At 36.0% G+C, this 144,179-nt stretch overlaps 3 protein-coding genes across 6 annotated transcripts in view; 1 reads left to right on the forward strand and 2 right to left on the reverse strand.

The window, feature by feature from the left end:
* Nucleotides 1-7,072: 7,072 nt before the first annotated feature.
* Zcchc9 (zinc finger CCHC-type containing 9) lies at nucleotides 7,073-20,515 on the forward strand. Of its 4 annotated transcripts, none has more exons than XM_077800469.1 (7): nucleotides 7,073-9,026; nucleotides 9,536-9,908; nucleotides 11,278-11,687; nucleotides 14,149-14,299; nucleotides 14,884-14,976; nucleotides 16,767-16,835; nucleotides 18,034-20,515. In XM_077800469.1, exons 3-7 carry the CDS (start codon nucleotides 11,304-11,306, stop codon nucleotides 18,150-18,152), a joined length of 816 nt encoding a protein of 271 aa, XP_077656595.1. In that variant the 5' UTR covers nucleotides 7,073-9,026; nucleotides 9,536-9,908; nucleotides 11,278-11,303; the 3' UTR covers nucleotides 18,153-20,515. The 4 variants fall into 4 exon arrangements, with proteins under 4 accessions (XP_077656595.1, XP_077656598.1, XP_077656600.1 ...); XM_077800472.1 differs by having other exon boundaries at nucleotides 9,640-9,908; XM_077800474.1 differs by having other exon boundaries at nucleotides 9,742-9,908.
* An 8,130-nt stretch (nucleotides 20,516-28,645) lies between these two features.
* On the reverse strand, nucleotides 28,646-74,179 carry Acot12 (acyl-CoA thioesterase 12). The gene is made up of 15 exons (XM_026394551.2): nucleotides 74,050-74,179; nucleotides 69,030-69,099; nucleotides 65,917-65,977; nucleotides 56,515-56,616; nucleotides 53,794-53,929; nucleotides 45,873-46,029; nucleotides 44,295-44,414; nucleotides 43,368-43,518; nucleotides 42,247-42,302; nucleotides 41,762-41,825; nucleotides 40,578-40,661; nucleotides 34,081-34,214; nucleotides 31,944-32,072; nucleotides 30,536-30,662; nucleotides 28,646-30,297 (listed from the first exon to the last, which is right to left on the reverse strand). The coding sequence occupies exons 1-15, from the start codon at nucleotides 74,177-74,179 to the stop codon at nucleotides 30,148-30,150; spliced, it is 1,671 nt and encodes a 556-aa protein (XP_026250336.2). The 3' UTR covers nucleotides 28,646-30,147.
* Nucleotides 74,180-104,423: 30,244 nt separating this feature from the next.
* Ssbp2 (single stranded DNA binding protein 2) overlaps nucleotides 104,424-144,179 on the reverse strand; it is a 342,976-nt gene continuing 303,220 nt past the window's right edge. The window contains exons 10-17 of the mRNA XM_026394552.2: nucleotides 141,561-141,609; nucleotides 131,567-131,602; nucleotides 129,689-129,743; nucleotides 126,574-126,644; nucleotides 124,457-124,535; nucleotides 121,740-121,768; nucleotides 114,719-114,817; nucleotides 104,424-106,835 (exon numbers count right to left, since the gene is read on the reverse strand). Of these exons, the coding sequence (XP_026250337.1) occupies nucleotides 106,806-106,835; nucleotides 114,719-114,817; nucleotides 121,740-121,768; nucleotides 124,457-124,535; nucleotides 126,574-126,644; nucleotides 129,689-129,743; nucleotides 131,567-131,602; nucleotides 141,561-141,609 (448 nt within the window). The 3' untranslated portion in view covers nucleotides 104,424-106,805. The remainder of the gene's footprint in view (nucleotides 106,836-114,718; nucleotides 114,818-121,739; nucleotides 121,769-124,456; nucleotides 124,536-126,573; nucleotides 126,645-129,688; nucleotides 129,744-131,566; nucleotides 131,603-141,560; nucleotides 141,610-144,179) is intronic.

Consider the following 144,179-nt stretch of genomic DNA (forward strand, 5'->3'; position numbering starts at 1 on the left):
TGAAGGAGAGTGGCGGTGTATCCTTCAGCTTTCCCGGATGGTGGCCGCTGACTGCCTCGGCGGAGTGTCCGCTGTGGGGGATGGGACTGTACCGCTTCCTTCCCCTTCTGAGAACCCGTGCTCGGCCCAAGGGTCCGTGTGGGCTTGGCTGGTGGGATTCCACCTAATGGCCTTCCCTAACCTCCCTGCTTGCCAATTAATGGCTTCACTGAGGCGCCACGCCTTCTGTAGCCGCAGGGCAGGCCACGCGAATCAGTTGGCCTGGCTCTCCGGGCCCTGCTGCAGGCTGCTGGGATCCCTGGCACTCTATCCACCAACCTATTTTTTTAAAAAAGAAACTAAACAATCATTCTCTCTCTGACCCAATTTTTCATTAGACTGCTGACATGATGGTTTCCCTTTTTTAAGCTGTCATCATTTTATATGAGTCAATAAGGCATTTGTTTTTTCTAAGAATATGTTCATCATAATTGAGGGGTAGAAGGTCCAGTGGCTTCCAAATAGGAATACTATGAGATTAGGCACCACATGAACTTGAAAGATGAGTATGTATCAATTATCTGTATGTATTTTATTGTTTGGCTAGCAAATAATAAAATGAAATAGCTCACAAATTACAGCAGGAAGGTAATATGGCTATAATCTCTGAACACAGGAAAGGGATTAGACACTTAAACTTGCAAATAAGTATTACTGTTCATGATTACTAGCATTTAATGAGTGTTACTATTTATAGCAATTTACAAAGCATTTCGGCTTGTTCCAGAGGATGGTTAGGCTGGGTACTTCTTTTTTACTGGTTCCTCCTCCTCACCTCCCTAATGTCTCTCTCCAGTTGTCTGCAAATGCAACACATTGTACCATGAAGTTTCCTCCCCAAATCTCCCAATGAGAATTAATGTATTTGCAATCTATACTACCATTATAATTTCTCCACTGGTTATTATATAATAGTTATCACCTTGTTATGCTTTATGAGTTTGTATGTCTGACCCTTCCAGGCTGTTAGTGGCTTAAAAATAATAACTTTGTCATTTTCACCTATTTATCTAATGAGGCAATGACAAATAGTAGTTATCACAAAACACTTTTTTCTTATCTATTCCACTTTATAGAATTCCATTTATAACTACAGGACCTCCCATTGTTCCCTTTGAGTGGACAGTCCATGGCCCATATCAGGTATCATTTCCTCAGATACAGGAGGAGAAGGAGGAAGTATTCATTTCAGAGAATAGATGAAAGCTTTCAGGTCTTGCCACTGAGTTGTAAATTAGGTTTACGTTGCCATTTGAAGCACTTGACATCCTAACTTCTAAAAGGTGTGATAAGACTTGAGAGACACAACAGAAGAGGTGAGATGAGAATCAGAAGGCTTTATCATTTTTTTATTAGTATTCCAATCCTATTCTTTTGTCAAGTTTAAGCAAGAATATGAAAAAAATTCAAGCTTTCTCAGGGCAGAACACAACTTCACATTATTCCTATTTTTTTTATTGCTCAGCAACCTCAAGCAACTTCTACTAATGGGTTTCTCCTGCTAGACACTTCAGATACCATTTTCCTTCACTTCTGAAATCAAGCAGTAATGCTTGCAACTTTGTTATTTGTTGAGACAACCAAGCAAATAAAAAGGGCCATCTCCATGTGCATGTCAGGTAACGAGACTCTATTACAAGCTTTGTATCCTATGGCAGTCATTTAACTTCTTGAGACTTGTTTATTGAACTGCAAAATAAGGACATAGGATTTTGAAAGTTACATTTTCTATGAATCTGTATATAACTGGAAATTCTCATGTGTTATGTCAAAACTCACATGGACAAATAAAATTCTTCATAAATGAAAACTTTACAAATGATTCTCAGTGGAATATATACTCACTGAAGTACATTTATAAAATTACACATAAGGAAGAAAAATGTAGGAGATATAGCTCATCCTCAAGCACTAGCATGTGCAGGGACCTGCGCTCAAATTTTATATACAGAGATATGAAAACTTAGGTTCTATACATGTAATACAAATTTTGGTGCATTCCAATGTAATGTATTTAAAAAATAAAAACAATTTAAAAAAAGAATGAGGAGGAGGAGCTGTTAAAATATGACTGCCTGAATCTAATTTTATTTCTAATAGTAGAGTCAGTAATTTCCTTTCTCTTTTGCAGTTTTTTTCTGTATATTCTAATGGAGTTCAGTAAGTGTCCAGAGGGTGCTAAGCACTATTAGGTGCACTTTTCCATACACAACCCTCTTCTCTAGATCTATTTTATGCAATTTACTGCATGACCTAAATGATCCATAACTCTTCCTTACTTAAACGCTAATAAATAAAATCCAAACACTTTAATTTTGCAAAATCTGGCTCTAGCTTTCAAGTTTCAATTCCTTCCATTCCAAATTACTCTATAGCTCAGTTGGCTGCCTGAGTTCAAAGCTGCTCACTTTAGGGTAAAACACAGCTATAATGATGGCACTCAGACTGGGCATTGGACACTACGGGTCCTGCAGCACTCTCACTAGGAAGGCCATCTTAGAGGTGTGGATATGCCGTCTTGCTTCACATTCCTGCAGATCAACATCATCAACTATTCTACAGCAACCAAGGCACTTATTCCTTTTTTGCCTTCTCTCAGTATTCTTCCACTTTGTCTGTATCCATTCTTGCCTTTTCTCTATTTTGTCTGTTTTTCCCCTTTGTCTCTGCAAATATTATATGCACACATACATATGTATGTTTATATGTATGTGTGTGTGCATATGCATGTGTGTGTAAAATACAGGCCTGACTTTATGTTACTTGGTTAAAACAATGCTGTCTTTTCTATGCAAGCTATTACAAGAGGAACTGAGGAATTAGATAAGATAATCCTTGTCCTCCAAGAGCATTATACTATTCTTTCTATGTACAAACTATAAACTGCCAGATCTATCTTAGTGCCCATGTCAGTATTAGCAATTCTCAAGGCAACAAGGATTTCACTGACCTGTCAGAACATGGCCTTCCCTATCTAAGTACAGGACTATGAGACTTACAATATAGAAAACATGTCTCAGGAAAATGAAATTCTGTATTCTAGTTGAACAAGAAACCCAATTCTACTCCACTCCACAAAATATCTTAAAGTATCTTTAAACACAGTATCTTACTTGGTCTGCTTCTGGTTGGTTGCCTATTTACAAATCCCAGATAGATGGTAGACGATAACATTCTGAAAATATCTTCCCAGGAGCTTTACATAGAGTTTTGATTTTTTGTGGTTAAAAACTTTGCAAGAGACAGAATTCCCTGTATTTACAATACCAGTCTACTTTTTACTCACAACCAGGAGTCATGCTTTCAGCAGTTATAGCAAAACTACATAATTATAAGGTTATATTCTGAAAAATGTGTCATGGGGGTGATTCTGTTGTTGTGAAAACATCATAGAGTGCACTTACACAATCCCTACATGTGGCTTCTTGATGCAATCAAGCAATACAGTAAACACAAGATGTGTGAAGCCACTACTAGTATAAATGATGTACTGCTTTACAACAAACTACTTTTATAAGTAGAAAGAGTACAATTTCAAATAATGATGAGTACCCTAAATAAACCAATACAACCATTTATTACCAAGATTCTGTACACATGATTGTACATACCATACTTTTATATGACTGGCAGCACAGTGGTTTGTTTACACCAGCATCACCACTAACACATGAGTCACATGCTACACTATTACTAGATGACAGGAATGTTTCAGTTCCATTATAATTTTATGGGATCACCACTTTATATGTGGTCAGTCACTGACTGGTATGCAGTGTATAACTATAACTATACAGTTATTCTATTTTATACAGAGCAAACTTCAGAAATAACAAGTTTTCTTTTTTATGGAGTCTACTCATAAACAGATTGGGAGTATAAGAGCTGATCCTTAATCCCTTTACATAAACCCATCTTCACAAATACTCAAAAGTCAATGCAACTAACTCTTCATGCCTCCTAAGTTGTACCAAACAGGTAAGCATAAGCTTGAAAGATCAGAGAGAACATTTACTCAAGTGTTTGGCTCACAGGAAGACTTCTTAATAAGTACCACATATAAATAAAATTAATGACTAATCAAATCAATGTTTTTGATTATCTATAGATGAAGAATTTAAACATGTATCCAGTATGGTACCTTAAAATGTATTTAAAAAGTTAAAAAGTATTTGTAAATAATTGAAAATTCCAAGTAAAAATACTTTCCAAACCTTTATATCCTATCACAATGAAAATTATTATTAATATTATAATGTTATTCAATCTGTTTGTAGAATTCAAATCAGTCTTTACTGGTTCCTAAAATGTTTCTACAGTTCTTCCCTTTCTACAAACTATATCATTATCCCTGAATAATTTCTGGACAGAAGAAAATAAACATTAATTGTGATGTTTTAAAATTAAATTCAAAGTATAGCTAAAGCTGTATTTTGTTCTAAAATAATACAAAATGGAAGTACTTGGTGCATAAACCTTTATTCATGCTCCAGGGTATTCTTTTTTAAAAATTTTTTAGTTGTCAATGAACCTGTATTTATATGTGGTACTGAGAATCAAATTCAGTGCCTCACACATGCTAGGCAAGTGCTCTACCACTGAGCTACAGCCCCAGCCCCCAGGATATTCTTTTTAAAAAATATTTATTTAGTTATAGTTGGACACAATACGTTTATCTTATTTATTTATTTTTATTTTTATGTGATGCTGAAGATCGAACCCAAGACCTTGCATGTGCTAGGAGAGCATTTTATTGCTGAGTCACAATCCCAGCATCCCCTCCACCCCAACCAGGGCATTCTTTAATACCATTTTTGTCTCTTTTCATCTTACCTGTAAAATTAAGGCTTGAATTTATTGAAATCTGCAGCATCCTACTATACTGCAGGGGCAGAAAGTCTATTGAACAGGTAAATCCATCAAGAGATAACAATCAATTCTGTGTTGAGTACTACCAAAGACAAGAGTCACTTCACAAAACTTTGGAAAATTATTATGAATTCCAGTGGTTACCCACTTTTATGTTTTATTTATTTTACTTGTGGTTACTATAAACCATGTTAGCCAGCTGATTTTGAAACATTCTAATTTAATATTCACTCATTTTTCAAATATAAAGCATCTACTTTCCTTCTTATATCTATTCTTATGTTCATTTAATAAAATGTAATATCTTCTACATATCATCCTTTAATGTAAGTAAGACAGAATAGGACACAAAGGATTCATATAATTTTGGATCCATATCATTTTTTTATTCTTTTAATCCATATGCTTACAGTCTAGCCAGGGAGGCAGATAATATGGTGTGCTAAGTGCTAGAAAGGCTCCTGTATTTCTTCTATTCCTAATCTAATATTTAAACAGAGTACTTGTTTAAAAGTATATACAGAAAGCCTGGAATCAATAAGAAATACAACTATGGGGTAATAGGAAGTTGGCAAATGAACTGTTAATGTATAGAAAAAGAAATACAAATGACTTCTAAACATAAAAAGATGTTCAATCCCCTCCCCCCATAATAAATGAAATGACACTTTAGATAAATCATAATAATACTTTCACCTATGGCAGTTTGAAAACAACCCAAAAGTGACAATATAGTCTTTGGGGGAGCATGGAATTCTAATGAGCTCACACATTACTTCTGGATGGGTAAACTGTTACAGCTCTAAGGATTTTATATTTATACATATGTAATATACATATATATTTATATATGTGCAAAATGATGTGTGAATTTTTCATTGCAGAATTATCTATAATAGTAAGTTATTGGAAATAACAAAAATATACATCAAAAGAGGACTTGTTAAATAAATTCTCTTCCCCACATTCTTTTGTGACTCATGGTAGATCAGGAGTTTTGATAATATCCTATAAGTTTTGAAGCTCTCATTTTTTTTCAATTTATCATACTGAATAATTGCTCTTAAGCTATCTTCAAGCTGACTGATTCCTCTGTGACTTCCATTCTATTATCCCCAAAGTAATTTTTATTTCAGGTATAATATTTCAATTTTAAAATTTCTAGCTGGTTCTTACATTTTCTATTTTATACTGAGATATCCTGTTTTTAATTCATTTACAGGACTCATTAACTTCCTTAAGCATAGTCATAATAGATTCTTTGAAGATTTTATTAATTCCAACATCTGACTTATCCTAGAGTTATTACATTTTTATAAAAATGTTTTACATTTTTCCTAGTTCTTTGCATATCAAGTTATTTTAGATTTTATCCTGGACATTGTAGATGTTATTTTGTATGTCCTTTGAGTTCTGTTTTATTCCTCAAGGAAAAAAAAAATAAAGCAGGCAATCAACTTGCCTAGACTTGTGTTAGAGGCTTTGTCTCACTTTTTGTGAGTGGCAATTTCAATCTGAGTTCATTTCATTTCTTTAAGACTCTGAGTTTGTGGTATGCAGGTGTGCTTTGAGGGCTACCCTGAGACTTGCATGAGATTTATATACACAAGTAGAGGATTCAGTTTGTGGATCTCTTCCCTCCAAAAGTTCCCTCCACCTCCATCTCCAGGTAGGACTGTTTGTTGGATGCTCCTTTCCCTGGTTCTGTTCCTGCTGTACAATTTTATGACTGTGGCTCATTCTCAGGGCAAGTGCCCCTCTGCTAGATGTGCACACAAAGGGGCACTCTGCCATGTGCTAATAAATTCTCTATATATGGATTCTTTTCACAGTTATCCATATTAATTTACTCATCTGAATCCACAGGTAGTTTGTTTCACATTTTATCTAGAATTTATGGGATCATTAGAAGAGATGGTTTGTAGAAAGTTTACATCATCATAAAAACTTTTTGTTTGAATTATATACAATTATCGCCTATGCAAAAAGTTACATTAATATATTTTAAAAGAATATCTGTCAATGGTCAATTTCTCAAACTGGGTAATATATGCACAAACATTTGTTTTACAACTAATTCATTATGTTTTATATCTTTTTGGTATACATGTCACTCTTTACATTTTAAAATAAGTGCTAAGCTTTCATAATCAAAACCTTTGTTCCTCACATAATATTTATCTTGCTTATATTATGAAAATAATACAAGAATATAATTTCAAAAAAATAAATGAAAAGGGAAATTGAACAATAAAAGTAATTACATTTTTAAAAAATCTCACACAGGCAAGGGTAACTCAGTAATTTTTTCTTCTTTTTTTGTATCAGGGATTGAATCCAGGGGTTCTTAACCACTGAGCTACATCCCCAGCACTTTTTATATTTTATTTTGAGACAGGATCTTGCTAAGTTGCTTAGGGCCTTGCTAAGTTACTGAGGCTGGCTTTGAGTCTCCTGCCTCAGTCTCCCAAGCTGCTGGGATTACAGATAATTCAGTAAATTTTAAAGTGGGTTTAAGTAGACAAACAATCCTCTGCAATATTACTAGGTAGTACCATAAAAAAGAATGACTTTTATGACTTTTGCTGGCAAGTGGATGGGTCTGGAGACTATCATACTAAGTGAAAGAAACCAATCACAAAAAAAAAAGGTCAAATGTTTTCTCTGACATGTGGATGCTAACACAATATAAGGGGGAGGGGGAATAGAAGTTCTGTGGATTAGACAAAGGAGAATGAAGGGAAGGGAGGCGGGACAGGAATAGGAAAGACAGAAGAATGAATCAGATATAATTTTCCCATGTTCATATATGAATATACCACCAGTGCAACTCCATACCATGTACAACTTCTAGAATGAAATCATAATTAGAATAAGTTATACTCTATGTATGCATATCAAAATACACTCTACTGTTACATATATCTAAAAATAACAAATAAAAAGACTACCAAAAAAAAAAAAAAGGAAAAAAAAAGCGGCAGGCAGTAGAGCATACAAGTTGTGGTTCAGAGCCTGGTCTCTACATCTTTCTAACTATGTGAACTTGAATAAGATACTTCAGCTCCCTGAACTTGTTTCCTCATTGGAAAATGAAGAATAGTGCCTACGTCACAGGATATCAGGTGGATTAATTAGGCAAGGAAAGTAAAGCGTGAAGCTTGGTGCAGACACCTATAAAATATTCAGTAAAAGTTATTTCTAGTGGTAATAAAAACATTTTTTCCTGAATCACAAGATTTACTCTATGACCTACTTACTCAATTACCAATCTTTATTTGATGCAACTCCACAAAAATAAATTGAGATGTTCCTTCACTTACAGGAATGAACCACCTAGTCTAAAATTCAGCATACTAAAAGGGCAAATTTTAGTTGAATGCGCCCTCTAGTGGTGCATGTTATGTGCAAGTACCAGGCACCTACATAAGATAAAACCTAAGGTGAAAGTCTCCAAGGTTGGTAATTAGAATCTGAAGCCAGCTGGTTAAGATCATTGTTATGAGAAACACTATCATATATCTCGTATAGCTCATTATTTTCAAGAGCTAGAGGACTGTTTTGTCTTTTAAGACTTTCTAGAATATTCACGAAATTTTCTATGCTAAATCCTATTATTCCTGTGGTACTGACTTTAATCTTTCCTCTTAACTGGGACACTTTCTAGTTTTCTCTAATGTTGCAAAGTAACTATTCAGTTAAAAAATACATTCGGTTAAAAAATACAGTAAGAAACCAAGCACCAACTATGTACCAGGTAATGGGGGATACAGTAAACAACTTATTACACAATTCATTATGCAATTTCAAAATTTGAAAAGTGCCATCAGGAAGTTTAGACTACCATGAGTACACAACAGGGAATCGGTTTAGTATAGGAAGAGACTGCAAGGTGAGGCAAGTGAAGTAGGCAGCTAAGGAGTTTGAACTTCATTCTAAGAACAATGAAAAAGGATGGAAGGGTTTAAAGTACATTGCATGTATCTGATTTGGCAATCTGATTTACACTTTCAAAGTTTCACTTCAAAAAGGCAGAGAAAGTGAATTTGACGGAGAACCAATGCCCAGACCAGAAGCACTGCTGGTGGTGAGACAAGAAGAAAGCTGGAACACGGGAGGTAACAGTATTGATAAAAAGAAACAAAGTGGTCTGGGGTTGTGGCTCATTGGTAGAGCGCTTGTCTAGCCCTGGGTTAGATCTTCTGTACCACATTTAAATTTTAAAAAAAAGTGGCGGAGAGAGAGGAAGTGGACCAATATTTAAGAAGTAAAATAAATGCAGAATGATGTGGGGATGGAGTAGTGGTCCGAGTGAACCGTGTGGCTGTGATGCCATATTTATCACTAGTACAACTGGTGGTGGTATCCAGGAGGGAATAATGAGTTGTTGAGGAAAGTAGGTTTTACCTCTTAAACTTCCCTGGCCACAAGGTGTAATATTTCAATTGAATGCTCACCTAGCATTGAACAGGACCATACGGTACCTCCCCCATCAAATAGAGCCCTCAAATGCCTGTTGTTGTTGTTTTTAACTTTTATCACAGTGACTTACTCCCACTGAGTCAATACCTTTACCTTGCCTCTGTCTGAAATGTTTATAACTCCCGCCCACTCCCAATTTTGCCAGACGTTTGTTATTTTTCGAAGTCCAGTTCAAGACACCTTCTCAAGGAACTTTTGGGCATCTCCTTCCCCACTCCAGTGTTTTCCCACTAAGGTGTAAATTCACAGATATGAAGATTGTGCACTCTTCATATCTGGGTCATCGGAGTCCAGAGCAGCACCCTTCAAACACCAGGAAATCCACAATCTTATTCTCATTTACGCGTTCAGAATCTGAAAAGCCCACAACGCCGCCTCTCCCTACAGACGGGAGATGGCTCGCCGGAAGTGACGCTCTATCAAGACATACGTGATTCCGGTCTCTATATCCCAGCTGCCATAGGGGGGCCGGGTTTCTCTGGCTTGCTAACTCGGCTGCTCTGGAGGATTCACGCGAGGTAAGAAAGTGCGCGTGGCATACTGGGAATGAGATCCCCGAGTCCCTGGATGTCGTAGGGAACCTCCTGTTGATTTCCCCGGACTTGGCCAGACCTATATGGAAACACGGGAGGGCGGAGGAACTGGCTGCTGGATCCCTGAGAGCCCCCTGCTTCCAGTGGGGCGGAACCGCAGAGATGTGTGGCCTGCCGGGGCGCCTCAGCTGTTGGGGCGCTGGCCGCCGTGGACCCCTCCAGGCCGGGCTCTCCCACTTCACCCCCTGATACCCAGAGCGCCTCCTTCACATGTACTCAGGGGAACAGCTCCAGCCGCTCTTGCCAGGCGCAGAATCTTCGGCAGGAGCGCGTGTAAAGTGGTGTGTAGCGTCGCCCACCAGTTCTCCGGGTCGGCCCCTCGGCTCCTGTTGGTGGCCTGTTTGAGACTAGGGAGCCGAGGCCCTCACGCTGATTGGCACACAGAATGCTGCCCTAAAAGGGCTTACCTAGTAGTAGATCTGATCATTCATTGATGGTGGTTGATGTTCTCATTCACCGCAGAGAAAAAACTTTTTCAAATTGTTACTTAGTATGTAAAGTAACCGAAACATTGTTCCGTTTTATGTTGGAACCAAATAATTCGTTGTAGAAGAAATTACTCCTTTAAAATGTGTATGCATCAAAATGAAATCTCTGTTTCTGAATATTAGAGTATATTTGGGGGCACAATACCAAGATATACTTTTTAGTATTAAATATATTGTATGTTTTAAATCATAATTGAAAGGAACTAATTGAAGATTATTTAAAACTTCTGGGCTGCAAGCTGCAGATACTCAAATTAGTAAAAGTGGAAGACTCGATATCACCATGTGACTATAAACACTTTTGTATACCAGTTTTATTTATAACTATGCCAAGAAGGGTTATAAAGATAATCACATTAAAGGACAAGATTTCTGGATTCTTCTTAATCTGCTAGCCCAACTGTTGTGTTGGAAGACTAAGCAAGAAGATTATGAGAAAGTAGCACTGGGAGTTAGAAAAATAAACAGCCAGGATTGGGGAGGAATAACTTTGTTCATTCACTGTATTACTGTGTGGTTTATAATTTATGAAATAATTTCTTAGCAAATTATTTTCCAGTTTTAAGCAAGTATATATGCTTTTTATTTCAACCAGTGTGGTGGCTTCCCTGGCAAGTACCAGATTTATATTAGTAACATATCTACACAACGTATAAAATTAAATATATGTAAATATCTAAATGCAATTAAAAGTATTTTAATAATTAAAAGTTTAACATATGAGCATATTTGATACCGATATACCATCTCTTATTAGTTGTCTTTTTTTTTTTAATTGATGACTAACCAGACATGCTTATCTTAAGGACTGATAAGGTACCTCTGATGCAACATGACCAGGTGGGCACGAGTTACTACCACACATAATAAGAGACCCTTGCCTGCAACATCATGGGAGGACATGAAGAAGGGGTCCTTGGAGGGAACAAGCCAAAATCTACCAAATCGTAAACAACCTGAAGCCAATAGACTGTCCCTTAAAAATGTTGCACCCCAAGCAAAACATAAAAAGAACAAAAAGAAGAAAGAGTACTTAAATGAAGATGTGAATGGTTTCATGGAATACCTAAAACAGAACTCACAGATGGTTCACAATGGGGAGATGATAGCAATGGACAGCCAGGAAGTAAGGGAAGAAATTGCAGTTGCTTTAAAGAAAGACAGTCGACGGGAAGGAAGACGATTAAAAAGACAAGCAGCTAAGAAAAATGCAATGGTGAGATAATCACTTCTTCCATGTTATTTACTTTATATAGTTAGAAATTGTCATTCATATACTCACACATACACATATCTTAGAAGGGTCTAATTACTTTTGTCCTAAATTCATAAAGCATCTTTTTTAAGGTCTTGTACTTCAGCACATATATGCTAGGCACTCGATACATTGCTTAATCATCACAGCACTACAAAGATGATGGCAATATCCCCATTTTATGGGTACAAAACACTGAATTGTAGGCAGGTTAAATAACTTGCTGTAAGCCAATTAACCAATATCATGTGAAATTCAATCCCAGACTTTAAAACTTAGGTTCTTGACCCTGTCTTCCAATAGCCCTTTTTCAAATCGATATTTTAAAAAATGAAGATTAGGTACCACAGGTTAAATGTGTGTAGTTCCCATTACTTGGAAAGGATGGATGTTCTTTTATCTTTATCCATAAAAATTCAAGACACAAGAAAAAGAGATCTAACATGAATCACACTAGTTAGTAACAGCAGAGTTAAAACTCCTTGAGATTTTCTAGTAATTGCTCCCTCTTTCAGCCATACTACATTCTGAATAATGCTGGGGGCAGCAGGTTTATTTCTGCAGTGCCTAGTCCTAGATTTTAAACTATGTCAAACACAGGAAATGAAATACTTAATATAATTTTTTCCATTCTCTAAGTGAATTTCCCATCTTCTACCAGGATGCTAAAAAAGAATCAGGACATGTTGCCAGTTATTAGACTTTGATTTTTTTCTTAGAATTGTGAAATGGAGAGCACTGTTTATACTAGTACAGACTGTATTATTATATTTAAAATTGACTATTTAGGGATCATACTTGTAAAGTATCCCTTATGGATAAATTTGGATAGAAAATAATCATTTTTATTTGGATTAGGATAAAGTTTTGTTTCACTTGTAAAGTCAGTTATTTTAAAATATCTTTAAGCCAAGAAAATTAATCTAACTTGAAGATAATTTAATCAACATAGGCCGTATGGTGGATTGCAGACCATTTGAAGACATTTACTGTTATACTTCTTAAGAGAAGCTTTATGCTTGTAATTAAGGACTAATGATGTTGTTTTTCACAAAAGGAGTGCTTAATAAATAATATATGGCTTGTTTTTACCTACTGTCAATTCACTTTCTTGTTGTTTTTAAAATTCCTTATACTGTGTGTCAGTTCTTAAAGGCTAATAAATTGATTAAAATACAAAGATTTATCAGTCAAATCTCTATAAGCTAATCTACATTAAACCAAGACTTCTCATTGTGGTGATCCAATTTTTAGCAGTAACTTTTCCTTCAGTGGTAGAATAAATATAGTTTATTCATTTATTCATTTAGATCAGTTCATTTTAAGTGTAAAAGTTATTGTAGACTTTAAAGGGACTCATTCTTCTCCAATGTTATTAAACAGGAAAAAAAAGGACAGAGGTACAAAATGTGTTTTATTTTTCTTGTTGAATTTGCCTTTTTTAAAGAAAACCTGTGCTTATTAAAGAATAAAAAAAAGTTAAATGACTATTTGTTACCTAAAAAATACATGTACATTTTTCCAGCTTAAATAAAATAATTCAGATATCTTTCATTTCTGATTATAATTGATGTTCTGTTTCATTTTGGCAGAAAAATATGTACCACATTGCTGAGTAGTATGTAAAGATCTATATATTGTTTAGGTTTTGTGTAAGAGCCAGATAATTATAATTATCCCTTTACAATATATGTTGCATATCTTCTAAAAATGAAACTCTATTTCTGAATGTTAAGGTTTATGAAAAGTTCAAAAACAATAAAGATTCCAGGTGTAATGGCATACACCTATAATCCCAGTGATTCAGGAGGCAGTAGGATCACAAGTTCAAAGCCGGCCTTAAAGCAACTTAGTGAGAACCTGTCTCACAATAAAAAATAAAAAGGGCGGGGAAGTAGCTCAGTAGTAAAGTGCCCCTGAGTTCAGTTCCTGGTACCAAAAAAAGAGGATATAATTTTTGCTACATATTATGTGAAATGAATCATGCTTTAATTGGAAACATTTGATCCAAATTCATTCAATTATGTGAACCCTAAAAGTATAAATATTAATTTGAGTGCTAATTTTATAGCCATTAAAAAGCTCCATTTTTTGGTGTAGACATTTCCTATTAATAAAATGAATAGTCCATATTTATTCAATTCATTTACACAGTTGCCTGTTTAAAGCCATATATAACATTGTTTCTGAGATTAATGGATTTGGAGATTGAAAATCTTCAAAAACATTGAAACCCTCTGATGGAAATGACATCTCTAGTCAGGAATGTGAGAAACACTTGTTATTCTACAAATAATGTATTGAGGTTTTTTTTTTTTTCTTATAAAAGCTAAATAGCTTGAAAATGAGAAATGTTTTAAAAAGATGTTATTGATAATAAGTGTAGTTTTGTAATGTGGAAACTCACTTTTTGTTTTCCTAGGTATGTTTCCACTGTAGAAAACCTGGCCATGGAGTTGCAGATTGCCCAGCTGCCCTTGAAAATCAAGATATGGGCACTGGAATATGTTATCGATGTGGGTCCACAGAGCATGAAATAACCAAGTGCAAAGCTAAAGTAGACCCAGCTCTTGGTATGTTCTCTTTTACTTTCTTGGGTTTTGGGGATAGGGGAGTGACCAATAAGTAGCCAACTGAGTTTTTTGTTGTTGATAGAATTTGTTATAAGTATGCCACTTAATATTTTGAAATTGTAAAATTTCAAGTTATGTAGAAAGAAATTATTTTTTTTTAATTTTTTTTTATTGGTTGTTCAAAACATTACAAAGCTCTTGACATATCATATTTCATACATTAGATTCAAGTGAGTTAAGAACTCCCATTTTTACTCCAAATACGGATTGCAGAATCATATCGGTTACACATCCACATTTTTACATAATGCCATATTAGTAACTGTTGTATTCTGCTACCTTTCCTATCCTCTACTATCCCCCTCCCCTCCCCTCCCATCTTCTCTCTCTACCCCATCTACTGTAGTTCATTTCTCTACTTGTTTATTTTCCCATTCCCCTCACAACCTCTTATATGTAATTTTGTGTAACAATGAGGGTCTCCCTCCATTTCCATGCAATGAAAGAAATTATTTTAAAGTAATGTGAATTATATAACTTGCTGTATACAGAATCAACTTAATACAAACTGGTGATTCTTACAGGTGAATTTCCTTTTGCAAAATGTTTTGTTTGTGGGGAAATGGGGCATCTGTCCCGTTCATGTCCTGATAATCCCAAAGGACTCTATGCTGATGGTGAGTACTATTACCCTCATACGTCAAACTATCAAACATGACAAATCATCGTGCAGAGTTGTCATTTCATTTATTTACACCATTAATTAGTTCGTGCATGCATTTTTGAATAAATAGTAAAATCTCAAGAATTTCACAATTTTTTTTATCAAGTACTTTTAATGTACTGGAATTTTTGTACAATATGTCTTAATATATTAATAAGTCAGAAAAAAACTAAGGTGTATTTTTCAAACATTTTTTGTGAGAGTGTGTCATACATTTGTACTTTTAAACATAACAGAAGCAGAGGGATTACATATCAAAACTAAAAGATTTTTAAAATAATGTTATGTATTTAATCTCAGCCTAGCATCTCATTTTGGTAGAAAGGATGATATACACTACTCAGTTTTATTTCTGAATTTTTGAATTTTTTCCTTATCTGGCATGGGACCATGTAACTTAATTTAAGCTCAGCTAATGACTTAAGGTCCTACAATAAAGCCTGTGATGTCTAAAACATTAGGAGGAGATTGTTAACTGTTCATGTTTTAGCTGGCACCATCAGGGTGCCAGCTCTTTTGTCTTGTGCTGAGTTCCGACTGGAGAAATCCAGTGCCAAAACATAGCTTTTGGAGTCAGTCAGACGTGGATTGTAACCTTACTCATGAGCTACAAAACTTTGATCAACTTACTAAACTTCTTTCATCTCAGTTTCCTCACCTATAAAATGGAGATGAGAAAACTATATTTCAAATTTTATTGATTCCAAGACACACATTTTTTTTAACCATCTCAAATCTAAATCAGAATAGATCTTATCTTTGTTGGGTCTCATATAATTGACTTTTTTTTTCTGGGGGATATGTGAAATAATGATACATCAGTATTATCTTAGATTTAGTAAAGTATGGCATTTACCTATTATGAGGATTAAATTGTATTATTTTCAAGTGCCTCTTCTGTTTCACTGTGTCATATAAAATGATAAAGAGGCTTAAAAACGAAAGGCAAGACGAGTAAATAACATAAACTTGAAATTTCAGCCAGATTTGTATCCTTTTTCTAAGTGGCTTAATATTATAAGCATGATTATAGTAATGCCTGAACACTAAGCAATAGTGTTTTACTGTTAAGTGAAAGATTCATTTAGAAACGTGTGTGTTGTAATTCACAATCTTGAAATGTCTCTTAAAATAAACAGGTGGGCATTTTTATTAGGGTTAAGAGGCCTGTCGATGGAAGGTACTAAAACAAAAGTTAATTTTATCCCTTTCCTAACTGCTTAATCCTCTCTGACCTGTAGAATAGAACAGTAGTGATTCATAACCTTTGTTTTCTTGTTTGTTTGTTTGTTTGTTTATTTGTTTTGCGGGGGGGATCATTGACCATTTGGGAATCCAATAAAAATTATGGACATCCTCCTCAGAAAAATGCATCTGTACACAACTTTTGTTACAAGTCCAAGACTCCACAGACCTTTGATTGTCTAACTATGATTAAGATCCAAGTTTCTGTGCCATGGTTCTTAGACAAAACCCTTCCACCATCTCTCTCTTCTCTTCTCTACTTGTACCCAGAAGGCCAAATTCAAGAGATAGTGGTTAGATAAAACAGTACTCTGGAAAGTTAAGAGGAATGGAGAATGAATCATTACTAGGAATGGTTGTACCTACATAGGTTTCTGGCTCCGGCTACTTTTACAGCTGACAAGGATGTGAAGATTAAATAAAATATGAAACTGCTTTGAGATATTGAAAGCCCTGTGTAAGTATGGATAGTATTCAATAACTTTGTTCTTTCAAAAGGTGGTGGTTGCAAACTTTGTGGTTCTGTGGAACACTTTAAGAAAGATTGCCCTGAAAGTCAGAATTCAGGTAAGTCCCTGGGCCTCTATTTCATAAGGGGGGTTTTATTACTTCTCTATTTTTGCTGCCTTTTGATATTAGTAGCTCATAGGAGTTCTACAGATCCTAAGATGACTTGTTTTCCTATTGCTGTTCTCAGAGGACAAACTGACCAATAAGCCTGAGAGGATACTTGTTTACAAAACATTTTATTCCTTAATTTTTATATTTGGTAACTGGTGAATTTAATTATAATGGAGCCTAAAGTCTCCTTTCACTAAGAGAAAAATCAAAATATGAAAATATTTTTCAACATTAGGACGGGATGCACTCATACATGCTTTGCTTTGTGTGTACCTAAATGATTCAGAGTGATTGCAAAAACTGCCCAAAATATTAAAGATGTGCTAATGACACAGCAGCTGGCTAGTTATTTTCTCCCTGATGAAATACTAGCCTGTTCATCACAACTCCATAAATGTTGGCTCTACCTATAGCTGATTTGAGGAGGTGGGGATCATCATTCCATTAGTTTGCCTGGATTAGAATGATGATGATCTTGTATTAAAGAAAGCAAGGCAGTAGGATAGCCCAGCAGTGCTTCTTGAGGAAAAAAAGCACATTTCTTTTTATTTCTTTTTATTTCAATAAGCCACAGTAGTACAGTATATCTGCCTCTTATTTCTTGCCCCTAACATTTAAATGTGAGACCCAAGAGTTCCTGTTTACAGTCTTGTCTAGAATAAGATAGTCTTTACTGTAGTTTAGGCTAGAGTGAGATTGAAATGATGAAGTGGAATTTGAATTCTCCCTCCTGGGAGGATTGCCACTTCCCAAATGATAAGACTGACAAGCAGATGTTGTATAATTTCACAGGTGGAATCTTGTGCATTTAAAACCAATGCTTCATAAGTCTTGCTGTTTACAGACTCTTGGAATTCATTGACTCTATAATGATGAACTCTGGGAAAGAATGAAAGAGCTTTCTCATCAGTTTGTGCATTGCAAAGTAGTTGCTGCATTTCCCTAATTGGGATGAGAAATTGCCTGTGGTACTCTGAAATCAAGGGTTATAATCAATTACAGAATTGCTCACTTTCTATGAGTGATGAAGTCTTCCCTCTTTGTGATTATTCACGTCAAAACTAGTTCCTTTGCTAACCCAATATCAATTTAAGTGGATGCATTTGATTAGCCTTTTCCTTATATACTGACTTTTCTTTTACAGATCGAATGGTCACAGTTGGTCGCTGGGCAAAAGGGATGAGTGCAGACTATGAAGAAATTTTGGATATGCCAAAACCAAAGAAATCCAAAACAAAAATACCTAAAGTTGTCAATTTTTAATAACGTTCAGTACCGTTGTTAATTACTATCACATTGTTACTTTCCAAACTGGGCGTGCTTTACAAGTTAGGCTTCCTTAACCCCAAGAACAGTTTACTTCATTCTGTCCATCAATGAGTACTTCTACCGCTGTTTGGAGAAAGTCACTGAAGAAAAGCACAAGATGATTAAATTGGATTCTCTGAAAGAACTTGTTTTTAAAGGAGAAAACTTAGACAAAATTAAGTTATATAGTTGATTTTATATCTATGTATGTGTATGTATAATATATACATATATATAAAACAAAAGCATACTGCTTTGCATTTGTGAATGAATTTTTGGTCATATTGTTTTCTTGGTGTAAAATATCAATTTATTAGTATACTAGAAATTTTTAAATTGCCGTAAAGTCTGTATTTTTAAAATATTGAATAAAAATGCACTTATTGTTCCCTGAATATCTGATTCTGTATTGAACTAGTCATTGTTCATTAATATCCATATAACAATCCCTTTGAAATTAAAATATTTTATGAATCCTGCATGGGGATAAGCAGGGATTTGGTTTTTGTTTCAGTTTTGACATAGTTAAGGATTATTAATGTTGGGGCCGGGGTTGTGGCTCAGTGGTAGAGCACTTGCCTAGCATGCATGAGGCTCTGGGTTCGATCCCAGCAACACATAAACAAATAAAATAAAGCGATTGTGTCCATCTACAGCTAAAAGAATATTTTCTTAAAAAAATTATTAATGTTAAAGTTGAGGGGTACCTCAGCATAACAGAAACTCTTTTGCCTTTGATTTTCAAGAAAAAAATTCTCACCCAAATTTAGTGTGCAGAATTTAACCACAATGATGACACATAACAGATTGTATATCAAACTTAATAGCATTTTGTTTCTCATGTTTTAGATGAGTCAGGGCGAGATGAAAGTATCACCATAATAGAGTTAGAACACTAATCAGAGACCCATTAGCTTCTTTGTCTGATTTGATGAATACATGCATACTTAATACATATATTTCACAAGGCTTGACGCTACCATTGTACTGTATAATGGAATGACTCTGGTGGTTTGTGTGTTTCATTTGAAATTTTACCTGATTGAATCCATTTGTAACTAAAGGAAACAGCTGTGATTAGTTACTGATGCCTCAAAAGCAAAATATTTACCAAATAAAAAAAGAAACACTTCTCTCTGTTTTCATGTCTGCACAACTCAACTGTTCCAATCTTAATAGGAGCTGTGCTTTTATTTTCTATGTGAGAAGAAAACATGATGACAAAATACTTCTTTGCATCCTGGAGCCAAAGAAAATGAGTGCCATTCAAAAGGAATTACACAGGCAGAGAAGGACAGTAAGGCTGCCTTAATCATTCAGTCTGAATATACCCAAACATTTCACCATCCTGTCGGGAACTGAAGACTGCAAGGAGGCTTCACTCCAGCTGCAAGTGGAGTGTGTACTTTTTGGACAGTATTCAGTATATGGTGCCCATTTTGTCTTCCTTGGATCACTTTGTTTATATTGTAATGATCTATAAATGAGAAAGTGAGAGCATTAGAAATAAATTGCAGGTGATGAATATAACTTTAAGTACAGAACCTGAAAGGAATGCACCAGAGGTAGAAATTCAGGGAAATCCTGTTTCTTGAAAGGAACTATAGATGTTGGGTGTTGCTTAGTACCAAAAAGAAAGGCTGACATTTAATTTGTTCATTTGTTATATATTTCCCAAGTACCTGCTATGTTTCTGGTATTCTTTAAGGCACTGAGATTGTGATTGTCACTAAGGCAAATGTCCATAGGCATTCAGCAGATGAGGCTGAAGAATGGAATGGGGACTTTGGGAAAACAACAGAAAGGGATATTTGATTGTATTTTAAAAATATTTTGTTGAATCTCCTAAGACTCCTTCAGACCTTTGTAAATGTCATCTCTTCTTACAAGCTTACCTTGCACTTTTTTATGATGGACTCCTAAATCTATAGCAGTCCTATGATATTCCAGGTTTCAGTTCCATTTTCTTACCTGCCTGCTGGGCATTCCTACTGGGATGCTCCACTGACACCCCTAATAATATAGTCAAGTAAAGACAAGTCCTGACAAGGCTTATTTCGGGGGCTGCCAGACCAGATACACAGTATTCATTTTCTTGGAGGCTCCAAATCATTTTGCCCTGTCCAGTCGCTCCTCATCAGCTGCTGTGATAGTGAGGCTGCAATGAGGGCAACTTAAAATGTCACAAAACCCATGTTTTTACTGAGATTCAGCCACTTTCATAAATAAATATTGTTGCAAGCCTTTTGTTAGCTTCCAGAGTTCTGAAAAAGATGTATTTTAACAGTGTTTGCTAGTGTTCCCATTGCTTTCATGTAGACTTTCAGAGGTCTTTCATCAGTCTGAAAGTGCTCTGCCTGCTGGAAAGATATTGTTGTTTTTTTTTTTAAATAACAGCTTTATTAAAATAGAATTTACTTGTCATACAATTGATTATTTAAAGTGTATTATTCAATGGTTTTTAGTATATTCACAGAGCTTTGCAATTATAACCACAATGAGTATTTTCCTCACTTCCAAAAGAAACCTCACACCTATTAGCAGTCACTCATCATTTCTACCCCACAAAGACCCCACCCGCCCCAACCATAGACAACCATGAATCTACTTCCCTTCCCCATAAGGGGAAGTTTTAAGCAAGGAAGGAACATGTCCTGACAAATGTACAAAATCTCATTCTGGTTCCTAGATAGAGGAAAGCTGTAGGAGCACAGGAGTGCACACAGTGAAGTTGGATCTCTCTCAGTGAGGGATGATAGTGTCTTAAGTTATGGTGGTGAAAGTGAAGACAGATGAGGAGAAATAGAAGTTAATTTTGTTTCTGGCAGGAGTGAAGGCCCTCAAATCAGTCTTGCCCCTGAAAATTACCCCCAAACTGTAGAATAAAGTTAATTTTTAAAGACTCCTTTAAAATATCAGTAAGTTTACAAAGAAGGGCAGAATCTGTAGAGGTCAAATACTAAGTGAATTCAAGAGCTCTAGAAGATAAGCCAGCATGTCTGCTGAACCCTAAAAACCTTGAGTTGAGCTGTCTGGCAACAAAAATTGCATAAAAAATATGAACTGTTTTTTTGTACTGGGGATTGAACCCAGTGACTTTACCATGGAGCAACATTCTCAGTCCTTCTTTGTTTTTTATTTTGAGACAGGATCTCACTGTGTTGCCCAGGCTTGGTGGGAACTTGCCATTTCCTGCCTCAGCCCTGGAAGTAGCATGGATGTCAATATAAAGCTATTAACAAAAACATAGGATAACATAAGGTCTTATAAATTTAACTGAACAGAAAAGAGAAAACTTTTTTAATGTGTAAAAATTTTCCAGAATTTTTGCAGAATTTTTTTTTCATAGATATTCTTCAATAGATGAATGGATAAAAAAATGTGGCATATACACACAATGGAATATTACTTAGCAATAAAAAGAAAATTAAATCATGGCATTTGTAGGTAAATAGATGGAGTTAGAGAACATAATGCTAAGTGAAGTTAGCCAATCCCAAAAACCAAATGCCGCATGTTTTCTCTGATATAAGGAGGCTGACTCATAGTGGAGTAGGGAGGGGGAGCATGGGAGGAATAGATGAACTCTAGATAGGGCAGAGGGGTTGGAGGGGAAGGGAGGGGGCATGGAATTAGAAATGATGGTGGAATGTGATGGACATTATTATCCAAAGTACATGTATGAAGACACTAATTGGTGTGAATATACTATGTATACAACCAGAGATATGAAACATTGTGCTTTATATGTGTAATAAGAATTGTAATGTGGAGCTGGGATTATGGCTCAGCGGTAGAGAACTCGCCTAGCACTGGCAGGACCCGGGTTCAATCCTCAGCACCACATACAAAAAAGGCATTGTGTTGTGTCTATGTACACCTAAAAAAAAAAAATGTAATGCATTCCATTGTCATATATAAATTTTTTAAAATTAAAAAAAAATAAGAAGACATGGGTAACTAGGTATTATAGAAATAAAGAAAAGATTTTAAAGCATTAGAGATAAAAATATATTCCTTGTGGGCTGGGGTTGTGGCTGAGTGATAGAGCGCTTGCATAGCACACATGAGGCACTGGGTTCGATCCTCAGCATGGCATAAAAATGAAATAAAGATATTGTGTCCACCTAAAACTAATATATATACATATATATATATATATATATATATATATATATATATATATAATAAAAGAAGAAAGATTTGACGTCCCACTATAACAATAATGGAAGCCAGAAAACAACATATAATATCTGCACTGTACTTTTTTTTTAACAATGAAGAAAAAATGAAGTCATTGGAAGGTAAATAAAATAGGATTACCATCAATAGTTCCTTATTAAATAAAATTCTTAATGTTGTTCTTTGGGTAGAAGTGAAGTCATAGACTATGTAAGGTCTAAGAGGCAAAAAAAGAATGTTAAGAAAATATATTGGCATATTCACAGATATACTGAAATAAATATTGATGAAAAATAAAGATAATAATGTATAACTTGTAGATAACAATAGTGTATAAACTGGGAAAGTATCAGAATTAAAGTATTATAAAAATCTTCCTATTGTTTTTGTCCAGAAAAAGGATTTCAAATTTTTAAACTTTGGCAGGACTCAGTGGCGCACACCTGTAATCCCAGCTGCTCTGGAAGCTGAGACAGAAGGATGGCAAGTTCAAAGCCAGGTTCAGCAACAGTGAGGCACTAAGCAACGCAGTGAGACCCTGTCTCTAAATAAAAAATACAATCCCAGTGGGATTGAGTGCTCCTGAGTTCAATTCCCAGTATCCCCTCACCCCAAAAAAAGCTTTAAAACTCTGTCATGGACAGTTTCGGACAGGACCAAATAAAGTCAACACTTCCATCGCCTGACATAAACGAGGAGTAAACACCTATTTGGCCAAGAGTACAGATAGTGGTCCCCAATTCTCCTGGTAAACATCAAACAGTAATAAATTTGGAGACAATGTTGTCTCCTTTGTCATTCTCTGCCTGGAGATGGCCCACTCTTTAGAGGGTGCTTTCTGCCTAAGCTTCACTTTGCTTTTACTTTACTTTCACTTAATAATAAAGTTCTTGAATGGCAAAAACAAACAATAAAAACTTTTGTCATCGAGATGGCAAAGATGGGAAGGCGAGTTTATTCACTCAAAGAAAATGTATTGAATACCTAGTATGTACCAGGCAATGTACTGACACTGGAGATACAGCAGTAATCAAAGCAGAGAGAAATCATGGCTCCCAGGGAATTTACACTAATGGGGGATGACAGATAAGGCAGATAAAATGTATATGGGAGATAATGGTAAGTACTTACAAGAAAGAGAGGGTAGAATGGGGGTTCTCACGGAGAGGGGTTTTGATTATAACAGGGGGCTTAGGAAATGTCCCTTTTAGAAGTTGATAGTTGAGCAAAGATCAGAAAGGGGTGAGGTGATAAAGCCTTGGCTGTCCTGCGTCGAGGGAAGAGATAACTGCAATTATTCTGAGGGAGAGCATGCCTGGTACAGTCCAAATCCAGCAAAGAGGTTAGAGTGTGAGTTAGGGATCTCAGCTGGGTTTACTTAGACAGCTCTGGCAATCTCAGTTAAGCTTGTCTGCCTCTGTGGTTTGGTTTGGGATTGTCTGATCTAACCTGGGCTCAGATGAATCAATTCCATTCTACATAGGTCTGTGTATTTTCTGTCTCTTTCTCTCTTCCTTTTCCATCAGGTTAACCCTGGTGTGTGTGTGTGTGTGTGTGTGTGTGTGTGTGTGTGTGTGTTAACGATAGTGGTAGAGATACAAGAAGACAAGACCATTTGCGAAAACACTTTTCAAGCCTTTGGTTGCATCTTGTCTGCTGATATCCTGTTGATAAATGACATGGTCAAGATCAGAGTTGAGAGGTTAGAAAAGTGCACTTCATTCATGGAAGCAGAAATGGCAATGAGAGAGTATTACTGAATAATCTCTTGTCCCATGCAGACCCTTATAGATCACAAGTGACACTTTGGCTTTTCCTCTGTGATACACAAAATTGTTCATGGATTTTGAGGAGAGATGATCAGTCTGACATGATCAGTCTGCTGGGCTAAGAGTAGAGTGGAGGGAGAAGCAAAAACAGAAACAGGAAGATGGGTGATAATCCAGAAGAGAAGATGCTATTTTGAACTAGGGTTAGAGTGGTAAAGCTGATTCAAAGTAATCAGGTTCTGATTAAACTTTTAATACAGAGCTGATAGAATTTTCTGAACAAAAGGGAATTTGTGGAGGGAAAGGTGGCAGCATTAAGTGGTTTGTTTTGTAAATGTTGACTTTGAGGTGACTATTAGTGGAAATATCAAGCCAGTTGTTAGATAGATAGATAGATAGATAGGCATAAAGTTTAACAGAGGTTAAGACAGGTGATATACTAGGGGAGTTTTTGAAAAATTTATTTATTCTAATTCAATATGTATGACAGCTGGATGCATTTTTATTCATTGTACACAATTACAGTGCAACATTTAATTTCTCTGGTTGTACACAATGTAGTGTCTCACCATGTGTGCAATCATACATGTTCCTAGGGTAATGATGTCCATCTCATTTCACCATCTTTCCTGCCCCCATGCTCCCTTCTCCTTCCCTCCCCCACCCTTGCCCAATCACAGTTCTATGGGAGTTATTAGCAAGCAGATTATTCTTTAAAACCCAGGGTCTTGCCACAGTGTGGAGACAGAGAGAAGCAGGCCAAGAACAGAGCCCTAGTGTAACCTGATATTGGGAAGTCTGAAGCTTTTAAATGTGGCTAGTGAATAGGAGGGAAATCTAAGAATGTGACATCACAGAAGCCAAGAAGAGAAAAATTACAGAAAGGAGGAATTAGTTAACTTCAGTGAAAGCTGCACAGAGATTAAATAAATTAAGAACAGCCTCAATAGATTTGGCAATAATTAGAACCCAGGTGAACCTGATGAGAATAGTCTTTGTGCGGTAGCAGAGGTAGAAGTATGATTGGGTGGAACAAAATAAGGATAAGAAGACCACATCTATAGATAAGTGAGGTAGAGATGGCATGGCATTTAGGAAATGGGATCAAACTGCTGCCTTGTTTTATTTTAAGAGATATTAGTGGCAATGGAAAGAATCGAGTAGGTTAAGGAACTCCTGATGCAGAGAAAAAAGGGAGCCAAAGTAGGGAAGCTCTGGAGAAGGTCAGAGAAATTGTTCTTTGCTAGGAGTAGAGATACTTCATCCATTCTAAAAGGGGAGCAAGCAGAAATGTGGAAGGTGCATTTGTGGCAATATAAGATGATCCTGCCTGATGGTTTGAACCTTCTTAATGAAGCATTTTCTAAAGTTTATGATTTTCTAGTAAAACAGACATTAGAAGATTGAGGGAAGAGGAGGCAGAGTAAAATAGGAAACATGCAGGAAAATACAGTAGCATTCAGACTCCTTGAATGCCTGTTTGAAATTTGTGGTCAGAAATGTAAAGTGTTGCCAGATGCGGTGGCACATGCCTGTAATTCTAGTGGCTTGGGAGGCTTAGGCAGGAGGATCTTGAGTTCAAAGCCAGCCTCAGCAATGGCAAGGACCTCAGTGAGACTCTGACTCTAAATAAAATACAAAAAAGGGCTGGGAATGTGGCTCAGTGAGTGAGTCCCTTGGGTTCAATCCCCAGTACCCACTCTAACAAAAAAATAAAAATAAAAAAAGAAATGTAAAGTGTTACCAGCCCACAAGTTTCAATTGAGAGGACATGGTGGTGGGGGGGATGAATTTTTAAGTGATATAAGTACCCATGTCTCCTCTACTCACAAATGTTTCTGAAAAGGTCACCAAATGGAAAGTGAAAGAAGCAGATGTGTAATTTTTATATGGTACTTCATACTTGCAGGTATAAAATGAGAAATTTTTAATCTAAAATGTCTTTGACTTGTGAATCTGGAAACAGGTTGCTGTCAAGAATTGTGAAGGGTCTGAGTTTCTAAATAATCTCATAAGTTAGCCTGTTTAGTGGATGTGAGCAGAAGACACAAGACTGTCTGTTCAGAGACCAAAGAGTATATTACTCATGACACAGTAAGCAGCATAAGTATCAGCAAGATTTTATTACTTTCTTTTCCTCCGCAAGACCTATAAGGGTGTCAAAATGGGTCAAGGTGAATATTACAGTTACAGTGAGTTTGTGTGGCTTCAGGTCTTAGAATTTTTTGAGCAAGTAGTAAGCACTCTAGCTAGTAGCCAACCAGCCCAGTCCCTCCCCATGCCTCTCCCAGAGGGCAGTACACTGAAGCCATACTGTGGTCACCTTGACCTACTTTTGAGAATCAGGAAACAGATGAGTCTTACAGCCTTTCATATCAAGCAAGAATGTGCAAGACCACTCAGGGCCCATGGTGAGCTGCCTGTCTCAACAGTTACATTGTTTTCAATTGGAAAAAGTAAATCAGGAACAAACTTAATAGTTCTTATTTTCACAATCTATCCTAAGCCACAAAACTTGCTCCTTTACACATACTTTTATAGCATTTGTTTTCAAATTTACCCTTGTAACTATGCTGGTAAAAATTTCTGGGGTCATTTCTGAAATACGTAATGAGAAATATGAACAAAACCATTGGATAGTATGTATAAAGTGTTCTGGTTTATTTCAGTCTTTATTAAAATTATTCATCATTTTGCACATTTTTTTCTGGATGTTTTTCTATAGCAAAAGTGACAGAAAAAGTGGATGCAGATAGCAACTCAGTTACATAAAAACCAGGAAGAATTAATAGGAACGAGCTCTTCTCTTAATCAAAAAGCTTTCAGTCCTGCTAGAAGTATGTGGAAACCCTTACCATAAAAAAAGGGCACGACATCCTGAGTGTTGCTTAAAGGTGCTTTGGCACACCTAAGGAAAAAATAAGCGTAACTCCATTTCTCTGCTTCTTCTGTCCTTATTCTCCAGGGGACAGATGTTTGATGAACCAGCTTTCTTTGGAGCAATCACTTTTGCTTGAATTCTGGGCACCAAAGGGAATAAATGGAGGTGAGGTCTCTAATTCCACAGTCCCTAATTACCATTACCGTTCACTCTATTTCAGTCTCACCAGCTTCTCTGTTTTTCCTAGAATGTACCAGAAACACTGCTCTCCAAAGATTGGGTCTCTGCTAGATCTTTGGCAGGATGCATGCTGTATTAGGAGTTCTTCATGGCTCATTCCCTCTCTGTCTTCAGGTTTTTGCTCAAACGATCCTCAAATTAAGCTTTCTCAACCACTCTATATAAAATAGCAACAACCACTTCTAATTCCTCCAAGTACTCATCTTCTTTAATGGCTTTATTTTTCCATAAAACACACCTTCTGATATCCCACATGACTTACTTGTTTTTGTTTTCGTTTTTTAAATATGATCAGCATATTCCTGTTCCTTGCTGAACCTGTAGTGCCAAAAAGTGTCTAGCACAAAGCAAATTCTTCTTGCTAATATTTATTGAATACATGAAAGAGTCATAGGACCTATTCTGATTAAAACAGGAAAATGTAGGGCTACAGAATTTCACAACTGGAGTGGCTAACTGTGGCATTATTTTGGACAACAGATTTCATATGTTTGGTGTGCCCCAAGTAGAAACTGATGCATTGCTGTCTTTTAGCCAACTATGCCCTTTCAAAGTTTCTAAGGAAAAGTAATCTTTAAAATGAGCACTTTAATTTGGGCTATGCCGAATGATCCAAGAAAGAGCTAGGTGTTTGTTCAGAGTCATAAAAGTGAAATATTTGAGGAAGGTTAGAGGGAATTGTGTGATATGAGGATAGGTGAAAATGGAAAAGAGCAGGACCTGTCTTCTCTATAAGACTGGAGCAAATTAAATGGACCAACAAACACTATTAAAGGATCCTCTATAATATTCTTTATCTGTACTGTCCAATATTACTGTAACTAACCATATGTGACCAGTAGTACCTTGGAGAAAATCATGTAGGTACAGAATATGCCAATGTTACACAGCCCCCGGCCCACACTAGATGCAATTTTGCTTTCCATAGTTTCAGTTACCCTCAGTCAAATGCTGTCTAAAAATACTATATAGAAAATTCCAGAAATACACTTCATGAGCTTTAAGTCATGCACTATTCTGAGTAAACTAATTAAATCTCACATAATCCTGCTCTGTCCTGCCAGGGACATGAATCTGTATCCAGCATATCCATGATGTTTTTTCTTACCTGCCCTTTAATCAATAGCCCTGTCATGAAACTGCAGTACCTATTGACCTTCAAGTAAGAAGGTCCACAGTAGCTTAATGCTCCATCACAATGTCCACCTCATCTCACCTCAGTCTGTCTCATCACAGGCATTGCATGGTCTCCCAGCATCACAACAGACAGCACAATAAAGCATTTTGAGAGACAGAAAAACACATTCACTTAACTTTTATTACAATATATTGTTAAATTGTTCTATTTGATCATTAGTTATTGTTTCTAACCTCTTATTGTGTCTAATTTGTCAACTAAGCCTTTTATCACAGGTATGTATATACAGGAACACACATAGGACAGGGTTCAGCATTATCAGTGGATTCAGGCATCCACAGGGGTCTTAGAACGTATCTCCCAGGGCTAAGGTGAGACTACCGTAAATGAGAGTAAGCACCATCTTTATGTCTCAGCGTGAAGCGGCTGAAGTCACTTTACTCCTTCATCCTCACAATATTTCTGTTCAGGAAAAAGTTTTTAAAAAATATAAACTCAAAAGTTGAGGCTAGGCAGACAGCATTTATAAGTATCTTAATTGGAGAAGTCTAAAATTTCAGCATACAAAATTTTAATGTAATGTAACCCCTTTATTACTATTTTTTACCTTTTTTAATATAAAAATATTCTCAAATTTTTTACTTCTGAAGGTAATGAATAATCCTCTTCATCTATATATCTATGCTTCATATTATATATAAGTGCTAATTCATAAAATTGCAGCACAGTCCAAAATTCACATATGCAAAATTTTCACATATGTAAAAATCTCTTGACAAATAAAAATACTTTAAGTGTAAAAGTAAGTAAAACTACTTATGACCAGCTACAGACTGTGTGTGTAGACAGGTGGGAGTAGGGGTGGAGCCTTGGCAAACCAACACCAGGATGAGTTCCACCTGGTAAGTCCTCCGAACACTAATGCAGAACTCCTTCAACAACTTATAAAAGTTGTCGGTTAAAGGAGGCTGACTTGACACATTCTTCTTTGTCTTAAGCGTTAAGACAAATCCTAGAGTGGAATAACGAATGTCAAAGTCTATCCCCTAATAAAGTGCTAATGTAATGATTATGAAAGAAGAGCTCAGTTAATACTCACTTTCTCTGCAATATCACATCTTGCAGGTACTTTGTGTGTGTATATATAGCAATAGATACTAAATTGGCCAGCCACCTTGAATATATGTAAAATGACACTAGTAAAGTAGTTCCTATTACTAAAATTGATTGGATTCCATTACGTTTTAATGCCTTCATAATTTAAAGCTCTAAAACATGTAATACATCTTGTCAGATGCTCCTGACTTGCAGATACCTGCTGCACATGAGATGCCACCACACGTTAAATGAACCTACAGCAGATCAGCATTTTATGTTTTATGAAATTTCAAGCTCATTGTGCCTCTGTAACCTAAACATGTTTTTGATGATTTTTAACTATATTTGTACCATTTTACACAACATGTGACACTGCATCCAGGCAATCTTCCAGTATCTGTGCTGCTAGAAGAGGCAGAGCCACAGATCATCTATAACAGTTTTAAAGCTCTTTCAATGCTAATCCAAATCACTAGGATTAAACTTGATATACATTTCAGTTTGGTATTTAACTTCTTAACTGCATTTTGTTTAGGCTCATATTAAATCATTCTGTGGCCCCCAAATTTGGCAAGTGTCAGGACGAAGGCACTTGGAATTAAGAGTAGGAAATTAAACTGCAAGTAACTGAAAGTTGACCACTTAAAGTCCACTGATAGGTCCATCATCAGTAGCATTCTCTATGAATTTAATACAAGAGGCTGCTGCTTCTTCAATGGATTTTGACCAGCCACCAAGATTTCCAGCGAAGTATGGAAGGATGCTAGCTGACATCTGGTTAAGGTAAGACACCTGTTTCAAAAAGAAAACACAATATTTTAAGTTTTTTATTGGCTTGGAGCTTTTTCAAGCAGGGACCTGAATCTTGGTTGGTGGAGGGGACGCTATGATCCTAAACTTCTGGGGACTTTCTGAAATGGATACGAAGTGTGGACACATGACTACAATTAATTAAGAAATCTGGGGACATGAAAAGATTCTTCCACATTTGGAGCAACTAATAAATTTGCAGATGCTTCATCAAACTTACAGTGCATGAAGTACTATCAATAGCCTCGATAAGAAATCCAGCACATATGACTTCACTTCTGATGTACTGTGGAGACGGTGGGACTGATGGCAGGATGATTGACTTGGCTGCCACCATGTAGGTGTTGCTGAAAGTTAAGAACACACATTCCAGGTTCTTGTGAGAAACAAAGAACAGTCATTAGGAAATAAACTATAATTCAATTTATTTATTTATTTATTTTTGCAGTGCAGGGGATCAAACCCAGGGCCTGGTGCATTCTAGGCAAGCACTCTACTACTGAGTTGTACCCCTAGCCCACAAAGCAATTTGTTTATCCATGTAAAAGCAAAGCTTCTGTCTAAGTGGCTTGCATCAGAAAACCTTCTCTCTGGCTGCATTTAATTATAGGGAACAGGAATAAGGGCCATTGGTATTTTTTCCTTAAGAATTATACATATTTTGCAAAACTTCCCAAAGCTGGAGTCAACCTCCAAATTAAAGTTTCCTTACATTCTAAAGGGTTGTAATTTCAGTTTCCACTCCCTTTATATTAAAAAGAAAATAATACCCATTGTTTTAAAGAACCTCAAACAACAGAGAACCCTGTAAGCTAGAAAATAAGAAATTCCCTTCTTTCCACTCTACCTGCAATCCTCTTCCTCACCCTAAAGCACTCTTCTTCATATTTTTTGTGGGTAGTTCTCTAGTCTTTGCTGTATAAAAAATTATATTAACATCTGTAGAAGAAAATTCATACATGTAGATAGATTTTACATACACATGTATGTTATAATTATGATTTCACCTAACAATAAATCTGTTTCTGTATTAGTGTCTCTATAGGTACTTCATTGGCACACTGCCTTGGGATTAATTTGCATAATTATTAAGAAAGAACTTTAGTGCATTTCTCATCTTTTGATATAACATATGATACTCTAGTTATCCACGTGAGGGAATATCTGGGACATCACCCCTGAGACACCACACTCTGAGGAGTCTGATGAACACAGACCAGTGCCCCAGTTGATCAGTTGATGGCTGGTGCTGGATGTCTATCTAGCATAGTTGAGCCTCTGTGAATCCTAAACAAACTTTTGGAATTTATTTGCATTCACTGCCTTTTTTTTAAACTTAAAATGGAATGTTTTAAAAGGTTTGCTAAAATTCAGGTTTACATCTCTACAGAGCAACAGGAAACAGAACTGCTTGAGAATCCTTGCATGATGCTTTGCCCATAGCTGGCACCTAATATGTGATTGTTCATGTTTTAAATGGCAGCTAAAGATTCATCCAGGAAAAACATTAAATGAATATCATCCAAGACCAGAAATGCCTATGTTGGCTTCCTTACTTTCATATTAACTCTCCATTTCTAAGCTATACTATAAGGTATTGTTAGGACACTGGAACTGTGGATACTTACCCATCTTTGAGAGGCTTTCTTCGTGATACAAGTACTATGAAGTCTTTGGGTTTGTCACTATTGACCTCAGAACAGATGATGTAATATATTTGATCATTCTCGTTCACCCTGTCTATGACTTCACAGAACCTATGTAAACAGAACAGTGGAAAATGGGCACACTTTTCTATCTGCTAGAATAAGGCATCCACTTCTCCAATTAAGTGCACAGTCTCATTGTTGGCATCCATATTTGCCCTTCAGCTCACTTAACCACCCACCCCAGAACCAGCATCATTGCTCAAAAGCTGCCTTTGGAATGAGCTGTTTGGTCAAAAGGAGAAATTCTGCATGTGATGGAAAGGGTTTTGGCCAATTAACTCCAACTTCACTGCCCTGGATACTTCAGAGGAAGACATTAATCTGTTTTCCACAAAATTATTTTTCTCTAGGGTTAAGTAAAGTGAATTATACAAACAGTTCAAGAAGGACTATTAGGTAAAGAAATAGGATATGTATGACATATTGGAAAGAGCACTAAGTTTCTTTGACTTTTGAGTCTCAGATTGCCATTTAGTAGCCATGTGACATTAGGCAAGTCATTTTGTTATTTCATCTGTGAGGTGTAGATAATATCTATGGGATTATTGTGAGGATTAAATGAAAACAGAACCCAGTGCCTGAATCACAAGTAGGTGTACAAGAGAAGTAAGTTGAATTAGAATTGATTCATTCATTCCTCCATTCATTCAAGTTCAATTTGAATGGTATGTCAAGTCACATAGAGAATTCTGGGAGAGATATTTTAAAAGAAGTAATGCCAAACTTTAGACATTGTTCTCCCTAAGAATTTTGTGTTTGTAGAGAATTTACAAATATTGATGCAAGAAAATTTAAAATGTTTCCTCTTCTCAGATCATTTTATTAGTAACTATTCAAATCTAACATAAGACTCCAGAGATGTTTCACCTTAGTGATATTAAATTGTCTATTACATGCTATTAATCACAGTGAGTTTTAAAAACTTTAAAGATGTGCCTCTATACTGTCAACATTTGGCAATAAATAGTAACACTTAATATAAGAAGAGGTCCATGCAATCAGCCCTTGCTTTTCAGCAAGGCATCTGTGAAACACTGTAGGTGAGAGAGCTGGACTGAGTATAGGTGACAAGGTGCGTGGCAAGGTGCACAGCTCTGTACAGTTGTCTCTCCGTATCTTCAGGAGATTGGTACCAAGATCCCTGTGGATACCAAACAGTGTGGATGTTCCAGTCCTTCATATAAAATGGCATAGTATTTGCATATGACTCATGCACACCCTCCTTTATAGTTTAAATCACCCTTAGATTACTTATACAATGAAAATGCTCTATATGGAGTTATCCTGTCTTGCTTAGGGAACGAAGACAAGAAAAATGTCTGTATGTGTTCAGTATAGACACCGTACTTTCCCTAATATTTTTAATCTATGGTTAGTCGAATACTCAGATGTGGAATCCATGAATATAAAGAGCTGACAAATTTTCAGGAAAGGAGAGATCATGGAAGAGACTGAATTAGGAATTAGGAGGAGTAAGAGCAGTAGATTGGTGGCAGCAGGCACCCTGTGCATCATGGCACACATGGTGCTTAGGGAGTGGGAAGGAATGCCTTTCCATCAGGATTCCCTGCTTGTTCTGACAGCTTCTTGCCAGAGAGCATTGCTTCACAGATAAAAAAGAGACTTTCTGTTAAAGGCCAAGAGTGCGGAGGGCATTGGATAATCACTTTGTTAGGAGCAATGAGGCTGTCTGTTAAAGTAGAACACTGTGGACTTGGGAGCCTGGCAGAGCTGGATTCCAATTCAGGTCCTATCACTCTGCTGCCTGTGCAATCTCAGTAGGTCTCAGAAACAGGAATAACATCAACTTTAATGCTATTGGGAGTATTACAGTAGATGTGGGTAAAGCATGTCAACTCAATGTAGACCAATAAGTGAGCATTCATTTTTGTTTTGCATCTTTCAATATCACCTGAGGTAGTATTCTGTGCTGAACAAGGTTTAATAATTATTCTTAATTAATAAAACATTAGGCCCTGGAGAGAACTACAATATGGAGGGCATCTTTTACATGATGTCAGGGGTGATTAAGAAAAATAATTAAATTTCTTCTTACATGTAATGGGGGTCCCACAGTGGTCGCTTTGTAAAGTCCGACAAGAGACAATAAGCCAAGTTTGCTGGGCTTTTCACATGTTTTTCAACCCAAACAGATAAAACATCTTGCTCTTCCAGAGTATATATTTTTATCTAAAAGATATTATAAGAAAAATTAAGTTACAAGAGAAAAATTAATGTTTTGCTTTGAAAAACTATATGAATATATATATATATATATATATATATATATATATAATCATAGATCAATTACATGAGCTAAAAGACACCTTGTCACCTGGATAAAAATGAAGCTTCAACATGACAATTTGACCATGAATACTTGGGTATCTAGAAATCTGACCAGGATGTTGATCCTATAAATTAAGGGTGAGTTTTTTTTACTGTGCAATAATTTTTTTCTTTAAAAATAAAGAACATTAGTCTTTCTCTCTTGATCTCCTTGTGATGTTTCCCTGCCTCTACCCAGAGACAACAGGAAATATCACTAGACTGCTAGGCAGGCCAGTTCCTCATGGCCCCCAGTGCTATGGCTTAGGACACTTTCCCAGAATATCAGCATATCTTCAAGTGGGCTAAGGGGACCCTGGATGCAAGCCAGCCACCTCCAGAACCAACTCAGTCTCTCAATAGGGCCCCTAAAACACCCTATTTCCTCAGTACAAAGCATTTTTTTGATTTTTGTATCAGCAGGACTCATCCTTCTGCAAGGCTAGTTCCTGTGTTTCTAATGTATATTATTCCTTAGATAAGAGGAGGCCCATCTTGGGGAGCCATTTGACATATACTTAAACATTAAAGCATCCCTTGTTATTCTGAGCTTTCCTTCTACTGTGCTTTTGACAATAATCAAGATGTGTTTTCTGCTAAGAGCACATTTCTTTTCTGCTCATTTTCTCTATCTTTTTCATGGTACTTTGAAGTTAGGGTTGAAATTTGCCATGTTATCATTCCCATGGCAACAAAGTGTGAGAAGACAAACAAATATGAGGTTAGGCCTTCACTGCAGGAATCAGGCAGATGGAAAAATCAGGCTATGAAGGAGAAAATTTTATTTAAATATATATAACATTCATTTAAATTTTATATATATATATATATATATATATATATATATATATGTGTGTGTGTGTGTGTGTGTGTGTTTATTTATGTTTAAATAAATCATTTATTTAAACATAAATAAACACACACATATACATATATATAATCAATAAGCAAATACAAAAAATGAGAAATTAATTAAAAGCAGCATTAAGATACAAATAGTGATTATTTTTATTTCTGCAAAGTACCTCTCTTTGATGCCAAGTATGTCTTCATATCCAGTATGCAAACGCAGATGTGGCCTAGGATGTGAGTAGGTCTCAAACTCAAAGAAAAACATGGATGGAGCTCTAGCAGGTTGCTGAGACCCACCCTTCTTAGCCCAAGAATGCCTACCTGTGCCCCCAGCACAAGGGGAGAAAAAGAAGATCATTTAAATCCAGGAGGAAGTTACTTTCTCAAAACATAGTGGCCAGGTGGCTCTAGGACAGACTGTTGGGGCTCTGAAATTTCAGAAGAACTAAGGGTATGTGGCCTGGAGGAATTCTGGATCCTTGGTCATATTGTGGCCTCAGGGCAGCCAGATTCCTTGGTGAAGCCAGAGTGAAGTGGGATATAATATTGGGCTAAACACTTATTAAGAGTAGAACTGTGTTCTCTCCTCCTCAAATTCATGTTGGAGTCCTAACCTCTTGTATCTCAGAATGAGACCTTACATGGAAATAGGGTCATTGCCGATAATTAGTTAAAATGAGATCACATTACAGTAGGGTAGGCCCCTAATCTGACATCTTATAAAAAGGAGAAGTTGGACATAAACTCACACACAAGGAGAGCAACACCTGAGGATGAAGACAGATTCATCCAAGGATGCATCAAAGCCAAGGAACGCAAAGATTGGCACAGTGCCAGAAGCTAGGTGCAAGGCATGATCCTGATTATTTCTCTTTCCCTCAGAAGCAACCAACCCTGCCAACATGTTGCTCTCAGACTCCCAACTTTCAGAACCGAGAGACACTGACCCAGTGTGTGGAATCCTGTGATGTCAGCCCTAGGAAGCTAATGCGGCACTTTTCTAGGGAGCTACTCCCCAGGCTACAGACATATTGCTGCTGCTTCTTATCATGGAGCCAAAGCCAACATCAAGCTCCGTAGATACCACTAAATTCTGCCTTTACAGAGCTCCCTTGGCATATTGAATGCCAGGAAGAGTAGCAGGGGAGTACATGAGGTTTTATTTCCTCCACCAGAACGTGAGGACCGCAGAGTCCTCGTTGTCCCACTGCCCAGATCATCGACCTGGCTGCAGAATGGACAAGAAGACAGAATGGCTAAGAAAAGACAGCTTTTGTTCCATGAAAAAAAAAAAATTCTCCAAAGACAGTTCTCTAAGAAAATGACTTCCCCTTTATACTCAGGAGAACAGAGGATAAATTCCATTTGTAACTCAAACGTTTTTTATCATCTGGTGGTTGGAGAATGGATTCCGTGAAACGAAGCTTAAAAGTAGGCACAAAATTTGCTGAAATGAGCTTTGTTAAGATTTTATTAGTGGTGTGTTTATTCATTCTAAGAAGACTCTGTTTGAATTTGGTTTGAATATCACACAAACAGTACAAGAAGAAATAACCAAACTTTTAAAATTTTTGTACTGTTTGTTGACAAATGTTATTGAGATTTCATTATGGGAAATAACGCGAAATTGGTTTTTATAAAAGCTTATAGGGATTTCGGACTTTCCTTGGAGGTACTTTGGATAACCCCAGGGCTAAGGGGCGGGGGTGGGCAGGTAGAGCTCCTCCGGCACCACCCCACCCTCAACTTCAATAGGAGTTCTGGTCTATTTCCTCTTCTGAGTTTCTGTCCTGGGAAGAGGTTTTCAGGTGGTTCATACCCTTCTGACTTTTACTGTAATTTTCCCAGACATTCTCAGTCACTCCTTCATGAAAAGCTACTCTCCTGTCAGGCCAGTTTCCTTCTTGGGGTAATTCATGTCAGAAAGACTCTGCTCAAAAACATTCTGCTTAGAAATCCTCTCCACCCTCCAGTACTCTACTTCTGATACCATCTTCCAAGAGATTAAAAAATTAACCCCTCTTGGCCTTTCACCCTAAGTAGGTCTTACTTTACTTTGAATTGCCTGGGAGTTAATCTTTTCAACTTAAACACTAAGTTCTCTCACCTGTTTACAAATTATTATTAATTATTCTTCAGCAGATTTATGTACAGGTGTGGTGTTCCCAAAATACATCTTTTGCTTCTTGTATTATTATCATAATTAATTTCACATTTACTGTACACAGAAAATGAAATATAAGTTAAATTTTATTTCAAACACCATACTTTTACTATCAAAATAAGCATCAGCTTAAAAATCTAAAGTAATTATGATTTCTAACAGAGAACTGTAAGAATTATTCAACTAAATAAAGTTTTTTTAAAAAAAGAATTCTTCAACTGAATCATGACAGAGAAAAGAGAGATGTATTTTTAATAACTTTTTATTTTATTTTATTTATTTTTTTAATGCGGTGTTGATAATTGAACCCAGAGCCTCACATGTGCTAGGCCAGTGCTCTACCACTGAGCCACAACATCAGCCTGAGGACTGCACTTTAAAATTAAAAATATTAAAGTTGTAAACAGTGGGAGAGAAGAAGGGGATAACTCAGAGAGAAAAAAATTTACCAGATTTTTCGAATCAGATTTTTGTTATAAATAAAATATTTAAAAGAAGAGATTCAAACTCAACTGGGATAACACAAGATTTCTCCTTTAGGGGCTGGGGATGTGGCTCAAGTGGTAGCGCGCTCGCCTGGCATGCGTGCAGCCCGGGTTCGATCCTCAGCACCACATACAAACAAAGATGTTGTGTCCACCGAAAACTAAAAAATAAATATTAAAATTCTCTCTCTCTCTCCTCTCTGTCTTTAAAAAAAAAAAAAAGATTTCTCCTTTAACCATACAATATTTTCTGATTCATATTTATATAAAAATTAAGATTTAATCCTCGATGGCACTCCTACAAACTCTGGCAAGTTATTAGTTGGGTTTGTTTCTGACCACAACTTCCAAAAAAAGTGAGGTTTGAATACATGATAAAACTCACTAAAAATGTTCTTTTGTTTCATTCCAGACATGAATTTGTGCTTTCCATTGCTGCTCATGAATGTTCAGGTGCTAGAACAGAAAATTAGAAGCTGCCTTTGTTAGAAGCGCTGACTCTTCATTTGGGCCTATAGATGTCCAATGGGTAACTAAAAGCAGGATCAAGCTTGGCATCCCTGCCTTCATTTCATATCCTCCTTCAGATTCCTGCTCAGCTCTGCACAGAGGAATGTTCATCCTTTAAGAACTGTTCATCTAAAAATCTGTGACATAAGGTTTGTTAGCCCTAAATTTATCTAATCTGCCTTGTCCTCCTCCTTCAAGACTGAGGATATCAAGTTAAGAGTAACTAAGGTATTTTCAATATTTTCAGGGACAATCAACTACCAGCTTTTATAACATCCTGTTCCAGAACTCTGGAGTGGTGTATAGAAGTCTCTAGTTTTTGTTCAACATGTTCCAGGAATAGCAGCCCCTGATGAGACCTCCCTGTCCCACTCCCTGCAAGCAGCGGCAATCATTTCAAGGAAACCAAGTTGCCCCTTTCAGGTTCATAGATGACTGTATGCACATCCTGAGCAGCAAACGGAGACCACCCCCTCAAGGACTTCTCCAGAGCCACCTCTCAGAACCAGAACTAAGACAGTGATCAACCAGACCCAAGTTTTTCCTGCCCTAGTTCTTCCTCTATTTAAACCTAAAGTTGATGTTGGTACCCTGAAGACAGGGCTGAGACACTTGATCTCATTTTGCCTTCCCAGTATGGCTGTATTGATTAAAGTTCCTTTCCTGCTTTTCACCACTGCTTTTTCTATTTTGTTTTGGGGCAAGTGACCAGATTGACTATTTGGGACCCCTAGAGTCAGACCTCTGGCTTGGGACTCCTATTACAATGCCAGCAATGATGTAAGAAACAGATTTCATATCAGTAAAAGAAAATGAAATATTGAAGCATGTTTTATGAGAGATAAAAAGAAACAAATACTTTAGTTGTATTAACCCTGTGTTTCTGGGTTCCTGGACAAAGCCAAGAAAATTGAAAACCTAACTGGATCCAAAGGGAGTAAGGAAGCCCCTGAAAAGATTCAGTAGTGAGGGCAAAAATATAACAAAAGCAAACCACCAGAAATAAAACACACAGTGAAGGTCAGAGATGAAAAGAATCAACGAAGTAGACTTTGAATTTACTTAGATTTCAGGATGAGGTAATGATACAATCCATCATCCAAACTGGAACACTGAAGTGCTGTTATAGTCATGATGGGACAACAGGTATCAACTAAACCGTCCCAGGAAACTCAGGACATCTGGTTGTTCCATTTCCTTGGGTTCCACTCCACTGAAGATGAAGAATATATATAGTAAGACATGAACACAGCCAGAGAACCCACATTACTGAGCATCTACTGGGTGCCAGGCCTTTATAAGGTCTGGGAAAGCATTTGGGAGCAAAATGGTCCCCAGAGACCTTACAGTCTAGTTAGTATAAGCATCAGTTCCTAAGAGTCTCTTAACAGTCCTTGGAAAAAAGCTAAAATTAAAATCCAAGTGATATATGTTTATTAAATTTGGTGACATGAAAAGCACTATAAAAACTGCTAGGAGAGATACAAAGAAATAAAGACAAGTCTTCTTTCTTAAGAAATTTATAATCGAGTTAGGGATGATGTAAAAAGTTAAATTGCTATGTAAGGCTTAAATATCAATTCATGGTGACTATGGAATAAATGTCACAAGACAGTGCAGAATTAATTGACAAATTAACTTTAAATAAATCATGATAAAAGGAGCTGCCAGAGGGAAAGTTCATTAAGGATGGGAGTGACTTCACGGAGTAGCACGGAGTCCTGACTTATGAAGACCAGGTTGGATTTGGGTAGAAGGAGATGTGGAGGAGAGAGGGAGAGGTAGGATGCAAGAATCTAAACTCAGCCAGGTGTGGTTGTGCACACCACTCTCTAATCCCAGTGGCTCTGGAGGCTAAGGCAGGAGGATCACAAGTTCAAAGCCAGCTTCAACAACTTACCAAAACTCTATGCAACTTAACAAGACCCTGTCTCTAAAAATTAAGAAATAATTTGAAATAAAAGTGAAGAAGAAGAAGGAAGAGGAGGAGGAGAAAAAATAAAAGAGCTGGGGATGTGGCTCAGTGATAAATCATTTCAAGGACCAAATCAACCATCACGTAGAGACAGGACTGGAAAGATGTTTCCCTCTTAGAAACAGTTTCCCCAAAATATTTTTTACCATCTTCAAAGCAACAAGAGGAGCAACAGACCCACTTCCATCATGCTAACTTTGTGACGGGAGTGGTGGTGTAGATGCCTGTGTGTCTCCTACCTTTTTTGAAGAGCTGATAACCTCCCAGCCCCTTTTAGCTGCCAGCTTTCTGAATGCCTCCACATTGCCATTACTCAACGATACCTAAAATACAAATATTTTAAAAGCAGTATGTTCAATGTATAGACATGAGAACAAATATTTTCTGGTTAGAAAATGGGCACTGTAGGATTATTCATAATTTTACTAGAAATTGCCACATTTTTTCCATGTGGGCCTAAACCATTTTATATGCACAGCAACAACATACGAGAAGGTTCTTCCAGAGTCACATATAGCACCTTATCCAGCTGTTGGATTTTTGCCAGACTAAAAGACCCTAAATATTTCAGGTTAGTTTTACTTAGATTTCTTTTATAAAATTGAATATCTCATGCATTTGAAATCCAATCACATACATTTTGTGAATTATCTATTCTTGTCCTTTGCCTATTTTTCTGTTGGATTTTATTATTCCTCATTTTTAGACAGATAAGGCCTAAGTTAAGATCTAAGATAGACAAGATCTATCTAAGATAGAGATAAGGTATTATATGACATAAGATTTTTTTCATATAAGTAGCAATATTTTCCCCCAATTTCTCACTTGCTTTTTGACTTTGCTTATGGTTATTTTTTGTCAAATAATGATAAACATGTTGTGTAGTTGGAAAAATAAAGAAAAAAGGGGGTACTGTTAGAGAATGTGTGTGTTAAGCTGAAGTGATACTGCTGATAAATAAACTTGGCTTTACCTTTACATTTTATATTCAAACATTCAAATGATTACTACTTTGTTGTTTTATAAAATGCAAAACTAGGCTAGGGGTGTAGCTCGGTGGTAGAGAACTTGCTTACCATGTGTGAGGCACTGGTTTGATCCTTAGGCCACCAAAAAAATCATATCTGTATGAATTTGTAAATGCTAGCTTGTGGGCATGTCATTCAGCACAATTATGGTAAGAAACCAGATCATAATATTAGGCATCCTGAGTTTGTAGTTTGGGAACTATACATAGAAGTCGAACCAAGACAGTGAACAAATGGGTATTAACAGTTACTGGTATCTTGGTTTTGCTTAATTTTGAAATGATGGGTTGTTATAATTCACCTTTTCATCTAACCTGTGTAGGTACAACCTGAATTAGTTAAACAAGAAGATTTCCTTTTTTATAGTGTTGAGCTCCAAATCATAAAAATGTTACCTGCTTGCTTTCATCCCACTGTATGCAGAGTGGAACTTCTTCTTTGTGAGAAATAACGTATTTCCTGGAAAAAAATTAAAATGTTAAATAACAATTTTCTTCCCTGCATTTAACACACAATAGTAACCATGAGCAGCTGGGATTGTGGTTTAGCGGTAGAGTGTTCACACCTACCATGTGTAAGGCACAGTGTTTGATCCTCAGCACCACATAAAATAAATAAATAAAATAAAGGTATTGTGTCCATCTACAAATATATATATATATATATGTAACCATGATATTTTCTTGAAGTAAACTTCCAGTTTAAAAAGCTGCTTTTACTGACAGAACCAAGAAGAGCCATTTCAACATGTCAACAGATTTTACAATCAGAAACATTAGTCCTTTTCTTTTTCCATTATATGGGAAATACACATGACTTTGAAATGTAATTTGTCAGTAAGAGAAGATTCCATGGAACCCTCACACATCATGTCCCTTACCTGCCAAGGCGTATTCTCTTGCGTGCAATAGCTCCCCGATAGCGTCTAAAATCATCCTTTAATTAACAATAACAAAAAAGACAGTAAAATCAATTTCTAATATTTTACTGCTATAATCTTCAAATATCTTTCTCCTAAGTGCATTGGAATGGCAAAGTAGGAGGCACTTTGTGACCTACCCTCACAAATCCTAACGTCTGTGTTGAATCCACAGAGGGCAGTTGCACCCCTACAAGGTCAACTTCTACAGTTATTTGCATTCTTTTTTAAAAGTGGAGATTATTTTGATTTCTGTTACCAGAATTATACATAAATCTCACTATATGGTTTTTAGGAAAGGCAAGTGTTGGTAATAAGGCAGTTCCTGGGTGAGGACCAAACACACTTCCTGTGGAGGTGACCCAGCACTGAGGACTGGATTGTCGAAACACATGACTAAACCAGTCAGGGTCACTCAAGGTGAACTGGGCTGGCACGAAATAATCACACAGAGATAGAGAAATACCTTTTTCTTTGGGTTCTGTGACTGCTCCTCTGACCCAGCTCCCACAATGGGGGCAAGGTGGGCAAGAAAGAGTGAGGAGCACTTGCTGCACCATTTTATCAGGGAGAAGCCATTCAAATGAGGCAAGGGGTGGGATTACAAAGGAACAGGTGAGTGTAACTCAACCCCCATGGGTGATGTCTACACCTGGAGCCACACTTAGCTATCTAAGTAACACCCAAGTTACTGTGAGACTGGCACTATGTGCCAGACAGAAGGCAATAATTGGTCAGTGCCCCTGGGCATCAGGACTTGAAGGTCTGCATCCAGGGCAGCTCCCGACACTGGATGGAAGAAGTAAGAGCAGATTCAGAAGAGGGAGGTGCAGAAGGTCAAGTACTACTCCAGCGTGCACCTGAGTGCAGGCTCCAGCACTTCCGTCATTTCAACAAATCAGCAGTGATTTGGGGTGGGGACAAAAAAAGCCCATTTTACTTTGTTAAGAATAGAAGAAGGAAAACCAAAGGGAAAAAAAAAAAAATCCAAGCCATCAAGGTTGCTGCTGGTGGGAGGAAATTCTGAGTAGGACTCTGGACCCACAGTTCTGATTGTCAAAGCTCACGTGGTAATAACTGACCTTTGAAATGGGTTCAATTCTGGGGAAGACGATGAGTTCTTCCTTATCATCAACAGCATTATAAATGAGAAAAGCACTGTTGATGTGGCGGCCTCGGCCTTCGGACCATTCCTGACAGTTGAAGGCCTCCACGCGCACTCCAACCTCCACGCTGCAATGGCGAGGCAGGGGATGGGCAAGACAACCAGGGCTCAGCAGCCTTCCCTGCCCACCACCACCTCCTCCCAGCAACAGGAGACAAGGCCCTAGTTATGTTTGTTGTCAGCAAATCTGTACAACTATTAAAACCCACTTTTAGTTCATTGGGCTGGTTTGCAGAAGCCCCTGAGAGCATTTCCACTTTCCCACTTTCAAGAGGGAGAAAGGCCACTCTGGGTTTTACATGTAAATACACTTTATGAACACAGTTCATAATGGGGTGGGGGGAGGTTAAAGCTATAAAGAGTATTTAATATCAGAAATATTTAATTTCTGAAATATTCTTTTTTACATTTAAAAAGATGAAAATACTAAATAAAATGTTTGCATTATGTATCAAGAATAACAAAAATAACTGGGAAGTAGTTTGGATTCATGGTGGTAAATAGGTTCATTATGAGCTATTTGCTCATAAGGTCACTAAGGCACTTACATGGCTGAAAGGAAGAATTAATAATTTTTCCAGGATAACTGGCACAAACCAGAGCCATCCTGGGCCATCTGCCACATGTGCCCACCCTTATGAGACAAAACACCCAATCCACCACAGTTTACTGTGTAAGGAGGTCCCAAGCAGAACACAGGCTTAAAATGTGCGTCCATGAATTTTGAAGATCGAAATTTTAAAAAATCAGAAGGAATTTGGTTAAAGTAGTCCCTCCATTCACCTCCAGATTGAAATAAAAACAATTATATATGTGCAAATTTGAGCCTCAGAGCACTCTTTACCAGGTCTGAAATGTATTGTTGACAATGGAGTTGAAGACAAGACGGTCTCCGACTGTAGATGGTCCCCGGAACTTAAACATGTCCACAGACTTCAGAAAGGGATGCCCCTTACACAGGCGGCTGAGGAAACAAAGGGAAGGAGAGAGAAGACAACAATTACTGTCCAAAATATTTTCGTGAACTGTTGATTCACTGAATGGATGCAATAGACAAATACCCAGCCTGTTTTCTAAACAAAGAACTCTTAACTGGATGTGTGCATTGCAAGTGGTTTTGTACATGACCAAAAATATTTGGTAAACTCCAACTTCAACATGTCCCCAAGTAGTGGGGGCTTTACCAAGATGTTGGTGATTTACTCCTATCTTGCTGTCTCTGGAAGTACCACTGAAAAACAAACTGATGCCTTTTGTCCTAATTTGAGGGTTATATTGATCCTGATAGCGGTGACTACAGACCCAGGAAGGTGTGACTGTCAAGTTGGAGACAAGAGAAGACAGCTGCCTGCTAGTGCCATTCCTTAGCTTGGCCTAACTGAAATCATCTTTAGATCAAAAGGCAAACTTATTTTCCTCACAATTTACCTGGATGGTTGCACAAAGCCTGAAAAGCTAAAAGGTACACATTTTACAATGTTTGTGTGCATGGAATTTAGAAATAGCTATAAAGTATTTAATTTCAGAAGTTACCTGAATAATTTTCTACATTTTCTATTCCTACTGTACTCATTCAGTTACTCCAAAGAATTATGCTAACACTAAGTGAATAGCTTCTGCCATTGTTAATTATATGGTAAGTTTTTTACAGTAGAACATGTTCAAGTTCACATCCTTTTTGTCTTTAAGAATGACAATCTCATTTAAAAAACAAGCTCTCTTATTTTGTGCATAATTTGTAGAAAGGATAACTATAGGCTTCTAATTTTAGTCATAACTATAGACAGGCTAATAATAAAATTCTTTTAATTTGGAGGAAATAAAACCTTAATTTTCAGTAATTTCAAAAATTGTCAGAAGGGCAGATCCTGTTCATAGGCATTTCCAGAGTATAGAGTGTTCCTTAAACTGCTCAATAACCTACATGGTTCCAGTAAGAATAAAATAACCTTTTCAGAAATTGAGGAAAGTTTAATAGTATTTTTCCAAGGACTCCCCTCTTTCTCTTCTTATTCTTTCAGTTAATTCTTTGGCCATAATGATTTTAACCAGCACTTTTAAAGGTCAGACTTAATTGTAAATTGCCTTTAAAAAGTTTGTTACTCGACTCATTTTAAACTTATCACAGTAAGTTGCATTGTTACCCAATCAACGTTTAAAATTCAGAATAAAGTATTCAAACTATGAATTCAGTTTTACATTTGAGCCAAGAACTTAAAAATATTCACATTCACATGAAAGGATGGATTCATCCCAAGGGAAGCTAGTAAGTGATGAATTATTTCCTCATTCTGATAAAAGGCAGCATTTTGCTCCATTCTCTCCCTGACTCCTTGACTAGTCCAATAACTAGAGCTCAGACGCTTTTCAATTGTCTCCCCACTTGTTCCCCAATCACACACCAAAGGTCAAAACCAAGAACCTTGCAGAAATAGTTGCCACTGTCTCCATCCAAGCCATAATCTGGCCACCAAATGTGTTCCCGTGATGGTTTGCGTGGGGTGGCAGCACAAGTTCAATGCTCTGAACAGCAGTGCCCCTGGTGGCCACGGTCCCTTCCTCTTCATCGCAAGCAGGATCTGAAAGGGTTGAAACAGCAGCAATGGTGGAGTCAGCCAGGGGACCTGGGCTATGGCTTTACCTTCTCAGCAGCAAACTCAGCTCTAGGACTCTCAGAAAAATGAAATCGTTTTTAAAAACTAAAAACTGAAGAAGCAAGTGCATAGGGTTAGGATACCAGCTCAGAAAGGCCCTCTCCCAACCTATCTAACCAATCCACCTGAATCTTGATTAAAGGAATGCTTGATTAAATTTCATTTAATACTTTCATTTAAACCCCAGTTGTTTGGAGGTGGGAGAAAGGTGGGAAGGGCATAAATTTGGGGGGGTGATGGATATGTCATTATCTTGATTGTGGTGATGGGTTTTTACAGGTGCACACTCATGTCAGAGCTTCTCAAGTTACTTGCTTTAAATAAGGGTCATTTAAGTTTGTCAATTATACCTCAATAAAGTCATTAAAAATAAAGGAATTTAAGCTATGAAGGGCCACAGACACAGAGAATCTGGAGCACTGTAAACTTCAGAGTAGGGATGTGGCCTTCTGTGCAAACTGTCTTGTGATGAACGTGGTAACAGCAGAAAAGACACAATCTGCTGTACTTCTCCATGTCCTTCTGCTTCTTTTGAATCGTATCAGCTTCATTTACAGACAAATTGGTTTTTACTCTCAACAATGGAGAAATCATTTACTCCAGATGCAAAGCAGTAAAACGTATTCAAATGTGCTTCCTGCATCACCCAGTGAATCACCAGCTAGGCTGAAATCTCACGCACCATTATTAGGAAAGTGGGAGGGAGATTTACAAAACCCAGAGAACCACATTGGTTGGACTGTCAGAGCAAGCCGATCTGGCAGTGGGAGAGCACAGATGTAGCTGATGTTGGTAACAGGGAATGGGCTGCTCTTGAAGCAGTTCCTCCTAGGTTACCAAGAAGGGTATACAGAGACCTTTAACTCCACTTCCTAATGGAATTTTTAGATTTCTAATTGATGGTCTTTTACTCTTATTTTTCCCCTTTTGTTTAATTGATCATTTCAGTTTCCTGCTTAAAACTTGTTAGTGGCTACTGTTGTTCTAGCATGAAGTGCCAAATCCTTCCCATAGCCTCCAAGCCCTTTACTCTGCTCCAGCCATGCCTCTGTCTCCAGCCACAGCTGTTATGATGACCGCCAACGTCACCATCATGTTCTTCCTTGCTTGCTCCCTCCCACTTTCCAACCCTTCAACCACACTGACCTTTTTTTTCAGTTGCCCCCTCCAAAAACAAAATAAACAAACAACAACAACAAATCAGAGAATTTGCATTAGTCTACTCTGAAACAGTTTCCCTGGTCACCACTACTACCCGCCACCACTTCACTCCTATTTTATCTTGGCTCATCTCAGTGATCACTTTCTCAGTAAAGCCTTCCCTGATCGCCACAGCTACGTTCTGCTATTAAGAACCCTTCTCTCTCTCTCTCTCTCTCTCTCTCTCTCTCTCTCTCTCTCTCTCTCTCTGCTAAAGCTTTATGTTCATTTGTGCAATCTTCTGTGATCTGACCCACTAGATCCTAAGCTCCTGGGGGGCAGGGACTATGAAATTTTTATTCTCATATAATTCTCGAACATGAGTACTCAAAATTTATTGAATGAATGAATGAATGAACTTTGCTTTGTTGATTCACTTTACATTCATGATGCTTACTCTCAACAGAACATTTTTAGGACATGTAATAGTTGTACTGTATCACACTTCTGACTGCTGTTTATGAGAGTTTCCTTTGCTTCCCATTTTGCTTAAACAGTGTTATCAGACACCCATTCTCTCCAATTTAGTGGCTATGAAATGTTGGCTACAGTTTGCATTTCTCTGATTCCTTGTGAGGTCTAATGTCCTTTCTTATTAAACCTTCTTAGTATGTCTACAGGCTTCAAGGGGTTAAGTTTGATACTCACACTTTGGGTGTTTTCATGGCAGTGTGTCATAATTCAATGGACAATTTTACATTCACTCCACATTTTTAGGTCAGAACTGTGACCTGAACTGAGGTCATTCTAGCTCTTGTTTTCATTCTGCATATCCAGAAAGGCTCAGCCCCAGAGTAATGCTCTTAAAGTCTGATTCCTTACTGAAAATGTGTAATTAAAATGCTTCAAATATTGTTTCCCCCCAGAATGCCATCCTCTAAACAATGACCCAGTGGTACAAAAGCTTTTCCCCCCAAAGTCCTCCTTTTACAAAACCTAATATTACACATCTTTACCTTCTTCCTTAAGAAAGCACAGGATGTGGATTCAACTTTCTTGCTGTTAGAACAGCATGCATTTCCATTATACAACACCTTGAAATCCACACTATTATATCTGATTGTATAACTAGTATAGAACCCTGGTTTTCTAAAAAATACACTTCAATTACAGACATGATCTGGCTACTTTATTTTAGAATATATTGTTTAATCCAAAACAGCCATCATATCCAAGTGGGCAGCAAGTGGACAGATCGCTCTCTACTGCATTTTGAAGTGTCAGGGTCTAGTGCTTACATTCTTCTGGAGAAACTGCCATTAAGTTCCATGTCACAGGTGGTGTAGAAGTTAGTAAAATTTCCAAAAAGAGCAAATCAATAGAGTTATGGTAACAGTTGTTTTGTCCAAAAGAATGTAATCTATTTTAGGCTAGATTAAGTGAAACCAATGATAAAAGCAGCATTTTAAAAAAAAATCTATAATTTTAAATTAATCCAGACATATAGATCTGTTGCAACCAACCTCCTAACAAACTGAAACCAAAGTCAATTTCAATCATTTTATCCCTACATTGAATGCCTATAGCATGTTCCTGTTATAAATTAATTTAGAACGTCTCCAGTGCTTAAAGTAGTGTTGACAAATTGCTGCAATTTTGTTTATTGATATAACTTGTGTAATGACAGAAGGAGCCAACTCAAGTCACCTGAGTTCACCTGGTAAGTGGGCTGAAGTCACTAGACCTGGCAACCCTTCCTAATAGACTAACCCTTACAGAGAGGTCAGAGCCTCACAGAGTACCATAAATTCCTCCCAAATAATTTTCAGATGTTTGAAATACAAGAGAATCACCTTTCTCTTGTAACCAACCTCTCTCTCAATAATCATTTTTATCATCATCTTGATCAGCCTGGGACCACGACCAAGTTTTCCTATTCTGAAAAACAATTCCCTTTGAACTTGAGAGTCCCCTCTAGCTCCAAGCTGTTTCTTTCATCCTTCTCAGAAAAGTTCCTCAAAGTACAGTCTTTAACTGTCCTCCTATGAATGGAGACCTCTCGAATAGCAATATTAATACCAGCCCTTTCTGCATATTCAGCGTTGTTTGGAGCAATCTATGTATATTATTTCATCTTGACACAAATCTATCACATACGTACGTTTATTATTTCCATTTTACAATTCTTATTTGTTTACTTTTTACTTCACCCTAGTGAGCTAAGAAGAACAAAGTGAGAGGTCCTGGTGGTAGACAGCAAGTACTGGGATAAGAAAAGAAAAAGAGCAACTACGTGCTAGCCAGTAACTAGCACTGACTGCCAGAGGAAGTAGATGAGGCTCTGAGTCCCCAACTTCTAGCCATTCCGCCTTAGGATTGGCTGAGCCAGTGGAAGGAAGCCACTGTCTCTGTTGTGGATAGCTTAGGGGCGTGCAGCCACAGAGACCAGGGGGGATCAGACTCCACCTCCGATGGCTTGAGTGCAGGAGAACACCTAGAGAGAACCGAGTTCCTGTGAAATGCCAGTGCTGCTGTGGGACACTCCTGCTGGTTTGGATGACACTGAGATCCAGTTCAATGTCCCAGTTTCCCTTAAAAGCAGAGGCTCTGATATAGCCAAGCTGCACTAAGAGCTGTAATGGCCACCATATCCCTTACCATCCACACCTGCTACAAAGGACTTGGGCTGTCAGGGGTGGGGACGCTGATGGCTCTTCTTACTTTATCCACCACCTCTAAGTGAAATTTTTTTTAAAAAAATAATAAGGCTTAGAGGCTGAGACCAGGGCTCAGCTTTTTTACTATCACTAATGTAAAATTGTGAATGTAAAATTGTGCGATTGAATTATGACACACTACTATGCATAGCACATGTGAGGCCCTGAATTCGATCCTCAGCACCATATAAATAAATAAAATAAAAGTATTGTTCCATCTACAACTAAAACTATATAGTTAAAAAAAATTTAAAAATTTAAAAAGGCCTAGTATTAAGAGTTTAATTTGGCATGAGTATATATGTTTTAACTCCTTTCCTCTTCTCTCACAACCATTGCCTGGCTCAGGAACACCTTATCTCTTGCTGGTTATTATGGTTTAGATATGAGGTGTTCCCCAAAAGCTCATGTGTGAGACAATGCAAGAAAGTTTAGAGGTAAAATGATTGGGTCATGAGAACCTCAACCCACTTATTGAATTAATCCTGGTGGGGATTAACTGAGTGGTGAATGCAGGCAGGTAGGTCATGGCTGGAGGAGGTGGGTCACTAGGGGCGTGCCTTTGGGATATATATTTCATACTTGGTCAGTGGAGTCTCTCTCTCTCTCTCCCCTTCCTGGTGTGTTTCCCTCCACCATGCTCTTCTGCCATGATGTTCTGCCTCACCTCCAGCACCAAGGAATGGAGCCAGCTGTCTACAGACTGAGACCTCTGAAACCATGAGCCCCAAATAAACTTTTCTTTCTCTAAAATTGTTCTTGTCGGGTATTTTAGTGATAGTAAAAAAGTTGAGTACACCTGGTCTCCTCCCTCTACCCAGAGAGGTCATACTGAGTTCCAAACTAATCATGCCACAGTCTGCTCAGAATCCTTCCTCTGTGGCTCCCATGTAGGACTAAAGAAAGATCAACTTTCTGAACATGCCTGAGAGTGCCTCTATGGCACAGTCCTGTCTTCAATTTCTCCCTCTTCTGTTTTGAGTTTCCCTGTGGAATGCTCTTGTGATGGTGGATCCCTAACACAGCCTGTGGGTTTGTGCCACCGGGTCACTGCTCACACTGTCACTTGTTTCACCTTCTTGGCTCTCTCATGGTCAGGGGGTCTTTTTTGAACTCCCTGAGCGTTCCTACTCTGGGCTTCCACCATATTTGGAACCTACAATGCTCTTTTCAATCTCTACATTATTTTTAAACTACTCAAATGTCTGTCTCAGGCAGTAAACTTTGAGTTTTGCAAGAGCAAAGTCTCTGCACTGTTCATCTTTTTTTTTTTTTGCCTTTGCAGCAAGCATGTTCCTGGCACAAAGAGGGCATTGAATACACACGTATTGGAGAGAATGAAGCAGGCAGCATTCCTCTCTCTCTCTGCTTAGGAGGAAGGAGCTCATTCTTCTGTATGACTGTACAGAAGCTTACCTATAATCACATCTATACTCCTCCTCCAGCCAGACTGCGGCATTGGTGCTGATAACGCCAAGGTCACGGGTTCCATCCCCGTACAGGCCACCAAATGCTGCAGTCTGGCTGGGCACAATTCAGGAGCCACTTGTCAAAAGAAACTAACTTTATTTTTAGAACCACACACTCCAAACAAAACAGCTCCTCAGGAAAAACCCAGAGAACCCAACTGCCACCACCGGCTTCCCACAAGCCTCTCCCCCAACCACAAGCCTCTCCACCTCCCACAATCCTCCTGCTCTTGAGGCTGATTGGCTGGGTCGCGTGGGCGGAGCCAAAAAAGTCCCCCAATGAGCAGCTCCTTAGTCTGAAAAGCAGGGAAACAGCCCAATGAGCATCACTGCAGAGGAGCCAATCAGCTAGATGGTGCTGGGGCCACTGTGAGCCAATCATCAGCTGGCAGTCTGAAAGATTGCTGGGGCCCCTTCGGCTGTGGCTCTCAACAACCAAGTTTTTCCTATCATGGAAAATGATGCTCCTTTCCCTTAAGGGTCTCTAGAGCTCTTCTAGCTCTAGTTTCTCAAAGCAGAAACCTTTGAAAACCTCTTCCACCCCAGAGGCCTTCTATGGGATTGTCCCAGGACCTTGATGACGTCATGTGGGCAGAATGAGACCCACACACTTCTGCCACTCCAGCTTCTGCCTTTCTCAAGCCTTTGGTCTCTATGTATTCCTTTTCCTCCTACCTCACCTTCCATCCTCCCCCTCCTCCCTCACTGGTTCATCCCCCTGGGGCTTTGGAAGATGGCATCAGACAAAAAGGAATGGCAGGGGGAGGGAAGGGGTTCCAACAAGGTTTCAAAGAACCTGGAAAATCACTGCCAGAGAACGAAGAAAGCTTGTTTCATAAAACCCAGTGTTATTTGGAAAGTGCCAGGAAATAAGAGCAGAATCTTATCCCTTCTGTTTTATATCATATGGGATCTTTAGCAAGTTTCTTCCCAGCTCAGAGTTGCAGCTTCCTCTCTGTTGGCGCTACGTACAGCTCTTATGAAGCCAAGGGTGTGTGAGCTGTGGAGCACCATGTTGGAGTATGGCTAGGTCATCCTCCATCTGTCACACTGAGTGTTATAACTACAGCTGCCTAGTCCCTTATTCGCCAGCTCCTTCCCTGGATATTCTCTGACTTAAACATGACCTAGCCAATCAACAAATGGGTCAAAGACCTGAACAGACACTTCTCAGAAGAGGATATACAATCAATCAACAAATACACAAAAAACTGCTCACCATCGCTAGCAATCAGAAATGCAAATTAAAACTACTCTAAGATACCATCTCACTCCAGTAAGAGTGGCAGCCATTATGAAGTCAAACAACAACAAGTGCTGGCGAGGATGTAGGGAAATAGGCACACTCATACATTGCTGGTGGGACTGCAAATTGGTGCAGCCAATTTGGAAAGCAATATGGAGATTCCTTGGAAAGCTGGGATAGAACCACCATTTGACCCAGCTATTCCTCTTCTCGGACTATACCCCAAAGACCTTAAAACAGCATACTACAGGGACACAGCCACATCAATGTTTATAGCAGCACAATTCACAATAGCTAAACTGTGGAGGCAACCTAGATGCCCTTCAATGGATGAATGGATTAAAAAATGTGGCATTTATACACAATGGAATATTACTCAGCACTAAAAAATAACATGATTGTGGCATTTGCAGGGAAATGGGTGGCATTAGAGCAGATTATGCTAAGTGAAGTTAACCAATCCCTAAAAAGCAAATGCCAAATGTCTTCTCTGATATAAGAGGGGTGACTAAAAATGGAGTAGGGAGGAAGAGCATGAGAAGAAGATTACCACTAAATAGGGAAGAGTGGTGGGAGGGAAGGGAAGGGAGAAGGGGAATTGCACGGAAGATGGAAGGAGACCCTCATCATTATAGAGAATACATGTATGATGATGTGAGGGAAAAAAAAAAGAAGTGTGTCACATTAGATTGGGTAGAGAGAAGTGATGGGAGGGGAGGGGAGGGGAAGGGGTGAAAGGAAGGACAGCAGAATAAAATAGACACCATTATTGCTGTATGTATATATACGTGACTGCATGACCAATATGATTCTGCAACCTGTATACTCAGAAAAAGGAGAAATTATATCCCATCTGATTCAAATGTATGATATGTCAAGATCATTGTACTGTCATATGTAACTAATTAAAACAAATTAAAAAAAGATGACTTAGGTGTCATCAATTATATTCCAATTATATTATATACTATATATTACTTTTCCAGCCACTCAGTTTGTTGCAAAAGATATCCAGCAACATCAGGACTGAACTGTACAGTGGAAATAAGTGTGTCCTAAAAAAGGACCCAGTCACTCGCACTAGTCATGAGAAGTTCTTAGGGGTGGATCTGCTGACCTTCCAAACTGCTACTTTCCTTCATTAAGTTGTTAAAAGTATCTTCATGTTGTAACCGAACTTTCCTTCTCTCAGAAGCCAGAGTATGCTCCACTTGATCTTGTTCAGTTAGAAGTATGACTGGTTTTAAGTGAATCTGAAAAAAGAAAATAATTCACTTTTATTGCCTTATTAAGTTATAAAAATACAACATGAATTTTGTAAAAACAAATGATATGTTACATGGTTTTGTAACTCAAGTAAAGAGAGAAGTTATAAACATTTTCACTAAACATCTTCTAACTTTTTTTCTCAAAAAATTTTCAAATTTAAAAAATTGGAATATGTGTATTATATTTACTGTAGTATGGTATATTAATTATTTCTACATCAAATATGTACCTTTAAAATTATTCTTATTTATTTTACATTATTTAAAAATGGTTCCACAGAACTATGAAATATGGCATTCTTCAGATAAATGAATGGGGGTAGGGGTTGTGATTTCCCCTGAATTATTCTGGTGAATTCTTAACAAGAAATGTTTTCTATTTTTTGAAAAATTAAGACACCAAAGAGAGGAGGAGGGGAATAATTATGTTCTAGAGAAAGCTATCTTGTCCCAGGAGATATTTCCGATTTGGAAACTTCATCACATGGTAAAAACATTAATAAGCAAACTGAAATAATCAATATGTCAGAATAAAGCTTTAGCTGACCTCCAGAAACCTGGGTATGTGACGAAAGAATACCAAGGGCACACGCTGCCCTGCAGATGCCCGTCTCTGACTGTGTGTGAAGGGACAGGCTGGCTCCAGGCTCATTTCAGGTCCTGACCCTTGGCCTGGATAAGATTAAGCCAAGCTAGTGATTCATAATATGTTGCCTAAAGCCCAAAGCTCCCCTGGGCTGCCTTGTCTCATCTGGTCAGGAATGAGTCGATGGACATCTTACATTGGTTTGACTTATTATTATAAACAGGACAATATACATATATCTTAGTGATTCCTAATCCTCAAAATACATCATGTGTGATCCTGGGGAAAGATCCTGGGAACTATCCACTGCAGAAAGTGGAACCTCTCTGATGTTGGCCTGGGCCTTTTTTCCCTGGCTGTACCATCTCCGTTAGCTTTAGTGAGCCTTGGAGTCCTGTGTGTCCTCTCCATGATCTATGTTATTGCTAGTTAATCATTGCCAACTTCATCCTGGAATAAACTCTCTTTGGACAGGTATCCAGGTAGTCTTGTCAGTTCAAATCATGGCTCTCTTCACGATGTGCTACTGAACGAGAATGTTACCAACTTGAAAATCTGTTAATCTGGGAAAAGTACTTTACAATTGATGTTCTCTGAACCAGCCAATTACGGCAGCAGCTCAAAGAGCTGACTGCTCAGAAAGGCCCTCAGAAACCAGTTCTTCTGTCTCAGCAGAGAGTGGACTGAGGTGTGACAATTATATGCTTAGCCACACATTCCTGAATTCAGTGAGGAGTCTGAGGCTAGAGGGAGTAAACAGTGTGGTTCTCCTCTGCCACATGAGGGAAGGCTGGCCATGTATACTCCTTCCTGTCACTTGCTGTCAGATATGCAAACTTGCCACCTGCCCCCATAATTTTCTAATTCCCAAGAGTTTAGAGATTTCATGAAAAACAGAAAGGTTGGAAAGATATGTCCCATTGTCTCAGATTTTCATGAACATGGGATGCCTGGAATCCCCATCAAAGTACAAATTCCGAGTTCTTAACACTGGTGATTCTACTCCCAGAAAGCTGCATTTGAAATAATATAACTAGCTGATGTGAACTTTAGTTTGAAAAGCAGCACCTAGGGCACTATGAATGTTCCTTGCAGCATGTTTAAATCAGGCCTAGAGTGGAAGATGTGCCCCAGGGGACAAAATCCTGTGGCAATATATGCCACCCAAGCATCATGGTAGCCCAGCTGGTGTGCACAGCTTCTGCCTTCTCTGTGGGATGCTGTGGAAACACTGCTTTGTCCCAGCTCCAAGCCAGAGGCAGTCTGAGGAAGAACTTGCATACTCTGCCAGAAGGAGACCCCTTGTCACTTCCAAGTGGAGCTAGGAGAAGTCACTGTGCCTAACCCCTGGAGCAATCCTTGGAGTGAAACATTTAAATCATAATTTGAATTATTACTTTTTAACAATGTTTAGACTACATGGGGTCCTTACCCTGAGCAGGAATGTCAAGAAATGATAGTGAGGAATTCTGAAGCAGCCCCTGGATGAACATGTGCATCAGGACAAAGTTTAAGGGTGCCTCAAAGCTTGTTTTCAAAGTTCAATAACTGAGCAACTTTGACGTTTTTCCTTCAAGTATAAATGATTAAACCATAATATCCAACCACTTGATACATTACTCCTGCTTTTAAAAAAAAAACTATTTTAACTCAATTTTCAATTTTCATCTAAACTAGTAGGAAATCTTTTAAAAGTGAGATGACTTTCAGGTCATTTTGTTTTCCTTCTTTCTCAAACTGGATTTCTCCAACTAGCTACATCTCCTGTTCTCTAAGATCCTAGGCCTGGAAAGATCTTATTACTTAAATCCTATGATGTTACCATAGAATCGTAACTTTATGGTAAACATTGATGAATTAAAAATCCTGGGAAATGTGTCTCCTGGTAAGAAGAAATGTCCTTTCCCCTGTAATAATTCTGATGCTTTCGTTACTATGTCCCTGATTTTACATGAAGAGATGCCTCTTTACGTAGGAAATTTACCTTTTCTTTTCCAACTGGTTTGGCTACAAATGTAGAGAAAGCCACACTAACAAGTTTCTCAATGTCCATCAATGTGTCCTGTACCATGACCTTGATACTGATCTAAAAGGAAAAGAAAAATAAACAAATTTTCAGTCATCCAGAGAGCAGATTTGATCACAGCATTCAAAATTCAGTTATGTACTTCGCCATTCTTAACTTTTTTTTAAATGAGACCAGCATTTTAATTTATTTTTAAGCAGTACTATTCTTTCAATGATGTTCTATAAAATTGGATAAATAACTTTTATCTGTCTACAGGAAATATATATTTGCCATGGAAAATTTATGAAATCTGATTACCCAGAGTAAAATTTCCAGTAATCCTATCACCTAGAGATAATCTATTAAACTTTAGATGAATTGTCTTCTAGTTTTTATATATTTTTATATGTATATGTGCATATAAAAACATACGTACATACAAACTAGTTTATATATATAAATACACACGAAATATGTACACATAAATATATATTATATATGAAATATATATTTTATAAAGCATACATAAAATGCATATATGTATATACACATTATAAAATATAATACTTTATTTATGGTTTTATACTACAATTTTTAAAATTTTGGCATTTTTTAATCCTATTATTAGTAAACAACTTTTGAAAACAAGCTATTAATGACTGCCCTGTAGCTCATCAAAAAGATGTATCACAACTATTTTTATTTATTTATTTATTTATTTTTATTGGTTGTTCAAAACATTACAAAGCTTATGACATATCATCTTTCATACATTTGATTCAAGTGGGTTATGAACTCCCATTTTTACCCCAAATACAAATTACAGAATCACATCGGTTACATATCCACGTTTTTACATACTGCCATATTAGTGACTGTTGTATTCTGCTACCTTTCCTATCCCCTACTATCCCCCTCCCCTCCCCTCCCATCTTCTCTCCCTACCCCATCTGCTGTTATTCGATTCTCTCCCTTGTTTTTTCTCCCCTTTCCCCTCACAATGTAATGTTGTGTAACAATGAGGGTCTCGTTCCATTTCCATGCAATTTCCCTTCTCTCTCCCTTTGCCTCCCACCACTAGTCTCTGTTTAATGTTAACCTTTTCCTCATGCTCTTCCTCCCTGCTCTGTTCTTAGTTGCTCTCCTTATATAAAAAAGACATTTGGCATTTGTTTTTTAGGGATTGGCTAGCTTCACTTAGCATAATCTGCTCTAATGCCATCCATTTCCCTGCAAATGCCATGATTTTGTCATTTTTTGGTGCTGCATAATACTCCATTGTGTATAAATGCCACATTTTTTTAATCCACTCATCTATTGAGGGGCTTCTAGGTTGGTTCCACAATCTAGCTATTGTGAATTGTGCTGCTATGAACATTAATGTGGCAGTATCCCTATAGTACGCTCTTTTAAGGTCTTCAGGGAATAGTCCGAGAAGGGCAATAGCTGGGACAAATGGTGGTTCCATTCCCAGCTTTCCCAGGAATCTCCATACTGCTTTCCAAATTGGCTGCACCAATTTGCAGTCCCACCAGCAGTGTACAAGTGTACCCTTTTCCCCACATCCTCTCCAGCACTTGTTGTTGTTTGACTTCATAATGGCTGCCAATCTTACTGGAGTGAGATGCTATCTTAGGGTGGTTTTGATTTGCATTTCTCTGACTGCTATAGATGGTGAGCATTTTTTCATGTACTTGTTGATTGATTGTATGTCCTCCTCTGAGAAGTGTCTGTTCAGGTCCTTGGCCCATTTGTTGATTGGGTTATTTGTTATCTTATTGTTTAATTTTTTTTTAAAGAGAGAGTGAGAGAGGAGAGAGAGAGAGAGAGAGAGAGAGAGAGAGAGAGAGAGAGAATTTTTAATATCTATTTTTTAGTTCTCGGCGGACACAACATCTTTGTTGGTATGTGGTGCTGAGGATCGAACCCGGGCCGCACGCATGCCAGGCGAGCGCGCTACCACTTGAGCCACATCCCCAGCCCATTATTGTCTAATTTTTTGAGTTCTTTGTATACTCTGGATATTAGGGCTCTATCTGAAGTGTGAGGAGTAAAAATTTGTTCCCAGGATGTAGGCTCCCTATTTACCTCTCTTATTGTTTCTCTTGCTGAGAAAAAACTTTTTAGTTTGAGTAAGTCCCATTTGTTGGTTCTTGTTATTAACTCTTGGGCTATGGGTGTCCTATTAAGGAATTTGGAGCCTGACCCCACAGTATGTAGATTGGAGCCAACTTTTTCTTCTATCAGATGCAGAGTCTCTGATTTGATATCAAGCTCCTTGATCCATTTTGAGTTAACTTTTGTGCATGGCAAGAGAAAGGAGTTCAGTTTCATTTTGTTGCATATGGATTTCCAGTTTCCCAGCACCATTTGTTGAAGATACTATCCTTCCTCCATTGCATGCTTTTAGCCCCTTTATCAAATATAAGAAAGTTGTAATTTTGTCAATTGGTCTCTGTGTCCTCTATTCTGTACCATTGGTCCACCCGCCTGTTTTGGTACCAGTACCATGCTGTTTTTGTTACTATTGCTCTGTAGTACAGTTTGAAATCTGGTACCACTATACCGCCAGATTCACACTTCCTGCTTAGAATTGCTTTTGTTATTCTGGGTCTTTTGTTTTTCCATATGAATTTCATGATTGCTTCTCAATAGATGCAGAAAAAGCATTCGACAAAGTACAGCATCCCTTTATGTTCAAAACACTAGAAAAACTAGGGATAATAGGAACTTACCTCAACATTGTAAAAGCTATATATGCTAAGCCTCAGGCTAGCATAATTCTAAATGGAGAAAAACTGAAGGCATTCCCTCTAAAATCTGGAACAAGACAGGGATGCCCTCTCTCACCACTTCTATTCAATTTAGTTCTTGAAATACTAGTCAGAGCAATTAGACAGACAAAAGAAATTAAAGGCATAAAAATAGGAAAAGAAGAACTTAAATTATCACTATTTGCAGATGATATGATACTATATCTAACAGACCCCAAAGGGTCTACACAGAAACTACTAGAGATAATAAATGAATTCAGCAAAGTGGCAGGATATAAAATCAACATGCATAAATCAAAGGCATTTCTGTATATCAGCAACAAAACTTCTGAAATGGAAATGAGGAAAACCACTCCATTCATAATATCCTCAAAAAAAAAATTAAAATACTTGGGAATCAACCTAAAAAAAGAGGTGAAAGATTTATATAATGAAAACTACAGAACCCTAAAGAGAGAGATAGAAGAAGATCTTAGAAGATGGAAAAATGTACCCTGTTCATGGATAGGCAGAACTAACATCATCAAAATGGTGATATTACCAAAAGTTCTCTATAGGTTTAATGCAATGCCAATCAAAATCCCAATGGCATTTCTTGTAGAAATAGATAAAGTAATCATGAAATTCATATCACAACTATTTTTACACTTTATCCTCTACAGTTTTATGAATAAGATAGCATGGGCAGATGGTATCATGATATGTTCAGTTTGGTTTCCTTGTTTTCTTTTTTTGTACTAAAAATTGAACCCAGGGATGCTTAACTACTGAGCCATATCCATATATATATATAATTTAAATTTTGAGTCAGAGTCTCTCTAAGTTGCTTAGGGACTCCCTAAGTTGCTGAGGCTGACTTTGAACTTGCAATCCTCCTGCCTCAGTCTCCTGAGCTGCTGGGATTACAGGCTGTGCCACTGCACCAGACTCCCTGTTTCCTTTTTAGGAACAGTGGCTGAGATAGTATGTGGAGACACCGCAGTGGGCTGTCCCTCTGTGTGAAGAGGTCTGAGGCTGGCATTCTCTAGGACTGTGGAGTTTGTCTTTAGATTGGGGCTAATATGCACTTTCCTCCATATTTCAATCAAATAAATGATCCAATCTTCTTGGAATAATGGACAATCTCAGGTATCTTAGTTCAGCACTGTATAATCAATGAAAAAGAACATCTATTTCTACATCTTGACCAGGTACATCATGTACAAAAAATTAATAATCTGTAATTCATCTTGAGTCACTTAACTTAAAAATGCAATTTTGTATTTGCACAGTAAATCCTAAATTAACTAGAAGTTGATCAACTACTTTTAAACCATTTATTCCCAATTCCCACAAACCCTTGTCTTATGTAGCCTTCCACTTTAGAGAAACAGGCAAATGAAAAATAAAATACCAACAGTAAAATCATCAAAAATTTGTAGATTTAAAACAAGTTCAGAGCACTATCTCTTACTAGAATAGTTGAATGAGGGGCTGGGGTTGTGGCTCAGTGGTAGAGCACTTGCCTAGCATGTGTGAGGCACTGAGTTTGATGTTCAGCACCACATAAAATACATAAGTAAAATAAAGGCACTGTGTTCATCTATAACTAAATATGTGTGTGTGTGTGTGTGTGTGTGTGTGTGTGCGTGTGTGTGTGTGTTAGTACCAGAGAGGATAGAGCTACAGAAGGAAGGAATTCTTAACTATTCACATGAATCCCGTGAGTCTTTGGGTTGATACCAATCTGAGCATGCATGGGGGAAACCTCAGAAGGCCAGACAAAAACAGGTTCTGTGGAACAAACTACTGGGGAGCTGTGACATGAACAATCTCAGAGCCCACATAGCTGGGAATCTTTGAGTTCTCCCCCGAGACCTTACTGAACCCAGAAGAATCCATAGAGACCACCAAAGATCCCAACTTAAAAGATGGACTAAATTAGCCCACTGTCTTCCAGCAAAGCGATCTTTAAAGTCTCAAACTAATCTTCAAGTAACCAACATCATCCTGCTATTTAAAGTCTGACACTTGGGGTTGGGGTTATAGCTCAAAGGTAGAGTGCTTGCCTCGCCCATGTGAGGCACTGGGTTCAATCCTCAGCACCACATAAAAAATATTTAAAATAAATAAAGATACTGTGTCCATCTTTAATTTTTTTTAAAAAATTCTGACTCTATTTTTAAAAAAAGAAATATAACAAAAGTATCACAACACAATATAAATTTCACAGTGTTCAGCATCTAATAAATGAGTAGACACAAGAAAACTAGAATATGCAAATTAATAAAAATAGAACAACAAATGACAGAAATGATGGAATTAACAAAAAAGGATGTTGAACGAAATTATATCTATGTACCATGAACTCAAGGATGTAGAGAAAGAATTAACATTTTCTTGGAAGATGAGATAGTAAATATTTTAAGGCATGTAGGAACCTATACTCTTTTCACAATGACTCAACTTTGTCAATATAGTGTGGTAGCAGCAGAGACAATGGGTATGTGTTATGGTTTGGATACAAAGTGCCCCCAAGAGACTCAAGTGTTGAAGGATTGGTTCCCCCAATGAAGCCATGTTCAGAAGTGGGATCTCTCTCTCCCCCCCACCCCAGCTGCCATGAGCTGAACAGCTTTCCCATGTCAAGCCCTCTCATCATGATATTCTGCCTTACCTAAGGCCCAAAGCAATGGCATGAGCAGACCATGTACTGAAACCTCTGAAACTATGAGCCCAAATAAATATTTTCTCATCTTAAGTTATCTATGTGAGGTATTTTGTCACTGCAATGAAAAGCTGATTAACACAGTATGACTGTGTTATCATAAAACCTTATTTATAAAACAGGTCCACAGCCTATAACTTGCTGACTGCTAATGGTGAGGAAAGTATTAGCATAATGAAGACAGAAAGTGGACAAAATAAAAATGATCAAATAACACTTTCTGAGATTAAGAAACATAACATATTAAATTTAAAAAATATACCAGATAAGATTCACATTAGATTAGATATGGCAGAAATATAGATTAGTGAAGTTGAAGATAACAAAAGAAGTTTAAACAAGATACATTATGGAAAGAAAAGACCGGGGAAAACAATAATAGGGTATCAGTGAGACACTTATCAAGCTGTCTAAAATTCTTCAGTTCAAAAGTAAAAAGAACATGGGATAGAAAATGTTTGGAAATACAAAAACTGAGAAAAATTCCAAACTTGTTAGTATAAATCCAAACATTCAGTAGCTTAAAAATACCCAAGCAGAATTAATGTGAAGAAAATAATAAGTAAAATATAATTGCTAAAAAAAACAGTGACAAGAAAATATGAAAACAACGCAAGAATAAAAGATGTACCATGTAAAAGGTGCAAAGATAAGAATAACAACAGACCTCTCAGAGAACCATGCATGTGCCCAAAGTTAATGAAGAGACCCTTTAAAGTCCTGCAAGGGGGTGGAACACTGTCAAGCCAGAATTCTACACCTAGTGAAAATATTGTTCAAACACGAAGGTGAAACAATAAATTTGCACACAGATGAACACCGGAAAAAATTAATCACCAGCAGCTTCGTGCTAAAAGAAATATTAAAGGAAAGTGATATCAGAGGAAAGTTTGGAGATGCCCAAAGAAATGACAAGTACCCCCGAATGGAAAATATGTGGAAAGGTATAAAATATATCTTTAATCTCTTTAGAAGAGAACTGACTCTATATAAAAAATAATAACAATGCATTGTGGGGTTTATAACAAGCAGAAGTAAAAGTTGTATGATGACAATAGCAGAAAGGCTAGGACACAAGAAGGGAAGCATACTGTTGGAAAATTATTATGCTCTCCTTAAAAGGATGTAATATTATTTGAAGGTAGAGTCAGATAAGTTAAGGTATGCAAATTGTTAATCCTAGAACAAACACTAAAAATAATAAAGCAAATATATATGGTTAAAAGATCAACAATGAAGATAAAATGGATTACTAAAAATTATCCACTATAAAAATTGCAGAAAAATATAGGGGAAATGGAAAAAAAGAACAGATAAAACAAATGGAAAACAAACAGCCAGGTGACAGATTTCAACCTACTGTATCAATAGTCATGTTAAATCAAATGAAAATAGTTAAAACATGCCACGTAGAGGCAGAGATGGTTAGGCTGTATGAAAAGTAGCAAGCAAATCTAAGTCGTAATGGCTAAATCAATATGAGACAAGGCAGATTTATAAACAAAAACCAAAGGTGAAATAGGTCATTTTATAACGATGGAAGGACCAAGTCATCAAGCGGATTTAACAATTTCAAACATGTTTGCATCTAATAACGGAGCTTCAAACTCCAGAAAGCAAACACTGATAGAACTGAAAGGAAAAATACACAGGTTCACAATTATAGTTGGGTATCTTATCCCTTTTTTTAGTACCTAATGGAGCAGGTGAGCTAAATAAATAAATAAATAAATAAATAAATAAAAATAAGAGGAAATAGCCTAACTGACATCTGTAGAATACTTTGCCCACCATAAGCAAAGTACACTTTTTTTCAAGTACATTCCTCACCAAGTCCATATTCTGTGTCATAAAACTAGTCTCAATAAATTTAAAATAACCAAAATTATACATGTGTTCTTTTTCTACGAAGGAATTAAATCAGAAATCAAGAACAGAAAGTTGTCTTGAAAATCATCACCATAAATGTGGAAATCAAACAACACACATCTATACAACTCAGAGAACAAGAAAAAAATTCACAAGGGAAATGAGAACATATTTTGATTCAGGGAAAGCAATATTTTCTGAAAAAAAATTAATGGCTTGAAATGCCTGTATTAGTAAATAATAAAAGTTTAGTCCGTGTTCTAGGCTTTTAACCTAAGATACTAGAGAAGGAAAGGCAAATGAAGCCCAAAGCAAATAGAAAGGTGGGAATAGTAGAAATAATAATAACAAAAAAATAAATACCAAATAAATAAATAAATACATAAATACAAATAATAAATAAAGAAATGTGTGAGGCCCTGGGTTTAGCTCTCAGCACCACATAGAAATAAATAAATGAAATAAACAAACAAACAAAAAAAAAACCCAAACCATTTACAACTAAAAATTTTTTGAAACAAATAAACAATTTTTAAAATATTCTTAGGGACCAAAAAATATCCCTACCCTTACACAATGCTCTCTTATTGCACATGGTTTGTTACTATCTGGTGAGATTTTCATCGCAAATACTGAAATTTTTTTTTCTTAAATTCTATTCAAACTTCCTTTGAAAATTCTAGCCTGTCTCAGGGAATAGGAGGAAAAAAAGAAGAAAAGAAACCTTTATCCGTGTTTGAGCTGACTATAAAGGACAGTCCATGTCCCTCAGGAGAAAGGCCAAATCCAGGGACTACTAAGGGGAAAAGGTCAAAGGTCCCACCCGGGGGAAGTCAGGGTCTGGAAGCACCAATTGCTCCTGACAGAGCCCCCACTGGTTCCACGAGAGCTGTCTTCAAGGGCTTCGTATTCTGTGAATGTGGACACAGGTGGAAAGTGATTACATCAGAGTAAAGCCGCCACTCTAGGCACAGTTTTTGCCAACATCACTCTGTTATAGGTTGAAATGTTCCTTCATTCCTACGTTGAAACCCTAACTTCCAGCACCTCCAAATGTAAATAGGGTCATTGCAGATGAAATTAGCTAAAATGTGATCATAGCAGACTAGGATTGGGTCCTAATTCAGTATGACTGCTGTCCCATAAAGAGGAGATTTGGAAACACACACACACACACACACACACACACACACTGAAACAGGGAGGACACACGTGAAGATGAAGACAATGTTTCCACAAGCCAAGGAACACTGAAGAGTGTCACAAACCCACTAGGAGAGAGGCAGGGACAGATTCACCCTCACAGCCCTCAGAAGGAACCAATCTTCTTGATGCCTTGACTGAGTTCTTCCAACCTTTGGAACTGCAAGAAGACAAATTTCTGTTGGTTCAGTCACCCATTGGTGGTGACAAGTTCTTACATGCCATTAGTACCCAGGATCAAAGGGACTGACTGTAACTGACTGCCACCAGCCAACCTAGAAGCTGAATCCAGCAACTCCCTTCCTGCTAATTTAACCTGGACAGTGACTTCAGGAAATTCTAGAATGTTGTTGTCTCAACTGTGATAAGGAAAGGAAAACCAAGTGGGTGTAGAAGAAAAGGCATATCAATTTACCTTCTTATCTTCTGAATCTGAGATATTGGACCTTTCAAAAACTAGTTAATCATGGGGTTAGCTTCCATTGGGGAGTAAGGAGACAGAGATGCAGAGTTTTAGTAACAGTAGAGAAATAATAATTAAGAAAGAAAACCCATATCTTGCAAAAGAGCAAAACAGTGCCCTTCAACCTTGTTATGTTTACTTTCTGTGTACCTTTCTATGTAAAAACAGTGAATTACATCATATTGAATTTTAGTGACTGGGCTGACTTATTATTTACCTGGAGTCTGACTGCAGATTTAAGAGCCTTCTTAACCTCAGAATCTCATTACCTGCAGATACTATTCTAGGCCTCCTCCTCAGCCCTCTGTAAACAACGAAGAGATGAGCACCAGTAGGCAAAAGTAAAGAAAGTGCATGCTTACCTCCATGCTTGTGCTGAATGCTCTAGTAACTTTTGCTTTGATGGTTATAACTTGTCCAACTCTAGCAAAAAAAAAATTTTTTTTCAGTAATCTAAACACATATTATTTCAGATTTAAAGACTCACTTAAATCTTTCATGTGCCATAAAGTATTTCCACCTTAGCTTGCTGTTAATGTTCACATGAAACATTCAGGTTCATGATAACAGGAAAAACAGGGCAAATGCTGATCATCATAAACCACACTCAGGTTAACTGACTCCCTCTATTCAAACAGAAAAAGGGCTTTGCAAAGGTAGAATGCAAGATGACTTCAAATTTGCAACAGATACTTGGACTTTTTAGAAGCTCTTTCAAGCTACTATACAAGTTAAGACAAATACACAGGCAAACTTATACAACTTATATTTATTTTAAAATGTTAATAACTAAATGGATGAACGGACTACAAATAAGCAAGCAAGTCCACTAGTTAATTTTGATAGATTTACATGTGTCCTCTTTGCTACTAGAAGAGCCGTTCATTCCCTGCTACTACTAAAACTCTGATCATGTAATTTGAAGTTGTTTCAAAACTCTTGTATTCAGGCCCTCTGTCACTTCTGATCCCTTCACCCTAGCAGAAGTTAAGAATCTGTCCAATATGAGCACCCTTGATTTTTCTCCCTTAAGTGCAAAATTGAACTATATTCTCAGTGTCTTCAGAGACTCCGAGACTCTTCTACTTCAGAGGAAGGAGAAGGTTTCCTCATGATCTGATCTCTTGTCTTACCTGTGCTCTTGATCTTTCCCTGCTCTGTCATTTCTACTCTCTTTTGAACCTTCCATCTCTACCCTTTTCTCTTTTTTACTCTTTGAAAATGTTTAAGGCTTCTCCTATTTAAAACCTTTCTTTAAAACCTATTTATTTTGATATTTTTTTTTCTCTTCTGCAGATGAAACTCTCCTAAAAGAATCATTGATGTTTTCTACCTCACACATTTAATGACTGTTTACTGAGGACTAGCCCTGGTGTTCAGCTAAGGTGTTAGATACAGTGATGGGCAAGACTGGGTTATTGGCTTCAAGGAGACTAGTGTTTCTTCCAGACACAGATGTGTAAACAGACAAAGTTCAAAAGATTACAAAAGACTGATCAATAAATCATTAACAATAAAAGCCCTTGTCATTAATTAAACAAAGTACTGTTTCTAGTGTGGCCATTGTAGTAACTATGACTGTCCTTTATTAGTACTATGTGTAAATCAGGCACTAAGCTGAATGCTTTGTATAATATCTGATATGTCACTCACTGGCAAGGACCCTGTGAGGGAAGTAGTACTGTTCCCATTTCATTCCCATCAGAAAATGGGCTTACAAGGCAATGGAGTCAGCAAAAGGCAGAGCCAGAGTTCAAACCCTGGTTTTATCTGACTTCAAAGGCTTGAACTATTCTTTACCAAGGCCCGACTTAGGCTCTTGGTAAAGAATAGTTATTAATTCCATTTTAACAGAATTAATTTAATCACCTCTAGAGAGGCTTGTGAAGATATATTAAGGACTATCTCCAAAGTGAATCAGTTGGGTTTGCCTAGAAGAGTGACCACATCTGATTAATGCCTTTGTGTAAACATTGCTTCTCTACGTAGTGTACCTGTCATAATCTGTAGCATTTCAATCAGAAAGACTGGAAGTAAAGGAAGGAACTTAACATAGACATGCAGATGTATATTTAAGTAATTAATAACTATGTGGGAAATCTGAAAAAATCTATGCTTTTATCACAATTTTACTAGTCCTTTGCCCACATAATAATCCTCACAGAGAAGAATTTGTCAATGTCTAATAAAATGAAATGTACCTTTACCCTTTGACTCAGTAATCCTCTTTTTAGGACTCTATCCCCAAAATACACTGTAAAATCATGGACATATGCCTGCACAAAACGACATTTTGAAATATTTGTAATAGCAAAAACTGGAAACAATTTTAAAATTTATCAGTAGGGACCAGAGGAAAAAAATAGGGCGTCTACACAATGAACTACCATGTAGCTAATTACAAGGAATTCTGAATATTTCTGTACATTGCTACAGAGTGTTTTTCTATATATAATATTAAGACAAAAAGGTGGAGAAAAGTATATACAATGTGTTAGAATTTGTTTTTAAAAGGACATGAATATATGTAAATACTTGTTTACATTTAAAAATTTTTTAAAAGTCAGAAAGTAATTAAAATGGCTATTTATAGAAAGAGAAAGGTGCTTGGAAAGAAGCTAGATAAGAGCTTAATTTCCCAGAACCAAATGTATCTGGTTTCGAATTAAATTATGAATTAAAATAAAAAATTAATTCCAAAAATAAAAAACAATTGAACTTGTCTACATGTGAAGTTGGCAATTTAACCATGTAGGAGAGAATTATTTCAAGTGGCTTCAAAATACAGTGATTGTTGTTATATTACTATGTCTTTCAAAAGTGTACTGATCTTTTAGAAATATATACTGATAATTATAGATAATGACTGGAGTTTGCTTCAGAATAACCCAGTCATGTAGGGAAACATAGAAGGGTACAAGAGTGTGCAAGATTTGATTATTGATGTAGTTAGGAGATAAGTCCTTGGGATACACTATACAATTTTCTCTAATTTTACATATGTTTGAATTATTTGTTTACTTGAAATTTTCTGCATAATGAGTTGGTAAAGCATATTAAGCACTCGCACACATAAAATGTTTTTCATATTTTACTGTCTCTATTCAGATGAATTAGTGTTTAGCCAACCTAATGACGAAATTCACCATTGTAGAGACACTTACCATCATTAATTATTCTATAAGTAGAGAAAGGAGCCATTAAGAGTCAGGTGCCAGATAGCTTGCTATGTATGACTCCACGATGCATCTCATGCTGAGAGTTGCTTCTCAACAAAATCGTGAATGGGATTTTACACCTACAGTGTTGACTAAAGGTAGGCCCGATGATTGTGTCTTTTACTCACTTAGATTGAGTAAAATGTCATTTGTTTTATTAATAGGATCATGGACCCCAAACAAATAAGGTGCCACAAATATATGTCACAACCAACATAATAAACCTGGGAGAAAAGTGAAAGAGTAATATCACTTACTTAACTGTTTCCTCAAATTGAATGTCATCCACTGAGGCTGTGACACAGGAAACTCCGGCATGTTTTTCAGCTTCAAAAAAAAAAAAAAAATAGGTAAACGTGTTTGTTAGTAATAGTTATGTTTGGATATTTCAATTCATCTTAAGAGAAAAGGAATTAAATTTCAGTAGATTTATTTAATTTACCCATTCACTCATTCAGTAGAACACCACTGTGCCCACACTTTCTGGATGATGTCAGTTATGAGAGTTTCTGTGTTCTTTAAGTTATGCTTTTATTGCATGGCAATTACTATACTTTCTCCTAATTTTTTCCCCAGTTCTGGGGACTGAATTCAGTGTTTCAGGCATGCTATGTAAGCATTCTCAGCCATACCCCCAGACTTTCTTATTTTATTTTGAGACTGGGTTTCACTACATTGCCCAGGATGGCTTTGAACTTGCAATCCTCCTGCCTCAACCTGCTGAGTAGCTGGAATTATAGCCATGCCATTGTGCCTGGCTACTTTCTCCTAAATTTTAACTTACTTGAGCTTTGCTTTAAATTTCAATACCAATATTCAGAAAATCTGGCAATTATAGATAACATTTTTTAGGAAGTTGTCACTGACTTTATTTTGTCAGGAAATATGCTTCTTTTGCTTTTAAAACAACACACCAAAGTTATTTCTATTGCAGTTGAAAGTATTTAAATCACTTTAACCACTATAAGTGTGGGAGACCCTGACATCATCTTCTAAATCACAGATGCACCAGAAACAGATGGTGCATGGATGGGAACAAGGAGGTATTTAGTCAATATTTATTATTTTTACCAACTTCACACCAAATTCACTCTGCATTAATTATGTTGGAGGGGAGAGTATTGAGCAGGGTGAAGAGTTTATCAGCTCCTCAACTTAATGTTCCATATCAGCACTTAATTTATTCAGAATATTTTTGGATCGTTGGTTTTGCTTTATATGAAAATACAATAATTTATATTATTTGGAAAATAAAATTTTTTTCCTAAAATATTCTTAGTTGCAGATGGACACAATACCTTTATTTTATTTATTTATTTTTTATATGGTGCTGAGAATCTAACCCAATGCCTCACAAATGCAAGGCAAGTGCTCTATCACTGAGCTACAACCCTAGTCCCCCATAGGTGTCCTTTTACAGTTTTTCAGATAACTACTGAACACTTTCAAATATACGTTGTAAAACACTGACTAAAAAGTATCCCAAAACATTCATTTCAGTTGACTAACATAAGAAAATGGGATATTGATGTAATTAAACTACCCGTATTAATAAATTTTTATTAATTGAGTTGCCAATTTTGAATGATTTAAATGACAACTAAAATGCAGTAACCAATAAAATATTAATTTTTATTATGTCTATTAGAATCTACAGTTTGTCACAGCACTATACTAGATCAAGAAGAAACATAAACAGAGAAACAGCTAACATTTACTAAGTACTGAGCTAAGTATTTACACTTGTCAATCACAAGTCTGGTTCTGTTTTATAAATTAGGACATTTAGGCTTAAAAGATTAAACATGTTGTTCTAAATAGTGATTTTTTGACTACAACAGTAATAGAAACTCTCAGAAAAGAGTAGGGTAGACCAAACAGAGAATGCTACTAAAGAACTTGGCTGAAAATGGGCCTCAATAGCCACAGTTTATGCTACAGATTTTTAAGAACCATAAAATAATAAGAAAGAATAAAAAATATGGAGGACCAACATTGGGTCCACAAATTTTGCTTGTGACCAGCTTATTCTGGTTCTGAAACAGTAGCTTTAAAATTCATTTCAGTAGTCACATCATGCACTCAGTTGCCTTGGAAACAGGCACCATTATTACTAGCAACTTCAAGGATTTTAATACTCATTTCTTTTTCTTACATGCAGATTAACTTCATATTCATGTTCCCATTATTATGTTATTATAACCAAAACTCAAATCCTGTTAAAAACTGTTAAGACAGAAACCAAACAGATTAGCAAACAAAGCAAACAAATAGATTGGCTTCAAATATATAGCTGAGTTTTGCAGGTGGTTAAGACAAGAGGTATTAGAAACTCTGTTAACACTAAGAAAAGCAGAGTTTCTTAATCATCTGAGTTTTGCTGTCATCATCTGTAAAATAAGGGCCCTGAAACACATGATGTTTAAAGCCACTTCCAACTCTAATATTTTATCTTCACATATATTGTTTTAAAATGTCTATTTTCTAAGTCTCAGGTTTCACATATAAACTCTGGATTCCTCTTGGACTTGAGAACTCAAGTTGTAGGACCATCCAGATAACCAGAAGGCTTTTAGTGAGCACTAAGTAGTGGAGAACTAGCTTAGTTTATGTGACAATTGGCCAGCCCAAAAATAAAGACGTGAACAAACAAATAGACTAAATAGTTAGATTGTGCTAAGTGTTATGAAGGAAGTTGGACAGGGCGTTGTAAGTAAAGTGATGAATGGGTACAGAAGTAAACAGGTGAGCAGGAAAGTCTTCTCTGAGGAAATGACATTTAAGCTGAGATGTAATGCATGGAAAGGTCCAAGAATAGAGAGTAAATGCAAAGATAAAAGCATGAAATTATGGCATTTGCCAGTAAATGGATGGAGCTGGAGAATATTATGCTAAGTGAAATAAGCCAATCCCAAAGGCCAAATGTTTTCTCTGATATACAGATACTAACTCACAATGGGTGGGGGTGGCTAGGGAAGAATAGAGATGCTTTGTATTAACAGAGGGGAATGAAGGGAGGGGAGGGGGTATGGGGATATGAAGGATAGTAGAATGAATCAGACATTATTACCCTATATGCATATATGATTAGATGACTGGTGTAACTCTACATTGTGTACAACAAGAGAATGAGGAGTTATACTCCATTTATGTATGATGTATCAAAATGCATTATTTTGTCATATAAAACTAATCAGGACAATTAAAAAATTATTTTAAAAAAGAGAAGAGCAAATGCAAAGTCCTAAGAAAAGAAAAGGTGAGTATGTCCTGGGAAATGTGGAAGCCTAGTATTGCTGGATCCTATGAACTAGGAGGAGATTGGTACCAAACAAATGGGAGACAGGAACTATACCCGTGGCCCCAGTCCATGATATAAGGTTTGTCTGAGCAGCATAATGTTATACTTTTTCTTGGTGTTAATGTACTTTGGTGGGGGATCCTACAGATTACCAGGTAACCACCACTCTCTCCCTGAAGTCCTAAGCTGGACTCAGACTCATCTTACATTTATGGTTACTTGGCTGGCTCCAATGTGAATTTCCAACTTCAGCTAGCATCTATAAAGAACGACAAACGGTTTGGGTTTCACCTCAAGTGTGATGAGAGGACACTGAAAGGTTCTAAGCTGGGGAGTGGTAGGATGTGATCCCTACACCTAAAGTCCACTCTAACCTCTGTACAGAGAATAGGTCTCAGGGAGGTCAGATGGAGAAAGGGAAGCCAAAGGAAGTTTTACAGGAGTGCCGGCTTTTTGGTACTAAAGATTGTGTTCATCAGGAATGGGGCTGTGGCTCAGCTGTAGAGTGTTCGCCTAGCATGTGCAAGGCGCTGGGTTTGATTCTCAGTACCTCATAAAAAATAAATGAATAAGTAAAATAAAGGTATTGTGTCCAACTAAAACTAAAACAAAAATTTAAAAAAAATTGTGTTTATCACTGATCTGAAGATGGGAGAAGTCAGCAGGCAGAGAAGACCAACTTCTCAAAAAATACTGCCTCACCCAGCCTTTCCATTAGAACATCATTTACATTATAACCTGCTATTTTTGAAAATGGAGTCTTTTTCCCTAGACATAAATATTAGGCAGGTTCTCAGTGGTCTGGAAGAGATTCAGCGGTCAAAACTATTTTCATGGGGCTGGGGTTGTAGTTCAGCAGTAGAGCACTCACCTAGCATGCTTAAGGCCCTGGTTCAATCCTTAGAACCACATAAAAATAAATAAATAAAATAAAGGTATTGTGACCACCTACAACTAAAAACTCTTTTCATAATAATACTAAGAGGTTTTACTTTGTCTGCTTGAGTTAAGACCAAATACCATATACTGGGTGTCTTAAACAATAGAAATTTCTCATAGGTCTGTAGGCTGTGAAGTCTAAGCTTGCCACTTAGGTCCTAGAGGGGCTCTCCTCCTGGCTTGCAGATATCTGCCTTCTTGCTGTGGTCTCACATGTCAGAGACCAAGCTATCCATTTCTAAGCCTATATGAACATTAAACCTATGGGATCAGGACTCCACTCATATGACCTTATTTAACCTTAATTACTTTTTATGCAAATACAGCCACACTGGGGGTTAGAGCTTCAACACATTAATTTTGGGGAAGGGGAAGGGCACCATTCAGTCCACAGTAGATGTATTGCCATCCTCATTCTCTCAGAAGAATCCAGCAGAGTCTTCCAGTGACTACATAATAATGTGTTAGCAACAAATTGAACAGCAGAAAGAAATCTGATAAGTGAGCAGTCCTCTACTAAACCAAACATTAAAACAATTTGCAAAAGTGCAAACTATTACCACTCTTTTAAGTACAGTTTTGGTACTGTTGAACGTAATGAAGTTTTCTTTTTAAATGAATTAAATCTGTTGCATTTTCTGTAAGGTAAATATGGATAGAAGTAACCTATTACACGCACATTTCTCACTCATTCCTTCATGGGATGAAGGAACCCTAAATCCAAAGCGTCTAGGTCATTGTCAGGTGAACTATCTTAGTCATCACTACCCCTGACTGCACAGGTCTCACAGCTCGGTAAAGTTGGATCCTTCCCTTCCTTCTTCTCAGGCTGTTCCCTGGCTCCCACATCTCGGGCCAACCTGCATCCCCACAAGCCAACGCAACCCATGGCCAGCTCTCCACTCCACTGCACTCTGGATCCCGCACCACCACCGTCCCTCGCCACCCTTGGCCTCCAGTGCATCGCGGCGCACAGACGTCCAGGAGCCCGCCCGGCAGCCGCCGGCTCCCCTCGGCCGCCCGGCCCCGGCGCCTACCGGCCAGGCAGGCGGTGGTGTCAATCCACTTGAGCAGCTGCCCGGCGCTCAGCTCCCCGCGGGCGTTGGCGTGCGCCGGCTGGATGGCCTGGCTCATGCGCACCTCGCCCGGCGCCGCCAGCCGCTCCATGTCCAGGCCGAGAGAGGGGAGCCCCCGGCCCGGGGCGCCTGGCCTGGAGGTGTCCGCCCGCCGGGCCCGTCCCCGTTCCAAAGGGCGCCGCCCGCCCTGGTGGCGAACCCACTCCCACTCCCCCGCAGCCAGGTGCTTCGGGAGGTGAGAGTTCAGGTGCTGGCAGCCCGGAGGGCGAAGGAGCACGCTCTTCTGCCTAGGAAGAAGCCGGGGAACCGTCGGATCTCTCCGGAGAGAAAAGTGCTTCTCTCTCTGAGAACCGTGCGTAGAATTTAGTGAGAGAGCGCGGGGAAGTGGGCACCTACCTGGCTAAAGGAGTATAGGTATTTACTAAGCAAATAAATACAGTGATCGTCTGTCTGCAGAACTTGACAGGCGAGGAGGCAATAAATAGTGATTAAATCCTCTCCAGAGAATGGCTAAAGCAAACTGATTTAAGAGTGCTTCACTTTCGTTATTTGTTTGGTTGGGTTTTGCTTGCTGCTTGCCAGGCCACATAGGCACTCACTGTTTAAGTCCTAGTTCAAAATCCACCTTCTGACTCTTAGGATATTATAGTGGATCCAAAGATCATTTGTTAGGAAATGGTTTCCTCTGCTAAACAAACCGAGTCAAAGGGGCGGGGGCTCAGGGAGGCTGAGGCTTGGAGGTGGATCAGAGTCACTTAAAAAGAAAAGGTTTGTTTTGGGTTTCATCTAGAGTTTAAAACTGGAGACTTCCCATCTTGTTAGGAATAGTCCCCACGCTTCCCAAAAAGAATCTGAATCTTTTTTTTTTTTTTTTTTTTAAACCGGGGGATAAACCCCAGATGAGAGTTTTTCATGCTCAGCAACGAAAGTTGTTACACTTAGTAGAGCTGCAATCACTGATGTTACAGAGCGGTTCTCACAAGAGAAACCATGACCTCAGAAAACCTCCAGCATATACTAGATCTATGGATGTTTCATTGTTAGGGCAGGCTGTTATGGGGAGCATATTTAGTGATGAAGAAATGGATGTTTGGAGAAGGAGGCAAAGGGTCTGACATGCGGCTAAGGGGGTAGGACCACCTGACTTCCTAGGGAGTTTACCAAGAAATCTAATGGCCTTTAATGACTAGGTGGTGCTTTTTCATCCTCATATCTCTAGGCTGCCAAGCCCCAGCATGGAAAGAGCGAAATGAAGATTCTGATAATTGCACTTCATATATGTGTGTGTGTGTGTGTATATATATATATATATATATATATATATATATATATATATATATATATATATATATACATACATATATATATATATAATTCAATATATATAATTCAATATATATATAAAATTCAATATATATATAATTTATATGTATATAAATTCATATATATATGAATGAGAGAAAATAAAGAAACATTGACTCAATAGTTTTAGAATTTTCCTAGCCCTTATAAGCATAAATAAAAATGTGATGCATTCCATTAGGTAAGTATAAAGCTTGGCTTTTATAAAATGCATAAAAATGACTATTTGGCATGAGTATGGGGGATGGGTTCTCCCGGATTACTCAGACGAGGCTCAAACTCATGATCTTCCCACCTCAGCCTCCTGAGTAGCTGGAATTACAATCTACTGTGCCCTGCTAAAAATAACTCCTTAAAAAATAAAGGGGGCCTGGGTTGTGGCTCAGTGGAAGAGTACTTGCCAAGCATACATGAGGCACTGTCTTCGATCTCGGCACCACATAAAAATAAAAATAAAAACAAGATAAAGGTATTGTGTCCATCTACAACTAAAAAAAAAATATTTAAAAAAATAAATTAAAGGGGTTGGGGTTGTAGTTCAATGGTAGAGTGTTTTTCTTGCTCTTGAATGTGTGAGGCCCTGGGTTCCATCTTCAGTACCACATAAAGATAAATAAATAAAATAAAGGTATTGTATCCATCTACAACTACAAAAACATATTTAAAAAAATAGATTAGAGGCTGGGGCTGGGGCTCAGCAGCAGTGCACCTGCCTGGTGTGAGTGAGGCACTGGGTTTGATTCTTAGCACTGCATGTAAATAAATAAAACAAAGGTATATCAACAACTAAAAACATATTTTAAAATTAATAAATAAATTAATTAAAGCTTCTGCATCCCAGATAGTCCTCTTTTGTAACTATATTCATTTCAATAATAATGTTATCATATTGATAGTTTGTTTGGCAATTCTCTTGGAAAATCAGAAAATACCTGTAGAATTCTTAATATCTTTTTTTCAATATCTTCTGTATTGACAAATCAACATGATTTAGGAATTGGTAGATTGGATTGTTGTTCATCACATAGTCCATCTACTGATAACTCCATAGAAGGAATTTATTGGTGGTGGACTTGGCCAGGAGACTTACCCTGGGCTGGAAGGTGGGGAGGTAACAGTGTATCAGTTCTAAGCCTTGCCCTTAGAGGAACCATGTCTTTCTGTTCTCAGGATCATCTGACTTCTGCCATAAGAAGATTGTAAACCTAATTAGTAGCCTGTTGGCATCTGACTGAATTCACATAGTGGTGAGCCATTCCAGTCGATCTGTAGATAGGTAGATTTATGAATGAGAGATAACTACAGTTGTGTGCCACTGTGATATTTAGGGTTGTCTGTTACACAGTAATAATTGACAGTTACACAAGTAAATTTTATTGTTTAATATTTTAAGAAATTTATTAAATTATTGGAAATAAAGCTTATGTTTAGGCTAAGCTGTATTATTAATTAGTAAAAAGGGGTGACTGAAAAACTGAAGTGTATACTTCAATATTGAATTATGTGTATGCTGTTATACTTGATTTCTTAAAATTCAGAAATTTCAAAAATGTTTAAGCATAGGTGTAAGAAGGTAGATTTCCAAAGTGATTATTTGAAAGGGGATAGTATGTATCTGTATATGTGTGTCTAGAGATGACTGATTGATCAAAAAGCAGACCCAGTGTATACAAACTCATGATTATATTTTCTTATCTTTATTATCTTCTGTTGATATGTCTTTTGATTATAGCTTCATCTCTTTTGTTGGCTTCATACTGATTTTCACTTTAATAGCCCCTGCCAGAAACTACTGTTTTTGTATTTTTCTGAATGGTGTTTCTCTCCCTTTCACATGAAAATGTAAAAAAATGTCATCTACATGTGTGAACATTTGCTAGCTCCACTTCTCTCTGATGTCAAGGATTTTTGTTATTATGTTAGAAGAAAAGGCCTCCGTTTTCCACTTGTGTTCAGAGACATCTTTGAATGTGAGCAGAATGTGAAGCGAGCCTGATTTTAAAAGGTCATGCACAAGAGTAGGAAAACTTATCAAGCAGAGAAGCCAAAGTTCCATAATTGCTAAAATAATGAGGAAGTCTTCAGAGTGTTATAATGGGAAAGGAAGCTGGACATCCCAAACCCTCATCCGAATTCGGGGAAATTGTGTCTTCCCTGGCTCAGCAGGTAGGGACGGGTCTTGTGAAAACTAAGAGCACAGAATACAAGAAGTGAGATAGGAAAACAACTCTTTCCAGATGCAGACTCCTGAATAAGAATTTGGGAACTAGCAGTTTATTCGAGGGGAACTTCAGAAGGTCCTGGTAGAGTCACCAAGTGAGGTCCCCAGGTTTGCAGCATGGGCATCACCTGGAAGCTTGTTGGAGATGCAGAAGCTGGGGTTTTTCCTCTGGCTTGAATCCCCCACTGATGAAGGGTTGCTCTCAGACACTTAAAGTCCCAGGACTTCTGCTGACTGCTAGGCAAGATCTAGCTCTCAGGTGGCACTTGCCCTTGGCAGGGAAGGAGGATACTTTCAACTTGCACTTGGGCATGCAGTGGAGATTGCCAAAGCCCTGTGGACAGGCACGGAGAGCTGAATACTCACCCTGCCCTGAACTGAGCGGCAGCTGGGAGCCTTTTCATTGTAGGAGACAAATCCCAGGCAGAGAGTTTGGTCGCTCGGGGTATTTCATACAGTGATTAGCTTTATTAACAATCAGACTGTCTCCACCTTTGATATGAAAAGTACCAGGTCAATGTTTTCAAATACAATTTCATAAGAATATGATTCAAAGTTATAGAGAGCTCCTGAGTAAAAATTGCAGAACTTGTTTTCTTATGTTTGTGCTGCCAAATTCTTGATTAGAATGTCTCCTACTCTTCTCTACCCTGGACCCTGCTCAAGGGATGATGACTCTGACCTTGGAGCATGTGGGTACCGTGCTTGCACTGTTTCATTTAGCGCCTGGATCCTCAGGTTGACCTTTCTCCCATTTGACTCTGGACATTCAGACTCACCTAATGTGTGTGGAGTGTAATACTTTGTTTTGTTTGAACAAAAGCCATGTATAACGGAGTTTAATTTTCTTTTTATCTCCTCAGATTTGCATGATCCCACAGGCCCTTGACCAATGCTCAGGGGAGTCCCCCTGACTGCCACCACTACTGCCATCATTGATTGTTTTCAAATACTGTATCCCATTTTGTCATGACATATAGTTCTTTCATGTACTGCTGATTTTTTCTTCCTAATATTTTGTTGAAGATTTTGACAACAACATTTTTGAGATATATTGGTCTGTAGATGTTCCCCATCCCTCCCTGCCTCTCTCCCTCCCCCTCTCCCTCTCTCTCTCTCTCTCCCTCACCCTTTCCTTCCCTCCCTCCTTTGAACTGTCTTTGTATGGTTTTTGTGTCAGGTTCATAAAATGAGCTGGGAAGTGCTCCCCCTCAGTATTCTGGAGGAGATTGTGTAGATTTGATATCCTTTAAACAACTATCTGAACCCTGGAGATTCCATTTTTGGAAATTTTAAAATTATGGAATCATTTAAAAAAATATTTATTGGGCTACTCAAATTATCTAGTTCAATCTGGGGTGATTCGTGGTCATGTCTGGTTTGGCCCGCTTTATATTGAGAAGGTGATTTGCTATAGGCAGAGCTGAGCTCTAGTCTGACTTGGTGCCATTCTCCCACTTGGCAGAGCGGTCTCATCTCAACTTGGTCCTGACAGTTCTCACTTCCTGCCCCTGATCTCTCTGGTCTCTAGACCACAGGTTTTCTTGCTTTCTAAACTGGTTTTCAAGATTCTCCAGCTATAACCCATAGTGAGTCATAAGCTCTGAGGGCAAGAACAATAGCCTATTTTACAAAACAGCCACCTGACTTGTTGTTCATTAGTGCTTAGGAACTGCTGTTATAGAATGTCTTTCATCAGAAGGATAAAGCATACCTTGCAATTTTCCCCCAGATGCCTTCAGATTAACAGGGGCCATTTAAGGACAGTGATGGGAGAGAAAAAGCCACAGTCTTGGGTCTGTAGAAGTGTGATTGTGTCTTAGTTGGCCTTTCTCATTGCTAGTGTTGTCCTTGAATTTATCTCTCAACTGATTTGTGCTACATTAGGCCTTTCTATGAGATGCTTTCCCTACTTTATAAGTCGTAATTAGATATGGTTATGATTAATAATAATCTTTGTTATTAAATGTCATCATGATAAACATGACTCATGTTTGTTGAACATTCTTACAACCATCCTGCAAGTAATGTTCTCCTTAGAGAGCTAAGAACTCAAGCCCAAATAATTAGCACTCATAATATGCCACACATCCCTATGAATCTATGAACTATTAAAATTCACATTTTGTGGTTAAGAAAATTAAGGTCATTTGCCCAAGACCACACAGATAGGAAGTAGCAGAGTCAGGAGTTCAACAGAAAGTCTGGCTCTTGGCTCAGGCAGGTTGTGAGGTTGATGAAGTTGGAGGTAACAAATAGGAAGTGGGAGAGAGAGGAATGTGCCCTGTTCTGTCCTACTCCAAGCTGCCTTGATTCATTCATTTGATCAGTTATTGAGGGCCTACATTGTCCAGGGCATTGGATAAATGTTGCTGAGTAATATAAATATGATCTATGCCTTTATGGAGTTTGCAGTTGTGGAAAAGATAGCAGATTTGGAAAAGCTACAAAAATAATGGAAATTGTTCTAGTGAGGGTCAAATGGAGTGATAAACATGTTTGGAAATTATTTATCAGGCTTCTCAAGTGACATTCTGTCCCTGAACATCCACAGGCTTAAGGTCAGTCTTGATTTTTCTTTTCTTTCTTTCTTTTTTTTTTTTTTATTTGTGTGCGTGTGTGTTTAAACAACCACCATCAGAGAAACCTGGCAAGTGCTGTACAGAGAGCTTATTTGTGAAGCATTTGAAAGTAAATAGCCAAACAGATGACCCATTGCCCACAAATACTTGAACAGGACATTCCCTTTCTTAGCTGTAATACATTATCAACATGAGGAAGTTAACATTAATACATTATTGCCAACTAATTCTCCAAACCCACTCATGTTTCAAGATTTGTCCCAATGATGTCTTATGTTACATTCAGTGTTCCCTCCTTAGTCACCCTCAGTCTAGAATGATTCTGAAGCCTTCCCTTGACTTTCATGACCTTGATACTTGTTAAGTTTACAGACCAGTTATTCTGTAAAATAATCTCAGTTTGGGTTGGTTGATGTCTCCCCATAGCCACATTGGGGTCATGCATCTTTGGCAGGGACATGAATAAGATCTGTCACGTTTTTCTTAGTGCACCTTATAGGTGGTGCTTGATAGCCATCTGTCTCGTTATTGATGTTGTTCATTTTGGTCATTGTATTAAGTGATGTTTTCCAGGCTTCTTTTCTGTAAATTTTCCCTTTGGTAATTAATAAATATTTTGTGTAGAGCTACTTTGAAACAATTTAAATATGTCATTCCTCTTTAAATTTTTTCATTTATTCATAAATTATTTATACCTGTATGGACTCATGGTTTCCTATTTAATTCAATAGATGTTACCTTGTTTTTGTCACTACATATTTTCATGCTCAAATTGTCCCTCATTGGCCCTGAGGGAGCTCCTTCAAGCTGACCTCTGTTTTTGTTGACTTGTACCCATTATTTTTTTAAAAAATATTTTTTAAGGCATCGATGGACCTTTATTTTGTTAATTTATTTATATGTGGTATTGAGAATCAAACCCAGTGCCTCACACATGCCAGGCAAGCGCTCTGCCTCTGAGCCACAACTCCAGCTACCCATCATTCTTTTAGCAACTTACATTTTCCAAGGCTGCCAGATGTTCCGGGTTCACTTTGTACCCTCCCTCCTTGATCCTCAGTCCTGGATCCAGGCTTCTCTTCAAGCACTCCTGGTTCCTTTCAGTGGAAAGCAGTATTTGGAAGCCAAGATCTGATTGTGAGTTGTACTCGCTGCTATTTGAGTGTGATTGCTCCAGGCCCTCACTGTGGACACAGCTAGAAAGTGTGTGTGTCCATCTGTGATGGGTTGAATGATAATCCCCCCAAAGACACATCCTGTCTAAATCCACAGAACATGTGACTATGACTTAATATGGCAAAAATGGGTCTAAGTATCTGAGAGTAGAAGCTTGCTTCTCTTGGGCTTTCTGAGTATGTGCTGTGTTATCACACCTCTTAGAGGACAGACACTCAGGGAGAAGACCCACACAGGAAGAGAAGGAATTGTCCATGGAAACAGAATGCAGTGATGTGGGCACAAGCCAGAGAACACCTAGCCACGAGAAGCTGGATGAGGCAGAGAAGGACAAGCCCCTAGAGCTTTAGGAAGAAGCATTGCCTCCCTCCGTGATGCCTTGAGTCTAGCCTCCAGGACAGTGGAGAATCTCTATTGTTTCAGGCCACCTAGATTGTGTTCATTTGTTACAATAGCTCTAGGAATCTAATACACTGTCTGCAGCATCAGGCACCCTGCCCTGCAGGGCTGGAATCAGGTGCACCCTGCAGAGGTCTAAGCCCACATGTGTTCACAGGGTGCTGGGTTCAAGACTCAAATGAGAGAAACAAAGGAGCAAGAGTCTGAACCCCGGCAGCACCCCCCCCCCCCAGGACCCAGTGAGCATGTTGGTCAGCACTGGGTCCTTCGAGCAGGGCTTCAAGGCTAAAGCCAGGCAGGCAGATTGAGACATTGCTTCATTTAGGAAGAGGGGTGCATGCTGAAGGTCAGAGACATTGCTGGGTATTAAAATGGACACAATTTATGCCCTATTAGGTAGAGTCAATCTGTCCTGAAGAAGACTTCTGATAAAATTTTAGGAATGAAACAAGATTAGTGCTGATAAGTATCTAGATCCGAGAAGAATGCATGGTGACTTCCTATAAAGTAGCCTAGAAATTTGCTTCATAGCACTTTGTAAAGAACTCTTATTATTTGTGCTTTTGAAATTTTTGCCCAGATCTGAAGTTCCAGGGGGAATATCCACCTGATCAAGCTTAAGTCATATGTGACCCTAGGACTAGGGAAGGGAAGGGCACAGGGAGAGGTGAAATTTGTTTCCCTCAGTTTCAGTTGAGATTAGACAGGTGTACTTCTTAAAGAAGTTAAACCAGAGAGGGAGTAGCTGTTCTCTAAAAGGAAATTAAGCTCTGATTAAGTATGGCTTTTGGGCAAAAGTTTTTAAATTTTCAGTGATTCTTACAAGATCATTCAGAAATGGAGAAGAATATGAGTAAAGTCAAATATTTAGTAATATTATTGACTCTGGATCAAGCTTCACCTGAAATCAACAGATCTTGGAAACTTCTAGTGGTATGAACAAATAAGTTTCCTTGTGCCTGCCCTCCCTTTATAGCTCTAAGTTCATTTGGGTTTGGTTATCTTTCATGTGTAACCAAAATATTTCCAACTGATATATCCCCACAATGCTCTTACAAAATTGTAGGCAGAACTTTATTTTCTTTTTATTTCTCATAAATTCATTCATTTCAATTCATTTTAAAATATGAGTGACATTTGTGTTGCTCATTTATAGCTCATATCAGATGATTATCCTGCCTATAATATCACATTTTAAAGTAATTTCTGTCAGATAGGTGGTATACTTTTATAATGATGTTTGAATACATTTTTATAGTGTCCTAATAAAACAAAGATGACATTACATTGGAAAAGTTCTCTTTTTTTGTATAGCAATTTTGAAATCAAATTTTCAGCTGTGGAATTGATTGTGCTAAAAATGCAGAAACTCTAGATTCAGCATGTCCTTACATCAGTCAGGACAGTCAACTACCTTATCACTTTTGCAAGTCCTTCTTGGGTTCTGTTATGGTTTTGATCTTGAAGAGCATGTGTGGAAAGCATGATCCCCAATGTAGCAAGGTTCAGATGTGGGACTTTTAGCCAGGGATTAGGGCTCTGACCTCATCGGCAGATCAGTCCACTTGCTGGATAAACACATTGATAGCTCATGGATTACAGGATGCTAATTCTAGGCAGATGGGGTACGCCTGAGGAAGCTGGTCACTGGGGGCATGGTCTTGAAGACTATATCAGCCCCTGACCCCTTCCTGACTCTCTCTTTCTCTGCTTCCTGGCCACCATGAGCAGAACAGCTTTTCTCTACATGCTCTTCTGCCATGTTCCTCTGCCTCACTTCAAGTCCAGAAATTGTTCTGGACTTACATAGCTGAGTCCCCCAGCTATGTACCGAATCTTTGAAAGTATGAGCAAAAACATAAATTCTTCCTCCTCTAAGTTGTTCTTGTCAGGTATTTTAGTCACAGTAGTGAAAAGCTAACCAGGTGCTGAGGGGAACACAAGACAGCATTACCCAGAGGCCAATCAGTTCCTATCCTTGTGGAAAACTAAAAAATGTAACCAAAGTTTTTATAGTAGCACATTATCCTAAGGGACTTCAGGATAATTTATTAATTCACAAGACATTCTACACAGGGTGGAGTTTTCTATTTACTACGATTTTTAGATAAGAAAACTAAGATTCAGAAATTCACTTCATTATCCACCCAATTAATAAATAAATATGAATTCCTGAGTTGCTTTTCTTTGTGATTAACATGCCCAGAGAACTAACAACACTTGCCATTTGCAACAATATGAAGGTAAAATAACATGTTTGTTAATACTCTAATAATCCTCACAAAACATTTGAAAAGAAAATAGACATTTTCCATAATGTAGATATTGACATCTTGGAGTTTTTCTTAAAAGGATTTTTTTTTCTCAGTTTGATCATATGCAGAGAAAATAGAAGAGGAAAAAATGTGAGAAAGTCACCTAATGCCAACCCAGAGCAATTTATCAGAATCATTGCCCATTATTTATCGTGGTAAGTAGCATGCTAAACTATGATTGTGATTGATATAATTTTAATGTCTTAGGAATCACTTTCTACAATGTATTTCCCTTAATGCATTTTAACTATTCATATTTAATTTAAAATAACTTTAATTAGAAATTTGTTGTTAGGATAGAAAAATGTCAAAACCAATAATGACGAACATTGTAATAAATCTTAGGACAATTTTTTCCTACCTTTTGGAATTGTGACTCACCTGGATGGCTTCTCCAATGTAGAATTACACATAAAGACTCAGATATCAAAGGGCCATAAAAATGGACTTCCATTTAATTTTTATTTTGTCCCTATTCTCATCAGTTAAACTAGGTCAGAAGTTTGGAGACAAATGACAACCATAAATTAATCTTTCAAAATCCTAATGTGAGCAGGAGTAGGAATTCAAATAGGTCTTGAATATTCCCTCAGCGTGTATTGGGGGCTTAGCCTTTGATGGCTGTGCTCTGGGGCTGGGAAGACAGCAGTGTCCAGAATAGGCAAAGTGACCTTTCTCAAAGGTCTGACATTCCATTGGGGTGGGGGTGATCAGTACAATACTCAGTGTGTGTGTGTGTGTGTGTGTGTGTGTGTGTGTGTGTGTGTTGGGGGGATATGCTATGGAGAAAAATAAAGTAAAAGAGGGATGAGAGGAGAGGCATCGCTGCAGCCTTAAACAGAATGATCAGGAAAGATCTCACTGAGAATATTTGAGCAAAGTGTTTGAAGAAAGTATGAGAGTGAGTTCTGAGGCCTGTAGGGAGCCACGCACAGAGGTCTTTAGGGCTGTTCGCTGGTGTTCCTGTCCTCCTCCTTCTCCTCTGGCCACATGGTGGGATGGCTTCTCCTGTCCCATGAAGAGAAATTGTTTTGGTTTATGAAAAACTAAAAAAGAATGGGAACTGCTTTTTGTTAATGAACGCCAAGGTGGGTGTAGGGCTAAGAACCTGGGCAGGACTTGCCAGCCTCCTTCTCCTCAAGTGTGTTAAATCCAGTTGGAGAGGCTGATGGACTTTGTTGCTTGAACCCTGAGGTTTGGGGGTGGCTTGTTGCAATGTAACCTATTCTGATCAGACAGTGCCGTGGCAGGTGGCAGCATGTGGGATGTGTTTGAGGAATAGCAAGGAGGCTGCCGTAGCAGGTGGTCAGGTTCCTGAGACAAGGTCAGAAAAGTAAGGGAGGGAGGGATAAGTTGGATGAGCACTTGAAAGCCAATGTTGCTACCCTCTGTTGGTGCTGGGTTCCTTATCTCTGCTCAGCAAATAATTGAAGAACAGGACACAGAGATAGCAAGCAAGCTGCAGATAGTTGCAAAAGGGACAGAGATAGACTTCTCCGAAGAGAAGGGCCCCAGAGCTGGGAATCCAGTGCGGAGTTTTGGCTTGTTCTTTTTATGGTTCCCTGGAAGTTCCTCCTTTCCTTATCTCCTCCTCTGTCCACGTTCTCCTCACTATTATCGATCGGTGCCCTCTCTGTCCACGTGTCTGTTTTAGTGTTTTTATTGGATCCCCTGCTTAGGAGCATGAGTGTGGAAGTGTGTCTGATTGGGTCCCCGCTTGTGTGAATGATCATTTTCATCAAACAGTTAAGTTGACCTCGTGAGAAGACCCTCTCCATGCTCCTTTGTTTTGCTCCTCTCCCTGGCCTCCTCACTCGCCATCTTGCCCTGGCAGCCTAAGCCCTTCTAAATCTCCCTCACTGTGAGGCCTTGGGGTTTTATTCTCAGTGAAATGAATGGGAACATCCTAAAAGATTTCTGAGCAGAAATCTTTGCTAACTCCAGCTGCTCCCTGGAGTTAGGGCACCTAGAGTTCATTATACTTGCCCCTATACTGTGGCCCTCACAGATTCAAACAGGGTCTGGGGTAAACTTGCTCAGGGTGACTTCCAGTGACCTGCTTGGAAAATATGGGAGTCAGGACCGGCCACCATGGGCTTTGCAGTTCCAGATCTCCTGGCTCCCAAAGGGGGACACTTCTTGACATCCAGCAAAAGTCCTAGTCACTTCAGGCTTCTGGTGGGTGCTAAGAGGTCAGCAGGACAAAAGGTGTTGCCACCCTGCACAGAAACTGACCTGATCTCTGGGACTTCCAGGGAAAAACATAAACACATTTGGCACACAGAGACTCCTGGGGCATCTCATGATTCCTCCTTGTCCAGATTTGGTGATAAATTGGCCTGTGCAGCAGCCATGACCTGTGAAGTGTATCATGAGCAGGGAAGGGCTCAGCTCCTGAAGGAATGAGGACCTGATTCACCTCACCAGCTCAGTCACCTAAACCAGGAGAGTGTCCACCTGAGCCAATTTGGAATGGGCAGTTAAGGAGGGAGAAGATCAGTGTCACTCTGTCCTGAAACCATCTGTAGTAGCAGGGGCTATAGTTGGTCCCACTAAATTCCCTTCTGTAAGCCTCTCTGGGGAAAGACATTAACTAGAATCTTGGAGCAGCTATTCTAAGGTGGTGCGACTTGCTCTGCATGGCCAGCCGATTTGAGCTGTGCACAGAGTGGCTTTAGTGGATTTTGTGGTTTGTGCCCCAAAGCTCATTCCCTCAGCTGTCAAGAGAGTCTCACCCTTAGGTCACAAGAGCTGGATGCTACTTCAGGAGAAGGGAACATCCAGTCATGTTCTTGTCTTCTCCCTGGTAAATTCAAAATCATTGATTGTCAACTTGGGCCATATAAAGCTCGGGCCCCTCGCTTCAATCTGGGACACCTTTGGAGCACATCAAGATGGCTATAGGATCAGCTGAGGTCTCTGCTGCAACTGCAACACAATTTGACTTCCTATTCTGCACAGGCTTTCTCCTTCCCTCCTGTTGGCAGACAGAATAATGGCCTCCAAAGATATCTGATCACATCTTATTCCCCAGAACCTGTGGCTGTGTTATCTGACATGGTCAAAGGAAATTTGCAGATATGATGAAGTTAAAGATCTTGGGTCACAGAATTCCACTGAGCAAATTTATTGTTCCATAGTTGTTTTTTTTTTCTTTTTGTTCGGGCACTTTACCCAGGGGCACTTTACCACTGAGCTGCACCCCCAGCCCTTTTTATTTTGAGACAGTCTAAGTTGTTTAGAGCCTTGCCACGTAGTTGAGGCTATCCTCGAATTTGTAACCTTCCTGCCTTAGCCTCTCAAGCTGCTGGGATTACAGGTGTACATGACCACACCTGGCTCCAGGTGGGCAAATTTAATCAGAAGGGTCCTTATCAGAAAGAGGTGGGAGGTCAGAAGTAAGGAGGAGACCAGGCTGATGATTTTGGAAATAGAAGAAAGATCCAGGAGCGAGGGGTGAAGGTGGTCTCTTGAAGAGGAAAAAGATAAGAAAACAGCTTCTCCCTAGGATCCTCCAGGAGGAGCAAAGCCCTGTCCACTCAGTTCCCACTTCTGACTCTAGAACTGTAATATGATAAATTGGGCTGCACCAAGTCCCCACGTTTGTGGCAACTCATTGCAGCAGCATGGGAGACAAATACTCATTCCTTTCAGGTATTGTTGGGAAAGCACACCCTTATCAATTTTCATCATGCAAACCCTTGCCCAGAGTCTGTTCCCTAGGAACCTGGCTTATGTACAATACCCACAGTGGTCAGATTGGGTTAGGAGAAAGAATCCTGGGGAACCAAATCAAACTTAGTTGTCTAGAGTGTAGGATTCCTCTGGATGAGTGAAACTGAGCCATAACTCACATTCGGTAGAGCCTTACTCTCAGCTCCATTTAAAAATCCATATCATAGTTCTTTGTTGTCTTATAGTCCAAGCTCCACATCAAGAGTAGATTCTCCAGAAGTTTTATCACTTCCAGTTTTTTTAAACATACTTTTGTTTTTAGATTTTATTTTATTTATTTATTTTTTATGTGGTGCTGAGGATTGAACCCAGTGCCTCCTATGTGTGAGGCAAGCGCTCTATCATCGAGCCACAACCCCAGCCCCACGCCAGGCTTTTTGGAATTAGAAATAGTCCCCAGATCCACTGTGTGTTAGACCCAGGATGAGAGGTAGAAGAATTGTGGGAGGACATTAGAATATTTAGCCTCCTCTTGCTTTTTGATGGGACTTTGACCAGAGAGTATTCCTGTGTCACACGGGGTAATTTGTTACTCCTGAAAAGTCTCTGAGGGTACTTCTGCAGAGTTGTCTGCAACCTGAAGAGGATTATGATGTGTTAAAACCTGCTTACAATTCCTTGACACTCCTCTGATCGAAAGGTGGGATTTCTGTGTACTCCTCTTGAAGCTGGACAGGCTTGTGCCTGCATTCACCAATGAAATGCCAATAAAGTGATGCTAAGTCACTTCTAAGAGCTGGTCATAAAAGACCTTGAGTTCTTTTCTGGTTCTCTTGGGCTCTCTCCCTCTTCCCTATAAGAAATTACCCTGTGCACCCCATGCTGAAGTGACATGGGGGAGGCCTGTGGTCAATAGTCCCAGCTGAGCCCCCAGTGGACAGCCAGGCCCACTGTGGCCATCTGAGTGAGCCTTCTTAGACAACTGAAATCTGCCTGCAAATGCACAAAAGGCTCTGAATGAGAACTGTCCAGACCAGCTGGTCATATATTATCATCATGATTCAATGGTGTCTGGAAGGTGCTGACTTTGGTGATAAATTATTATGTAGTCAAAGTAACAAGGCCAGGGATCCAGTACAAGAAATATTCTTTTTACTGTAGGTCTGTCCCTAGAAATTGTGGATTCTAGAACAAGAATTCTAGAACAAGAATCCAAAAGGGGGCCCACATACCATATGTCTAAATATTTAAAATTATAAACCAAGTGAGCAAATTGATAAATAAAATATGTTCTTTTATCTCATCTTTAAAAATGTACATTCTTGGTGACAAAATAGAAAGTTGGCAAAATATAAAATGTAGTTGAATTTAATGAGTATTACACATGTCTGTTTTGTGGATGGGCTGATGGTATTTGGATGAGTAGTTGTTTTATTTTATAGAAAGTGGCATCCACTAAGTGCCACTATTGCAAATACATCCCTAATTCCAGAGTGCCTCATGAACCAGGAATTGGAACATGAATAAAAGAAAGGAAAAGAACGGGAAAGAAGAGAAGAAAAAAGACCCTCAGCACTCCTGGAAGCACTTTGCATGCCGGAGAACCTTCTGTGTATGTGGTCATTGAACAGCACAACTTGCCAAGTGAATTCATTTCTCTTTTCCCTTACCTGACAGCCTCTCTCATCTAAACACTCCCCACATTTCCAAGTAGTGTTATCCCTGACACAACAAACCACAAATTGTTAATCAAGTAGACACTATCTTGTGTTGACTGGGGACACAGGATGAGGGAGGTGGAGAGGTGTTTCTGGGGACCTGAGCAGTTCCCCATCAGAGTGGGAATTTAGGATTAAGGATGGTGCCATATTAGTGCCCAGTGCCAGATCCAGGAGCCTCAGTACACCGGATGAGTTTAATGTGTCAGCGTGTGTGTACCTGTGATATACGGAGCCCCTTACAGCATGGACCAGCTCCAGCCCCTACTGTCAGCATTGCCAATTCAGAGTTCCATACACAGGGCCCCATGTCTGGAAAACTGTGATGGGCTCTAACTACCTAGCGTTTATCCACGTCCAACTCCCAAATTGCCAACCACAAGGAGTAATGAAGAGGCTGCAGGCCGGCTGTTTCTGTGACTCACTTTGAGCCACTGTCCCATTCAGTCACTCGTTCATTCTGCCCTTACTGTGTGGAGGTACCACTGTGGGCAGAGTGAGCTGTCCTCACAGAGCAGAGAGAGAAGACTAAAGGTACATATAATCAAACCAGTCAGTAAGAAAGTTTAATAGAGGGATAAATTTTAAGAAGACAACAAAGCAGAAAATGGATTGGGGAGGGGAACTTTGGCTAAGGGGGAGGAGGTGACCTTTTGGCTGAACCCCGTTGCACCATCGGAGGTAACTGTACACATACTGGATGGTTTAGCTAGCTGGATTTCCTGACATTAGAGGGTTAAGCAGAACCACTTCTCAAACTTCAACTTGATGACCATCTTTCTGAAGTAATTTCAGGTGCATTTTCTTAGCAAAGTGAATAATGTAACCAATATAAACTTCTTCATACTTCTGGATATTCCAGCTGCTTGATGGTTAATGCACAAAAGATATAGAATATGTTGTGATTAGGCCCAAATTGGCCTGAATCCAGAATTCATCCTACAAAAAGCATTATATTAGCAAAATTTTATATCAGCTAGTTTTCTACTTCTCTCTTTTTAATACCAATAAAGTAATAAAAAATTAAAAATCCCTGAGACTTTGGTAAAATAACATTCTTCTATAACTGATTTTAATATGAAAGACTTGATTAACCAGGTAATTTTTTTGCCATCTGGGGATTGAATTCAGGGTGAGTGCAACACAAGTGATCTACCAATGAGGTACATTCCCAACCCTTTTTATTTTACTTTGAAATAAATAAAATAAAACAGGGTCTTGCTAAGTTGCTGAGGCTGACCTTGAACTCACCATCGTCCTACCTCAGCAGTTGAGATTACAGACATGAGCCACCATGTTCAGTTTAATCAGGCAAGTTTTTAAAAAGCAAAATTAGTATAGAATGTGATTTTTGGAAAATGTTTTTAAAATTCCAGTCCTGTATATGCCATGAGATTTTTAATAAAAGAATCCCTGAAGTTATAACTTCTTAGTCAGACAATGTATCCTATAGGCTGATATATAGAACAACAACTTATTTTTTTTTTCAATTTAGAAAAGGGAAATTTACTAGTTGGTTTTAAGAGAAATATGCATACATAATATGGTATTTTTTTCTAACTCATAAGTATTTTATTCATAGAAATGAATCAGTCTAAACTGGGCATAATCCTAGTAGCTCAGGAGGCTAAGGTAGGAGGATTACAAGTTCAAGCCAACCTCAGCAACTATTCAAATCCCTAAGCAACTTTGTGAGACCCTGTCTCAAAAAAAAAAAGTAGAAGCAGCTGGGGATGTGGCTCAGTGGTTAAGCACCTCCTGGGTTCCATCTCTGGAAAAAAAAAAGGTCTTTCAATATTTTCTAAATATGAAAGAGAAGAGAATCATTAGGCTTTGTTGTTGTTATGGTTTAGATATTAGGTGTCCCCCCAAAACTTATGAGAGACAATGCAAGAAGTTTTAGAAGAGAAATGATTGAATTCTGAGAGCCTTAACCCAATCCCCTGATGGGGATTAACTGAGTGGAAATTGAAAGTGAGTAGGGTGTAGCTGGAGAAGGTGGGTCATGGGGTGTGACTTTGGGGTATCTGGTCAGTGGAGCCTCTCTCTGCTTCCTGATCATCATGTGAGCCACTTCCTCTGCTACTCTCTTCTGCCATGATGTTCTGCTTGACCACAAGCCCTGAGGAATGGAGCTGGCTATTTATGAACTGAGACCTCTGAAACTGTGAGCCCTCAAATAAACTTTTCCTGCTCTACAATTTTTCTGGTCAGGTCTTTTAGTCACAGAAGCAAAAAAAACAAAACAAAACAAAAAAAAAAACTGACTAAAACAGTTATTAATAATTAAAACCACATTAATTGTGTAAATAATATACAAAGTGATTTGTATATTAATAATATACTTTCATATTATTATATTATATATTATGCAAATATATTTGTATATTAATAATAATATACATCAGTTCATGTAATTATACAATACCTCTGTGGATTGGTGTGAGGTATTATTAGTAATTCTGATTTTATATTTGGGAAAGTAAACACAGAAAACATAAGTACCATGTCCAAAGCCACATAGTGGGAAATGGGGGAGCCGGGAGCTGAACCTGTGTGGTCAGTCAATGCTTGAGATTTTGACAATAATCTTCTAGATATTTAGTACTGTTTTATTTTTTTCTTTATAATACTTAGCTATCATGATTACATTCTTATTTTCAAAATTAATCTGAACTGTATTTCATCTTTCAGTTTTCAAATATAGCTTTAACTGCAAAAATTCAGCATAGTTTATAAAATACTTTTTGTAAAATGAAATTTTATTCTAAAATGTGTGCAAAATTACAAGACACTGGGCTGGGATTGTGGCTCAGTGGTAGAGCGCTTACCTTTCATGTGTGAGGAACTGAGTTCGATCCTCAGCACCATATAAAAATAAATAAATAAAATAAAGATATCATGTCCACCTACAACTAAAAATAAAAAATTATAAGACACAAATACCATTGAAACAGATAAATGTGTACGTGTTTGTGTGCACGTGTGTGTGTGTTTGCGTGTGTGTGTGTTTGCGTGTGTGTGTGTGTATATATACATATATATATATATATATATATATAGAGAGAGAGAGAGAGAGAGAGAGAGAGAGAGAGAGACAGAGGGAATGATGAAACAAAGAATATGATTTTAGCCTTTTTCAGGAGACTTCATCAATAAAACCCAATTTAAAATATATTTTTTTCAAACAATTTAGACAATGTAAACAAATTTTCTCTCACATGTGCATGTGAACTCTAGCATGATTTAAAAAACAGTCAAAAGTAAAATATAAAACTATACAAAATGAGTTAAAATACAATATATATGTGTGTATATATATACATATATATGATTATGATAAATTGCAGATACAGAGTACATTAAATTAACTAGAATTTCTGAACAAATTGCACAACCAAGTAATGACAAGTATCCATAACAAATCATAGACTGGCAAAGATATTGCAAAATGATTGTTGAGGGATTTAGTGCCAGAATCTTCCATTTAATCTGAAATTGCCTCTTCCTCCTTTTCCTTCTATTCTAACTCCAAAATAAATGAGGTTCTGTGAAAACTGATGTTAAACCATCAAATGGCTGATTGTGCTTTTGGTATTTTAACGAAGATCTTTGCATTAAATTCACTTTCTAGGACATCTTTTTTCTTCTTTTTCTAAACTCATCTTCTCAACATCTCAGGTACAAAACCCCATTACTACATCAGGGTATTGTTAGGGGGGCTTTCCTCCTTCAAGCGGACATTGAAAGTTCTCTCAACAAATAAAAACAAAAAGCAGAACATCTCCACAAGAATAAAATGACTTCATAAAAACATATTTTTTATATATTTTAATATTTCTTTTCTTAAAATACTATGAACAACTCACTAGTTCAGAGGTTTTAGAGGCTGGACAAAATATTTTTATTTTACTTGATGTAGTAAAGCTCAGAATGTAGTCGAGATGACAAAACTTTGTTCTATACAGACATTGGCATTTAAAAGAAAATTCTAGTTCAATATTATTTGGTTATGACTATGAAGGTTCATCAATTGAAACAAATGTAGAATTTTAGTGAAGGATGTTGAAACTGATTAAGGGACAGGCTGTATATGTGTAGGGACAGGACATTTATGGGATGTCCCTGTACCTTCCGCTCAATTTTACAATGAACTTAAGTTGTTCTAAGAGAACAATGTGGGGTGAGGGTGGGGTGTAGCTCAATAGTAGAGCACTTGCCTAGCAAGCAGGAGACCTTGGGTTCAATCTCCGGTACCATTAAGAACAAAACAAAACAAAACAGACAAACACTAAAAGATGAAGACTGTTTTCAATAGGACACCCATAGCACAAGAGTTAATAACAAGAATCAACAAATGGGACTTACTCAAACTAAAAAGTTTTTTCTCAGCAAGAGAAACAATAAGAGAGGTAAATAGGGAGCCTACATCCTGGGAACAAATCTTTACTCCTCACACTTCAGATAGAGCCCTAATATCCAGAGTATACAAAGAACTCAAAAAATTAGACAATAAGATAACAAATAACCCAATCAACAAATGGGCCAAGGACCTGAACAGCCACTTTTCAGAGGAGGACATACAATCAATCAACAAGTACATGAAAAAATGCTCACCATCTCTAGCAGTCAGAGAAATGCAGATCAAAACCACCCTAAGATACCACCTCACTCCAGTAAGATTGGCAGCCATTATGAAGTCAAACAACAACAAGTGCTGGCGAGGATGTGGGGGAAAAGGGTACACTTGTACATTGCTTGTGGGACTGCAAATTGGTGCGGCCAATTTGCAAAGCAGTATGGAGATTCCTGGGAAAGCTGGGAAGGGAACCACCATTTGACCCAGCTATTGCCCTTCTCGGACTATACCCTGAAGACCGTAAAAGAACGTACTATAGGGATAATGCTACATCGATGTTCATAGCAGCACAATTCACAATAGCTAGACTGTGGAACCAACCTAGATGCCCTTCAATAGATGAATGGATAAAAAAAAATGTGGCATTTATACACCATGGAGTATTACTCAGCACTAAAAAATGACAAAATCATGGCATTTGCAGGGAAATGGATGGCATTAGAGCAGATTATGCTAAGTGAAGCTAGCCAATCCCTAAAAAACAAATGCCAAATGTCTTCTTTGATATAAGGAGAGCAACTAAGAACAGAGCAGGGAGGAAGAGCATGAGAAAAAGATTAACATTAAATAAGGACAGGAGGTGGGAGGGAAAGGGAGAGAGAAGGGAAAATGCATGGAAATGGAAGGAGACCCTCATTGTTATACAAAATTACATATAAGAGGAAGTGAGGGGAAAGGGGGAAAAAACAAGGGAGAGAAATGAATTACAGTAGATGGGGTAGAGAGAGAAGATGGAAGGGGAGGGGAGGGGGGATAGTAGAGGATAGGAAAGGCAGCAGAATACAACAGTCACTAGTATTGCAATATGTAAAACAGTGGATGTGTAACTGATGTGATTCTGCAATCTGTATATGGAGTTCATAACCCACTTGAATCAAATGTATGAAATATGATATGTCAAGAGCTTTGTAATGTTTCGAACAACCAATAATAAAAAAGCAAAATAAATAAATAAAACTTTTAAGGGGGCTTAATCCACTGAGTAAAACACATATTTAATTACATAGCTCCTGACTACCATCACCTTTTGGTTGCTTCTTCAGGAACCTGGAGTTTTCTGTGAAAACTGATATTTAAAACAAGAATTCTGTGGCATTTTCAGAAAAAATAGGCCCCCAAACTTGTTATTATTAGCAGAAAAGTTCTAAAAAACATATTTTTTTCAGAATGTCTACAATACAACCATTTTCCAGGCATTTATAAGATCTCATCTTGACATCAGGTGTCAAATATAGCATGGTTATTACTATTATCAAAATGTGATAGGATTAAGAAGAGAAATTTTATCTACTACTTCCATGAGAAGGTTTTGGTTTTTAGATAACCTCCCACCTCACTTTTCCATCTCAGTCTTTGAGTATACTTGTGAATCATTTGGAACATACAGTAAAATCAAAGTATTTTAATCAGCAGGCTTACTAGTTAATTCAACTTACCTCCTTATGGGGGAGCTAGTTTTATCTCTGACATGTAATAGCTGTTAATTATTGTAAACCATCATCAAATACATAGGTTTGAGAAATACTATCATTTGTTTTCATTAACTAATTGCTTACTATTTTAATTTTTGAAAGCCACGTAATTTATCAGTTACAACGGGATATGATTGCCTCCCCACCAACCCATGTGGTCCCCACCTGACTGTTAGATGTTGAAGTAACTGAATGAACATGTTTGGATGAGAAAATGCTGCCTTGCTACGTTTGGATAAATTATGTTTACAGAAAAAAAACCTCATAAATGTAATAAAAATGCAAGCTAAAATAGAATTCTATTACTTATGTTTACTGATTTTTAGAAGTCTTAGATACGCAGATATACTTAATGTGAACTGTATTTTAGAACTATTGGCCAGGCACGGTGCCACATTCTTGTAATTCACAACAATTTGGGAGGCTGAGGCAGGAGGATCACAAGTTCAAAGCCAGCCTCAGCAACATAGTGAGATCCTGTCTTAAAATAAAATATAAAAGGGCTGAGGGTGTAGCTCAGTGGTTTAAGCACTCCTGGGTTCCAAAACAAAAACAAAAACAAAAAACAAAATCAGACACCAAAAAAATATTGATTGAAGAGGTGGACAATAAAACCATGAGGTCTACTTCATCCACGTGAAGGAACAATAATTTGGCAGGCTCTTTTCCTCTTCCCCCTCTTCTATGGTTACAAAACATTAAATATTTAAAAGTATTTGTCTAAAAACATAACTACACATGTATATTTTAAAAAGTTAACATACATAAGATTAGTAGGCATTTGTCTTAGTGTTATAATGTGCCATGTAGCATAAAAAAGCTGAGCAAACTCAGGACTGACAAGGATCATATATATGCCTACCTAATATTACATGCCTAACGCTTATCACTAGAAACCAGTTAATATGTTTAATTAAAATATCATCAGTTCATTGATGAATTATCATTTTTTACCCATCACTGAATTTTTTTCTTGCCTTTAAAACTGCTAAAACCCAGACAAGAATTTTTTTTAAAAAGCTGACAACATAAACTATAGAATACCTCATAATATGTTGATAAAAAAAAATAGAGATTGGAAGTAAAGTTTACAATAGCTGAAAGTTTCATGGGCCCCTACAGAAACCCAGGAAACTCAGCGCAGGCGGAGCACAGTGGCGGTTTGTTCACTCTGAGGAACTGCTAAGGAGCTGGTACTGACTGAAGGAACCACTAGCAGCCCATTCAGGGACAAGTGTTTACTAACACTATTGCTATAATAGGACTCCAGGGACCAGTGGGGAGGGATACCAGTAAGAGCAGATTGAGAAGAACTGCTGTCAACTTGCCTTGAATGGGTTTTGTGGTAGAGATGAGGAATATGGTTAGCCCCAAAGCAAACATCTTGAAAGATTGCCTAATGGAGAAGTGGGATTCTTTTTGTTGAATGTAATGATTCATTACAGAAAAGATTATGGTGATTGTGAGTTGCTATTATCATCTGCCATAGCAGTTAAATATTTGTATTGACTTGGCTTCTAGTTAACTATTTGTAATGGAGTCTTTTTTGTCCCCCCCCCCAAAAAAAAAATCAGACCTTGCTTACCAGTGCCTATGTTACTCTCCAAGGAATAAAGGAGGGGGGTTTCAAGAGCCACCCAAATCCTTTTAAGCCAATAGCTACTTACGGAAGTTCCTTCTATAAGTCTATAGAGTACCTCTTCTATGAGACTAATTGCAGATACTAGGGGAAACAGTATGAGATGAGATGAGATGACAGAGAGGGTAGGAGAGAGAATCTGCACTTACAAAAGGTACTGAGAAGTTTCTTACTGAGAAGTTAAGACTTCAGTTATTCAAGATAACATGATTGGATGTCTAATTATTCTCTTCACTGACTGGTAAGAGTATTTCCTATGTAACGTAACGTTCTCACTGTAAAAAGAAAATGAAACATTTTGGTCCTCTTTTTGACATTTCCAACCCATCCAACCACATTCACCCTATTTCCTTTAATATGAGTTAAATTTGTGAAATAAGAAAGAATTTAAAGGGCTTGGCAGTTGAAATATATTAATAAGTCACTAAACATATATACTCTGTCTCTCCAAAGCTAAACTTATTTTTTTTTTTTTGCAGTTTATTCTAACTTTCTCAACTTTGTTTATTTCTGTGTATAGGTTTACCTTCCAGGAATAGATTTGTAATGTTTTAATTGTTACCATTTATATCTGAAAATATTTAAAAACATGTAGCTTACTTTAGCAAGCAAAATCAAGATCCTCACAGGAGAAATTCCCCTAATGTAGGTTAGGAATTTGCTGTATGCATTTAACTTCCGAACAGGAAGTTTATGTGGCCGTTTGGTGATCAATCATTAATCTGTGTCAATGTCAATTTTCTACTCATGAGGAGTAAGAACATCTATTTTTGCAACTTGAATGGGAAAGATTTCTGATTTAATCATTTGCCTGCTCTAAAACTTCTCTTTAGTTGAATAAGTTTATTCATTTTCAGTACCGTTTTAATTCACAAGTGAGGTGAAAAGAATATTAATCTTTGAAACCCAATGCAAGAGTTCAGGTCATGAAAAACTTGATGAATCAATACTTCCAAGTAAACCAAAAAGGTATTTTATTGTATTTATTTTAAACAAATGTCAAATGAACATTAACGTTTTCTGGAACATACACTTTTGTAATCTGTATTTCATGTTATCTGAAGTATCTACTATCAGGGCAAAACAGCAAAATATTTCTAATTACTTGAAGGAAAATATTTGCTATTCATTTTTGAAAATGCACAGTTCAGTCTAAGTCTCTTACACAGAAATATTATGCAAATCTTTCTATCTAGAACTTGAAAATATAGTAGGTAAATATACCTTTTCAAACAAGATTTTAAATAACCGTGAAGTAAAGGAACCAGAGTCAGCTTGTCAGCTTGTCTTTTGTTCAACCCATATGTCCCTCTGGAATGATTTAAGAGGCTCATTACAGAAATAGTCATAGCATACAAGTTCTGCAGAGGTTTGGACCTTCAGTATTTTATATTCTGCACTGAACTTCATTGAAACATGCCATTTTTGCAACTAAATATCTTTCAGTAAGATTATAATTATTAAGAAGAATCTGAAATTTTTGTGCAGCCTATTTTAAATGGGATTTTTGCTAAATGTATTGAATTTTAAACTCAAGTGACTCAATATTTGGAGTTTGATTATGGTCTGGTTTTATGGAGATCTCAGAGATTCTGACTGAATTTACTAATCTACCCTTTATGCAGTTGGATAGGTCTCTTACGTTGATTTTATTTGGTTCAACCACATTTCCTCTTATCAATAATTGTTATATTGAGCATCTTAATTTTGAATTTAGGCATTCATTTGAGAACTTGCATAATGAGATGGATATCTTGGGATAGTGCTTCTGTTTTCATCTAACATTTTCATATATGGCTAATATTTTCAAAGTATTCATTGGACTATCTTTTTTTTTTAATGGACGTATGCTCAATTCTCTGAAGGTTTTTCATTGAATCAGAAAATGTGCCTAGATAGGTTTTTCATTGAATAAGAAAATGTGCCTAGATTAAGAACATATGTGAAAATGTGCCTAGATTAAGAACATATGTGAAAATGTGGCTAGTAACTCTTTAAAATGACATCTGATTTCTCAAAATTAAAATTAATGTCAGTTTCAATGACTGATACATATATTGTTAAAGTAATTTTGAGGCCATTAGATATGTGTGATAGCCCTTCAGTCATAAGTGAAATGGCAAACTTAATGACAAAATGCTGAGCACTGTGATAGAAAAGATGTCAAGAAACATTTTGTTTTGAATTTATAAGCCATTTCTTTCTCGGAAACAATATTTACGTAAGTAAGCAATGCTGAATTCATTTATGTAACTGATACTAGTTTACATAATACATACGATGCTGTTTTTGAAAACACATTTAAAGGTAATTTGTTTTCATGTAGTATAACTAGGTATCTTATTACCAGCAAGAATTGTGGATTCTGAGATGGAAAGACAGTTTTGTGGTAAGAATTTAAGGTTGTTGTTCACAGAGACACGCAGCTATAACCAAGTGGAGCCCAGCATTTACATAAAGGGAAATTTTGCAAACTGAATGAGACAACTAATCATTGATATGTACAATATCTTTTGGCCATAGGATTTTATATAAGCAACACCATATTTTCATCAAAGTTGGGAGAATACAACTTCTAGAATTTCTTTTATTTAATTTTTATCCTTTTGATATCAAAGTATTTCTTCACTTGGAAGGGTATGTTGAACTATGAAAACAAACAATTACTTGTACTTCTGGAGGGCTAGGAATGCGGATACTTGCGTCCTTCTTTCCCTTCATTTTTGATTCCTTCACTCTTTATTATCTTATTCACCACAGGAGCTGAGGGAGAACTGAACTGATTCTGCTTTTATTTATCTGTGCAGTTCCTGGCCTGAACCTGCATAATGCTTCAACCACTAAAAACAACTTACAGGAAAGTCCTTGGTTCCATTTCTTCTACCTGTTTCAGAGGAAAGGATCTCTCTGTTGCCTTGCTACCAGTGCTCTGGCCAGCCCCCAGAATCCGGGCACCTTGCTAAAATCACCTGACAAACTACTTGTAGTAACCTTTGGCTCAGACTGTGTGGCCAGTGGGTTTTATAACATTTTTCTTTCAAGTCATTATGTATACATGTGCTGCATCACTGAACTAGAGGATTCCATTTGGACCAAAGCCATAATAAATAATGTGGACTAGTTTTAAAAAATTATTGAAAAAATGATTTATATATTTCCATTGATATCTAAGGATGAATACTTAACCCAATTATAGATCTTCCTCCTCATATATTCTCATTCATCTATACAAAAGTATGCAGAATCTACTTCAAGATCTTTATTTGGGAAATGTTCCTGACAAACTTAGGCAACCATCTATCTGTATAGTCCTTCAGAAAGATGAAAGTAATTGAAGACATAGGAATGTATGAATTGCCTAAATAAATTCTTCAGATTTCCACATTATATGTAGTTCCACTTAGAATAAAATACCAAAACTTCATCCATTAATGAATATTGATTTGCTAATAATATTAGTCATTTTTTTGGCAAAGTTTAGTTATCTGACCACATAGAGCCTGAAACTCATCGTAGCCTTTTCTTAAATGTGTATAAATTCTTTGATATTACAAACTCCTGGATTTTACATAAGGCATCATTTCTAATTCAATTATATACAAATATGACCACATTAGTTATATTTTGACTTGTCATTCAGAAAACATTTATGCTGGCTTTATGGAAATAATTTACTTTTCCAATAACCACTGAAGTAGAGGATAGAAATGAAAGGGTAGAAAGTGTAAATTAAAAGCTGTATTTTTATAAATTAAATGTGAAGACGTGCCAAATTAAGGGGCATTTATATACATCTTTATGGCAACTTTCCCATTACATGAACAGCTCAAGTACTTTTACAAAAACATTAAGTAATAAACCTATTTGAGAATAAATGTAATATTGTGCATGTGCACACACACATACACATACACACACGCACACATAAACAGATGCTAAATTTACAAAACGTGCCAGATAGCTGGTGGCCATTATTGAATTAAGAATAGTAGATTACTGAGTCATCCCAGATTCCAATTATAGTTATACATAAATTGTGCACTTATAAAAACCTTACAAATAATTCTGCTTTTCCAGGAAGACATTATAGGTATAACAACTTAACATGTGCAGTAAGAAAACATCTTATTATATTCTTAAAACCACAGATTAATTAAACAATTCAATAAACTGAAGGCTATTATGAGTAAAGAATTCTACTTATAAAGACTTCTTCATATTTTCATGTCTGAAATAACAACATTTTGTTTGTAAATACATATATTTTAAGTTTTTAATTGTCAACGCAAGGAAAGTAAAGCATTTTGAAATATGATCTGATAGAAAGCCATACACACATTTAAATCAGTAGTTTATTTAAGAATATTTCTAAGGTATTGCAAAATTAAAGTAGATTTGCTGTCAAATTATGTGAACTGACAGATTATTTGAATTGTTTTCTAAAAAAATAAGTGGTTGATTACATTTAAATGAGCAATATTACAAAGAGATGATAGAAATTTAGTTGACAACATATTGTATTGTGTTCTGAGAATACTGTGAGGAATCCAAATTTCATTCTCAGGCAATGTACTGAGGCCACTTGGTACAAAAGAGAAAATGGATAAAGTTTTAATATTATTGTGAATAAATCCTTTATATCATTTTTTCTGGGAAAATACTGCCTTTGTCATGTTAATAGCACATCTCAAAAATGAAATGCTAAATATTTTAGGAGCAGATCATAATGTTTCAATGACTAAGATAATCAAAATGAGTCCAATTTTTATCCTGATAATGAGTAAATTTGCAAAGAGGAAAGAGACAAACTGAAATTGAATACATGAAAACACCTAGTCCCACTTTAAATATATATAATCCACTACCCACATATAGTACTGTATTTCATTTTTAAAGATGTAGAAGTAAAAGTATTCACATTTAAACTTCTTATGGAAATTATTCTTCTATTTAGGAAAACCAATTATACTAAGTTAACATGGGAAACTTCGAAAAAATTCTCCTGGGAGACTTATTCAGCTGAGAATTTCTCTTTAGAATATAGTTTAGAAAAGTAATTAAAGAGGTCTCAGGTGTGTTTTCCACCTGTAGGTCAACCTTCTTAATCTGAATTACAGTTCATGGTTAAAGTTAATGCTTTTGGTGAAATAAATTAATAATGGCAATTCAATTTCTTAGATACAAATGTGTACATTAGAAAACTATAATTACTGCATGAATCTTGGCAAGATAGTGGAGTGATTGAAGATTAGTAACCATTCATGTCCTTATCTTTAGATACATTGCCCTCATAAGAAGGTCTCACCTGGACAAGCTAGCATGGGCATGTGAAGTCTGGACTTTGGAGACTCCATCTGCTCATGTGTTGTAAGTACTTTCTTTCCATCCCAAAACACTTCTATCATTGTTTTATCATTGAAATGAAAAGTCATCAAAGGAAAGAATTATGTTTATCAGTTGTATTAATGCAAATCACATTGGGCGTATTTTGTGAGCACACTTCATGCTACCATATCTGACCATGAAGACAGTACACACATTTAGTATGCAAAATGGAAGTGTTCATGGTTCATCACTCTTCCTTTTCCAGTATCTCTTAAGGTATGGCTCATAGGCTGATGGAGACACTTACAAATGCTTAAGATTGGGTACAGATGTTTTAAGAAAATACAGATTCCTGCTCCTCACAGCAAACAAGAAACTTATTCTACCAGTAGGGAAAAATATAAATAAGTGATTAATTTGCTTTTTGGAAAATATTTGACAACTCTTCCCCCATGTTGGACTTCTCCTGATACATTATCATTCACAGGCTATTTGTATCAACTGGTGTTTTCAAGGAAAGAGAATCAGTTAAAACATAAAAAAGGGATAACTAGTGTCAAGATACAATAATGTATTCCAGTGTCAAGAAGCTATGATTTGTGGCACTGTTTGTAATTAAGCGATAATCAAGAAATGAAAATTCCAATTATTTCTCCTGGGAAAACTACTATTAATACTACGTGGAGATGAAAATCGTAGGGATGAGAAAGTAAAAATGTTCGTCTGTATCTTATCTCTACTGGAGGTTTCAGGGACTGGGAGGGAATAATGGACAAAGCCATGGGTAGAGCCAGTACGACTTTAGGGAATTAAGGATTGTGGGGGAATGCCCCTGGTGAGGGACTGTTTTGAATGCTTTGTTGCACACCCCAGAATGACATGATGAAAAAGTGCAGGTAGATGGGCAGCTTCCTTATGCCCCAAATTGAACTTATTTATTTTCACTTGCTGTCTTTTAAACTAGAGTATTAACTGAATGACCCTATGAAATGCAGTGGAGTTTACATATCTTAGAGAATCATAAAAAATAGAAGTTTTCTCTATTTTATTCCTAGAGGGAAAGGAGTTGGGCACTTTTCCTGGTAGGGGAACAGGATTGACTTGTGAATATTTTGGCAATAGAGAAATCTTAACCTCATATTCTTGGCTGTAAAATTCCTATTCATCAGCAACAGAGTCCAAATTGGCACATTTTTAAAGGAGAGCTGGATTCACCGATTGAATACAGAGTTGTACCGGGTCAATAGCACCCCATAGTCTTTGTTCCCATGGGCAATTTAAGAGATAGCTGGTTAAGAATTATACATAACTTGGAAAGAATGACATGCATTATCAACTGGAGTGAGGCAGAATATAAAGCAGAGTAATAAGAATTAATGTTTTCACCAACTACTTATTTTCACATTTTACATGTGTATTACAATTTTAATGTAGGCAAGAATTGCTGATATAATTACTGTGAGGTGAAATGTGTAAGAATAATCCTACAAACAGGTAGTGCATATCAACAGCAACACAAGTGCTTTGATGGAGATGGAAAACATAAGAGAAAAAGGCTAAATGTTCTTATTATAAGAAAAATAATAAGGTTTAAATGATTTAAAACCTAAAAAAATTAATATACAGATACTATCCTCCACTCAATACATGAGAAAATAATTTGGATATAAAAATGAAGCATTTTTATATTCTGGTTTTCTTAAAATACAATTTCTCCTCAAAAATAATATTTCAACTATTTCAGAAACTTTAAAATCTGAAATAGCTATTTTTAATCTGAAAGAAAATGAAACAAATATTTATAACAAATTGGTTGCTATATCTTGGAAATAAATGAACAAAAATCAAATTTTACCTTTTTGATCAAACAGGTTAGAAATAATGGAACTCATGATGCTGTTCATATTCTAGGAATACCCACAAAATAAGGGCAAGTAAAATCAGGTTCCTGATTCTTTATGATAAGAAACAGTACCTTCTCAGAAGGCAAATAAAAGAAATGAAAGATCAGTGATAATGGAGAAGAGAGTAAACAAAATGTTTAAGAATTCTAGCACTGTAAGTTTAAGCTTAGGACTGTCAATTTTTGTACAATTTTCACATAAAGTAATACTTACAATTATTCTTGGTAATATGGATGTCTGTACAGTGTCATTTTCAGGTCACCTGGGTTTGAGGTAAGGACCTTTTGGTCTGAATTGTTCATTCAGGTTTCTGCAGTTTGAGAGCATGGGGCTGCTCTCCAGGGAGCAGTCTTGACACCTGACACTGGCTACTGTGTAATTAATTGGGATTCATTTTATTATAGCTTAAATCTGTAACATAAATTTAATTCTGCTTTTTTCCTCCTCCACAGTTCTGACCAGCACCCCTGACATGTACAGGCAAAAATCTTTATTTTCAGAAGAAACCAATCTCTATGAACGCAAGAGAAATAACTTATCTGGGATCAAAAACTAACAAATATACTGCCAAATTTTTACTTAGAGACCACAAGCCTACAGAAAAGAGAAGACTCCTTAAAAGTGAGGTTAAATGATACTTTTCAAAGTCTGCGGAGTTTGTGTATACAGTTGGTGTTTATCAGTGGTTATTTGTGTCATGATTATAACACAAAGGATCACCAAATTATCTTTTAAAACCCAGAGTTCAAGTTCATATTTTTAAATTAATATTTGGTGCTTGCATGTATAATAAACACAAGTTGAAAGATCTGGAAAGTGTAACAGAGCAAGATGCTTTCACAAGGAAAATGACTTTTATTTTTAACATTTCCTCATTCTTTGCTAAACTGTCAGTTACAACATATATATTTATTCTACTGAAGACGATAGCCAGATTGATCTCTAATTAGTGTAACTGACTGATCAATCATCAATCAATGTTACTGTGGTCATTTTGTAAGCAAAGTGTTACTACAGATGATCTGCTTCAGAATCGAAGATCTCTGTACTGGAAATAGAGCAGGTGCTCTGCTGCTAGTGAGAAGGGACAGCAGAAGTGACTGATACCAGTCCATTCTGCTGATAACAAGCAAAACGCAGGCTCAAAAAGGTAGCGTTCCAGAAGTCTTCAGCTGTCCTAATAGCTCTTTTCTTCCTTGAGTTGAAATTCCCAAACGTTTCAATGTGTTTCCTTGCAAGGTCTATGTAGATATGTTCACAGGAAGTCTGAATAAAAACCAGATACCATTTCACACTAGTATGTTTTAAAAATTTACCTCTAATATGTCTGGTGAGAAGTGACAAATCCAAGCAAATGGTCTTATTATTACTTCTGGGCTTTATCATGTTAAGGAGATATATGTTGCTAAAATGACAACCCCTGTCACTTTATTGCTATGGTCTAGGTAATCTGAGCTAATTAATGATTTCTGTATCATCTAACATCTTGACAAACAGATCAAGAACTCCCTTTAAAGCAGTTATTGCAGAAATATACTGTGTGAGGCCCCAGTTAAGCTTTTGTTGATTTGAAGTGTTTTTCTCAAATAAAAAAATACAAAAATACTTTTCACTGAATGTAACTGAGAAATTGTTTGATTTGACATAGGATGAAGACACACTTTCATTTCTTGAGACAGTACACTTTGGGATTCACAGGATAACTTGCATGACACACGATTTAATGAAAGCTCTCAAATAAGCAATTTTATTCCTATCCATGATTGCAGACATTTACAAAACCATAACATCTGAGTTCACCTTAAAAAATAACTTATATAAAGCAGTGATATACACAGCACAAAATAGTTCAGGGAAGGGGCAGGAGCAACTTTTAATAATTAAAATGTAAACGTGAAAAAAAGGATGGAATAAAAGTCCCTACTTATTTCTACTTAAGATGTCATGTGATATATTTTACAATGTCCCGTGGGTCAATGTATGTATGCGTATATGTCCATATAACATCCGCATATACGATACATTCTCTTTCCCACACATATACATACACAGATAATTATTTGCAGTTCAGTTTAGGGCAATTCTGATGTGCCGCTCCGTACAGTTGTTTGGATCACTTTTGGACCTGCTTTCTTCACAAAATAGGGGAGAGAGCAGGAAATAAAAAGATTGGTTTGGTGTGGCCGAGATTCCTTTGTTTAACTGTACACTGTGATGAATAATTTTCTTCCGTAGTAGTTCTGTGAAGGGCTGACTCACTGTGGTTTTCATAAGGAGACTTGGTAATGGATCACACACTCATTGTCATGCTAGGGGAGTACTAGAAAGAAAGAAGAATCCATATTTTAATGGCAATTTTCTTATGTTCTTTCATGCTTAAGATTTTTACCCTATATGACATAAAAAGAAAAAGTTTATATAGACTTAATTCTAAAATTTTTATTATTTCCTCTGCAAAGCAATTGATCCAATTCTCTCCCAGACCCAGGAGGCTGATAATCCAGTCCCTCAGCCTTCTCCTTCCAGACAGATTTATGTTTTGCTGACAATTGTAACAACTTGAGTAACCAGTCCAAGGTGGATCATAATGAAATAATTATGAGGACTTATCTTTGCTATCTATTCAGCAATGTGTACTGGAGATTTACTTAACTCTCTCAACTTTAGTTTCCTCACCTGTAAAATGGATTTAATAATATTATCAAGGGGTTCTGAGAAGATTAAATAAATATAAAGTCCTTAAACTATGTATCTTATTGAATACTTAGAAAGTGCTCATTAATTCTAGGTGAATAGTGAAGATAAACCAAGCCAAACCAACTCCCAGCTGGCCCTAAGTTTTCATTAAAACATTTAAAATACCTTTAAGAGTCTGCTTTAGACTTTACCATATGAACCTCTTCCCCTAATATGACTCCAATCTCAATCCACAATCATTTGAGTGACAATAGGGTCACAGTTGTTACGTTTACTTGGTACTCTGATTCTCTAGACAAGGGATTCAAGATGAGGCTTTCAGAAATGTGCAAACAGTGGCCTCAAAAATGATTTATAAAGGAAGAAGAGCAATTATTTTGTTTTATGCCAATCTAGCCTTCATGGTATTGAGGAGCAGACTGTGACCAAAAAAAAAAAAAAAAAAAAAAAAAAAAAAAAAAAAAAAAAAAAAAAAAAAAACCAAAAAACAAAACAAGAAACAAAAACAAAAAAAAAAAACTTCTAGAATAGCACTGTTCAGGGAAATTTCCTTCAGTGACAGACCTGTCTTACAATATGTGCTTCCAACACAGAAACCACTGGTCACATGTGGCTACTGAGCACAAGAAATGATGCCAGTGCAACTGAGAAATGAAAAATTTTAATGTTATCGAATTTTCATTTATTTAAATATCTACATGCAGCTAGTGGCCATCACTTTGAAAAACAGCCCTAAATTAGCTGCACTGTGAGAAGAGCCATCTAATCTCACATAGTAATGGTCTCTAGATAAAAAGGCTTCTAAATTAAAATGTAAATGTGGACCCTGAAATATTTTAAGTGCATTATTGAAAACCTGTGAGGACCTAGGCAAAAGGTGATTCTTTTCAACATGCAATTAATGGTTGTGCGTTATGAAGAGGCAAATAAAGTCTAAGGGATTGGTTCAGGGCTGTTGGGGCTTAACCAGGAACAGTGAGGCTCCTGGGGAGAGAATACAACTTTTTAGAAAGGTGGCAGACAGAGAAGGGAATGAATAGATGGGTTGTTGAAACCAGTAAAGAGGTGTGAGGTGTGTACTGAGAAGAGGAGAACCAAGGGAAGGATTTCCCTTGGAGGGCAAAAGGTGATCATGGCTCAAGTGGAAGACTTCCGAATCAAAAGTCACAAGGGCTCAGATAAAAAGCACGTTGTTCCTAAGTAAAGGTGGAGAATGAGGCTGGGAAAAGGGTCACTGGGCCATGGGGGAGAACTGTTAATCCTTCAAACATGGGCCACAACAAGGAAAATTTACTTGTTAATCATCTAATAGCCCAAAGTTTTGTTTCAGTACAAGAACTAAGTCACACAGTCAATTCACTCCAATGTTGGATAATAGGGTGATAAAAAGGGGATACTGCCAGAGAAGAGAAAGATTCAGTCGGATGGACAAACATCTCTCCCTTTATTCTCAATCATGGTAGCAAAAAGCAAAGCAAAGCAAAACCAAACCAATCATGGAAACATTCACAGACAGGGCAGCTGATGGAGCTCACCTGACCCTATGCTGGAATGGGAATATACCCCATTTCATTACAAGGTACCAGCATAGTCTTGCAAGACAAATTGTATACTTGAGCTTCAATGAGTTATCCACAGCCTTTGACTAACAGAATTATATTTTGTAGTTTATTTTCAGGGGAAAGCATTAAACAATAATAAATGGATATCAAGGTTTTATTAGAAGTAGAAAAAATCAAAAGTATATGGCAAAATGGGCACTGAGAATTTTTTTTTAAAAATTAGTTTTAGGTGGACACAATATCTTTATTTTTATGTGGTGCTGAGGATCAAACCCAGGGCCTCGCATGAGCTAGGTGAGTGCTCCACTGCTGAGCCACAATCCCAGCCCCTGATAATTATTTTAAAATATAGTGTTTATTGAGTATACTATGCTAATAGTCTAAAATAGTGAGTTACTAAAGCATTTCAGAAAGGACCTCAAAGGAAATCTTTTAAAAATTCCTGGATAAATCATAGGAATTTAAATAATCAGGATTTTAAAAGTTCTTGAATCCTTTTACCATAGTACTCCAGTTCATTTGTATATCATGTAACATTGGGAAATATTCTTAAAATATATAGTAGTCCTCACCCTAACAGACATTTTGTTAAGAGATGTACATATGTAAAGCTACACACATGCATATACACTGTTATCAAGTATTTTTTACTAGTTGCTACCATCCTGTAACACCAGTAATTGTTAACATTATCAACCTGTGATATTTCAAATATCTCTAGCAAATCTTATAGAAAAATGATAATTTGTTACTAATTCATTGGGAAATTAAAATAAATAGGTTTCCCAGGGAGGAAACTGAAGAAAAGGAGTATAATATTATAGAGAAAATAAGGAACACATTCAGTCAGAAAGGATGAAAGCATTAGCTCCAAGAAATAACACTCAGAAAAATTATCAAGCATCTAATAAAGTATATTTTTGAGTAGTATGAATAACTATAGAAATGTTGTGCTAATTGTATTTGATACAGTAAGACAGGATGTTTTTATGGCTGAGTGTCTACATAAACAATGTGCTATTTGTACTCCTAAGGCTGTAGACTGCTCATCTTTTAACTGCCTTTATTGAAACTGTTTCAACTAAATGAAATTAAGGGGGAATCACAAAATTTCTAGGAAAACTTACAGAATATGAAAGCAAAAAAGAGTTTTTCTATCGATTGCTATTCTTCAAGGTACTAGAGAAGTGGCTAATGTTTTTCCAGAAGAAAAGGAAGAGTAGGTGTTAAATGGGGTATCATATTTAGAGACATAAAACATTCATGGTATACTATACTGTGGCCAAACTTCAGTGTTTCTATTGTATTGCTGCATCAATATGTGATGGCAAATTGTAATGTCTGTATCAAAATGCTGTGATATCAGGTTGCCCTGTTTCAAAATATTCTGAGTATTCTTCTCCACAGAGGATAAAATGGTTCTTACAAAGCTGTGAACAACATTACTATTTGATTTAGCAAAAAATTAAAACCTAAAGATATCATTTTTAGTATATATCAACTTATTTTACCTGAACTATATTTTGAAATGGCATTCTTTGGCATGAACTTGTGATATTTTCATTGTTATATACCTAGTTCATGTATCATTGCATCTATCAGAGATATTCACTAAATCTTTGAGCAATGTCAATACATTTCTGTTTATGTATTTCAAGATCTCACATTAGATCTTACTACATTCCTGTGTCTTAGTTTCTATATAATATTTTATTAATGACAAGTAAAGAATAGTTCTGCAATTATCATATAAAATAAAGCAAAATAAATTTAGTGGTTATGTGACTACACCAAAAATTTGAGTTGTTGGGATTTTTGCACAGTAACAGAAACAGACAAAGGGGAGTATGTGCAGTAGGAGATGATCGACCACCTTCTTTATAATTTCTATTTGATACTAGGGTTTAATATCATGTGTCCTGAACTGACAATGAAATATTTTTATTAATTAATTCAGAAGAGGAGACCTATTTATTGCTTTCTCCACTTGGAAATCATGAAAAACTTTTAAAAATTAAGCTTGTCATATTCTGTACCTTCAAAACCCAACACTTTACAGTTTGAACACTAGGGGGCATCTTTGCTTCTTGAAATAAGAACCTTGTTTGTGATTAAAAAAAAAAAGAGGCTGAATAGTGAAATATTTTTTGATTCTCATTTAGCTCTGTCAAGTATGTTGGCACTGAGAAGTTTATGACTTCCACTGGAAATTTTTGTTTCTATATTATTAAATGAAGTAGCATGTATGAAATGACTAGGATAATACCTCATCTGTAATAATAAGGTGATTGCTCCCTTACCAAGTCTCTTTTGTGGTCAGAGTAAAATGTCTCAAGTCTTCAAAAGGCAGACTGCTAAAAAAAAATGTGCTTTTAGGAATATGTGCATTAAAAAGACTAGAATTTTAATATTCATTTTTTGGAAATGTTCTCTTTTTGCATTTATTAAACAGTTCTATTTTCCTTGATTATAATAAAAACAACTTATGGGAGATAACTAGTTATTTACTTCCTTAAACCCTTACATTTGCCAGCAGTGAATCACTTTTTGTTCTTCTTCCTCTCTCCTCTCTTCTGCTTGATCTTACAAAAAAAAAAAAAAGTCTAAACAAAAACATGTGGTAATGTGATAAAGAAAGCCACAGGTAACAGGGACACCATCCATTAAAAGCAGACAGACAAAAGGAGGGAACTGCTGCGTGGACCTGCTTTCTGGTTGTGCTACCCTCCAGGGTGTGGTACAGTGTCTTGATCCACCATCCAAATATTTTTTCCTTTGGGACCTTTCTGTTGGAGACATTGAACCTTCTTGGGTTCAGGGGCTGTGAGACTGGGCCAGGGTCTGGGATGGGGGAAGACCTGCTCCAGCTGCTGTCCTTTCTAAATGCAGATTTACAACAATCTGTGGCTTTACATGGAACATAGTCTCGGTTGGATTAAAGGGCGAGGGTGGTGTATAAAGAAATTCTTTAAATCCTATTTGATTCTCTGCTTCTCATGAAGAGTTTTCTGATGCCAATTTTGAATTGGTACTCCTCTTCTGACTGTTAACAGAGGAGCATTCATCAGTGACAAATATGGGAAGGAAGGAGAGGGAAGGGCTCCTCTTGTTTCTGCCCATAAAGTTAAAGCCATGTGGAATCTTTTTACAGTTTTTTTTCAACCCCGAATTAATCTATTTTCTTTATTTACATTTAAAACACCTCGCTTATGTCTACTTACCACATTTATTTTTAAAATTTTACTTTTTAAATGGATATATAAAACTATATATATTTATGGAGTACTATATGACTTTTAAAAATATTTTTAGCTGTAGATTGACACGATATCTTTATTTTTTAAAGTTGTACTAAGAATCAAACCTAGTGCCTCACACATGCTATACAAGCACTCTACCACTGAGCCACAACCCCAGCCCCACTATAAGATTTTTTGATACATGTGTGCATTGTATAATGTTCAAATCTGGAAAAATATATCCATCTTCTCAAATACTGCCCTTCTTTGTGATAAAGACATTAAATGTTCTTCCTTCTAGTTTTTTTTTTTTGGAAATACATAGTGCATTTTTATTACCTATAGTCACTCTACTATGCAGTAGTATGCAGTTCTTCCTTCTAGTTTTTTTTTGAAATACATAGTGCATTTTTATTACCTATAGTCACTCTACTATGCAGTAGTACAACAGAACTCACTTCTAACTGTAACTCAGTCTTTCCCCATATTCTCCTCAGCTTTTGGTAATCAATATTCTATTCTCAAGTTCTACGAGATCAACTTTTTTAGATTCTTACATTTGGGCAAGATCATGCCTGATTTGTCTTTCTGTATCTGTCTTCTTTTACTTTACATAATATCCTCCAGGACCATCCATGTCACAAAACAGAAAATTCCATTCATTTTATGACTGAATAGTGTTCCATTACATGTATGTACCACATTTTCTTTATCTAATCATCAGTCAATAGACTCCATTTCTTAGCTCTTATGAATAGTGTGTTACAGTATTTATTAATTTGCCTTGTTTTAATTATGTAAACATCTGTTTTTCTTATTAGATTGTATTCTTTCAGGATGAGTATATATTTATCTCAGAAGACTTCATCTTTATCCTAATTCTTTCCATTTAGCAAGCTCAATAAATTTTCAACTGCATTGATATCATATACCTCATTAGATCATACCATATTACTGCAGGAAGAATTAAAAGAATAGGAAAGAAAAGGCCTTTAATTAGATAAAATGAACACAGGAAAATGACTCATTTATTCACAGTCCTGAAATAAATCAGTGAAAGAACCAGGATCTATAAAATAATTTCTATAATCCTGAGGCATTATGACTTAAACTGTTTCTCATATTTTTTCTATATCCTCATCATGGAAAGCTAAGATTTTGATTTCTTTATACGAATTTATACACACACACACACACACACACACACACACACATACACACCTTCTTTGTTCTCACTAATTACATATGTCCTGTAAGTAAAAAAACTAAAAATCAGCACTCTTTTCTAATTTTAACAGAAATAAAACCCCAAAGCAGGGAAGTCTTGTCCCATGAGAGGCTATAGTTTAAGGCCAAGAAGTAAAAGAATCTACAGAACCTAAATCTTAGTTTCCCGGTGGGGAAGCAACCAGTCTGTGCAAAAGTAGACATGCTATTAGCCACCACTTCAAGTTCTTATGGTATTACCTCTGGTAAAGGCTAAATTGGGCAAAATGGGGATAGCTGTCTCTTCTCATTCTGTCTGTAGTTGGCAGGACCTCCATAATAAATTTTAATGATAGTAATGCATATGTGGGGTAATGGATCATATAAAGACAAAATTCATTTAGGTTTTGAAATCTTTCATACTATATACCAATTTCATTATTCTTTCCAGAGAATACATATTAGCATCACTAACAAAGAGTTTTCATTATAGTATGCTCCAACTCACTTTTGGAAATTCTGATTCACTAAACCTAGGGAGGGTTTGGCAAGCTGTATTTTAAAAAATCCCTGGAAATGGTTTTTCTCTTTTTTTAATTTTCGTTACTGGGGATTAAACCTAGTGTCTTACATGTGCTAGGCAAGCACTTTACCAGTGAGGTACATTCCCAGTCCCCATCCAATGGGAAAGTTTGCTTTGTTTTGTTTGTTTATTGATTTATTTTTGGATAGGGTTTCACTAGGTTGCCCCGGTTGGCCTCAAACTCTCCTGCATCAGCCTCCAGAGTAGCTGGCGTTACAGATATGTGCCATGGCATCCAGCTTGGAATAATGGTTTAAAACTCCTTAAGAAAAAGCATCATCTTGTCTCGTTCTAGTACCTAGCATATTGCCTTGGCACATGGTAAGTGATCAGAAATTGTCTGTTAAATGAACAAATGATTTTGATTACTTCACTTTTTGGTTCTGTCCACTTCTATGGAGATATGGAAGGATACTGCTTTTGTTTAACAATGTAATCACACTCAAAAATTGATGTAAGTATCCAGTTCAGGTTAACAGACCACCAATATGGCCTCCATTCTGGTGAGGTCTATTATATGAAGAAACAACACACTGATAGATTATTTTCACAACTATAAGGACAGCCCTGAGAATAGATTTATTTTTTTTTTAGCAAACATTTTAGTAACATTTAAAGTTGTAAGACACATCAAATAAACAACCTGTTTCCATTTTCATTATTTGTAGTAAGTGTTCTCTATGAGAAAATTAGTATTATGGTTTTGTAACTATGTAGATAGAATAGGAATATAAGAGAAGAAGTTTATTTAAAAAATTTTAAAGAAATTTTACTTTAAAGTTTCCTGTAACTTTTTAAAGATCAACCTATTGAACTCTAGACAAACAAAAATAATAATGATTTTATGCATTTATTGTAATAGAAAAGCTTCAGAAATAAAATCTGTATATAATAATATAGTCAAGGGAATACTTACACTCTCACTCTGAAAAGGATTTAAGAAATTTCCCCCCATTTCACCATCATCCCTTGGAGTGCCCGGTTGATTACTCAGGCTCATATTATTGGGAGAATTCTGTAAACAAGATTTAGAAAACAAGGCATTGTTGAAGATTTTAATTTCCCTCTTGCATTGTACTGTTTCAAAAACTGAATCTACAGTAGCATCTCTAAGGACAAAGCAGACTTATAATTTTAATCTTAGACTTCTACCATGTATTCTAGTTCATTCTTTGTATCTTGGCAAGTACTAATACTCTCCCAAATGAAAATTTAAAAACAAACCCCCAAAATCCCCCAAATAACCTACAACAACTATTTTCTTAGCCTTAGAATCAATATTTATTCAACTTCCCATCCTCAGTTTATAGAGCTCCTAGAACTCTGCATAGTTTAAAAAATTTTCCCAACAGGGGCACGGTGAAGAGAGAACCCTCACAGACAAGCATGGTGGAATGACAATTCCCTCAGCAATTTCATTAATCAAACTTTGAAAAGTTACTGCTGTAATGAACACATCCCTTTAATTCTATATGCAGTTTATAGATACTATTCAACTCTTTTTTATACAAACCATAAGGAAGCAAGGAAGATAGTTAAGACCAGTAGTTAAAAACAAGAAATATCGTTAAGACTTGAGAATTAATTGTGTGTCTTTAGAGAAAAAGAAGGCTGAAAAGTAAATTGCTTTAGAGGTTTTTTTTCCTCTCACTAGTTTAAAAGTAGATTTACTTTGAAACTTCCTTCTAAGATAAAATGGCTGCTATTAGCAATCTAATCAAATATGAAGTTAGCAGTACACTGCTTCATATTCTATTTAAATTTGTTAGTCTCATTATTATTATGTAATTTGAGCTATGCAGGAATATCTGATACTCCACATCAATAGGAAATACAGAATGGCAATGGCATATAAATCATGTTTATTTGTTATTACAACTGTGACCCAAGGGACTCTTTCCAAGGTGCAATTTATTAACTTATTAAAAAAAAACTTCAATGTTAAACATTTTCATTGCTATTTCAAATGAAAAAACAATTTTAGATTTTTTTCCTTAGGCCACTGCCATTATATATTCTGTTTTGGAATAAGTTTTTATATTTTTTTAAAGAAAATTGCTCAGAGGATTTGATTTAACTAAAACAAGGTGTATTGCAAACATTAAAATTTCATGAATGAGTTATTCCCAGAAGAACAAGTGCTTTTTAAGAATATGGTTAAACTGTAAAGCAGAGGCAGGTAGATGAGCTGGTGGAAATACAACTTGTATCTTGTCTTGCTGTGCACCCCACAGGGAGGATCTGAGAACAAGGATCCTCTGAAGTCCACAGGAGTTCTATATACCAACGAACCCCAAGGGCTTGGCAACCATACTTTTATAGCATAAAGAAGTTCTATTTTTGTTTTTTGACAATTTTTTTTCTGAAAATTTTACTTACACAAGCATATATAAAGTTAACTGTACTTTGAATTCAATGTGGGTATTTTTAAAAATTTAAGTAAAATTTAACTAAGTGTACCATTTTAGAATCCATTAGTTATTAATCAAATAATACATTTACTTTGAAAACAGAAATATGTTGACTTAGCTCAAAAAGGAAACTAGACTCATATAAGTATTGTAAGATTTACCCCAAATCTATCTTTTTTGGCAAACACATAGATTTCTGTCATTTTTTGAGAATTACAATTTGTTATATATGACAACAGAATGCATTACAATTCATATTACACACATAGAGCACAATTTCTCATATCTCTGGCTGTACACAAAATAGAATCACATCCTTTGTGTCTTCATACATGTACCATAGCTCAGTTGATAGATTTCTGTCATTTTGTACATAATAGAGAAATTGCTAATATTAGAATAAAAATAATCTAACAAACATATGAGAAAATTTAAGGATGCACCTGGAAGTTGTATACTTATACACATTGTCAAATAAATGTATAAAATGAGCAGTCTCAAGTCTTGTGTGACATCAGACTTCCAGCAGCACATTAGGTGCTCTAAGGGGATCAGTGCAGCCCTGATCAGTTGGGGTGCTTCAGGTCTCTGCTGTATTTTTGCCATACATCATTTCTTATTTTATAATTTGAAATTTAGCTAATGCAATTATGATTCCTGAGTCAAAGTGCTGATTTTTAAATATTTAGAATTTGAAAGTAATATTGCATTTTTAATAGTTAAATACTTCCAAAATACTTCCAGGGTTACTACTCCTGTTTTCCAGGCTCTTTTCAGATGACTCAGACTTACACTCTTTTATTTTGGAAAGGAGAGAGGGATGATACATAAGGATGTTGAGAGGAAGAATGAAAGGGCATAACCTATAAAACTAAGGTAATATAATTTCTGAAATGTATTTCTATTCAGCCCATTGGACCATATTTGAAAAACATTGAAGAAATAAGGACAAAATATTTTGTTTTGTTTTGTTTTGACCTGAAGTGATTTTTGCAAAATGTTGTGAAAGCAACAAAAGCTTCTCAATGGGGAGTCGTAAGAAAACTGTGCTGTGTCCATGATCACTGAGTGACATGATGAAGAGAGAGGCTCAAGAGCACACTCACAATTGGCATCTGAGGAAGAGCTAAGACAGTGGTACTGAAACCCAGCCCAAGACTGGTGGTAATAAACTGTGTGCCCACATCATCTAACTGTGGCCGTATGTGTGTCTCCAGTGGAGTTCATAATCAAGGTAAGGATATCATGCACAAAAGGAATTAGGTTGGTCAGGAAGGCAGTACAATCACTTGATAATATAATTAGAGAATAGGGAACACAAAAGAATACAGGTAAAGATTACTTTTAACTACAATATTCACATTAATTAAATTTCTTACTTCAGTTGATGTGTACTTTATTTTGTACTCATAGTCTAGAATTTAGCTTGAGAAAATATAGTCAGGATTTATTGATTCCATCTTCAAAACAATTTTATCACATTCTCATTTACCCTTTCTTTACTCTGGAGCTTTTCTATTACATAAGCTATGATGTCATATAGAAATGTATATATGTGCATGATTTGCATAAGTAATATACCACACACACATTTTGGCTACCATTTTATCTTAGACTTTCTGATCTCTAAATTTACCTTGCAGTGTTTTTTCATATCCTTTTAAAATAAGTTATTATCCCTTCTTCCATCCTCAAAAATTGTTCTAAACCCTTTCAAACTCTTTAAAATTTTTTTTCAAGTCAAATGTAGATTTTTACAGAAACTTTGGCTATGTCTTTAATTAGAATAAAATAATATTGACATTAAGGTCTTGGGAAGTCGATTTTCAATTGATTTCTCACAGGTCAATAATGAGCTTTCAGAGTGTTGTTTTGACTCTGCTAGCCCCCAAAAGGAGAAAAACCTGTTTTCCCAGTGGGTACAACTGAGCTAGAACTGGGGCCAGCACCCCATAGATGATGCTGAAAATCCTTCATCCAAGCCCATCTAGTTCTCATGTGTTCTCTCTGAATCGAACTCAGGTTCTTGAGGTCAGAAAACTACAGGTTCAAAAGACTACTTTAAACATTTATTAAACATGATATGATCAGATATTTCCTTTTCATAGAATTTTTTTTCTTTAAACTCAAAAATATAAATGTGAAGTAGCTTAATGTGAGCCACAGATCTGTAGATGCTTTCCTTCTAAGAAAACAAATCACATGCTTATCTCCACCCCAATCCCTAAAACATCACCAAAGGAACATACTTTCTTTCAATTGATTAAATGGATGATTTTTTAGTTGCAGAAGGGATCAAAGGAGTTTCACATTTCATTTAAAAAAGACTTCTAAATTTAAAACTAATTCTGCATTTTTGAGAAAGATTTATATGGATTTTGTAGGAAATATTCAACTGAGAAATAATTTGAAACTCTTCATGTAAAGCTTTGAATTCATTCTGACACTGAAACAGTGTTGTCAACCTGCAATTGACAGTGACTTTTTCTAGCCTTTCCCAAAAAGCAATGTATTAACTATTAAGAAGAAAGATATTTCATGTCCATATACTTCATAGCCCTTAGCATGTGTTCACACTTGATCCTTGACAATTTTATGTTATAGTCAGGGAATTAACTATAAACTTTATTTTATAGGTAAGGAAACTAAACTGGGAGAGATTAAGTAACACAGTCCCACCACATGGAAGTAGTAGAACCAGTTTTTATTTGGTACTTTTAATTTATCTCACATATAAAATAGATAAAATAGAACATATACAATTTTAAAACTAGAAAAAATGAACTAAAGTAATAATACAAGCAATGTTTTAAAAGGAAGTAAGAGTTTTTTAAAAAAGCAATACTGGTGCTTCACAAAATGCAGATTTAACTGGAGAATTAACTGAGAGGAATTTTGAACAAAATTACTAGGCATTAATAATTGAGATTATCTTCTGAGTCACAAGTAATAGAGACTAGGAAAAGAATAGGGTGTAAATCAATGAAACCAGGAAAAAAGAGGAAAGGAAAGAGAAAGCTTCTTAGCATAGATGTATATGTGTTAGAAAAGAAAGACGGGAAAAGTGGAGTTAATGATTGTTCATACTTCATAGTAAAAGACTGAAAAAAATTAGGCTGTGAGTGGACAGAAGTAGAGATAAAAACAATTGGCAGTGGGGAGTATACAGTATGCATGATGCTGCTTCTGAGACAAAAGTGACTAGAATGCCACAGACACTAGTGGTACTGTTACCCTGAGACAGCCAGCTCAGTGCCCATAGCCAGTGAACCTAGAGTAAGGGCAGTGCAGAAATGAGCTGCTCAGGAATTCATTTGAAGGCAGATGCAAATAACTAGTCATTTCCAGAATATTCACAAGTGACATATTTTCTGCTTGACGGGTAATTCTAATGTTAAGTACGTATGAACTCCACTTGGTAAAAGTTTTTCCCAATCCTATTTGATCGCTCCAGTTACACTGAGCTTCTTGAGAGCAGAGACCATATCTTGGTTAGCTTTGGATTTTTATAGCCCAGCAGAATGCCTTGGTGCTTTAACATTTATTGAATGAAAGAACTCTTGCCTAAGTATAAACCACTTGAGGACAGAAACCATGTTTGTGTTTGAAGAAGACTTTTATGTCTATGTCTCCCCAGAGTGCACAAGGCAACACCAGTACAGAAAAGTACATAATGGAGGGCCAATCAGTGATGGGAGTATAAACAATATATCATTAGACAAGGGAATCTTAATCGCAATGGGCATAATATAGTGGAAAAACCTTGTATCTAGGAATAGGAATGGCAAAATAAGCACAGAAGGGATGGTAATAGATCTGATATATGAGGGCAGATTAAATAGCATTTAATTCATCATTATGATGTTATTTAAAATTTTAAAGTGCTTTATAAATTGTAAAGTACTTTCCATATAGAATTTTATTTATATTTACCTAATGTAAAAGTGTAGGGTTGTTAGTGGAAATTTTAGGAATACGGCCCATAGCAATCTGGGTGATGCTAATTTTGTATAATTAAGAGTATCTCTAGGGGCTGGGGATGTGGCTCAAGTGGTAGCGCGCTCGCCTGGCATGCGTGCAGCCCGGGTTCGATCCTCAGCACCACATACAAACAAAGATGTTGTGTCCGCCGAAAACTAAAAAATAAATATTAAAAATTCTCTCTCTCTCTCTCTCTCTCTCTCTCTCTCTCTCTCTCTCTCTCTCTCTCTCTTTCTCTAGATAATTGCTTCTCAAATATGACATTAGAAATTTCATCATAAAGAACAATTCAGCTAATTCAATTGTTAGAATTACCTGAAATAGCCTAATATGCTTATGGTCACTTCACTTGCAAAGGCGCCTCTCAGAAAGAAGGCACTAATAAAATTATACAGGGAATCTTATTTGAAAACAGGCTTTATGAATACTATTTCCCACAGAGATAAGCTAGTATACATTTCAAATATTTATCTATTTTTTTTAAAGACCTTTTGGATTGTTCCTAAACACAGACACCCATTGTGCTTATAGAACTTGTGAGGCCAAGTAGTCAAATAGTACAGGTACAATGTTAAGATTACAATTTTAAATATTTTTGAGGATGAAGTCTTAATTCAAAATCTTTTGTAGATCAATCTTATTTTATGTTCCTCGGCACTGGAAATTTTATATTATTACACATGAATATAAATTAGGAATAGAATTAAAAGCAAAGTCACCCTTTAATGAATTTTTCTATTTACTGATAAAAGCAGACTTCTAAGCAAGTCATTCTAGTGCTAGCAATAATTAGTTCTTATCAAGCATTCTAAATATATTTGACTCAGAGAGCTATTTTAAATTCATCATGACCTAAAAAGTATTTAGGCATTATTATTAAAAAAAAATTAAGGCATTTTAGTAAAGGATTAATTTAGATCCTCAGACTATTGAAGGAAGAAAAATGCAGACATATACACTTTCCTACTTGTAGTAATATAATTTTCCTCTAATTACTTTCTTATTCTATTTGGGGGACAAAAATAATGATTGCATATATCAACATTGCCAAATGAGGGTTTGAAAAAGCAACTGAGTGTACAAAGGCAATGGCCTTCTAACATGTATAGCCACTTTTTCAAGTATTTTGAATTGATTTCTCACAGGCCAATAACAAGCTTTCAGAGTATTGTTTTGACTCTGCTAGCCCCCAAAAGGACAAACATATTGCTTTAAACACCTTTACATCATCAAAATATTATCTAAACACTGTCAGTTTACTTTATAAATAAGTAACATAAAAATTGGTTATTACTGAGTGTAAATTAATCCTGTATAATATGCCTTATATATGAATCTTAGTCATTTTAGAAACATGTCTAAAAGACTCATTTTACCTCTTCCCACAAATTATATAAATTCATATTTTTGACTGCCAATTAATCACACCTGGGACTTCTATTTTTAAACTTTTGTTTAGGAACAAAATTCAGTTACTCTAATAATCTTTGACTTCTATGTGGAATAAAATTCAGATAAAAACAACACAGAATGCATAGTACTCACCTTGGAAATACTGTCCATATCTCCTGAGCCTGAAGAAAAATATGAAAAGAAAGTCTTATTAGGTAAGAGATCATTTATAAATTAAACACTACTGTAAGGTGTATCAGCAATATGATGACAAATATAAGAAACTCTACCTCTAGTTCCCTATCATCTATATCTTTATTGCAGAATAAATAAAATCCCTATCATAGATTCCTGAAAATACAACATTAGAGAGATCATTTATGTATCTTATTCATGTTGGGCACAGTGGCACACACCTGCAATCCCAGCTACTTAGGAGGTTGAGACAGAAGAATATAAGTTTGAGGCCAGTCTGGGCAACTTAGTGAGACCCTGTCTCAAAATCAAAATAATTTTTAACAAAGAGGGGGAATGATATATTTGCCTAGTATGTGTGAGGCCCTGGTTTTGTTCTCTGGAAATGTAAAAAAAAAATTTAAATAAATAGAATTTTTTTAAACTAAATATGTATATATGTATATATGATTTTTACCTAGTTTAAAACTTTTTAAAAAATACATTATATATGTGTGTATGCACACACACACCTCTACATATGTTTTCTGAAACAAAATTGTTTTTGAATCATATTTTACTATAATAACAAAAAAGTATTCCTAATAAATATTTTAAAATTGACAGCAATCAACACTCATGGTCAAAACTTAAAATATTGTATTTGAAAATATATTAGTGCATTTTAATTTTGATTCTGAGAGAAATGAATAATAATATTGATTCTTACGTAAGAAATGGAATCACTCATTAAATAACAAACAACAATTAGATCTTTGCCAAAATATTAGTTTTATTCTGAACTATTTTATTTTCATAATTTTCCTGGAATAAAAATATTATAACATTTTAATAGTATGGCATTTAATCAGCTTCACAAGTAGAGCTTAACATTATTGTAAATAAACAGGCATAACAAATTGCTACATATTTTATATTGAATACATGCAATCATATATATATGCAAATATGTAAAATAGTGTTCATTATAGAAAGTAATGAACCCAGTTGCCAAGTATATATAAAACTCTTGAAAATTTTATTTTAGCAAATAGTATAACAGTATTCTATGGCCAAGTGTCATTTTTTTGTGACTAGTTCTACAAGTAAAAAGATTGAAAAGTGAATTGTTTTGAAATAAATTGGAAAACAAAATTCTGGAATAGCATTGTCTAGCTGGGTATGGTGGTATGCACCTTTAATCCCAGGCTCTTGGGAGACTGAGGCAGGAGGACTGCAAATTGGAGGCCAGCCTAGCTACAACTTGCCAACATCTTGTCTCAAAATAAAAATAAAAAGAAAGGGCTGGGGATGTACTTAGGTGGTAGAGTATCCATGGGCCCAATCCAGGGTGGGGGGTGTAAATAATGCTGTCCAACAGAACTTGGTGTGATGATGAAAACATTTCTGTGTGACATCCATTATGGAAGCCATTAGCTATTACTGTGTCTGTTGTGCACATTGTATGTGGCAGTGTAACTGAATAAATGAATTTTAAATTTTATTTAACTTCATATTAAATAGTCATACATAGTAGCTACTGAAATTATATAGTGCATGTTAAAAATAATAATAGAACAAAGTGTGACTTTGAAATCAAGGCAAAATTAGCATGAATCCTATCAACTTGCTGCAATCTGCAAATAATTTCTGAAGTCACATAGTCTTTCAAGTATCACAGGAAAGCATTTCCTAACCTTGGGGTGAGGGAGTAAAATCTGTAGCTAGCTTAAATGGCTCATAGGTGTAGTTTGTCCAATTAAAATAAAAGACCCCCCCATCCCCGGCTTTTGTGGTGTTGGAGATTGAAACCAGGGCCTTGTGCATACGAAGCAAGCACTCTACCGACTGAGTTATATCCCAACTCATAAAAGACCCTTCCTAAAAGAAAAAAAAATTATTACAGTCTCTTACTTCCAATGTTGACTTTTAAATTAGTCTATGATTATGTCACTTAAATATAGACAGACATAAGATACATTTTTCTTTTGGTTTTGTATTTGTCTTGCCTACAATTATAATGTGTTGTGCAATCTAGTCAACTTTGTACCATTAATCTCTACTTCTCACTATGTAAAAATTTTTATTCACCTTGAGGATATTTGGCTTCATTTGGTAAGAAGGCATCATATATGAAGCATGTTTTCATCTTTCAGTTACATACATGAAATCAGCTTTGTAATGAAGACAATGTAAGCAGTGTTGTCTTACAAGGGAACCATTCAGATTATCTGGAATGTGATTACCAACTTTATTTTTAAAGGGAGACAAACATTAAAATATAAAAACAAAATTAAGAAATTCTTGCAGAGAACTGAAATTCTTCTGAGACTATGTCCACAGATTAGTGGAGAGAAAGAAACCAGTTGGGAGGATGATGTAGTCCTCTGAGTGAGGCATGCATGAAAAATGCTCAAAGGAGCAATATTTCCTTTGTCATAAACCACTTAGATTTTCACAGATTAAAGTAAATGTCTAAGATTATGAGCAAGGGAAGAACAACTCTTACATTTCTTGTTTTCAAGTGGTTTTGAGTTATCATAAACAATATATTGTAGATTGAAGTATCATTCTGAGGTAAAAGTTGAAGTATCTCAAAATAAGTATCTGGACAGAAAATTTTTGTGAACCATAGAATCCACTACATAGAATTAAGGTTTTGTTTTGAATTTATTCTATACTTATAAAATCCTTACCTAAAGAGCCATTCATGTGATGTGACTCCATTCCTCCTAATCCACCCATGGGACCATCTGACCCGGGACCCATTGGAAACTATATTAAAAATGAAGAAAATGATTGTGATCATATTGAAACAAATTTTATCTTAGTGTTATAACATCTACCTTTAACATTACAAAACATTGCCACAATTTATTTTCATTTTTAAGTTATAGAGAGTTTTTACTTGATTTTTTTTCAGCCTTATAGATTCTCTCATTGAACTGTCCCAACCCTCTCAGTTCATCTTCTCTATGCTCTGGATGTGCAGGATAATGTTCATTTATATTAAATTTTTTTTCTTAGATATCCCCAACTAGACAGCCATGCAAATGATAAGTATTTTCTCCTATGATCCTGACAAACTTTCTATTATAAACCAAAGATAGTTCTTAAGAAGCTGTTAAATGTATTGGCTTATTAAGAAGAACATGTCAACATCATTATGACAACATTAATATTTTTTTTAGCAGGCCATTTGTTCAAATGGACATAATAAATAATTTCATCTTACAGGTTAAATACATTTAGTTCCTGAGGGATAGCTGAACATAGCTAATTCTTGGCAGTCTCAACTTTGTCAGTTCAATGACAGTCACATATTCTATAGCAGTTCTAGTTAACATATTTTAAAGCAGTGGAATTCTCCTTCTTTCCAAGTAACATCTTAAATATTAGAAGTCTGGTACAAAACAGTTGTGAAAAGATGTGCTATAGTAGAGTTGGTAATGGAAAGTCAATGGCTTGCCCATTGTCTTCCCCTCATCTCCCTAGAATACTTCTGAGGAAACTTGGAGTCCAGTTTGAAGCCAAGTTATCTTATGCTTAGAGCTAAGACAATCTGCTGAAAATATTTTTTTCTTCAAAGTTGATGAAAGCAATCCTTCTATAGTATATGGTGCAGAATACTGAATGTGGAGTGTGTTCATGTGTATATGGAAGGGGCAGTGGTAGTTACCAATCATAAAGGTTTTTGGAAGAAAAAAAATTCAGTACATAAACCCAAATACTACCATGACTGTGTGGAAATATGGGGGATTTTTACCACTGTGAGCACACAAACCACATGCTTTCAAGTTTTCCCAGGAGAAGAATAATTTTGCTACCTAAAATTAATTATCTAAAAGCCCATTGAATTTTTAGTAAAATGACATATAATATATATGCTCCCTGATAAGTCAAAGATTGACTTGGAACTTACTGTTATTATTCAGCTTTTATTAAAAGCATAGTTTAGATCTGAACTGAGCAACTAGAGCCAGAAAACTCAATAGCCTGTGAATTTATTAAGTTTGGCCCTTTTATCTGGCCCCCACAGTGTTTTAAAAGACAACAACACATAAATACATGTTTGGTTAGTTTAACACAAAACAAATGTACTTCTGATTTTTCTCCAGTTTCAGCTATACGCTATATATTTACATATACATGTATGTGTAGCATAATGTTTTATGCATAGTCTTAGCTATATTGTTATATGTTATAATAATAAATATTAGTTTAATTTATTTAATTATATGTTATCATTACATTTATTTATTTAGATTATATTTACAACTATAATCTGTTGTAAATTTTTTGTTAACATGTAGGCCTGATATCATGGATAAATATTTTCCTATACACTTTTTACAGGAAAGATCACGACCATATTCTTCTTGTAAAACTGTCTCAGTTCCATATTTAAACCCTAGATTTCATAATCTAAAGAAAAATGTGCATGTGCAAATTCCTAATTTATTTTCAAGTTCAGGAGGATTAGAAAAATCACAATGAAAAAATTAAATAGTGCTAAAAATGATATAAACATAAATGATTATACACAACTTGTCATTTTAAATAATATTAATCATTCAGTGTTTCAGATAAATTGAGAGGTCAGCATTTATAGTTAGGTTCACTTTTATATTTATATAAGAACCTATGCATTCTATGCTGTTTTTTCTTCAATCTAAAGTCTAGAAAGAATTTTTCTGATATCCAATAGTCTCTTGGATAATAAAATACAAAGCTTAAACAATACTCAGGAAATAGAATGTATTGAGTTTGAAAGTCTTAAAATATATCCCCCCAAGGAAAAAATCATATTTACATTAGGTCTGTTAGGTCCAGGAGGTACTGCATTCATTAAAGTATACATGTTGTCTCCAGAATTAGTTGAATCTGAAACAAAATATTACTTAATTGATATCTTACTTTATAATCTATACAAAAGCCATCACAAAACAACAAAGATGATCTGGATACACATAGGTATTGAGAGCTGTGACACCTGAGATAGCTATTACTACTATTTGGAAACAAGTATCTGGGAGTCTGACCCCCAAACTGTCATTCTACCTATGATGGTATGATAGGTATATGATAAGAGAAATAGTCACTTCAGTAATTCAGGTCAAAGAATTATTACTTCAACAATCTAAAAGGTTACAGTAAAATTTTTTGTTTTTTAAAAACGTGGATACTTTTTGACTTCTCTAAGCAATCACATGTATGCATACAATAAAAATCTCTTAAAATTCACATTTATTATCTTTTTAACTTTCATTATTTCCTTAGGTTACTATCTAAAAATTCTAAAGATAAATCATTTTAGCTATTAATTAGTAAGAGCACGTAGAATATCCTGGCTTAATTTAAAAAGAAAGAGATTAGAACGAGATTATGTAACTGGAATAAAAAACTCTCTTGTTTTAAAGTAAAAGCCAGATTCCTCCACCCAACAGTTTAATAAAATTCTTCTTGCTCATTTTTTTCTTGATTCATTATTATAAAATAAGTGTAGTATATAACCCATACAAATCTGTAACATTTTAGAGTGTTTAAAAAAATTTACATGTCTCTTAGTTAATTCCTACAATTAAAATAGATTCTACATAGATTACTACATAGTCCCTCAGGCTGACCCCTACTTGTTTATACTAAGTGAGGTCTCAATCTATTTTTGTGGCTTTAATGATTTTCATGTTGTTATATACCTAGGCTATTGGTTCTTTCCTGCTTATGACCAAATTTTCCTATCTTTGAATTTTTGTTTTCTTTTCCTCCAAGCATCTTTTCCCCAGGTCCCACCTACTGAAATTCAAGACTTATTTTATGTTATCTATTCCATGAAGTATTTTTTTTTCCTGATATTTCCAAGTAAACAAGGGTTCCCCCACCAAGAAATTCTGCCTTGAATAACAGTCTACATATTGTCTTATTTTTGTCTTCTACTTTCACTTAGGCTATAATAATCTCATTGAGATTACATGCCTCAGAAAATAAATATTGGCTAACTTGGATTTAACTAATGGAATAAACTCTATGACCTGCAAAGTTCTCTTTCAGAAAATCTTAGATTATCTTTTAAATACATACAACTTTCAAATGGGTTTTCAACTGAATTATTGTTAGTCTTGGTGAAAGGAAAAATGAGCTATATATTTTAACTATGCATAAAGGACATGAATTTATCATTTTTAAGACCAATAGAGAATATAATTTCACCTGATAAAGAATAAAAAGGAATAGGGTGTCCTTTTCTAGAAATTGCCTTGACTTTTTTAATTAATAGAAGAAATTTACAGTAAAGTGAATTTTTGTCACCTATTTTGGGGGCTAAGGGGTGTTGACTTAATATTAGAGGAGTGATTGTGATAAAGAATGAATATATAATGAGTATACAAGAATGCCTGGAAGATATGCTGGTTGCAATTTCTGACTTTAAAGTTAGAAGTGGTAAAATTACTTATCACTTGCAATGTTTAGAGTTGCTCCAATTTTCTTTAGTCTTGTAGTTAAAGTGTTTCTTAATCACATGTTCCCTTCATAAATTAAACATTGACTCCATGATACAAGAATGTAAATGTAGGGGAGATGAGCTGTTCATATAATTCTATCTTCAATGAATTTTATTAATAGTGAATATGCTTTGAGGATAGAGAGTATAAAATATTTATGAGTGCAGTATAAAGAGTTAGTGAAGTAAAGTAAAATTTTGTATTGTCAAACTGGTTTTATTGAAATTTGAAAGTTGAAAATTTAAAAACTTATTTTTGAGGATCATTAATGACATGAATTTTAAGTTTCTATATATCTCAAACTTCAACAAACCAGTTAAAATATGAATCAACAATGAAACAATTAAAAATTATTTCTAGTTATAAAAATTTCCTATTTTATTACCTAGAAGTAATTCCAACAGTTTCTTTTCCCCTACTTTTTAGATTTTTGATATATATATAACATATATATATATGTATATGCATTTATATGTATACTTATGATCATATTGTGTTGAATCATGAGCATTTATTTTCTCATTAAAAATTCTTTGAAAATAACTTTAATGAAATTTTAATTATATTCCATCATGTTATACAAATTAATTCAATAACTTCACGAAAAGTGTATTAAGAGTGGAAATTATGTTGACTATTTCACTATTGACTATGACAAATGAACATCCTTGTGCATAAATCTTGGATTGTATCTTTAATCATTTCTAGTGTTGGGATTATAGTCAAATGGTATGAACTTTTTCACTGCTTTTGATATATGTTACCAGAGTATTTTTTAAAACTGTACTCATTTAAACTCCAATCAGTAGAGTCTCCAAACACATCTAATAGTCTGTATTAAAGTCACAAGAAAAAAGGGTAAAGCTATTTGAAATAACTATGTAAAATGCATATGGGTATATTGAAGTAACATTTCAACTTAGAAGATTCAAAAAACTTTTCCCACTCTGGCAAATTTACTAATAAATAAATTTCTATAAATAGGGTAATTAAAACTGTGAGCACATGTATATCCATCTTAGCAAGATGACAGATATGGTGGCTCTGATTTGTTATTTCAAATCTAATAGATCTGTTTCATTAATGTTATACAGATTTTTTTCTAAAATATGAGCTATGGATCTTTTTCTCATTTTCAAGGAATCATTAAGTTTGATAAATTATTGGGCAATTCATACCAATGAACAGTTTTCATGCTAAATCAGTTACCCACACAACAAAAATATTCTAAAGTTGATGTAACTTAACAGTAGTTATTTTACAACTCTGTTTCTTCCTATTTGCTACTTCTACTCTATTTCTTTAACCATGAGATAATGACTACTTTTTTATTTCATAAAACAATTTATTGAATAAACAATTTTCTAAATTTTGTGATTTTATTCTAGTAATCAAAAGCCCATGTGGCTAATTTAATTACAATACCTGCTGGACTAGGCATGATGGGTGTTCCTGGTGGCCCTCCACCTCCTGGAGGACCCTAAATTATACAAAATTTCAGTAAAAATAAGGCATTTAATTAAACAATGTAAGGAAAACAAAGATTTATCTCTACAATAATCCAATTTGAAAATAACAGAGGAAATATATTTCTTCATAATTTATTTTCTTTGAATGCACCATCATTTCAATATTATGCAAAACACAATTTAGCTTAACTATGTTGAGATTGTTTTGACAAGTTTCCAAAAACAATGAGCCTGTAGCACTGATTTATTATTCATGACTTAATCACATCAGGTATAATGAGGTTAAGGAGAAACCACTTAACGGTGCTTTTACAAATCCATAAAATAGAAATAATTCATGTGCACTTGTGATTTAGTTTACTGTAATTTTATTACATTTTGTATCACTGTTCTTTAAAATAGGAAGCAAAAAAGATATTCACTTAAGAGAATATCTTTAAAAACCAAAGAAACTCAGATACATTCTGCTATTTCTTTTTTCAGCATCAACTGCAACAGTTCTGGAGTAGAATACATTCAGTTATCAATAACATCAATTAGAAATGAGATACAATGCTGCCTAATGCTGTGGGTTATTAAGACTACAGCTACACACTCATACTGAAGTAGAGATTAGGATGTTCTGAAGTTGATTCAGGCAATCAAAATGGATAATTCAGACAATGGGTTTCAGAATTTTTCAGATGTCCCATGTACATTAACTCTTACATGGCTAAATTTTCATTTCATTCTTAGTGTGTAGATATAGCCTACCAATTATTTCAAATAATATATGTATTTGGTATTTAATAAACAACTTAAATTTCCCTTCAAATAAATCTATATTTTCACTAAACTCTGTATGAGGCTTATTAAATGATTTTTAAAATAGTTTTACCCCAATTTTCTTACTTATGATTTGTTTCATACAAAATGTGAAGGAAATTAAACTTCCTCAGTTTATATAACTTGTAGGAACATTAAGCACTAAGTTCACAGATCCAATGGAGTGTGCACTTTTCACTATGTTAATAAACACTATTTCTAAGGCAGGTACAATGCTCGTTGATTTTCTTCTCATGTACTCCTTTAATTTCTATTCCAGTTGACCCCAAACTCTGAACATTTCCTTAGGAAAATTTCCCTTTTTATCATTTTATTCTTTCTTCTCTATTAGGCATTTCCCCCTAAATTATAACAAATTATCCTTTATGGTGGCCTTGAGATGTATCAAGAATCAAATTTGATTATGGTTAAAAAGTCATTTGTGAGTTCAAGAGTTTATATAAAACCTGCAATTTTAACTTCAGGACTATATGAATTACTAGAAAAAATTTTACCATATATTAAAAAACAATGAGAAAAAGTTGGTGTTTTCAGTTTTTAAGAATAACAAAAAACTAGAAGATATTTGCAAACTACTAGGCATTATTCTGCTGTCTGATTCACTTTGTGATTGGGAGAAAGTTTAACATCTTCTTAGATGTTAAACTTTATGTGTGGTGAGTGGGTTGGGGAGGGGGCGTACATTATTCTCCTGGAGAACTGCAAATTCAAGCATATCATTGTTTAACTGAGGATGGCTCTCTTTGTGATTGGACAGAGAGCATTGTACTGGTTTCCAGAAACATATGCTGAAGTAAAACACAGTACTTAGGGCAATTCTAACCAGATTGATAACTGTTTCACTAATGAACATCAACATATGTACTGAGGTTGGCAGATGAAACAACTCAAGATGTTCACTTCTTGGCCAATACACAGGGGCTCTTCTTAACATCTGGACAACTATTTCATTGCTCAAATAAAAACGTAACATCAATTCTTATGAGCAAACAAACCCAAATGTACTTACTACATAATTCCCAGGAGATGCTGAGGAGTATGGTATCTAGAACATGAACAGGACAAAAACAAATATTTTGATTCATGTGGCAACATCGGACTGACCTAAATGAATCAATTTTCTAACTTCTATTAAATTTTAAACTGTATCCCAAAGGACAGTAAAATATGAAGGAATGTATGTCTGTTTAAGTGTCAGAAATATGAATAACTACAATACTATCTTCAATTTACAAGAAAAAAATGTACATTTTAGTCAGGAGGAATTTACACAGAATTACAGATTCGAGCTATATTGGTTTCAAGTCAGCTGTACACGTTGCTTAATTTAATGATTTATTCTGTAAATAGAAATTACAGATTTTTTTTTCAAATTAGTAGCTTCACAGATATTATTTCTAAGCTATGTGCTTTTAAAAAAGATTGCTCACTGTATTCATGCAGCATGGATCAACATTTGAACTCACCTTTCCCTTTGCCTATACAATTAGCTACTATAAAATAATATAACAAATGCAAAAGAACTTATTAATATTCATCTTCAAAATTATTAATTTGTGGGCATCATATATGGGTTATATATTCCCTCTTTCTTTTCAAATAAAACTCTTCCCCCTACTTTTTTTTTGTATCCAGGATTGACCTCAGAGGTGCTTAACTACTGAGCCATATCCTCAGCCCTTTTTAAATAGTTTGTTTGGAGACAGGGTCTTTCGAAGTTGCTGAGGCTGGCTTTGAATTCATGATCCTCCTGCCTCAGCCTCCAGAGCCATTGGGATTACAGATGTGCACCACAATACCTGGTTTAAATCAAGCTCTTAAACAAGCTCTTTTCTAGTGATTAGAAATTATTAATCCCACATTACTCTGATAATTTAAGAAATGAAAAAGTAAAAAGTTTACATTTAAAAATAAGGAAAGTTAAATCCAAATATTTTATTTTAAATACAAGCTCACTTACTCACTTGCATGAAGACACACTGTATATTCCATGAGATATTTTTGCTTTACTCTGATAAAATTGAATAAATTACTGTTTACCTGGAGTCAGTCAGCCAGCACCGGAATAGAACTTTTAAAGAAGTGAAAAAATTGTGGTACGTGAACCCTAACCTGTCTCTCCACCTCAATACCTGCCACATAATTAAACATAATAATATGAAATCATAAAGTAAGAATAAGGAAGTATAACACTTTTGATTTTTTTTCTTGAATAAATCTTTGATGCTTTTTTGGAATTGTTTAATATTAAGTTATATGAAAAGCTTTTCTCCTTGTTTTTTGTTATCCTTATTAAACACAGAGCACATGTCCCTGGGGCTCCTGCTTGTCTCCCTATAGGTATTGAGCATTGCAGATAACAATGGCTGGAGTGCCCAGAATCACTATTGATAAGTATTACTTGAGCTACTAGTACCTCAGTATTCTATGGCATTTGACATTGACTTAATTGGGTGAATGAATACAATTTTGTTTTCTTCAGCCATTTTCAGTTTATGACGTATCACTCATCCTCTGATTTACATTAAACATCTAACCACCTTTGAGATCTTCAGAAGTTTTAGTTCATTGCCTTCCTTTACAACCCGCTGCCCACTTTTTCATTTGTCAGTACTCTGAATGCTTTGTACAGAGATCCAAATAATTCCCTTGCCTAATATATTTCTTATTTCTTCTGACATTCACAAAATTATTATATATTCCAACTAGAATATTTCCCTACAATTCCTCCATGTTTACTTAGATATTTCTCTATTATTTTATGACTAAATTACTCTGCCCTTCCCCATGCCACTGTCAACATTTCATTTCTTTCTCCAATACCTTAAATTACCTGAAAGCCTAATATAATAATTCCCATCTCTTTGACTACCCCTTTGCTAAAATTTCTGTTTTATAGTAGAGATTTCCTGGAGGGAAACATAAATTAAGGTTGAGAACTTCCACAATATAACCATGTTCTCCAACTTCCACTTCGTCTTCATCATTTGGAAGTATTCTGGCTTACCCTTCATGAAAACCAGAAGCCTGTACACCCATTAAACATTGCACCTGGGTGTGGGATGGGGAGGTGTATGATTCTGATTTGTAGCATTTTCCAATTTCTGTGGCATAATTATTCTGTATGGGAAATTTGAAGTTACCAATGCTTTAACAAGTAGCTCAGGAAATTCCTGAAAACTTAGCAGTTGACTTGTGAGCTGACCCTCATGGTGATTATACCATCCTGAATATACTTTGTCCTTCTGGCTTACAGGAAAGTCATCAAGTTCTTGCTATGCCTTCATTTTCAGCCCAATACTCTATTGTTTACAGATTTATATTTTCACCTGTTATTCAGAAGTAGGAAAAAAAGAATTTCTTCTTGTTTTCAAAGCTAGCTCCTTCCAACCATTCCATTCTCTCAAGTTCCTGTTCTTTTAAATTTTTCTTTCTCAAGATCCTTCATATATATATATATATATATATATATATATATATATATATATATATATATAATAAAGCCTACCTTAAGCAATGGTTAACTAGACTGAATATAGCTATAGGAAATAATTCATAGGTTTACAGAGACAAGTTCAAATTTATGTTTAAGGAAGATAAATCTAGAGGAACATGAATTCAAATTTGAAGACTGTTGCAAAAAGTCCTGGCAAGAGATGGTAAAAAGAGTTGTAGGTAGTGCTGAATAAGAAGGAGTAAGAGAATTTGATAATCATTCATTTCACAAATTACTTCACAGGGGTGGTGACAGTGTGAGAGACAAGAGAAGGGCAAAATTGAGGTAATTCCTGTTTCCAACTTGGTGACAGTAGATGATGATGCTACTCATTTATATATAAGGAACTCAGGAACTAGCAGGCTTAAGGAAATGTCTGATATGTTGAATCTGAAGGTACTAGTAGACATTAAGTTAGAACTGAGCTATAAACACTATAAATATAGGTAAAGATTTATTAGAGATCAAGACTAGAGATATAGCTTCAATTGAATGAATTTTCATTTTGTGCTGGTCATAATACCTGATTTAGAATTTTATCAGATTTTATGATGGTTAAAACCACATGAGGACTAGGGTTGTAGCTCAGTGGTAGAGCGCTTGCCTAGCATGTATGAGGAGCTGGGTTTGATTCTCAGCACTGCATATAAATAAATAAAATAAAGGTCCATTGACAACTAAAAAATATATTTAAAAAACCATGAAAGCATTAAAATGGGGGAAAAACAAGATAAGAAAGCCAGGAATGTAATTAGAAAATTCTACCAATTGAGAAAAGGCAGCAAATGTGATTGGATAAAAATTGGAAGAAAATATTTTAAAAAATCAAGCAAGTTAGACTTTTAAGAAGCAGCAAGTAGGTGCAGGTTGACTAGAAAATATCTAAATTGCTGGGTGAAGCTTAAGCCTTTTAGCTTTCTGAGACATAGCTAAAAATAAATAATAAAAGGATACTTTAATAACAATATGGAAAAATAAAGAAACATTAAAGTCACAAATGAAAAATTAATAGACATTTAAAACAAAACTAAGCAGTCAAATATTTCAGAGATCAGGTATGATGAAGACAGAAAAGAAAGCTTTCTTATTTGGTTGGTAAATAGTAACCTTCAGAATGGGACTTTCACAGAATTTGAAATGGGTTGAAAAGTTGGTTGGGAAGTCAATTCAATATGCCTTAATTTATCTCCTATGAGGTTTCAGGCCCTGCACTACTGTGCAATGATCAAACCCTAGGAATCCACCCTCCAGGAGACAGTGGCAAAGGAGTCACAGTGAGAGAGAAATGGATGGTTGTTTGGGATTTAAAAGGGCTGACAGGACCTTTCTATCAGCTATCTCCTGCCAATTCCACAGGAGAAGTGGACAAGAGGTTTAAGCTTGTGTAAAGATTTTGCTCACTGGTATTACATTCTAAGAAAATTCCAGTCAAAGGAAATGGATAGGCCAAAGAAAAATTCTTTTGGAGGAGGGAATGGGCAGCATATGCAAAAAAGTAACAAGAGGTAGAATAAAGAGAATAGACAGAGGATAAGTATTGAAAAGAAAGAACATTTCTATTTCCAAGATAAGAAGAAAGAAATATGACTAAAGGTGTAATGATATTGCTGGTGAAACTTAGAATCTGAAGAAATTTGAGTCTAATGGTCTTTATTTTTTTCTTTCCTCTGTAAAATATGAGACAATTTTAATTGACAGGGAAGGGACCAAGATAATGCAGGGGACACAAAGAGAATAGTAAACTACTGTACCAGTCTCTGAGGAAAGCAGAAGTAGCTGACTAAGGAAGAAGAGTAGTTCAAGCATCAGTGAGGACTCAGCTGAGGTTCAGCATTACAGATTTAAAATATATCATAATGTGTTAAGTGTAATTATAGAAATACCTGTTAAACATGATGGAAGAACTAAAGAAGCTGTTCTATAAATACTTCAAATATAACATTTTAAAAAATTCCACAAAGCAAAAACAAAACCTTGTAATCTACCCTCTAAATCTTTTTTCCTACATTCCTAACTCAGTTTTGTTATTACTATTCTTCCAAATGCCTGGATTCAAAGACTTGAAAACACTTTTAACTTTCTCATTCTCTTTATCCCTAAATCCTCCCTCTAATACTACCCTATGCTTCATACAAAATGTCCACTAAGATAAAAACAAAGGATAAAAATGAATATGTAGAAGACAGACAAAATCACAGAACTGGAAGGTCAGAATCACAGAATAAGAATCCGTTATTTGACAGATGAGAAAATTAAGGGCTCAGAAAATTGCCTAAGTTAGATAATTCAAGAGTTCTGATAAGAATGCAAATTTGTAAAATATTCTGAATCCTAATACCCACGATTGTGGTGTAGTGGTAGGGGCCAGAGAATTAACTAGAGGGCTTCTTTTTGTTTATTTTTTAAAATTATCAGTAACATTTTAAGTACCTTTCTTTACAGATAAAGTACCTTTCTTTATCTGTAAAGCTTACCTTATAGCACTGGTTAACTAGAAATTAGGAAGGGCAACATCAAGACATCATAACTGGTAGAAAAGTTAAAAATATTTTTAGTGCTCTTTTCAAATAATGAGCTTCTGTTGGTATAAAGCAGAGCCTATTTGAGATAATACATCTTTATTTTCTTTTGTTTTAATTACTATAATAGATCCTTACTTTTTTCCTTTCTCTTTTTCTTGGAAACCTAATGAGTTGATAAGTATAAAATTGTACTGAACCCTTTTTAAATTATTTTCCTGTCCTCTCTTCTTCTTCTGCTAAAAATTCCTTTAATTTTCCTTGGTAACCCCAGAGTTTTCTCTACACAGTTTGAGTTAGGCTTAGGGAACTAACGTAACGTAACGTAGACATAGCAGAAAAAATATTATATCCCCATCTATAACTGTTTTATGAATGAACATATGACCCCAGCTAAGCAAGTTCAGTTCGGTTATTTTCAGTTTCTTTGTTAAACTGATAAGGAGTTGTGTTCTTTTGCCCTGAAATGGAAGCTGTGAGGATATGAATCTGAAACTTCACACAGCCTCCTTGCTATGAAAAGGGAAACAAAGGCAAGAAACTAAGCGACTAGGTCCTGATGAGGTTCTTTGAATTCTTGGAACCAAATATGCCCAAAGTCAAATTTAAATCTGAACTTTTCAGATACATGATGTAGTAATATTCTCCCTCAGTATGAATTTAGTTTGGTTGGTCTCTATATATTGTGACCCCAAATAGTTCATCTTTAATAAAAATGCTTGCTAGTTAAGTGATCCAACCTTATTATGCATCTAAGCCAAAGCATACAGTTTTTTGTGAAAAAGATAAATAAGGAAAAACTGGAATTGGTAGATTATAAACAATATTCCAAACAAGAATCTGAGGTCAAAACTATAATGCTTAGGGTCAAAGAAGTTCAAAATGAAAAAGTCATACTTTCATTCTGAATTAAAAACAAGAATTTATCCTTAAAAATGTTTCTCCTACCGTCATCTATGAGTGTCATAAAATATTTTTGATCAAAATACTTTTATAGGATGAAATTGTAGACAAAGATTATGAATAGATACATATATCATGGATAATGGTAGGCAGGTTTCACACTTTCAGAGAAGTTGGTTATAACCATGGAAAGCAGAAAGGCTAGAATGAATTCTGTAGTAAGGGACTGAAAAATTGAGGCCTTAGCTGCACTTGTGTTGTTGATATATATTGATAAAGAGAGATATAGATATATGTGACATGTAGACACAGAGACATCTATCTTCTAGTTCTGTTGGTTGGAGGCATAGAAGCTATATTACTCTAATGAGCTTTAAATACCACTTTCCACTGAAAAGACCCAGGACTCATTAAAGAAATGGCTGTTTCCGGGGTTAAGGTTGGGGAAATACAAGATAAGCTTCTGAGTGCTCAAACAATAATGGGCCATTTTAAAAGCAGAAATGAGGCTAGAGATATAGCTCAGTAGTAGAGTGTCTGCCTAGCATGTGTGAGGCCCTAGGTTTGAAGCTCAGTACCACAAAAGAAATCTCTAAAAGTAGAAATGATCCAGCTTGAAGAGATTCCCACTGGCCAAATTTAGGACAATTTTCACAAGCTAAACCCACTGAATATTTAATCCATCAGTATATATGAGCATAAATGAACATGAATGGGAAAGAAAGAATAGCCTTTTTGTTCTAGTAGAAAGACATGTAATATATGGAAAATGAAAGACAGAATTAAAAGATATCCATATGGCAACCAACAAAGTAAGAAATTCAAATAAGAATCATTGATGAATGCCAAAAATAGCTGCTGAAGGTATAAGGAGGAAGGGCTTATTTACTATAGCTTCAAAGTTCTGTCTCCAAGTTAAAGTTACAAAAGGAAAAATAATAATTTCCATTTATAGAATTCTGATAAGAAACACCTTAACCAAATGATCAAAATTAACATTAACAGTAATGGTACAAATAACCATATGTGCCTCCTGAAATGACATACTGAGAAAAACACAAAGCTACTGGGGTATTCTTACCAAACATATGAACTCCCAAGTCTAATCATGAGGAAATACCAAATAAAACCAAATTGTGAGATGCTCTAAATAATAACTGGCTTCCATTTAACACAAGTGCAAGAATGAGAAAGACAAAGAAAAGCTGGGGAACTGTTCTAGATTAAAAGAGACAAGACATGATAGAAAAAGAGAACCATGTTTCCTTTTGTTATAAAAGATATTATTGGGACAATTGGAAAAATCTAAATAAGACCTGTAGATTAAAAAGTAGCATTAAGTCAATGTTAATGCTCTTATTTTGACCATTATTTTGGAGTTAAGAAATGTATTAGGATTTAGGGAAAGCACACTGAAGTACTTAGGGATAAAGTTTCAGGAAACTTAAATGGTTCAGGAAAAATATGTTTATGTATAGAGAGGAAACCATAAAGCAAATGTGGAAAAACATTAACATTGGGCAATTTGGGTGAAAGGTACATGGCAATTCTTAGTACTATTCCTGTAAGCTTTCTGTAAATGTGCAGTTACTTCAAAATAGTGAAAAAACAGTCAGCAAAGCATATTTGAAAACAGCAAAAATAAAAACAACACTTTAGGATGCTTCCCTAAGGAGTCACAGACTTATGGAATTAATATAAACTAATTGTTTGTAATATTAAATAAATACAGAAAATGTAAGGAACTTTGTGTTCAAAATAATATAGATGAGTTGTCATTAAAAAATAATTTGGGTAAAAAAAGTTCACCTTTTATACCTTCTACTTCTGTTTCATAGAATCCCTAGTTTCTACTACAAAGTTACCAGTTCTCTATAATTTCTTTCTTGTTCTCATAAGAAATCATTTTCTGGAGAATGTTTTTCTTTTTCCTGCTCAAGATGATGACCATTTCTCTTCAGAAGAGAAAACCTGCCCTCCTCCCACTTCTTTCCCATTTGCATACTTAGAATGAGAACAGATGCTTCCACATGTGGTGTTTATTAACCAGGGAGACTGCTTTCAGGTCTCTTAGTTGCCTACATTTGTGCTGGTCAAATACCCATTTCAGATTGATCATTGGACATCAGTATGATGTTCACCTCCTACAAAAGTTCTTAGTTCTAAACAGGGTCTAAAATAATGCAGAAATAATGATCTGATATAGTCATTCTCCTACCCCTAGTGCTCAGCTCTAAGAAATGCTAAGAAATGGGGTCTCTAAGAATCATCAGAATGCAGTGATCTCTTCTTTTCTTTGCCTCTATCTAATCCTCTTCACTTAGATAATATACTCCCGGTAAGTACAACGCACCGTCCTCAATATCAACTCCCTGAATGCTGCCCATCAGTGGTTTGTAGGAGATATAATCTCTGGACAAGTATATAGAAAAATTGGGAGTGAAGAAGATGGATAGTTTGACCTGTCCTCTAGCTGCTTGTAATGAGCACTTGGGATGGTTTGCTGAACAAAGTGAGAAAGGAGGGAAGGGTCTTCTTGCTTCTAGGTGGAAAGGCTTACCCACCTTAGTTAAGGTGGGATGTGGTTGTGTTTTAAAATCTGGCCTCATTAAACATGCAAATAATATAAATTCATTTCAGATTCTGGCACTAGGAAGATTGTCAGTTTTTTCATTATGAATTTTTTTAGCATCCTTATGGGCATTTCAATAGGAAGTTGCAAGAAGTGTATTTTGAGCGGCAAGCCAGATGCCATTTTAAAGTGAAATCTTGAATTAATTAGTTAAGGCAGATAGCAAGAAGCAAACAAAAACATAAACTCCTCTACAGCACATAAGCACACTGAAAGAATTTTGGAGCAGTGAAGTTATTCACATTTCAACAATCTGACAAAAGAGTATCAAGATTTGTTGAATAGTTCATTGAAGACCCAAAAAAGAAGCAACATCATATTTTCTACCTCAAATAACTTCATTTAATCAGTAAACACCATAGATATTAAAACTAAGAAAACTGGGTAATGTAAATTAATAACTTTTCTCTTTATATGATAGTTATTTACCTGAGAAGGAAGTGACTTTTGCTTTAGAATAGCAACGGACTTACAATGATTTTTCTGTTATTAAACACACTTAATTTTTAACTTCAAGTTTAAATAAACATTATACATTAGATAAGTTTTATGTTTATTTAGCATTAAGGCCACTGATAGAGAATGAAGCCATCCCATCTGGGTAGCTGTGCACATAGACTTGTCAAGTGGAATAGTGGCCAAGTCCCCACTGACTCCTTTGACTTAAGAGCCTGTGTACTGTGCACACACTGTACAAATTCACACAGCAGGCCTTTCTTATGTATTGAAGAACTCAAGATTTCAAAGACAAGGAGAAAAAACATCACCAGGATCATGAAATTAAGATCATATTAATTTTGTGTTCGATAGCTTAATTTTCAACCCGTTCATATATTTATACACATTACTAAGAAAGAAAAACATCCATAGTCAATCACTGCCACAATAATAAAAGGAAAATTTCTAGAATGTTAGGTTCATAAATGTGAGAGAATGGCAATTTAGCTAACAAGCACAAAGAAAATGTGTACTTGCTTTCTGAGGCAGCAAGACAGAAAAACCTATGTGTAATTAATACAAGTACAATCATAATAATTTAGTTTCCTCTAATTGAGATTGATCATATCTGACAACTTAGTTGATTATTATATCTATTACAGAGGATCAAACCATTTTATGACTAATATAAACTACTACATAAGATATTGAAGTATATTTAAATCGCACCATTTTTAATTATCTTTGAAAATATGTTAACTGATGTAGAATGCATATTTACAATTAGCTCTTTAAGTGAAAAAATTACATAATTTTAAAATTGGGTATTTTTCTAAAAAACATACACAAAACCTTTTTGAATGATTATTCATAGGATGGATTGCAAAGCTTTCATAAACAGCATATTTTTGTTTTTGTCAAATGTTACAAAGCACAAGCATAGAAAATTTAAAAGGTGTATATGTATGTATGTATGTATGAATGTATGAATGCATATATATATATATATACTCACTGAATTGGCATTTGTTGGGTTTGGCCAAGGTCTACCACCACCTGGACCCCTATAAAACAATATGATAAATGAAATTTTAACCTATGCTTTGAATGTTTCACAATAAGTAACAAATCATAAAATATTAGTATTTACAATTAATTTACCATGAAATTCTGAAATTGCTCTCTTTATGTTTATTTTATTGGCTTTATTATTTCTTAAAAAACTTTTATCATTTCATGAAACAGTTTCTTCCCAAATTAAATTACTTCTAGTAAGGCCAGTTTTATTTTAATATTCTCTTTATTTTTATAAACAAGTAATGGTAATTCATACATGTATCTAAATCATAACATTTTTGGAGTAAAAGTCACTGATTATGGAATAAAAAACACTATAATCTTGTGACATCAATATAAGAGCCATATGTATCTCATTTAAAGTGAAATTATTTGTAAAATATAAGTAGTATTAATTGTTGCTCTAATTATTAAGCTATCAATAAATATATAAAAGGTAACAAGAGATATCTCCTTTACCAAAAATCAAAGTATATATATATATGTATATATATGTTACTTTGTATGTCTATATACTTTATACAAAATCTATATTTCAGTGCTATTGATGATTTCGTTAGTAGTAATGAGGAAATTACTTTCTTATTTTCATATTTTTGGTTCAAGGTAGTGGCAAGAGTAAATATTGGAAAAATAAGAGGTAACCTATGTGAATGCATGATAATATATTACTTTATTTTAGAGTGGAGGAGAATGTTTTATATTCCATACCTTATAAGGGCATACATTTTTTAAAACAAACTTATATCCAGTTAATTAAATCAAAAAGGTCCCATTCTCATATTGTAGTACTTAGTGATTAAATGCTGTTTTGTGAAAAGGAGACTATTATCAGCTATTCTTTTGTAATTAGTACTATTCAAAAATTCCCTTTCCCAGGCTGGGATTGTGTAGTTCAGTGGTGGAGCATTTGCCTAGCATGTGTGGGGCACTGGATTTGATCCTCAGCACCACATAAAAATAAATAAAATAAAATAAAGGTATTATGTCTATCCACAACTAAAAAAAGATATTTTTAAAAATTCCCTTTCCCTCCAGTCACTAGGAGTGTGAAACTTTTTTTTTGAGAGAGAGAGAGAGAGAGAGAGAGAGAGAGAATTTTTAAATATTTATTTTTTAGTTTTCGGTGGACACAACATCTTTATTTTATTTTTATGTGGTGCTGAGGATCCAACCTAGCGCTCCGTGCATGCCAGGCGAGCGCACTACCGCTTGAGCCACATCCCCAGCCCAGGAGTGTGAAACTTTTTAATTTAAAAAAAAAAAAAAAAAAAAAAAGGTTCCCTGATTCTATAGACCTTAAACGTAAAGTACTAGGCATTAAATAGAGATGCTGTCCAAGTTAGTTATAGTATTTATTACTCATATTTGGCTGGAATATTTAGATCTGTTTTTAGTTTTGTTTTGGGATTATCTGGGGTATAAGGGCAGGAAAGAGTGAATGTAGACCCTAAGAACATCACATTGTTAGGGTCTACATGTTTTTCTCAGTTTGATTTGAAGAATAGAAGAGTAAGGTAAGATACTAAAAGGAAACTTGATTAAAGTCTTGTCGATAGGTAAAAAAGATGAGGAGCACTTGCACTATCTCAGGAAGTTGTTGCCTTTATAAGATGATGATGAGATGATGATGATGAAGAGGAGGAGAAATTTACAATTAATTACTGACTTTAGAAAGATGATTCTACATATAAGATTCCTGGTCCTAATGGGAAGAAAATAAGGTAAAATGTACTATGTGTACTGATCAAGTAAAACATTTGGGTAGTAAGACCTAGCCAAATGACTTGTTTAATGTTAAATAAAAATGTAGTTAAAAAACTGGGAAATATCTACCTTTACATAACATTAAAATAAATCATATCCAAATCATGGAAAAATTTATATGATTATATATAATGACCTCATAATTTTTAAATATTATATCTAAATAATGCTATATAAATAAGACATGTTAAACATATTTTATGTTCTTTTAAAATCTAATATTAAAATAACATGCAAATGTTAAATTATAAACATACTGTTATAAATAATATAAAATATCTTTTGTTCATTTTAAGTGTTTGATAAATACTTATCTATTTCCAGCATATTATGTATTTATATTAAACTTCATTTTAATATTATAAAAGATTATGCATTGATAATTCATATAAAAAGATGTAAATTTCACAAACACATACAGTGGGGGTACAATGAGTAGTTCTAATAGAAAAATTACTTAAACTCAGTGATTCCCACTCCTTTTGGAAGTCATCAGTATCATCAAGAAAGTAAGCTATAAATTATAGAAGACATTATTTTGAATGAAATTTTCTGTATAAGTGTAGTTATATAGAATCAGGCTGGTCTGTTAGAGGTATTTTAATACTGAATCTTAAATTTTTTGGAAATCTGTGAAAATATAGTTTTTATTTAGAAATGTACCACTAAGTTTCCTTTAAAAAAATAATCTACAATGCGTTTGAAAACAGTTGGTCATAGTTTGTAAATTCGACCTTAAGTTACTTAAATTAATATTTGGTTTTTACTTCTATACCTGTAACACTGCTTG

The sequence above is a fragment of the Urocitellus parryii genome, chromosome 1 (assembly GCF_045843805.1).
Source record: "Urocitellus parryii isolate mUroPar1 chromosome 1, mUroPar1.hap1, whole genome shotgun sequence".
Lineage (NCBI taxonomy): Eukaryota > Metazoa > Chordata > Mammalia > Rodentia > Sciuridae > Urocitellus > Urocitellus parryii.

Bases quoted from the DNA above. Each gene is read 5' to 3' on its own strand.
- Zcchc9 (XM_077800469.1), top strand. From the start codon at position 11,304: ATGACCAGGTGGGCACGAGTTACTACCACACATAATAAGAGACCCTTG. The intron at 14,977-16,766 runs GTGAGTACTATT...TTCTTTCAAAAG, and splicing joins CAAAGGACTCTATGCTGATG to GTGGTGGTTGCAAACTTTGT. The intron at 16,836-18,033 runs GTAAGTCCCTGG...TTTCTTTTACAG, and splicing joins CCCTGAAAGTCAGAATTCAG to ATCGAATGGTCACAGTTGGT.
- Acot12 (XM_026394551.2), bottom strand. From the start codon at position 74,179: ATGGAGCGGCTGGCGGCGCCGGGCGAGGTGCGCATGAGCCAGGCCATC. The intron at 43,519-44,294 runs GTAAAGAGTGCT...TCGCCATTGCAG, and splicing joins AACAATACATTTCAGACCTG to CGTGGAGGTTGGAGTGCGCG. The intron at 41,826-42,246 runs GTAAGGGACATG...ATTTTTTTCCAG, and splicing joins AAGAGAATACGCCTTGGCAG to GAAATACGTTATTTCTCACA.